Raw genomic sequence first — 144179 nt, 5'->3', positions numbered from 1 at the left:
AGTACTACCGTAAGTTCAATGAGAAGGCAAGGTATGCTGAGGATATGGGGCTGAGTGAGGAGAACCTAGCGTTGAGATTTGAAAAGGGGTTGACCCCCAAGATAATGGAGAAGTTACCCGTGGGAATCCTTACTGATGTTAAGGAAGCTTATGAGAGGGCTGGGAGAGCTGAGAGGCTAGTAGAGATGACCCGGGAGAGAGGAGCTGACAAAAGAAAGGATTAGAGCGAGGGTGGTGGCCAATCTAATTACAAGAAGGGCAACCACACTAAGGCTAGAGCATATTCATCTGGTTCGGGGTTCAGTGCTGGGGCTTCCTTTGGTCGTGGTCGTGGGAGTGGTAGTGGTAGCTGGGGGATGACCTATTTCGGGTGTGGCGGTGTAGGCCACAAGAGGCATGAGTGTACTAGTGTGGTACCGGGAGCTTTTCAGAGACCGGCTCAAGGGAGCTATTCTCAGGGTCCGACACAGAGTTATGCGAGCAACAGACCAGCTGGGTCATGGAACAACCGGGGAGGTCATCGAAATCACGGTGGAGGTAACCGCAATGGCGGTAATTCTTATTACAAACCAGTTACGAACACCAACAACAACCAGGGGTCGGGTGCTAAGCCGACTACCTCAGCCAGTACTGTCCATGGAAGTGGACGGAAGACCAGTGGAAAGCTGTTTATGATGGAAAAGAAAGCAGCTGAGGACGACGCACATGTTATCACTGGTACTTTTCTTGTTAATGGTGTTCATACCTTTGTTTTGTTTGATTCGGGGGCGTCGCAGTCGTTTGTATCTTTGAGTCATGTTAAACGGTTGGGTCTGAGGGAATATGAGTCTGTAAGTGAGAAAGTTTTTATACCTTCGGGTGAGTCTGTATCATGTGGGAGGTTGTATAGGGATGTATCTATGATAGTTGGACAAGTTGATCTACCTGTAGACTTGCTAGAGTTTCCTTTAGACGGTTTTGAGATGATTGTCGTGATGGATTGGTTAGGAAAGTACAAAGCTAAGATAGACTGTCATTAAAAGAAAGTGTCTTTGAGAGGGCCTAAGGGCATTAGTATGTCTTATCGTGGGTTTGTTGTCAAATCCAAAGTTAAGTTGATTGCAGCTGTGACCTTGAAGTCTTATCTGAGGAAGGGGTGCCCGATGATCTTGTGCCATGTGAGAGATGACAGAATGGAGAGTCCGACAGTTGATCAGATACCAGTGGTGGGGAGTTTTCAGATGTCTTTCCAGAGGAGATTCCGGGGTTGCCACCGAAGAGAGAGATAGATTTCAGTGTTGAACTGAAACCGGGGACGGGGCCAATCTCTAAGTTACCGTACCGGATGGGTCCTAAGGAGTTGGAGGAGCTCAGGAAGTAGTTAGATGATCTGATAGAGAGGGGATACATTAGACCTAGTGTATCACCGTGGGGAACACCAGTTCTTTTCGTGAAGAAGAAACATGGGAGCTTGAGGTTGTGCATAGATTACAGGGAGCTGAACCGAGTGACGGTGAGGAACAAGTATCCTTTGCCAAGGATAGATGACCTGTTTGATCAGTTGAGTGGTGCATCAGTCTTTTCCAAGATTGATTTGAGGTCGGGGTACCATCAGGTGAATATTAGAGAGGAGGACATACCAAAGACAGCTTTCACGTCGAGGTATGGCCATTATGAGTCAGTTTTTGGATAAGTTTGTGGTGGTTTTCATTGATGTCATCTTAGTCTATTCCAAGACTAAGGAGGAACACGAGGAGCATCTGAGGATTGTGTTGCAGACCTTGAGGGAGCATGAGTTGTATGCAAAGTTATCCAAGTGTGAGTTCTGGTTGGAGAAAGTTGCTTTTCTGGGGCATGTGATTTCTAAAGATGGAGTAGCTATAGATTCGGCAAAGATTGAGGCAGTTACCAAGTGGGAAGCACCAAAGAATGTAGCTGAGATCAGAAGTTTCTTGGGTTTAGCTGGATATTACAGACGGTTCGTGAAAGATTTCTCGAAGATTGCTAGACCTATGGCAGCTTTAATGAGGAAAGAGAACAAGTTTTGTTGGGATGAAAGTTGTGAGACGGCGTTCCAAACATTAAAGGAGCGTTTGACCACAACTCCAATCTTAGCATTACCTGAGGGGAGTGAGAACTTTGAGCTTAATACAGATGCCTCAAAGAATGGGTTGGGGTGTATGTTGATGCAGAACGGTAAAGTGATTACCTATGCTTCTAGGCAATTGAAGCCTTATGAGGAAAATTATCCTACACACGATCTAGAGTTCAGTGAAGTGGTGTTCGCTCTCAAGATTTGGAGACATTACCTTTATGGGGCGACCTTTAAGGTATTTTCAGATCACAAGAGTCTCAAGTACATCTTCACACAAAAGGAGTTAAACATAAGAAGGAGGTGGATGGAGCTGATTGGCGATTATGACATGGATATTACCTACCATGAAGGGAAAGCCAATGTAGTTGCAGATGCTTTGAGGAGGAAGAGTGTACATTCCTTGTGCACAGCTATATCTTTGATGAGATTGAGAGATGAGGTTGGGAGGTTTGTGATACATATGATGCAGAAAGGGGATGCTATGAGAGATTTGACAGTGCAGCCTGATCTTTATGATGATATTCGAGGTTAACAGGTGTTAGATCCTAAGATGGTGGAGTGGAGAGCTAGAGTAGAGAAAGGGACGGTGTCTAGATTCTCTATTCATACAGATGATAGTTTGAGGTTTGATGGGAGGTGGTGTGTCCCTAATGATGAGGAGCTGCAAAAGACATTCATGACAGAGGCACATTGTACACCATACTCGGTACATCCAGGTGGTGACAAGCTATACAAGGATTTAAAGAAGAATTTCTGGTGGCCTGGGATGAAGAAAGAAACAGCTGAGTTTGTGGCCCGTTGTTTGACATGTAAGAGAGTTAAAGGGGAGCAGCAATGACCACAAGGTACGATTCAGTCTTTAGAGGTACCTGAGTGGAAGTGGGAATCCATTTCTATGGATTTTATCGTGGGTTTTCCAAAGAGTCAACAGGGTAACAACATGATATGGGTTATAGTGGATCGACTGACCAAGTCAGCTCATTTTGTACCAATGAAAGATACATTGACTAAGGCACAATTAGCTATGGCTTATCTGAAGCATGTGTTGAGATTACATGGAGTGACTAAGAACATAGTATCTGACAGAGATTCGAGATTTATCTCAAGGTTTTGGAAAGAGTTGCATGAGTCATTGGGAACTACATTGAAGATGAGTACGACATTTCATCCTGCAACAGATGGTCAGACAGAGAGGACAATCAAGACACTTGAGGATATGTTACGAGATTGTGTGATGGATTTTGGTGGTAGCTGGGAACATAGGTTAGATTTGATTGAGTTTTCTTACAACAACAGCTATCACACTAGTATTGGCATGGTACCGTTTGAGGCTTTATATAGGAGGAGAAGTAGGAGTCCGATTTGTTGGGATGACAATGCTGATGCAGTAGTTTAAGGACCAGAGATGGTGCATGAGATGGTTGAGCAGATTAAGATGATCAGGGAAAGGATGAGAGCGGCTCAGGATAGGCAAAAGAGTTATGCAGATCTACATCGCCGGGTGATACCCGTCATTGTGAGTACCAAAAAATAAAATTTATAATTCCTATTAAGACTAACCTAGGCTAGTGGTAACAGGGTCGAACCACAAGGAGGCGAATGTAATTAAAAGCTGTCTAAATTCAGTCTAAGGTAACAAGTGTGGGGGTTTATTTGATTTGATCTACAGCTAAAGGAATTAAACTAAATAGACGGATAAAACAGATAAAAGAAGGGGTACTAGGATGGTCGGTTCACTATAGTTTCGGCGGCAGGAAACTAAGCAGGTCTAAATCAAACACATGAGGCGGGAAAACAAGAGGTCCTCTCGGTCCACTTTTAACAGATAGCATCTTTCGATCTCGCTATAAGTCCCTAATATCACTAATACTGACTCTCGTCCTGAAAAGTGACTGATAAACTAAACTTTACCTATCTTTCGATCTCAGCATAGTTTAGTCATTTTAATTGGTGGTCAAACAACTGTCCCTATCTCTCGATCTAATGGGTCAGTCATATCCTAAACATTCAACTAGTCGTGTGCACTCGATTCGTCGAATAAATAATTAAAACAATTAAAACGAAAGTAAAACCTCACGAGGTCAGTCGATCGACCAAGTATGTCAGTCGATCGACTGACATGCGAAACAGGCCGTGTTCATTATATTGCCGCCTACACTATAATTCCCCTACATCCCAGCACGAATAAATTAGCTACTCATACTGGAGATGATAACAACAATGGAGTTAACGGAATTTTCCATCGAATTCATGATTAATACGGGAAGATAAATAAATAACATAAAACGATAAAATTGGCTTGGAATCTAACTAGCAATTTCTATACTATCAACGCAATAAATATAAACTGAAATAGAACAGAAGGAATACCACAATTGCAGAGGAATTGTAACCGAATGATTAGAAGTACGAACGAAAATCCGATGCAAACCAATGTTCCAAACCCTAATTATTTAATAAACTAAAACTGAATGTAAAACTAGGTAAATTTCTGAATGTTCTCTCTGGAAACTAGGTTACGTTATATAGGAAATATACGTAACACTTATTATCAAAACCTAAACACAATGGGCTTCAAGTTCCTTGATCTTTTAATTCTCGTCTGAAGTAGCGGCTTGGTCGATCGACTAAGGATGGCAGTCGATCGACTGCTCTGAGCTGAACAGTAGCTTCTGGATCCCGTGGGTTGGTCGATCGACCGAAGGTGGTGGTCGATCGACTTCTTTTGCTGGTAATCCGCTTTTAACTTCTCGTGGATTTGTCTTTTGGGCCTTGGAATGCGCACCAAGCTCGTTCCTTGAGTAAGTACTTCACGTCAAATGCAATGCAGGATACTCGGGGACGGATTTAGCTCAATTTCCGCTGGATTCTTCACATTTCTGCAATAATGTACAAAAACACGAAAGTAGGCGGAAACAGGGAAAATGGTAGCTTAAACTACACAAATGATCTCCGAAATGCGTGTAAAATAGGATGTAAAACATCATATAAATGACACGCATCAAACTTCTCCAAACCAAACCTTGCTTGTCCCCAAGCAAGAACTAGACTCGATCTAAAGGAACGAGTTCAATCTCAGAGCGAAATGCAAACTGTAAAGCCTAAACCAATTTAATGCAACAACTAACAATCAATTAGCGATATGAATCATGCAAACGAGTTATGTAGTCGTCAAAAACTGCTGGACCGTCAACTATAGAGACTTATCATCATGGACTCTCACGGGTCGCTCGTATCACACATAAGCACGGGTGAGTATATGTAAAGATAGAAAGAAGTATATGTAATGACGCTCACCTAACTACGACCTATAAGAACATGCCTGCAATATAATATGAAAGTAATCTCTATGACCGTACATATGCATGTCAACCAACAAATGACCATGACACATGCCGAGGTAAAGATATGGAAATGTGAGGTATGGGTAAGAAGAGGCAAAACAATTATGGAAAAGTGGAGGTACAGGTGATCAAGCTAGTACCAAAACGGAACCATACGGCAACATCCAACTTCTTGCTCATAATCAATCGAAACGGTGCTATAGAAAGCACAAAACTCACAATCTCCAGTGTAGTGGTAATCAACCAACTTCCCATAAGATATTAATGCAACATGGGAGCAAAAATCGCCAAAAGATAAGGATTAAAATTATGCGAATTGATTCTATTCTTTTTCTTTCGGACCTCAGTCGATCGACTTAAAGGGGCAGTCGATCGACTGCCTCAACAGTACAAAACTTTTTTTCTCTTTTTTCGAATCATTTTTTTCATTTCTTTTTTTTTTCTTTCTATTTCTTTGAACTTATTTCTTTCTTCATTCTTCATCTTCCCAACAACATCTCAATTGAGCATATGCCACCAAAAACGAGTAACAATCCCAAAAACTAAACTACTAGGTTGACAAGGGCAGGCTATATGTAGGATGTAGTAAGTAGGACAAAAAAGCTATTTTTGGCAGTGTGAAGCTTATGGGCAAAACGAATAAAGAGAAACCTCTACCACATGTGTCAACAAACCACAAACCGAATGCATACAGGTATTAAGCAGATTAAATTCATATTTATGCACATTTATGTAACATGTCTCATAAGGAATAACTACTCACATTCCTAAATAAACTGGTCATTGATGTCAGCAGTTATAAGCTCTAAACCTCTGAAAATGATGTAGTTTGCCAAAAATCAAAGTCAAGTCTCAAGTTCAGCAAATAATTAACGAAAACTCGTGGATATGCACTTATACGATTCTACTAATAACATGTCAATTAGCACGGCTTAGGCAAAAACAGGTGCAAATGCAATGTCATCATTGAGATACTACCGTTCCAACTCGACCTATATGCTAAAATAAACGTGCACATATTTTTGAAATTTTCGAAATTTTTCAGTTTTTTTTTTTGTATTTTGTATATATATGAGAAATGAAGTAAACAATGCAAAACAAAATGTAAACGTGAATGCAAGCAAATGATATGCGACGCAAAACCCTTCCCCAAACCAAATCGCACAATGTCCCCATTGTGCAAAATCATGTAGTGAAGAAAAGAGAAACGGGAATTTGCGAGAAAATAAAGAAATATGACATGAAGTGGAGATCAGAAACTCACAAGACTTTAAGCGCAGCAAAGGAAACCTCCCCAAACCAGCGTGAGCTAGGAGGTTTCAGTAGCCAGCAGTGCTACTAATAAGTACCTGAAAGACAAACAAATACCACGCGTAAAACCGAGAAAGCAATAAAGAAGCGATATTTTGTGCATAATTGAGAAAAATAGAAGAAATAAATAATGACGGAAGATAATGGTGGAGTAGAAAACTCCCTCAATTCCGCAAATCGACCTAACACAGAAGGGGAGAGGTCATGAACAAGTACAGCAGTGCAGGGCGGTCGATGGACCACATCACTCAGTCGATCGACCAAGGTGTAAGGAACAGTAGCTCTTGGAACCTGCAGACCAGTCGATCGACTGAAAATACTGTTGTAACGTCTAATTTCTTCGTATTTGCTCAATAACTTGAGCTAATGAGGTCTAAAAACCTGCAAGTGCACAATAATACGCGCCCAAAATTGCGCAAAACCCAAAGTAAAGTCTAAAGTGCTTGAAAATCCTAAGCAGAAAAATTAAATGCGAAGTCTCACGCACACAAAAGCAATAAAAAGAGTTTAAAAGCAATAAAATGAAGTTTTTGATAAAGAACTCGATCAACTAATAGTTGATCAAGAATGGCCACGGTATGGCCCACTTCGTCGGCTTCTGGCTACAAGAAGTAGCCTCAACGGTGCTTATCTTCTCACCTGCACCCTTCTTAGCTTCAGCATCCGTAGAACTTGACGGATCAATGGCTTCGTCATCTCCCCAGTCAATGACCTCTTCGGGCTCATCAAAGTCCAAATCGGACGATCTCACTTTGACCGGCTCGTCATCAACTTCCTCATCAGTGTCATAGCTAAGGCAACCAAGACCGCCTCGTGAAATGATTGGCTACTTCACAGCTGGAGCAACATGCGACTCTTCCTTCCCCAAACCAGCTCCTGCAATATCAGAAATAGACAAATCTTCCTCCAATTTGCTCCCAATCTGGGGCGGAGGGGTTACAACAGGAATCGGAGTAGAGATAGGCATGTCAGGAAGCACAAATTAGGATTTCTTTTCAGAAACCGTATTGCAAGTCACAGGCCACATGGGGTCTTTCTTTTTAGCAGGTTGGGCAAAAACAATGGAATGCTTCCCTACTTTGAAGGTCAAGGTTCCCGAACTTACATCTATGACTGCACCAGCAGTGTGCAGAAATGGCCTACCTAATATGATAGGAATATGGGCATCCTCAGGCATATCAAGTACAACGAAGTCTACAGGGAAGAAGAACTTTCCTATTTGCACGTGAATGTCTTCTAAGACTCCTATAGGATGGACCGCAGATCGGTCAGCCATCTGTACTGTCATGTCGGTCACTGCAAACCTAGTCAATTTGAGCTTTCTAGCAAGACTCAAGGGCATGACACTTATACTAGCTCCTAAGTCACATAAAGCCTTCTCAATAGAAAAGGTACCAATGCTATAAGGAACGGAGAAGCTACCTGGGTCTTCTAGTTTGTGAGGTGCAGTGTGGGTTAGATAAGAACACGACTTTTTGGTAAGTGCGACAGTATGCACAGTTTCATGTGACCGCTTTTTAGATAAAAGTTGTTTCATGAATTTAGTATAAGCGGGCACTTGATTCACTAACTCGAGAAAAGGAACTTGTACATTCAAGCTACGAATAACTTTTTCAAATTTATTGAAAGATACCTGTTCCTTCGTCGGCACTAATCGCTCTGGATATGGGGCTGTAAGAAGTAACTTAGCCCTTTCCTCTAAATCTCGCATGCCGACATCCGTGGACTTAGGCTGAAAGTCCACTACCTTCTCCTTATTGAAGCTTGACCCCTCTTCAGACCGTCTCAAATATGAACCGTTGATTGACATTGGGTCGTACTTCGGAACCGGGACCGACCCATCAGCACTCGAGTCTTGTCCCAATATTTTTGGGGCAGTAGTACCTCGAAACAGATGATCCCTCAAGTTATCAGGCATTGGAGGACGAAAGGGTTCACTATCAGCAGCGCCCTCGGTCGATCGACCATGTTAGTTAGTCGATCGACCGGTATCAACAGTACCAGAAGCTCCTGTTTGTTGCACCTCAGTCGATCGACCGGGTATATCAGTCGATCGACTGATATACCTGGTAGACGCCTTTTTCTTTCCTTTGCTTTTTCCAGCTTTGTTTTGACTCGATTTCGCCCCATCTTTTTCAGCATTGTCCTCGACCATAGCAGGCCCCTCTAGGGTGGACCCGCTCCTCAAAGTGATGGCATTAAGGCTCTTTTTTTGGTCAGTTTGAGTCGGTAAGTGTCCCGGAGCTCGAGTGGTATTCTCGCTAGCCAACTGAGCAATTTGGCTTTCTAGCAGTTTCATCCCGACCTCTCTAGCTTGGGACTCCTTTTGCAGCATATTCTTCAACTCAGCAAACTCAGAATTTTGGGATTGTTGCTGCTGCGGCATATAGGGAGGTTTTTGATATGGTTGTTGCTTGTGAGGGGGCACATAAGCTTGCTGCTGCTGCTGCTGTGGAGGTTGAGTCGGATTCAGGACATTCTGGCTACTCCATCTCAAGTTGGGATGGACATTTGGCTCATAGTATGTGTTTGTCTGCCTATAATGTTGAAAGGCAGCACAAGACTCAAAGGGACTAGGACAATTTTCTGAGACATGTCCCTCAGCTCCACATCTTCTACAGACGAAAGGACCGTCTGAAACAGCATTCACATGATACATCCCTCCTTTTGAAGCTCCTCCCAACTCGTATTTGTCAAACCTTGCTGTCAGAGCCTCTAATGCAGCTACAGAAGAAGATTCAGCAGCTCTCCTTTGATTTCCTCGGGAATTTCCATATTCAGCTTTATGGGTGGCTAAGTCATCAATGATTTTCCACCCCTTAGTCTCTCCCATATTCTCAGCAAATCGGCCATTGGCTGCAGCATTCAAAATAACCCCCTGATCGTCATACAGCCCGTTATAGAACTGATTGCAAAGGCTCCATTTTTCGAACCCATGGTGCGGTATTGTTCGCACCAGCTTCTTGAAACGGACCCATGCTTCATGAAAATTCTCATCATGCCCCTGTTTAAAGCTCGTGATCTGAGCTCTAATGGCATTCGTCTTCGAGACAGAGAAGTATTTCTTGTAGAAGGCCAGGGCCAATGAATTCCAGTCGGTGATCCCATGAGCGGCTCGATCCAGATACCTGCACCACTCCCTTGCAGCATCGCGGAGTGAGAATATACACATGGTCTCTTTTATCTGGTCCTGGGTCACACCGGCCGGCGGGGGTATAGAGCAGCAATAATCAATAAAAATCTCCATATGCTTGGCTGCATCTTCATTTGCAGCTCCCCCGAATTGGTTTCTCTCAACCAAGTTAATATAGGAAGGCTTCGGCTCGAATTTTCTCGCCTCCCCTGGTATTTCGAATCCTTTGTAGAGATTCGCAGCTGTCGGCTCTGAGTGACTGGCAATAGTTGCTTCTTCAGCCATGACTGGAATTTCTGGAGAAGTGACTGTCTCAGCTGAAGAAGTAGAAGCAGGAGATGTAGGTGGATCTTCTTCGAACAGTTCGTTCTCGTAGTAACTGGACAGAGTACTCAGCTCTTCCTCTGTTGGCAATACCCTTGATGATCGTCTCAACTCGCGCAAGGATTTCTCAATCTCAGGATTGAACGGTACTAGTTCACCACCCTGTGACCTGCGCATAAGAAGAAACTACAAAAAGAATATAAGAAGAGTTGAAGTAACGTATGTCCCTTAAACTAAGAAAGACTAAATAAAAACAACTAAAAATTAGAACAATTGCCTCCCCGGCAACGGCGCCAAAATTTGATACCCGTCGTTGTGAGTACCAAAAAATAATATTTATAATTCCTATTAAGACTAACCTAGGCTAGTGGTAACAGGGTCGAACCACAAGGAGGCGAATGTAATTAAAAGCTGTCTAAATTCAGTCTAAGGTAACACGTGTGGGGGTTGATTTGATTTGATCTACAGCTAAAGGCAATAAACTAAATAGACGGATAAAACAGATAAAAGAAGGGGTACTAGGATGGTCGGTTCACTATAGTTTCGGCGGCAGCAAACTAAGCAGGTCTAAATCAAACACATGAGGCGGGAAAACAAGAGGTCCTCTCGGTCCACTCTTAACAGATAGCATCTTTCGATCTCGCTATAAGTCCCTAATATCACTAATACTGACTCTCATCCTGAAAAGTGACTGATAAACTAAACTTTACCTATCTTTCGATCTCAGCATAGTTTAGTCATTTTAATTGGTGGTCAAACAACTGTCCCTATCTCTCGATCTAATGGGTCAGTCATATCCTAAACATTCAACTAGTCGTGTGCACTCGATTCGTCGAATAAAGAATTAAAACAATTAAAACGAAAGTAAAACCTCACGAGGTCAGTCGATCGACCAAGTGTGTCAGTCGATCGACTGACACGCGAAACAGGCCGTGTTCATTATATTGTCGCCTACACTATAATTCCCCTACATCCCAGCACGAATAAATTAGTTACTCATACTGGAGATGATAACAACAATGGAGTTAACGGAATTTACTATCGAATTCATGATTAATACGGGAAGATAAATAAATAACATAAAACGATAAAATTGGCTTGGAATCTAACTAGCAATTTCTATACTATCAACGCAATAAAGATAAACTGAAATAGAACAGAAGGAATACCGAAATTGCAGAGGAATTGTAACGGAATGATTAGAAGTACGAACGAAAATCCGATGCAAACCAATGTTCCAAACCATAATTATTTAATAAACTAAAACTGAATGTAAAACTAGGTAAATTTCTGAATGTTCTCTCTGGAAACTAGGTTACGTTATATAGGAAATATACGTAACACTTATTATCAAAACCTAAACACAATAGGCTTCAAGTTCCTTGATCTTTTAATTCTCGTCTGAAGTAGCGGCTTGGTCGATCGACTAAGCATGGCAGTCGATCGACTGCTCTGAGCTGAACAGTAGCTTCTGGATCCCGTGGGTTGGTCGATCGATCGAAGGTGGTGGTCGATCGACTGCTTTAGCTGGTAATCCGCTTTTAACTTCTTGTGGATTTGTCTTTTGGGCCTTGGAATGCCCACCAAGCTCGTTCCTTGAGTAAGTACTTCACGTCAAATGCAATGCAGGATACTCGGGGACGGATTTAGCTCAATTTCCGCTGGATTCTTCACATTTCTGCAATAATGTACAAAAACACGAAAGTAGACGGAAACAGGGAAAATGGTAGCTTAAACTACACAAATAAGCTCTGAAATGCGTGTAAAATAGGATGTAAAACATCATATAAATGACACGCATCACCGGGATATAGAGTTTCCGGTTGGGGATAAGGTTCTTCTAAAAGTGTCTCTTATGCGTGGGGTTATGAGGTTTGGGAAGAAAGGCAAGCTGAGTCAGAAGTTTATAGGACCATATGAGATCTTAGACCGGGTTGGCGAGGTTGCTTATCGTTTGGCTTTACCGGCTGCTTTGGAGAGAGTGCACAATGTGTTTCAAGTATCTCAACTGCGGAAGTATGTGAGTGATCCGTCACATGTGTTAGAGGCAGAGAACATAGAGCTAGATGAGTCCTTGTCTTACCTTGAGGTGCCTAAACAGATTCTTAACCGGAAAGTTAGGAAGACTAGGAATGGTGAGACAGTTTTGCTTAAGATCCTTTGATCTAATCATGAGGTAGAGGAAGCTACATGGGAGGCAGAGGAGTCCATGAAAGAGCGCTATCCGTTCCTTTTTTATCAGGTATGTATGGTTACGGGGACGTAACCTTGTTTCTTTTAGGGGGTTAGGAGATTATCGCGAAGAGTTTTTGCATCTTTTTGTGTTGTTTTGGTATAGTTAGTAGTGGTTTGAGTCGGGTTGAGTTTGGTTGGTAATATGTTTTTATGTTGAGTTTTGTTTTGGTTGTTGTGTCGGGAGTGTCATAGTATGTCTTTTCTTTGTTGTGGTTTGAAGTTCAGGGATGAAGTTCCTTTTAAGGAGGGAAGACTATAATACTACGGTTTTATGATTCTCTGGGTACTCTATCGAGTGAGCCTTACTCTGTCGAGTAAGGGTGTTTTTGTTTTTGAAACAGTATTCTGTCTGTAGGGTATTCGATCGAGTAGCCTGGGTACTCGATCGAGTAAGTGGCACTCGATCGAGTACGTCAGTTACTCGATCGAGTAGCTCGGTTAACGGGAATTAATTCGACGGGTTTTGTTAATAACACGGATTAATATATAATTCATACCGTCATCTTCCCCAAACACTTTTACAAGCCTAATAATCTTAAAAAGGAGTTTGAGACTACGTTCTTCGCATCAACTGTGTTATTGAAAAATCCTGGAGCTTGAGAGGTCGGATTTCATCGTTCATTGTGTCCTTCTGATCCTTGCGTTGAGGATGCGATCTACGTACCAATTTTATAGTAATTAGTTAAGTTTGTTTAAACCCTAATTTGGGGGATTGGAGGTTTTTGTTGGTTATTCTGTTGTTAGTGATTATGTGGTTTTGTGTTAGGAGGAGGATTCATAGAAGAGAAGTTTTGATACAGCTGTTGAGATCATCTGCGTGTGTTGCATTCCAGGTAGGGTTTCCCTACTCCGTATTAGTCACATAATATGTTTGTTGTTGGTTGTGATTGTTGTAAAGTATCATACTCGTATTGTGACGGTTGTTGGATTTGGTTGTTGTTGATTGTTGTGATTGTACCTGTCTGTGTTCTTCGGGGTGCATCCCTGGCTGAGTGGAGTCACTTGCGGGATTGACTTCACGCCCATGATTCGCCTTCTGTGGAACCCGCCACAGAAGGGATGTGCACATTAATGGATTTGGGTTTATCGCTTGACGGAGATGAGCGGGGCTTAGGTGGGAACGGTTGCGGTCTCCCACTGGCGACGAGGAGTAACCTGTTGCGATGGGTGCTCTGGGAGGGCTACATACTTTAGTGTGTAGTCAGTATTGAGGAGTTGGTGATGATGTTTGGGCTGTGTGACGATTGAGGTGTGCTGTTTTCTGGCTTATTGTGATTATATAATTGTGTGATTATTACTGACCCCGTCTTTGTTTTGAAAAACTGTGGTGATCCATTCGGGGATGGTGAGCAGTGTTAGGATTCATGATTAATCTCATTATTTAACATATTCATATATGTGACATTTTAATTTAGTCATAAAATTAAAACTAGATCTTATGCATGCAAACTAAAATAGGCAAGAGAAGAAATCGTCTTTCTTACTTTGGGATTTCGGATTAAAGGGCCCAAGTAAGATCTCCTTCTTACTTGTTCTTGAGCTTTCCTTATATGGATGAACAAAAGGATCCAAAGAAGAATCCCTCCCAAAAGTGAATACCCAAGGTAACCTCTTAAAAGGCTAATATTATTAGTACTAGAACAATATTAATCTTACTAAAAATTGACCCAAAATATTTGTTTTGTCTCTTGTAATTTCGGCCAAGAGAGGATGAATATTGAGAGATTTTATTTCTCTAAGCTTTCATAAATTATAGAAATAATTTCTATTTTCTTACACTAGAAAATAGTTAAAGTTGTAAATGAATAATTAGAGAGAAAAAAAAACTCTCTATAATGGCCCTTTGAAAACCGGTGGTGAGGGTGGAGGAGAGTCAATGCATGGGCAAGTTTTTCTACCCAAGAAATCATAGGTATGCATGGCTATATTAGGTTGCAATCATCATGTTTTCCACTTAAAAAATAATCAACACAATTTTAACCTAATACTCCCTCCATTTCGGCACTTATATAAAATGGGAGGTCCATTTTATATTTTGTCATTTGTCAATTCTCACATGTCACTAGTCATGTGTAATTGTAATGCATTTTTAACATATTAAAAATCAACGTATTAATAGAAATACGTCATGTACAAAAATCGACTTAGTAATTCATAATTACTTCTACCAAAATGGTTTATCAATTATAAATCATAATGTCTTGTATTTATAATAAATTATTCATTCAGTTTCAATTGTTTCGTAAACAATAATTTTATCTAAGTAATGAAACAATTTGATTATTTAGACCGTATCTTTATATAATTGAATTACAATAAGACACGTCAATAATACTCACCAAATCGTCCGTCAATTTTTAAGCAATTTAATTAACCCGTATCGACATACGATCAATTAAATAATCAATTAAGAGTGTCACCCTTTACGTATGACCTAAGGGGATCAACTGGTCACCACCGTCGCACGACAATAATGTCAAACTCTAGTCAGCCAATCATTACCAATATGTGTGGACCAGTTGACTGTAAAATATTAATAGGGCTCATTCCCTATTAATCCGGTTGACTCGTTCTTCTCTAACTAATATTTAGCTTTTCTACTTATGCACGTCTTGATTCATGGGAATGATGTAGTCTTATAGTTAGACTTGGTCTTTCTTGAGAATAGGATGTGAGCATTTATCTTTATATAACCGTCTTGTTGCTTTTCAACTTGATCCAGCCTGCTTAAGTATCCTGACAGGCTATTCCGCACTTACCATCAGGCTTTTCTTCTAGGATTTAGTAGCTTGCTTATTTTGTGGTTCCCTTCGTCTGCCAAATAGTAGTTGGATTTGTCTGGTCCTCGGTTGCCTCATTCAGCCTAACAGGATCAGGCTAAAGTACAGTCAGACCAGGCTAATTTGGGCCTAGCAATTGCCCCTTGACATTTTACCCGTGCTGGATCAGGCCAGGGGTGAGATGTCAATTTGCCGGGCTAAACAATAAAAAGAATCACATTTATTAAAGGACTCTTAGACTTTTAGTGACCGTTAAACACTGCAACGGCTAACTGCATGATGTCATGCTGACAATTTTGCGTTTTCTAGGGTTTTTGCACCGTTACTCCTCTTCTATAAATACGGTATTTGTGATGAGTTTATCTTTCACCAAATTTCTTCCACTTTCCTTGCTAACTTATAATTTCTCATTAAATAAAATTCATCACCATCAACAAAACAACGAAGGATATGGGAGCCAAAAAGCATCCTGCTTCCCAGAAAGCTGCTGCTGAGCCTGAACCCAAAGACGTCCATGAGGAGGAGGTGGTTGAAATTGATCCTCCTACTCGTGCTATAGCTTTTAAATATCAAGATTCTATTTTTTCTGCTCTTCAATCTCTGGATCCTTATTTCCCTGAAGAAAACTTATTGAAAACGAACTATGATAGGGTTTTAAGGGAGAAAAAATTAATTCCTGATTCGATTGAGGTTTGGATTCCTGAGTCTTGTCCAGTCAGAGCTAATTGGGTGTCACCTGGTTGGTTCTGTATTTATGAATGGGCGTTCAAGGCAGGTTGTAAGTTACCTTTTACTCCTTTAATGATTGATACTATTCGTGTTATGGAAGTATCACCATTCCAAATCATGCCAATGGCTTGGAAACTTATCCACTCTATTGAAAATTTATGTGCCAAGCATAAACTTGTAATTACCATTAATGATATAAAGGCAGTATATCATATGAAGAATCCTTCTACTGGTCGTTTCAATTTGAGAATTAAGTCGAAAATGTCTCCATTAATCATTAACCTGGACTCTGGAGATGATAAAAGCTGGGCAAAGACTTTCCTGTTTATCCGGACTGAAAGTCTGGGGGTCAGGCTTTGACTATTTGAGATATCCTCCTTTGGAGAGTGGTAGGTTTCCTGTACTCTTAATTTGCAATTTATATTATACGAAATTAGGATATTTAAGTTTTACCTGTGCAGTTTTGGTAATATTTGTAGCTCCTGATTGGAACTTTGACCCTCTTGACGAGGAGGCTGTTTCAAGGATAAAGGCTTTTCTTTCTATTCCTGAGGAAGAGAGGGCTTGGCCTGCTAGTCTGGGCAGGGAATTATTGCCCCGGTATATGAAGACTAAGCTGAGTGTGGTTAAACTACCCAAAGGCAAGCCTAGCTCCACTGCTCTTTCCTGTATGTCTTCTATATGTCTCTATGTCGATTGTTGTCTTCTTATCGCTTCTCTTCTGATATTTATGTATATTCTTTATATATTCAGTATTCAGGTCTTCTACTAGGTTGGCCAGCTTTACTACCAAAGACTTGAAAGCTGGGGTTGCTAGGATTGCTGAACAGTACAAGAGCCAGGAGGCTAGTGGGAGTGACAAGACGCTTGATGTTTTGGTTTATGATGTCCAGCCTCCCCAGGAACTGCCCAGGCTAGTATCACTAGAGGTCGTTCAGGCTTCCAAAAGGAGGAGGGAAGCTGTTATTCCTGAAGAACAAGGGAGAGAGAAAGAGCCTATTCAGGCTCAGCCAATCATAAGTGTGTCTGCTCGTATTGACGATATGGATGCTGCCCGGGCGCAGATAAATGATTTCTCTGCTGGTATGAGCAGCCATCTTTTATCTGATAATGAGTCTTCTACTAAAGTGGTTTTTATCTTGTCTTCTCTTGTGACAAAGGCTGCTGCAGGGTTTTCTCAAGCTAAGGAGGTTAGTTGCAAAGGGACTTTTCAATTATTATGTGTTTTTTGTGTTGCTTTGTGTTTGGCTGATTGACTTTCTTTTGTTTTTCTGTAGAGATTGGACGCTGGGTTGGTCACTGTCTGTCAGCTCAGGGATGCCCAGGCTAGGATTTCTGGCTTGGAAGAGAAATTAGATAAACTTAACCGTGAGATGCACACATCTAGGGGTAATGAGGTAGTACTTTAATCTCAGCTGGAGTCAGCTAGAGAGGCATCCATGGCTGCTTTGGTTTGAGAGGTGGCTGCGAAAAACGCTGATAAAGTTGTCAGGTAAGAGTTGGAGGCTGCAAGGGAAGAGCTGAAGACTGCCAAGGAAGAGCTGGCTGCCGAGAAGCAAGCAATGCAAGATCAGCTCAGGAAAAATGAAGAGCTTGGTGCTGAAAAGGAGCTAGTGGAGGTGCGGCTTGCTGATGCTGCACAGTACTTCTTTGGGAAAGGTCGGGTTGATGCTATGAGGGATCCGGAATCTGACCGGGCTAATTGAGATCCGGATCGGGATGAGACAGCTCTTGACACTCAGTATCCTGATTTGGCCAATATGGGTCAAGAAGAAGAAGTGGATTCTCCTCCTTCCAAGGTGAAATCTGGTGATCAGGAAATGGTGGATGGTTGTGAGTCGGTTACAGGTTCGAAGCCTGTTTAGATTCGTGTTTTTCCTTTTTGTTTTGGCCCGTCCAAGGGTGTTCCTGGAATGAATATTTATTAGGTATGTTTTGGCCCATCCAGGGGGGATGTTCCTGGAATGGATAATTATTAGGTATGTGGTAAGGCCGGCTTTTTTGGATGAATAAATATTTGGTCTTTGTTGGTTTCTTTTTGTGTTTTGATAAGGTACATTTGTAGTGTTGGATGTGTACTTGATCTGGCCAGTTATTCGACTGGATCGGGCGTTTTTTTATTTGGATCCGCGAGTTCATTGTGTTATGGGTGGGGTTATTGCCTGTCTGGAGTGCTTATGTCCCCTGCCTGTCTGGAGGGCTTATGACCCATCTATGTTATACAAGCCAGGAAAAGGTTTTCCAGATTTGTATATTAAATTGAGCTCAATATTTTAAGGCCTGTTTTTGCAACTGAAAGTTGGGTATCAGTTGGATATCAGTGGGGTGGCCCCCAATCTTTAAAATTTATTTTAAGTAAAGTGCAGTATGTAAAAAAAATATCGAAGATTCTACTCGGTAAAAGGAAATATGAGAATATTGACAAGTACTTGGGCACATAATGGAAGAAATTATATAAGGCATTTATTCATATAATGGCAAATATCATACATTTAATTTCATATTAGGTCAGGCATGAAATGTTAAGATGATTATTATACCTGGACTGGGAGATATATTTTATATGTGAAATAGTTTTAAGTGTGCAATATTCCAAGCTCTTGGGATCATTTCGCCGTCCAGGGTTTGTAATCTATAAGCTCCCTGGCCGACTATTGAGTCAATCAGGTAGGGACCTTCCCAGGTTGGGGCCAATTTGCCAGCATTCTTCTCTTTTCTGTTCTGAAAAACTTTTCTGAGAACAAGGTCTCCTACCCTGAATACTCTAGCTTTGACAGTCTTGTTGTTGCTTTTTGCAACTCTTTCCGATATCTTCGCCAATCTAATCTTGGCCTGCATCTCTTAGCTCTTCCGTCAAGTCCAGGTTGTCCTCCATTAGAGGTATATTGCTCGTTATTGTATTCAGGCTACATCTGGCTGATGGAATGTCGACCTCAGCTGGGATTACTGCTTCACATCCATAGACCAAGGCGTAGGGGGTTTGGCCTGTGGATGTTTTAGGCGTGGTTCTGTCAGCCCAGAGGACCAAGGGGAGCTCTTCAACCCATCTGCCTTTCCTTCTTTCTTGCTTCTTTTTTATGCAGCTGATTATTACTTTGTTACTGGATTCTGCCTGGCCATTAGCTTTTGAATATCCTCGCGTCGAGGTTACCACGTTGATGTTCCATTGAGCATAGAAGGCTGCTGTTCTTTTTCCCACGAATTGCGTGCCATTGTCGCATACTATTTCAGAGGGGATGCCATATCTACATATGATGTTGTGTTTGATGAATGCTATGACATCCATTTCTTTGACTTGCCTGTATGAATCAGCTTCTATCCACTTGGAGAAGTAGTCAGTCATTGCTAGCATAAAAACTTTTTGTCCGGGTGCTTGAGGTAGTTTCCCTACTATATCCATGCCCCACTTCATAAATGGCCAGGGTGCGGATATGGAATGTAGTTCCTCAGATGGCTGATGGATATATGGTCCATGAATCTGGCAAGCTTCGCATTTAGAGCTGAATTCCAGGCAATCGGCCCTTAAAGTGGGACAATATTAACCTGTTCTGAGTACGTTGCTTGGCAGGCTCCTTCCGCCTTTATGATTTCCACAGTATCCTCCATGGATCTCTTATAATATCTGTTCAGCTTCTTATGGTTCCAGGCATCTGAGGTATGGCCCTGCCTGCGATTTCTTAAAAAGCACGTTGTTAATAATAGTATATCAAGCAGCTTTGATTTTGAGTGCTCTAGCATCTTGCTTATTCAGGGGAAGGATTCCTTGTTGTAGCCAATCATAGTAAAGTTTCGTCCATGAACTGGTAATATATATTGGGAAACATTCATCTTGTTTGTTTATTGCAGGTTCTAATAAGTGTACGATGGGGATTTTGTCAAAGTCAAGGGGACTGAAGTTGGATCCTAGGCCGGCTAAGGCATCGGCCTAGGTTTTCAAGTCCCTAGGAATTTGGTCAATATTAAAATTGCGGAATTTTGATTTTAAATTTTGGACAACTTCCAAATAAAGCATCATTTTTGAGTCTTTTGCAGTATATACTCCATTTACTTGGTTTGAAATTAGAAGGGAATCAGTATGTACCTTTAGGTTTTGTACACCAAGGTCAATACATACCTTTAATCCAGCTATTAGGGCTTCATATTCTGCCTCATTGTTGGTAGCTTCAAATGCACATCTTATAGCTTGTATTATCTTATCCCCTTGTGGCGATTTTAGTACTACCCCCAGGCCTGTGCCCCTCATGTTGGCTGAACCATCGACAAATAGAGTCCATTCTAGGTCTGTTTGGTCGTTGGTCAGTCTATTTACTTCTTTTATTAGGTCGGGTTCTAGGCCTGGACTAAAAGCAGCCACAAAGTCTGCTAGTGCTTGTGACTTAATTGTTGTCCTTGGTTCAAATGTTATGTTGTATGTGCTTAGCTGGACTGACCATTTGCACGTTCGTCCGGACAATTCTGGTTTCCTAAGTACAGACTTGATAGGAAGAGTGGTTCTGACTATTATAGGGTGGCTTTCAAAGTATGGTCTTAATTTTGTGCAACTCATAATTAAAGCTAAAACGTATTCTTCAAGCAGGCCATACCGATCTCTCGCATCGATGAGACTTTTACTTACGTAATGACGGGGTGTTGTTGTTTGTCCGCTTCTTTGACCAGGATCGCACCGATGATTTCCGTGGATCGATGCAAGTGTATCTTGTTAGGGGTTCATCTTTGACTGGTTTTACCAAAGAAGGAGGAGAGGATAGCTATGTTTTTGGTCCTCAAAGGCGGCTGATGATCGGGGTCCATTGAAAGTCTTTGTTTTTCCTTAGCAGATTATAGAATGATTTGCACCTCTCTGACGATCTTGAAATGAACCTGTTCGGGGCTGCTATTCTTCCGGTCAGCTTTTGTATTTCTTTGACTGTCTTTGGTGGTTCTAGCTCCAGGATGGCTTTGATCTGTTCAGGGGTGGCTTCTATTCCTCTTTTTGTCACCATATAGCCCAAGAATTTGCCTGCTGAGACTCCAAAATGGCATTTCTGTGGATTGAGCTTCATATTGAACTTCTCCAGTATTTGGAAGGCTACTTCAAGGTCTTTGACGTGGTCTTCTGCCTTTTTTGACTTGACTACCATGTCGTCTATGTAGAATTCCATGGTATCTCCGATTTGATCTTTGAACATCATGGTGACTAACCTTTGATAGGTTGCACCTGCATTTTTTAATCCAAAGGGCATAGCAGTATAACAGTATATTCCTCTTTCAGTGATGAAAGCTGTACTTTCCTGATCTACAGGGTGCATCTTTATTTGGTTGAATCCACTGGAGGCATCCATGAATGTTAACATCTCGTGGCCTGCAGTGGAATCCACCATTGCATCGATGTGTGGCAGGGGAAATGGATCTTTGGGGCAGGCCTTGTTTAGGTCGGTGTAGTCTACACAGACTCTCCATTTGCCGTTTTTCTTTTGGACGACTACTACATTTGCAAGCCAGTCGGGGTACATTACTTCCCTGATCATTTTCATGTCCAATAGCTTGTCAACTTCTTGGTTGATGATTTCATGGCTCTCTGCAGCAAATTTTCTTCTTTTTTGCTGTACATGCTTAAAGGATTTGTCAATATTTAACTTATGGGTTATAATATCAGCATCTATACCAGTCATATCAAAATGTGACCAAGCAAAACAAGACATTTTAGTTTTGAGAAAGTCGACCGGATCGGGTCCGACCGAGTCCAGTGCATCGACCCTACAAGTACCTTCTGTCGGGAATTCTCGGGTCCAAAATGACCTCTCCTGTTTCCATCTGTGATTGTGCAATATATTCTTTCCTGACAAGTGACTTTAATTGCTATGCAAGGGACTTAACAGACTTTGAGGGTTTCAAAGCCTGGGTGTAGCATTCCTGAGCCGTCCTTTGTTCTCCCCTGATGGTGGTTATCCCCCATTCGGTTGGTATTTTCACACATTGATGGTATGTTGATGGGATTGCTTTGACGTTGTGGATCCATGGTCTGCCCAGGATTACGTTATATGAGGATAGGCAATCCATTACCCCGAATCTTTCATAGGAAGCCACGCCTTCCACATAGGTTGGCAGGCTAATTTCTCCCAGGGTGTTTTTTGTTTCTCCGCTGAACCCAACCAGGACGCTGGATTTTCTCTTCATCTATCTTCATAACTTTGAGGACGTCAAGCATCACCAAATTGATTGAACTGCCCGCGTCTATCAGGATTCTTGATACCTTAGCTGTGCCAATTTGCATGGTAATTACCAAGCTGTCATGGTGTAGATCCGATATTCCCTGCAAGTCTGAGTCATCAAAAGTAATAGCAGGTAATGACTTAGATCTAAGAGGGGGTTGAAGTCTAGACTCCCTGGATATTCTTTTGGCAGCCGAGCTGGTTAGACCACAAATTTCCGATCCTCCATTTATGAACTTGACTTCATAGATGGGGGGAGGAGGAGGAGGATCTCTGCCGTTCCCTGAATCTCTCTTGTTTTGTCCTTCATCTTTGTTCTTTGGGTCTTTGGATTAAGTCTTTCGAGATAACCTTTCTTTAGGAGGTATGCCACTTGTTTCCTGAGTTGGATGCATTCTTCTGTGGTGTGCCCGATGCCGTGGTGGAAGTCACACCATCTCGTTGGATCTTTCCTGGGGTTGTCGGATTTTTTGGGCCATCTGACCGTGTCCCCCAAGCTTTCCAGGCGTTTGATTAATCCTGCAGTATTTATAGAGAAGTTATATTCAGGAATAGTTGGTAGGATAGAAAGGTTACCTTTGTGTTCTTGTGCCATGTTGACTTGGATCGTTCGGGCCTGGAATAAGGTGCCGATCCGGGGTTGCCTCCTTTCGGTAGGAGCTTTTCCTGTTAGTCTGTCCATAGCCTTGATTTCCTCCGGACGAGTTTGTTCTGAAGTTGAGATCTTCCTCCAATCTGACATGTTCTAAGGCGATGGATTGAATAGTGGCAAAGGTTGGGCAGGCTTTTTGGTTAAGTCTCGCACAGATGTCACCTGTCAGCAGGACTCCTTGCTCAAGGCTTCTACCATTGTCTCTTCGTCACACCGGGAATGGCTACCTTCTCTTTGACAAATCTTGCCAGGAATTCTTTGAGAGATTCTTGAGGAAGTTGCTTTACCCTCAACAGTTCTTGGGTCTCTTGGCCATGTCTGCTTTGCTTGCGAATGGTTGATTGAAGGCATTGACCAGTTCTGCAAAATTCTTGATACTTCCATTTGGGAGATTGATGAACCATTGTAATGCTGCTCCGGTTAGGGTTGTGCCAAAGCCTTTACACATGCAGACCTGCCTGAGTTCACTGGGTATTGAGGCAGCCAACATCTTCTGTTTGAATATGGCAACGTTATTTTGTGAATCAGACGTTCCATCATAAGTTCTCATGGATGGGACGGTAAATTTCTTGGGGAGATAAATTTTTGCAATTTCATCTGCAAAGGGTGAATCAGCGAAGCTGTCAACTTCTACTTCAACCACAGGATCTGGCACTCCAGGTATATTTTCTATTTTGTTGTGGAGTTTTTGAAATTCCTGAAGCATAGCCATCATTATTGCTGCTTCAGTTTTGTTTGTTTCATCATTGGGAATGATTTGAGTGCCGGATGGGGTATCCTTCTCCGGAGTTCCAAAATTGGAAAAGTCAATGTTTTTGATGATGGATGGGAATGGGGTTCCTGGTTCGAATCTGGTCTTGGAGCCTGAAGCCTGATTTTCCAATTTTTTCATCAGTTTAGACTCAGATTCCTTGATCTCTCGATTTGAAACGCTTGGTGCCTTTTCTTGAATTGTCTCCAACTCTTTGATTTTAGCCAAGGCAGCCGCCAATTGTTGTTCTGGGGTGAGTTCTACCATTTTTGTATGTGAATATTAAATGAAGAATGGCAAAAGGAATTTTTTGATTAATGAACTAGACGCCCCACGGTGGGCGCCAATTGTTTTAGCATGATTTTCCCTGAAAGGAACCGGCTTGATTATAGAGTAATTAGGGTATCTAGTTCTATAAGTTTGGAATAATATTATGAGTAAATAACAAGGAAGGACTAAGTATAAAGAATATCACATGTATTATTTTGATGTTTGAGTACAAACTCGTGTATATAATTGAATATTCAGGAAATAGTGAGAGATAAATTATAAATAACTAATGAATAATGAATATCTTTACAAATGCTAGATCATGCTATTTATAGTTCTACAAATATTAACGTTGTATTCAATCTCAACGTTCTTCTCAATTGTCGGAGCTGTTACCTGATTAATAGGGCACATTCCCTATTAATCCGGTTGACTCGTTCTTCTCTAACTAATCTTTAGTTTTTCTCTTTATGCACGTCTTGATTCATGGGAATGATGTAGTCTTATAGTTAGACTTGGTCTTCCTTGAGAATAGGATGTGAGCATTTATCTTTATATAACCGTGTTGTTGCTTTTCAACTTGATCCAGCCTGCTTAAGTATCCTGCCAGGCTATTCCGCACTTACCATCAGGCTTTTCTTCTAGGATTTAGTAGCTTGCTTATTTTGTGGTTCCCTTCGTCTGCCAAATAGTAGTTGGATTTGTCCGGTTCTCGGTTGCCTCATTCAGCCTAACAGGATCAGGCTAAATTACAGTCAGACCAGGCTAATTTGGGCCTAACAGTTTATATCTTTGAGACCTTGGGAATGGAAGGGCTATACCAATTGCGAAAGAAATCCTACCCTTGCCTGAAGTTGGAATTCTAGAGCTCATTTGTGTATGACGTAAAAGATAAGACTATTTCTTTCCGCCGCCTGAATGAGGACCCTGAGTTGACCCTTGATGAGTGTGCTGGCCACCTGGGCCTAGAGGCAGATGGGGAGGGATACCTTAGTGATGTAGCCAAGAACAATGGTGCACCCCTTTATCTACCTTATCTGACTAGCCGACTGTTAGAGTATATGTCCTCGACAATAATGTGTTCACGTGTTTAAATCTCATAATAAGAATACATAAGGGAAGTTATACTTTATTATCAACTGATCCACATTTATCGGTAATGGTTGGCTGACTAGAGTTTGACATTAATGTCGTGTGACGGTGGTGATCAGTTGATCCCTTTTAGGTCATACCTTTAGGGTAACACTCTCAATCCATAAATTAATTAATTGTATGATGATACGAGTTAATTAATCCTTTTATTTAGATGATGTTTTTATTGTTTATGAAACAATTACAATTAGAATGAATAATGTATTATAATTACAAGATGCTGTGAATTATAATTAAATGGTCCATTTTTAAGTATATCAAGTATATGTTGTTATTTATGTCATTGCATGTGATTTATTTTATGTAGATATTTTAATATGTTAAAATGCATTACATGAACATATGTCTAATAACTTGTCACATATTTCACATCTACAATTGACAAAATAACAAAGTTAAAATGGAAGACCATTTTAATATGGAGAACCGGTTTCTCCATGTAGTGGGAGACCATATTGCTTTTGTCTTAATTGTTGACGACAACATAATTATGATTAGGTTTTAGGCATGCAAACCAATTTTCCTTGTGAAGAACAATTTGTAGGAAATAGAAGCATGCATTGGCCTTGGGTAAACCAAGGGTGTCGGCACCTCTCTCTCCTCTTTCACCTTATGAAAATTGTTTTCACATTTTTATTTTTCATTCTAATCCTATATCTATTTTTGGTTCTCTCATATGTTTTCTAGAGAGAAAGAAAAATAAATACATCATTCTAAAATACTAATATTAAGATCTCATTACTAGTAGTAGTAATAATTATATAAGTATAATTTAAAAGGAACATCTACTAATTTCTAGTATCATAATTAGTAAATGTATTGAGATGGATTACCTTGGTACAATCCTTGAGGAGAGATTTTATACTTGAATCTTGTTCATTCATTAGGAAAGCTCAAGAACTAGGTAAGATAGGTGACCTTGCTAGTGCCCATATTTCCGAAATATCAAATATAAGGAATCCTTCTTCTTTACTCTTGTGGTTGTTTTGCATGCATAAGATCTAGGATTAATTTTATGACTAAATTAATTTATCACATTTTCAATATGTATACAAATGAGATTAATGAATCTAACCAGTGCTATCAGAGCAACACGGTTGTTGCATGCAAAATCGGGTTTGTTTTTCCGAGTTAATTTGTTAACAAATAAAACTTGTTTTTTAGGATTTTTGAAGATAAATACCACGGAATTTTTTCATGATAAATATTCTGGTACTAAATTGATTTTTGGGTTATTTTGATGATTTATGGTATTTTTATTGCTCTTTAATATAATTATTAGTATTTTATTACATTTTATTGAATAAAATGACATTAAAAATGCTAAAAATAGTTAGACTATGATTCCGACCTTCAATTTTTTACATGAACTCACATGCATATTTTAAAAGTTGCATGTAAATTGTCATATAAAATGGTTTTATATAGCATGATTTATGATTTTTACAAGTTAAAAGTCGATTAAATGGAGGTATTTATGTTAAAAATGGTTAGACTTTGTTCCTCCATATGAAAATTAAGTATAATGTCACATGCAATATTTACACACTTTATGTAAATTGTTAGATAAAATGATTTAATTTTGCATGATTTATGATTTTTAGATGTAAAAATCGAATAAATAGTGACTATTTTAGCCAAAAATAGCTAAATTAAATTTTATGGCTTGAAATTTTTTTCCAATATTGTATATGTGATATGAACATCATATCTAAAGTTGCATGTCAAATTTCGTTTAATTTGGATAGCTATTACTTTTTATGGGATATAAAGTGATAAAAAGCAACTTTAATAGTCATTAGTGTAAATTCGATCTTTGAGCTTAAAATTTTGCCCTTTTCAAGTTCTAGAAACATATTTAGAATTTTCAAAATTTTAATTTTGATTTATTGCATATTTTTATAATTAATTTGTAATTAATGGGTTAAAATTATGATTTATGCAATTTATTTGTGAAATAAGTTTAGATAAACTAAAAGGAAAATTTTTATTAAAACTTTGGAATGTTGGGAATTTTCTAGAATATACAAAATTATTATTTTGATTTTTCGAATTTTTATGACTTATTGGGAATTATTTCTTTATTATTTTGAATAATAGTGATTAAAGAGAAATTGTGTAATATCAAGTTGAATTATTGTCAAATGTTTAGTGAAGACTAAATTTTGAGTCCTAAGAAGGTTAGGGTAATTAGCTTGGACATAGATTTGATTTATATAATATTGTGTGACTTTAAAAGCATAAAGGTCACACTAATCCATAAAACCGGAACAATATACAATATTAGCTTAAATAGGGCGATTTGGCATTTCACATGGCATATTTCATACATATATTAATGTTGCATTTTAGTATGATTGTCATATTTTTTTTATATAATTTTTGAATTATGTAATTTGTACTTAGTATGGCCTTAGTTTTTTAATTGGTATTTCCCGAAATGAATGGGGATATCGATTCGGTTGTAATTAATGTGATCTCGTATCACCTTTTTTATATAGTTTTGTTTTTATTTTATATTGTATAAAGTAGAAAAGCTATGTAATTTATTCATTCCGAAGTTCCTTTTAAAGACGGTGTCATTCGAGAAGGCGGTCCATCAAAGACGGTGTTGCCTTGAAGTGAGTGCCATATGAAGTTCAAGGGACCAAAGGAGTTGGTTTCCAGATTTGTAAATAGTTTATTTGATTTACTATTTTAGGAAGGCCATACTAGGATTGTATCTTCATGCTTTGCATTTGTTTTATATGTTTGCATGCATAGCCAAATCGGAATCATTTATTATAGTTGGGTAGAGGTCACTATATAAATGTTTGAAACTTGTTTAAAAATGTTTGCAAGTATGATTAAATGACAAATGTTAATATTTCTTTTACCTCCATGTTTGTAGTTTATAAATCGCAATGGATCCTACCAAAGCAACAACACCTATTACCATTGAGTCTTGTCATAAATTATTTGACGATATTTGCTCCAACAACAATTTCTTTACTACTAGAGAACTTTATTTTGGGATCGCTTCCGATGAAAACCTTAATTTCATTACTTCCACCATACCTCTGTTGGGAAATGTGTCCTCAACAACGTGGGTATTGGATATCGGTTGCGGTTCTCACCTTTGTAATCATTTACAGGGGCTAAGAAACGTGGAAAAGCTGAGCAAGGGCGATGTGGATCTACGACTTGGGAATGGAGCTAGAGTAGCGGCCACCTCCAAGGGAACTTATGTACTTGTTTTGGCAAATGGATTTGAGTTGTATTTGCATAATTGCTTTTATGTACCTTCTCTTTCTAAGAACATTATTTCAATTGTTATGTTATAAATAGAGAGTTTTAATTTTGCCATTAAAAACAATTGTTGTATTATTACTAGAAATGACTTGGTTAGAGGCCGAGGCTCTTCTATTAATGACATTTATGTTCTAGAAACTTCGAATCCAAATAAAGACATCTATAAAATAGAATCCAAGAGACTCAAATCAAGTGATCCAAATGAATCGTACATTTGGCATTGTCGATTAGGTCATATTAACGAGAATCGCATTAAAAGATTAGTCTCAACTAATATCATCAAACCATTTGATTTCCAATCATATGGTATATGCGAATCTTGCCTCCTAGGCAAAATGACTCGTAATCCTTTTAGTGGTAAAAGGACTCGAGCTAGTGATCTACTAGGACTTATACATACCGATGTATGTGGACCAATGACTATCACCGCTAGGGGTAATTATGACTACTTCATTACCTTCACCGATGATTTAAGTAGATATGGGTATATCTACTTAATGAAATACAAGAGTAAAGCCTTTGAGAAATTTAAAGAATTTCAAAATGAAGTAGAAAACCAATTGAACAAGAAGATAAAAGCACTACAATCCGACCGTGGTGGAGAATATCTTAGTAATGAATTTGATTCACACTTGAAGAGTTGTGGGAGCGTGTCACAACTCTCTCCACCAGGTACACCACAACTTAATGGTGTTTCCGAAAGGAGAAATCGAACCTTACTAGATATGGTTCGATCTATGATGAGTCAAACCGAGTTACCCGACTCGTTTTGGAGATTTGCAATCCAAACCGCACTCAAATCATTGAAAAATAGTCCGACCAAAGCAACCAAAAAGACTACGTATGAGATGTGGAAGGGAAGGGTTCCAAATATATCCTATATGAAGATTTGGGGATGTGAAACTTACGTCAAAATAAAGAACGAGAACAAGCTAGCCCCAAGATCCGAGAAATACATCTTCGTAGGTTATCCCACCACCTCCCGAGGCTATTACTTCTACAAACCTCATGAAAACAAAGTGTTTCTGTCAATTGAGGCTGTCTTCTTAGAAAGCCAGTTTAGTTCTAAGAGAAAGAGTGGGAGAAATTTTGAAATTGATGAAGTACAAGAGCCACAAACCGAAATAGAGACGCCAGAAGACGTTCCTTCGTCATCTAATTTTGTTATCATACCTCAACCGAGGAGGTCGGGTCGAGTTTCTCGACATCCTGATAGATATGTTGGACTTATCCAAGAGGATGGGAGTCTTGATGTGTTACTTCTTGAAAGTGACGAACCTGCCACCTACAAAGCTGCAATCTCTAGACCAAATTCAGCTTTATGGCTTGAAGCCATGAAATCCGAAATTAGTTCTATGCATGAAAATCACGTTTGAAACTTGTTGGATTTGCCTGAAGGGGTGAGACCTCTTCAATGCAAATGGATCTTCAAAGTAAAGAATGGCATAGAAGGACATGATGATCTCTACAAAGCTGGGCTAGTTGCAAAGGGTTTTACTAAAGTTCAGAGTCCTCACTATGATGAAACCTTTGCCCATGTAGCCATGCTAAGATCTATTCGGATATTTTTAGCGATTGTCGCATTTCATGACTATGAAATATGGCAAATGGATGTAAAGACCGCTTTTCTAAATGGGCATTTATAAGAGGAGGTGTACATGATGCAACCTGAAGGTTTTATAGATCCCAAAAATCCTAACAAAGTGTGCAAGCTTAAGAGATCCATTTATGGTCTTAAGCAAGCATCTAGAAGCTGGAATCAACGATTCAATCATGTTATAAGACAAAATGGTTTTACTCGAAGTGTTGAGGAACCATGTCTATACATGAAGTTTAGTGGGAGCAATGTTGTGTTCCTAATATTGTATGTGGATGACATACTACTTGTTGGAAATAACATTCCAATGTTATCCTCCGTCAAGGAGTATTTGGGAAATTATTTTAAAATGAAGGATTTAGGAGAAGCACAACGCATACTAGGTATCCAGATCTATAAAGATAGACCAAAAAGGATATTGGTATTAAGTCAAGAATCTTACATTGACAAGATTCTTCAACGCTTCAGCATGGATAATTCGAAGAGAGGCTTAATTCCCATGGGTAGTGGAATCTCTTTGAGAAAGTCTCAATCTCCCTCCGAACCGAAGATGTTGAACGCATGAAATTGATTCCCTATGCTTCCGTTGTTGGATCAATCATGTATGCCATGATATGCACTCGTCCATATGTCTCATATGCTTTAAGTATGACAAGTAGATATCAAGAGAATCCAGGTGAGAGTCACTAGATTGCTGTGAAGAATATACTTAAGTACTTGCGAACGACTAAGGATTCTATCTTAGTGTTTGGAGGAGATCCCGAGTTATGTGTTAAGGGTTACGCAGACTCGAGCTTTCAAATAGATAGAGATGACATGAAATCACATGGTGGAATTGTGTACATGCTCAATGGAGGTGCCGTCAGCTGGAGAAGCTTCAAGGAAGCAGTGATTGCGGATTTTACTATGGAGGCTGAGTACGTTGCAACGTTTGAAGCTGCCAAGGAAGTTGTATGGATTAGGCAATTTATGGAAGCCCTAAAAGTAGTTCCTACCACCAAGGATCCCATTACTCTCTATTGTGACAACAATGGAACTATCTTCCAAGCTAGAGAACCAAAGTCTAGTAATAAATCTAGATATGTACTCAGAAAGTTTCATATTATTATAGATTTTATTGAAAGAAAGGAAATTGCGATTTGTAAGGTTGGAACGGATGATAACTTAGCTGATCCGCTCACCAAGCCTTTATCGCAGGCGAAACATGATGGACATGTTGTATCCATGGGGCTTAAACGTATGCCCGGTTTGTACTAGACTATTTGATATGAAATAAATGTTGTATTATTTGTTCGTATAGAATAATGGCATTTGTCTTTTAAATTTAAATTAATTTCCATTACTTTGTCATATCCAAATGGGTTGTTGAGACAATATTGAACCCCATTAAAGTGAACTAGATTGACATAGTAATTGCCCATTGTTACTTATATGAGGTGACATCTCGAAGCAACTACAGTGTGATGCGATTGATGGTAAGTTCAAATGCCATAGAGTCATGAGAGATGACTAGTCGATCACATAGGCAGACGGTGAGGGACACTCTGTCGGGCTAATGACTGCTAATAGTGTTCTGGCAATTTTTATAGCCTGGTCGTGGCGAGAGCTACTATGGTATTCTTATGAGTCGATTCTTTGGCTAATGATTGTTCGCCCAAGATGGCACAGTTTCAGAGTGACTTTGATTTAGGTTCGGCGACCTTCGTAATTGGGGTCTTATGGGCATATTTTGGGTCATGATGAGCTGTGGCTAATCCAAGGGAAGAGTGCAATAGGAATTGTCCATCCCCGTCAGGGTTATCTTATATCTCAAGGCCACTCGAGGAGCAATTAACTGGAAATGCTCGGAAAGTATCTATGTTAGATAATTCCGGTTAGATAGTTATTCTCCATATTGATGTGACCAATATTTGCGCACATTTAGTCCCCTAATTGAGCCTATTTTGCATACTATTATATCATTTCATGACCATTTTATCCGTCAAATGTTTTCTATTTTGCTTTCCTAGTGCATTTCATATGTTTTGTAGGAAAGAAGATAATTAGGCGGAATTTCCCGTCTTTTGTGCATATTTGGAAGCTCATCGACGATATTTGATGGACTAGTATGAAGAGGAAGTGAGAACTAAAGACCAATCCTACAAGAATAAGAAGAAAGTGAAGAAAAAGATTCTGAAGCAGAACCCGAGCGTCCAAGCATCGAAGACGCTCGGATTCCTCTACTACAATCCGAGCGAATTGCGGCGTCTTCATCCGAGATGCTCATCTCTCCAAAATGACTAGCATTTCCCTGCTTAAAACTCAAAAATGTAATTACTAAATTAGCCTTAGTTAACCTAATGAAGCTCTACTATATATACCCCACTTGTAATAATCAAGGTATGAAGTTTTAGATTAGAGAGCCTCCATATTAGAAATTCCTCTTAGATTAGATTAGGAATAGATTAGGATAGATTACTCTTTAATTTTTCCACAAAATTCACATTAATCTCTCCTTAGTTATTGTTCAAGTTTGTTACTTTTGGGTAATTGAAGATTATTGGGTTATTATTTGAGGATTAACAACCCTTCATCAATCAATCAAGTTTCTTCTATTATTCTTTGCATTATTATTTTGGAATCTCCATAGGTATAATTCTCTTAATCCTTGTTTTAATTATTGTTAATATTTCTTACTTGTTCATCATGTTTTACCTTGTTAATATGATTGACAACCTTGTTGGCATGTTAAAATTGATAAAGAATGACTAGTCTCTTAGCTAGGATTAGTGGGTAATTAAGGGAAATCAAACATGGGATTGATTCATGCTTAATCTAATATGTTCACATAATTTATTTGCTTGCTTGTTGTGATGTCAACCTATGCACATGTTATGTTTGATGAAATGCTAAGCCTATGAATCCTTGCATTTACAACCATCTCTTATCTATTCAACTTGACTTGTAAGATATAAACCAACTCGAGTCTTGTTAGACCATGCATAGAAATTGATTAGGGGGAAAGTAAGTCGACTTGTAGGTGTTGTACAATCTAATCGATTCGGCTCCGGGACCCAACTCTTCCTAAGAACCGTAAGATATAAACCAACTCGGTTCCTCCACAACATTAATTGCTTGCTTATAATTGTAAACATGTTTGTATGATCAATACCATGAATCCCCTATGACCCCATGATATCCTAGAACTTTTAATCATTTGTTTACATCTCTCTTTTATTGCTTGTTTTATTTAATTGATTACATTAGTCTAGAACACAACTACAAACCCGAATCAATTGTGACACTAGCATAAATTGAGATAGATAGACTTTGAACCCAAGGCACACCGTCCCATGGATCGACCTCGACTTACCGCTAACTAGTTGTATGTTGAGTATTATAAATGTGTTTGATTGGATGTGACCCGACGACATCACCCGTCAAAATGGCGCCGTTGCCGGGGACGGTGCTATGTGATTAAGTTCTTACTTGTTTGTCTATTTTGATTTTACTTTCACCTTGAGGAACTTTTTCCTCAAGGATTGTTCTTACCATTTTTGTGTAGTTTCTATGCTTGTAGTTGTTTCCTTGTCTTAGCTATGATGGCTCAAGACTTTACATATGGAGTATGTGGTGGGTCTTTTGAGTATGACTATGGGTATGGGGAGTTTAAGGAGCAAGTCAACACAAACCTACCTTACAATTCATACCATGAAAATCCTAACCACTACCCCAACTTTTCCCACCAAAACCCCCGCATCCAATATCCAGAACAACCACCCACCCAATACCCACTTCATAATGAATTTCAAATGCCTCAACACAACCACTTTCACACCTACCCACAACAAGAAGATGAACACATTCAAAATGTGATTCTCCAAATGATGGGAGATCAACAAAACTTCTTCAAACAAATGCTAGAGTAGAGCCAAAAGAGGGACAATGTTCTCCAAGGCATTGTTACCCATGGTGAGGAGTTGGCAATTCAAATTGCCCAAATGAAAGAATCCCAAACAAACACCCCCCACCAATCCTTGAGCATTGAACATGCATTTGAGGCAATGTCCTTTGATGAATAAGATGTGAAGTGGGAAGAGCCAATCTCTTTGAGCGATCTTGTGTGTATGAAAGTGTGGTATTTGATGAGGAAGATATGAGGTTGAGTAAGCCAAGTACTCGTAGCCTTTGCGAGTATGAGGGTGTGTCGTTTGATGTGAACATTGAGATGTTGGAGGAAGAATTAATGAAGAAGAGTGAAGCCCTCAGTCATGATTCGTTTGAAGATAGCAACAATGATGATGAGCCTAAAGGAGGGACTTATAATATCACCTTGCTTGAGGAGCCTATCCTTGAGACATTTGAGATACCATATCATGAAGAAGAACGTCCTTTCCCTATATCCTATGAAGACTACTTGACACCTACCATGGAGCCAATGATTATTGAAGAAGACATGGTGGACCTCCTCCAAAAGGCCAAAGCATCATACAAAAGCTACTTGGTAGAAAAGCTTAAGGAGAAACTTGCACGTGAAGCTACTTGTGGACATTTGGCAACCACAATGACAACTTCTAAAGAACTCGGTCATCAATTCCATGAGAATTCTCTTGAAAGATTGACAAATTCAAATGCTATCATGATCACCAAAATTGAAGAAGAAGTTGGTGAGTGGAAGTCTACGGATGAAAATGAACCATACTTCATGCCTAGTGTTGACAAGAATCATGGGCTTATTGGTTTAAAGCATTGGGAAAGCTCTAGTGCCAAGGACAAAGCGAAAGAAAGAACATATGACAAGCTTCCTTGGCCAAATTTCATGTTCAAATAGAGCAACCCATACTTGTGTTTATTTGGAGCTTGTTCACAAGCTTTCGATCTTCTATTAAGAGCCTTGAGCTCTATGGACAATAATTTCCACAATTTGAATTAGTTTGGTGGAGTCCTATCTCAAACCACCACTTGTAAGATATTTCTTGAAACCTTACTTTGTATAATATTGTATATACTTGCATTTTAAATTCCTTGCATGAGAGTAGTGAGAGAGAGTTTTCTTACATTTCTATTGAGCAAAATTTCAGAAAAAGATAAAGAGGAACAACAAATTGGAGAAAGGGTATGATTATGTAAAGAAAAGAAAAAAAAAAGGAAGAAAAGCAATGAAGACGCTCGTCCCGAGGGCTGGACGCTCGTCCAGAGCCCTCATCGCATTACTGTTCAGCACTGTCTGAGAATCCGAGCAGATTCAGCACAAGACGCTCGTCTTCGTTAAAGATGCTCGTATTCTCCACGGGACGCCCGTCCTAAAAGACACCTGAAGCAAAGTTTTGAAACTGCCACGAAATTCGAGCGGATTTTTGAGAAACCGCTCGTCCTAAAGTAAGACGCCCGTCCCGCAACAAAGACGCTCGTCTTTTGCCTACTCCAGAAATCGCTAAGATCCTGTCACGAAATCCGAGCGGATTTTAAGGAAGACACTCGGATTGCCCTGAGCAAAGACGCCCGTCCCGCATGAAAGACGCTCGGATTGTGGGCTTTTTCTCGAATTATCCGCCCAGGCCTCACCCTTATCCGCTCAGTTTCCCCTTTTCTTCTATAAAATCACCCCCTTTCTCCCTTATTTATTCACCTTATCTAACCCTAAATCACTCAATCTCATCCCCAAAAACACTCCCCTCACATCAAAAGCTAACAAAAACCCCCATTTCCTCAACTTCAAGATGATGAACCTAAAAGGCAAGGCTAAGAAATTTGTTGAATCCGCCGGAAGGAAACGCAAGGGATCATCCTCTTCAACCCCACGAGAGGTAGTTCCACCAAGGAACTTCCGCCCCATCATAAGAGGAGGAATAGAGCAACTTGAGCACTTCCAAGAGGTACTCTTCGCCTCCGATGCACAACGCAAGAAGTTTATCGAATTGCTAGGTAAGAACTATGAACCCACTCAATTCATAGATACTAAGGTGTTGGAGATCCTTGGGATTAGGTACCACACCGAGATGTTCTTTGATGGCTTAGGGATTGAAAAACTTTTCCATGCCCATGAGGAGACGTACCTTAGTCTCACCCTGGAAGTTTTGAGTAGCCTTCGTATTGTCACGAATACTCGAACCAATGTGAGCATGGAGTTTAGGTTGTGCAACCTAGGCCATAGCCTTACACTTGATCAATTTGATCACATTTTCGTTCTTGTTATGCCCACCGACTATACCGATAAACCCGGTCATTTCGAGCTGGACCTACTTTGAAAGGCTATTTCCGGGAGGGATTTTACCCATCTAAAGCAATGCTATACCTTTGCCATCCAACATCCGGTGATTCGGATCACCGAACGCTTTGTGGCCGGTACCATCAATGGGAGGTATGAACAAGATAGGTGTACTCTCATTGCTTTAACATTTCTTGAGTCCTATTTAAATGTTCGGGGGACGAGGCGCTATAACTTCAACACCCCCCTTGAGATACTTACAAGGTTTTATGATTTTGCTCAAGGGACCACCCAACTCAAGACCTTCGTAATGGGAGGTCTAGTTACCATTTTGGCCAATTTCCTTTGTCCCGGGTTCAACTCCTGTGGGATTTATGCTCCTCTTGAGGGGAGTACTTTGATTGATGAACACTTCGTCTTCATCCACCACCGGTGGTGTAACTACACCCAAGAAGGGAGTGTAGAATGACTCACAAAAGGGTGCATCTCCATCATCCTTTCGGGTTGGAATATACCGGGCACCGACCCAAGATTTAGCCCATATTCGCCTACACCAAGCTACCTCCTTGATATCCAAATCATCGGCAATCCCCCTCAAAGGGAAGAGGCACCCCTCCAACTGAAGGAAATGTAAATCTATATACATACTAACATACTCATATATGTTTAAATAATTTGTCATAAAATTAAATACGGATTTTATGCATGCAAACAAAAATATAATAGAGAAGAAATCATGTCCTTACATTGAAGATTTCGGTTATATTGGGCACAAGAGAGATCACCTTTCTCTCTTGTTCTTGAGCTTTCCCTTATGGATGAACAAGATCTAAGTATAAGATCTCTCCCTAAGCTTTATACCCAAGGCTTTCTCTTAATTTAATTAATATTACAAGAATTAGTATAATATTAATCTAGTAGAAAAATGACCCAAAAATATTCCAATACACTTGATATTTTCGGTTTTTAAGAGAGAAGAAGAGAGGATTTTTCTTCTCACTAGAACTTGTATTTTGGATGAGTAAATTAGAATGAATAATAATACACTACTTTTAGTATATTATTAGGTAAAATTATAGAGAAAACAATGATCATTTTTCTTCCCCAAAACCGTGTAAGAGGAGCCTTTAGGGTGAGCCAATGCATGCAAGTGTTGTTCTTTACAATACACCATAGGGTTGCATGGCTAGTGACTAGGGTAATCATCATGCCCTCCACTAATTATAATCAACATATAATTAGCTTAAAACTCCTCTAATTTTCGGCCCACTTGAGTTAATATGGATTCCATATTATTTTTGTCAATTGTCAATATGTCACATGTCACATGTCACATAAATTTGTTATGTATTTTTAACATATTAAAAATCAACGTATCATCAAAAATACGTCACATACAAAAATCGACTTAGTAATTTCATAATTACTTGTGCCAAAATTTTACCATTTATAAATCACAACTGATTGTATTTATAATAATTCATTCAATTTTTGATTGTTTCTTTAAACATTAATTTCATCCGAGTAATGATACAATTCAATTACTCAGACCGTATCTCATTTAATCACATTTCAAAATGATACGTAAATTATACTTCCAAAATCGTCCGTCAATTTTCAAGTAATTTAATTAACTCGTAACATTATACGATTAATTAAATAATCAATTAAGAGTATTGCCCTTTAGGTATGACCTAGGGGGTCAACTGATCACCACCGTCACACGACAAGAATGTCAAACTCTAGTCGCCCAATCATTACCGATATATGTTGACCGGTTGTGATAACAATATTACTTCCCAATTGTATTCTTTAAAATGAGATTAAATAATGATATGTAAATCATGTAATCGCACTATTGTTGAGGACACATTTCCCAACAATCTCCCACTTGTCCTCGACAAGTGTGCGTTACCAATTCTCTTGTCCTATTACTATCTCCCACTCAATGCAAGGTGTCTTTCAGGTCGTACTTGCAAGTGATCATATCGAGAGTGGTTTCCTCGATCCCGGAGAATAAGCGATTGACCGGATTTATCCACTCGGATACCTTCCGAGCGTGGCCACGCATTTCGATTCATTACTCCTCGAGTGGCCCTGAGATATTGTTTTAACCCTGACAAGGGGATGGACAATTCCTATCGCACTCATTCCCTTCGACTAGCCACAGCCATCATAACCCAAAATATGCCCATTTGACCCCATTTACGAAGGTCGTAGTAACACAAATCAAAGTTAATCTGAAACTGAGCCATCTTAGGTGAATAGTCTTTAGTCAAAAGAATCGACTCATTTGAATACTATAGCAGCTCTCGCCACGACCAGGCTATATAAATTGCCAGAACTCTATAAGCGGTCATAAGGCCCGACAAAATGTTCCTAACAGTCTGCCTATGTGATCGACTAGTCATCTCACATGACTCTATGGCACTTGAACTTGCCATCAATCGCATCACACTCTAGTTACTTCGAGACGTCACCTCATACAAGTAACTATGGGCAAATACAATGTTAATCCGTGTTCACTTTAACAGGGTTCAATTGTCACTACAACCCGTTTGGATGTAACAAAGTATAAAAGGAGTTTTTAAAGAAAAACTCGAACGACAAATGCGATTATCACATATGAATAGTGAATGCCTGATTACTATTTCATATTCTATAATCTAATTTGATCTTGTATGTAGTTGTTCATTTCAATCCAATTGAAATGACATGACTCATCATGTTTAGCCTATGAGAAGGCTTTGGTTAGTAGGTTTTATCAACTTCTTGTACCTTACTCAACCTTACTACATATTCATTTTCCTTTGTAATGTATACATTTGCATCACAAAACTTTCTGAGTACGTGTCGAGATCCAATCAAGACATAGGCCCTCTTAGCCTAAGAATAGCTCCCACTGGTTTCACAGTGTACGGGGCTCATCCTCTTGCACATCTCATGATTGCAAGTGTACTCAATTTCCGTTATAAATATCTCTCATTGTTCTTTATTGCCTAGAACGATTCTAGAAAATCTACTTCTTAATTATGATAGCAACAATGGTATCTTAACCATCCTAATGTGTTTTGATTATGGTTTTGTCGGAAACCATGCGCAACCTCAATTGTCAATTGTCACTTGTGTAACACCCTTACACAAAATTGCATCATAAACACTTTGCTTTACTTCCTTAATGCTTCTGCATGCACTTAAGGGTAATCTTTATGGCATACATGGCAAAGATTACTTAAATTCGATTTTGAAACAATTCATCATACTCAAAGTATATGAAATGCTATACATCATTACTCATTTAATTGATCCGGCAGCGGAAACAAATGAAATCAATCAAACATGTTCAATTTAATTGAACTAGTCATAAATCTTATCAACGTAAGACTTCTTATTGACGCTAATATCATGTGGATTTATCTTCATAAATCTGGATATTAAAGATGTATTATTTTACTCCAAAAGTCTTAAATCATTCTTGATGATCAATATGTCATCCACATATCGGACTAATTAAAATTTCCGTAACTCCCACTAAACTCCATGTATAAACACAACTTCTCGACTTATCGAGAAATGTTTTATCACATGATCCAAAATGTTGATTCCAACTCATTGATGTCCTACTTAAGACCCTCTCTTAAGTTTCACATTATCTTAGGATTGCAAGAATCTTCAAAACTCAAGACATGTATTGAATACATTCTTTCTAATTGAAGAAGTGGGTTTTAGATTCACTCGCTATGTATTTCATAATAATGAAACACAATCCCTAAGAAGATCCAAATAGACTTAAGCATTTCAATTGGTGCAAAACCCTTTGCAACCAATCAAACCTTGAAATCTCTCTTTATTAGTGCAAAACCCTTTGCAACTAATCAAGCCTTTTTATTTCGGATTTTCATGGCTCTAAGCCTTATATTGAGTTGTGACTTAAACACTCTTATGTAAGTCATATGTTCATTACTTTCTAGAAGTAATCAATTTGAATCAAACGATTTCTTTGTAAGTTATAAGCTCTTTACTTTCTTAAAAGTAGCATGAATCCATCATTTTCAACAATTTGACGAATTTAACCTCCTAGGTTTTAAAGAAACAACATTTTACAAAATGTCTCATGTAGCCAAGAAATACCAGTTTCTTGCGACATAATACACAAAATGTCTCATGTAGCCAAGAAAGACCAGTTTCTTGCGACATAATATTGCGACATAACATTCTTTGTGGCTCTTGAATAAATTCTCCCACTCTGTCTTCTAGAAATAAACTTGTATTTTAGAAAGACAGCTTCACGAGCCGCAAACCCGTCGTACTCGTGATAATTGAAAAGGGAAAAATGAGCATTTGTTTCTTGTGAAAACTTACAAATATGGTACCCTTACCATTTCATATCTCATATGATTTAGTGGAACAATAATTTAGACAAAAATGATAAAATCCCCAAAAGGATCAAGTAACTCAAAGTAACTTGATAGAAGTCCAAACCATATCGAATAGCGTTTGAATTTATATCCAACCACACATTATTCCATAATGCGTGTTAAGAGAGATTAATTTGTGATATTATATCACATTTCTTTTGGCTTATATCAAAGTCTTCACTTTGATAATCCCATCACGACTAAATCGTGATTCCTTGAACTCTTTAAACTTCTTCAAAGATTTCTCTATTTACCTTATTAAGTGAACACATTAGCTTCAACTTAAATCGTTGGTAAAAGAAAATGATCAACCTATTTTGGATCAATGATTTATAACCTCGATCTCCTTTTCAACCAAAAGGCACGAGACATCTTGCTTTGAATACAAGATACGCATATACCATTAACAATCTAATGGTTTCAAGAGTACTCGATAACTCTTTGCGTTCATCATTCCAAAATTTAAGGTTTAATCTTGGGTTACCAATTTGAGTCTTGTATCATCTTCATGATATATCGTTCTAGTTTGGTTTAGAATATTATCACCTTGATAATGGGCTAGCCATATATCAAATCGTGGTGTAAAGGGTCACAAAAGTGAAACCTCTTTTGTATCGTAACAAGTAAATATTCTTATTTAGAGTTTATGTACTTAATAGTCACAATTAAGTACAACTCCAAACCCGAAAGCTAGATTAGTACACAATGACTCTATCTCTCGACTTCGTTGTTGCTAGTCGTCATATTCTAATCATCCTATGTGTCAAACATAATGATGATAACCTCCATTGGTTTCTAATATTGACGAAGTAGTACTAGCAAAATTTATGTTTAATCAAATAAACATTTTTAAAGAAGAAGGTCCCATTAGATGTCCCACAACTAACTTGTTGATTCTTCAATAATTTGGGGTAGTTTCCTTTCTCGTGTCCAACATTTTAAGACAATGGAAACTTTATCGGTCGGGATTGATAGGTTTAGTATCGTTATTCTCAACAACTTTACCTTTAACATTACCTTGTATCAATTCCATTATTATCTTTACTTCTTGAACCTCGTTCTCATCTTAACGGTTTAAGAGAATGCTCCCACTCATTTCAATGAGTCTTTGCTTTGAGAAGCAAAATTGAATTCATGAAGATTACTCTTCATTTGTTCGTTTTAGTCTTAAAAAACTTTCATTGAAGTGGTTGCGTTATTTTGGTCAATTACGAATTCTTGACAAAACTAATTACCAAAACAATTTATCGCTTCGATGTACTTAATGCATTTAAGTACATGAAAAACAATCCATTGCAAGTAGATGTGTTAGTCAAGAATCAAAAACCTGTTTGATAATGAATAACTTTAATTTATACTCTTTACAAGAGATCCTTAGCAATGGTTCATTTGAGGTTTTAGAAGCAAACTCATATTTGTCTTTAGTTACGATATTTTAATGGAGATTTGAATCAAAAACGAAATGATTATCGTATATGAATTGTGGTAAAGAAATAGAACAATACGTCAACGGAATAATGAAAACAAAACATTCATCGTTATAATAATACTTGTAAATAACAAGTAAAGCATTTACATAGTGACCTCTACCCAACTATGATAAATGATTCCAAGATCCAAATTCATATTAACTTGGGGCACGGTGTGCCGAAATACCCCTCATCAATATAACTCGGTGGATTAACTCTTTAATCGATTCTACTTTTAGAACTCTTGGTCGATAAAATTACATTAATATTTATCTTTAGCCCAAAACACATCCGGAAATACGTCGTGAATACTTTCGTTGAGTTCAACCCAAATTTCGAATAAATGTGTCCATGATCCAAACTCATATCAACTTAGGGCACGGTGTGCCGAAATACCCTTCATTAACATAAATTCGGTGGATAGACATTTATCACCCCACTTCACCAACGTAACAAGGTTTGTCTTACGGTAAAAGCTCAACTCCTTGCTAAACCGGTACTTCATGGGTTTCTAATATTTGGTAAGGCTAAGTCTCAATTGTTTATTTTAGCGAGAGGTCATGTCAATTTATTATCTATCACGTTTTAAGTGAACTAAAGCGGTGAACTACGATAATTATATTTGACACGGTCGATAAACACGATAAAAAGATAATGCATGTTTAGTTATGGCGATTTAGCAATGCATGTGACATAAAATAAAATGCAAGCATAAAAGTAAATAAATCCTAGTATGGCCTTTCCTAAAATAGAAAAACTATTTAACTATTACATTTCGGAAACCAACTCCATTGGTCCCTTGAACTTCGGTTGTGACACGCATCTCGAGGTAACACCGTCTTTATGTATCGCCATTCTTGAAGAAATCCGTCTTTGGGAACTCCGAGAATGAATAAAATTACATAATAAATTACATAATTTCCTATTATACATTTGTAACTAAAATAAAATAAATCTATTAAATTACAAAACGGTGATACGAGATCACAATAAAATTACAACCGAATCGATATTCCCATACATTTCGGGAAATACCAATTAAAATCTAAGGCCATACTAAGTAAAATACATAATTCAAAATTACATAAATTAAAATTATGACAATCATAAAGAAAAGCAGCATTATAATATGTATGAACATGCTCCATTTTATGCTAAATCGCCTTTAATTAGCCAATATCGTATATTACTCGGTTTTTACGGATTTGCGTGATTTCAACATTTTATAATCACAAAAATACATAAACTCATATTTATGCATAAGTTAATTACCCTAACCTCTTAGGACTCAAAATTTAGTCTTCACTAATAATTTGACCATAATTAACCTATATTTTATAAAATTGTTCATAAATGGACTAAAAATTACAAAAATAAGCTATAAACTTCAAATAAATCACAAAACTTCAACTAAATTCAAAATTTGAAATTTAAATTCATGAACATTCTGGAAAAATACCATGACACTCATAATGTTCAAAAACTTAGGTTAAAAATTTCGAAATTTTCCCGGAAAAACAATGTTGCGGTTTTATCGATTTTAACTAAAATAATCATAAAACATGAGGAAAAATTATATCCAATAACTTTTCAATTTTAGATCTGAAAATGATAATGAAAAGCAACATTAGACGTTTTTCCTAAGTCATAGATAATGTTTTATTAATTTTTTAACTAATAATGTCACTATTTATGCTATTTTTCTTCAAAAATCCATAAATCATGCAAAAGGACTTATTTATGGCCAATTATTTTACACACATCTTGTAAAATTGCATGTGACAACATATAAAATTTCTATGACCAGATTCGAAATTTAACTCATATTAACCTATTTTTCACTTTAAATCCGAATTAAAATTGAAAAATCCATTTTTCGAACATAACAAGTCCAAAAATTATGAAAATTTACAGGTTATCTCAAAATAATATGTATCACAACATATCCAAAAATCAATGAAAAATTCGAAGTATAGCAAATTTTAGACCGAAAATGACATTTTTACTCATAAAATCATATTTAAATGTCATTATTGTAAATTATGAACAATAAAAATCCGAAAAATAACCAAAAAATCCTAAAACATTTTAGGACCAGAAATATTAACATGCATGTAATAATTTCGTGATATATCATAATAACACAAATTTTACAAGTTTTATTTGTTATTCTTATAACTCGGAAAAACTTTTAACCAATTTGCATGCAAACAACCGTGGCTCATGATACCGATTGAAGGAAATGTAAATCTATATACATACTAACATACTCATATATGTTTAAATAATTTGTCATAAAATTAAATACGGATTTTATGCATGCAAACAAAAATATAATAGAGAAGTAATCATGTCCTTACATTGAAGATTTCGGTTATATTGGGCACAAGAGAGATCACCTTTCTCTCTTGTTCTTGAGCTTTCCCTTATGGATGAACAAGATCTAAGTATAAGATCTCTCCCTAAGCTTTATACCCAAGGCTTTCTCTTAATTTAATTAATATTACAAGAATTAGTATAATATTAATCTAGTAGAAAAATGACCCAAAAATATTCCAATACACTTGATATTTTCGGTTTTTAAGAGAGAAGAAGAGAGGATTTTTCTTCTCACTAGAACTTGTATTTTGGATGAGTAAATTAGAATGAATAATAATACACTACTTTTAGTATATTATTAGGTAAAATTATAGAGAAAACAATGATCATTTTTCTTCCCCAAAACCGTGTAAGAGGAGCCTTTAGGGTGAGCCAATGCATGCAAGTGTTGTTCTTTACAATACACCATAGGGTTGCATGGCTAGTGACTAGGGTAATCATCATGCCCTCCACTAATTATAATCAACATATAATTAGCTTAAAACTCCTCTAATTTTCGGCCCACTTGAGTTAATATGGATTCCATATTATTTTTGTCAATTGTCAATATGTCACATGTCACATGTCACATAAATTTGTTATGTATTTTTAACATATTAAAAATCAACGTATCATCAAAAATACGTCACATACAAAAATCGACTTAGTAATTTCATAATTACTTGTGCCAAAATTTTACCATTTATAAATCACAACTGATTGTATTTATAATAATTCATTCAATTTTTGATTGTTTCTTTAAACATTAATTTCATCCGAGTAATGATACAATTCAATTACTCAGACCGTATCTCATTTAATCACATTTCAAAATGATACGTAAATTATACTTCCAAAATCGTCCGTCAATTTTCAAGTAATTTAATTAACTCGTAACATTATACGATTAATTAAATAATCAATTAAGAGTATTGCCCTTTAGGTATGACCTAGGGGTCAATCGATCACCACCGTCACACGACAGTAATGTCAAACTCTAGTCAGCCAATCATTACCGATATATGTTGACCAGTTGACAGTAACAATATTACTTCCCAATTGTATTCTTTAAAATGAGATTAAATAATGATATTTAAATCATGTAATCGCACTATTGTTGAGGACACATTTCCCAACACCAACAACAAGTACCTCGTGGGATACCGGCTAGGCCTACTCACCCACCTTCCTATGTGCCTATCCCACCACACCCTACTCCTTATACCCAATTCCGACCGGAAATCCCCGATATCCCGGGTATAAATGACTTGATGAACCTCATGAATAGACTGGACCTCGGGGTACATGAAGGGAGGGTCGACAACTACTTGGCCCTTTATCCCCAATACTATCAATCGGCTCAACAAGGGTATATTGACCCTAATGGCCCTATGCCCTCTTGGGCCCAACCACAACATTTGTTCCCTAACCAAGGGGACCAAGCTTGGAATATTGGTGGTGGAGGATACTCGGGTCAAGGAGGAGGATATGACCAAGGAGGAAGCTCTCACCGGTATGGCTACTACCAAAATGAGGATGATGATGAATGAAAGAGGCCTACCTCATCACCTCCATTTGTATGATACTCCTCTCTCCCTCTCTCTTTTTTATATACATTGCATTTAGTGTAGCTTTCACTTGCATTTTTATTATATTTCATATTTCGTTTACATTAGTTAGTTCAGATAGTATAGTTGCATTGTATTATATCTCACATGATTCATGTAGATAGTTGCATATAGATTAGAATTCATGCATAGTCACTAATGGCCAAACCTATTCATTTCTACACTAGAAATAATGTTTAAATCGGTTTGGGGAGGTTTGATCATAGGTGACCATAGCTTAATAGAAATCATGCATCATATAATATAGCTTAGATTGCATTCATTTGTTATATATGTCATATAGAATTGCATTTAATTAGAGCATGCATTCATGCATATCATATTGCATTTGTACTTTATTTCAAAAATCCAAAATCAAAAAACATGTATTTATTTTTCCATTCCTACTCCTACATGTACATTGAGGACAATATCCAAAATAGAGTGGGGGATGGGAATTTATATTCCAAAAATGCATAAAAATTGAAAAATTTCGAAAAATCACAAAAATATGTCTTTTAATTTCATAAAAACAAAATCCTTAAAAATTTTAAAATTTCAAAAACCAAAAACATGTTCATTCCTTTGTAGTGTAGTCTTCTAAATATTGTCTTGTATATATTGTGTTTGTCCATCCTTTATTCACATTAATCGACTACGCCACATCCGAGACATGAGGATATTGAAGACCGCATGGTATGATCTTTCCAATCTCCTTTTTCCTCTTTATGTTAATGACTATGTGGCTTTATTTTGATTGATGCGGTATAAACAGTGTGAATTTAGGATTGCATTTAGAATACTTGGCATACTAGTTTGTAGAAGCATATGCATTAGGATGTATAAATGTTAGTTGCATCATGGCATATAGTTTGCACGTTAGAAAAATTTTGTGAAACCGTCTATTTGGGAAGCTTGACAAGTGTATATAGGCCCTAGTAGATGCTTTTTCTTCTTAAGACTTTGCTTGTTAAAATACTTGTAAAACACCCTAGGATGTGTCATGCTAGTATCCTTTGACCCATGGATTAAGGCCTAGTCAAGAGTACCTTGTGGTGTGATAACTTCTTGGCTACCGTTTATTCCAAGGTGACCCTTGAAACCATGCAACCATCATTCATCCATGTTCTACCATACATTTTGTCATCAAAGGGAATGGTCACAAAAATGTTCAAAATTTGGGTTCAAGAAATGAAATGAAAGTTCAAAAAGTTTTCAAATTGCATCAAATGAAAAGAGGAGCAAAAATAGACTCCTAAAGCTTCAAATATAAGCACCCTCACTACAAATGGGGTGACTTTGAAAATGTTCAAAAAAGAAATGCAAAAAGTTGAAAAATTGTCAAGTATTGAATTGCCAAACATCAAAGAAATGGCAAAAAAAAAGTGTTCTCAAAGTGTCAAATGCCACAAGAAATTGGGGAGAAAACAACAACAAAAGCAAACTCCCACATGAAACTCAAATACTATCGATCCCTTTATCCATCATATCCACTTTTGTGCATAGTAGAGAGGGGATGACCCTTCTTCTTGTCTAGGCAAGAGGGGGAATTCCGCGATCCTCCAGTGTTTCTAACACCATCGGGAGTCTACTCTTGACAAAATAATTTAACGATTGAGGACAAAGGTACCCTAGCTTGACACAACTTGGAGGTGATTTATTGGTATCCTTCTAGGCTTAGTAATTTGAAGAAATGGTATCTATGATGGAGTGTGTACCCTTGAATTGCTTCCCTTGAAGATAATTTCCGCCACTTAGATGAGGAAAGTGGCTATTCTTTTGTAGATGCATCCATTACTTAATTTTGTGTGCTTAATGATTGGACGTGTCGCCATTTTGGCAAGACCCACCTTGCCTTGCAAGAAGGCATCCTACCTCATGGTTGTCGTGTTGTGAGTTGAAGGGGCGGAGTGAGACCCGCTAATTGTCTCATATCGGCTATGTTATTAGGTTAGTTTAAATAACGGCCCTAGTCTTTGTCACCTCTTTACTCGGGACGAGTAAAGGTTCGGTTTGGGGATATTTGATGTGACCCATATTTGCGCACATTTAGTCCCCTAATTGAGCCTATTTTGCATACTATTATATCATTTCATGACCATTTTATCCGTCAAATGCTTTCTATTTTGCTTTCCTAGTGCATTTCATATGTTTTGTAGGAAAAAAGATAATTAGGCGGAATTTCCCGTCTTTTGTGCATATTTGGAAGCTCATCGACGATATTTGATGGACTAGTATGAAGAGGAAGTGAGAACTAAAGACCAATCCTACAAGAATAAGAAGAAAGTGAAGAAAAAGATTCTGAAGCAGAACCCGAGCGTCCAAGCCTCGAAGACGCTCGGATTCCTCTACTACAATCCGAGCGGATTTGCAGAAAGACGACCGTGCTCCCCCTCAAGAATCCGAGCGTCTTCCCCTCCTGGACGGACGGATTGCGGCGTCTTTATCCGAGATGCTCATCTCTCCGAAAAGACTAGCATTTCCCTGCTTAAAACTCAAAAATGTAATTACTAAATTAGCCTTAGTTAAACTAATGAAGCTCTGCTATATATAACCCACTTGTAAATAATCAAGGTATGAAGTTTTAGATTAGAGAGCCTCCATATTAGAAATTCCTCTTAGATTAGATTAGGAATAGATTAGGATATATTACTCTTTAATTTTTCCACAAAATTCACATTAATCTCTCCTTAGTTATTGTTCAAGTTTGTTACTTTTGGGTAATTGATAATTATTGGGTTATTATTGGAGGATTGACAACCCTTCATCAATCAATCAAGTTTCTTCTATTATTCTTTGCATTATTATTTTGGAATCTCCATAGGTATAATTCTCTTAATCCTTGTTTTAATGATTGTTAATCTTTCTTACTTGTTCATCATGTTTTACCTTGTTAATATGATTGACAACCTTGTTGGCATGTTAAACTTTATAATGAATGAGTAGTCTCTTAGCTAGGATTAGTGGGCAATTAAGGGAAATCAAACATGGCATTGATTCATGCTTAATCTAATATGTTCACATAGTTAATTTGCTTGCTTTTTGTGATGTCAACCTATGCACATGTTATGTTTGATTAAATGCTAAGCCTATGAATCCTTGCATTTACAACCATCTCTTATCTATTCAACCTGACTTGTAAGACATAAACCAACTCGAGTCTTGTTAGACCATGCATTGAAATTGATTAGGGGGAAAGTAAGTCGACTTGTAGGTGTTGTACAATCTAATTGATTCGGCTCAGGGACCCAACTCTTCCTAAGAACCGTAAGATATAAACAAACTCGGTTCCTCCAGAACATTAATTGCTTGCTTATAATTGTAAACATGTTTGTATGATCAACACCATGAATCCTCTATGACCCCATGATATCCTAGCACTTTTAATCATTTGTTTACATCTCTGTTTTATTGCTTGTTTTATTTAATTGCTTACATTAGTCTAGAACACAACTACAAACCCGAATCAATTGTGACACTAGCATAAATTGAGATAGATAGACTTAGAACCCAAGGCACACCGTCCCATGGATCAACCTCGACTTACCGCTAACTAGTTGTATATTGAGTATTATAAATGTGTTTGATTGGATATGACCCGACGACATCACCCGTCACAGATCGAGAAAACCACTCATGATATGATCGAATACAAGAACGACCTGCAAGACACCTTGCATGGAGTGGGAGATAGTAATAGAACAAGAGAATTGGTGACGCACACTTGTCTCGGACAAGTGGGAGATTGTTGGAGTATGTGTCCTCGACAATAATGCGTTCACGTGTTTAAATCTCATAATAAGAATACATAAGGGAAGTTATACTTTATTATCAACTGATCCACATTTATCGGAAATGGTTGGCTGACTAGAGTTTGACATTACTGTCGTGTGACGGTGGTGATCAGTTGATCCCTTTAGGTCATACCTTTAGGGTAACACTCTCAATCGATAAATTAATTAATTGTATGATGATACGAGTTAATTAATCCTTTTATTCAGATGATGTTTTTATTGTTTCTGAAACAATTACAATTAGAATGAATAATGTATTAAAATTACAAGATGTTGTGAATTATAATTAAATGGTCCATTTTTAAGTATATGAAGTATATGTTGTTATTTATGTCATTGCATGTGATTTATTTTATGTAATGATTATAGTATGTTAAAATGCATTACTTGAACATATGTCTAATAACATGTCACATATGTCACATCTACAATTGACAAAATAACAAAGTTAAAATGGGACACCATTTTAATATGGAGAACCGGTTTCTCCATGTAGTGGGAGACCATATTGGTTTTGTCTTAATTGTTTAAGACAACCTAATTATGATTAGGTTTTATGCATGCAAACCTATTTTCCTTGTGAAAAACCATTTGTAGGAAATAGAAGCATGCATTGGCCTTGGGTAAACCAAGGGTGCCGGCACCCCTCTCTCCTCTTTCATCTAATGAAAATTGTTTTCACATTTTTATTTTTCATTAAATCCTATATCTATTTTTGGTTCTCTCATATGTTTTCTAGAGAGAAAGAAAAATAAATACATCATTCTAAAATACTAATATTAAGATCTCATCACTAGTAGTAGTAATAATTATATTAGTATAGTTTAAAAGGAACATCTACTAATTTCTAGTATCATAATTAGTAAATGTATTGAGAGGGATTACCTTGGTACAATCCCTGAGGAAAGATTCTATACTTGAATCTTGTTCATCCATTAGGAAAGCTCAAGAACTAGGTAAGGTAGGTGACCTTGCTAGTGCCCATATTTCCGAAATATCAAATGTAAGGAATCCTTCTTCTTTACTCTTGTGGTTGTTTTGCATGCATAAGATCTAGGATTAATTTTATGACTAAATTAATTAATCGCATTTTCAATATGTATACAAATGAGATTAATGAATCTAACTGACCAGCTCCTTGAAGGAAATGTAGATCTATATACATACAAACATACTCATATATGTTAAATTAATTTGTCATAAAATTAAATACGGATTTTATGCATGCAAACAATATAATAAAAAGAGAAGAAATCATGTTCTTACACTAGATTTCGATTTAATAGGCACAAGAGAGATCACCTTTCTCTCTTGTTCTTGAGCTCTCCAAATGGAAGAACAAGGATTCAAGAGTAGAATCCCTCCCAAAAGCATATACCCAAGGAATACATATTAAAGACTAAAACAATATGATCTAGTATTAAAATTAGTCTTACTTAAAAATATGACACAAAATGTTTTTGTACTCTCACATATTTCGGTTGAGAGAAGAGGAATTTTGTGATTTATTTCTCTAGAAATCTCATAAGATTGTAGAGAGCATTTGATGAATTTTCTTACACTAGAAAATTAGATGGGAAGATTGAATGAATAATCAAAGAGAAAAGCTCACTTCTCTTTTCATGTGGAGTGGCCGAAATTGCCTTGGGTAGAATGCCCAATGCATTACATTTTTGCTCTTCTCAAAAAGGTAGGTGTGCAAGGCTACTAATTAGATATGATAATTGTGTTTTCCACTCAAGATAAAAACACAATACATCTCTTACACTCCCTTCTCATTTTCGGTTTTTAGACATAAAATGGAGAATCCATTTTATTTTTGTCATTTGTCAAATTTGTCACATGTGACATGTTACATGACATGTCACAATGTAATGTATTTTTAACATATTAAAAATCAACATACTCATAAAATATGTCATTTACAAAATCGACTAGTAATTCGTAATTACTTGTACCAAAAATGTATCCAAATTATAAACTACAACATTCTGTATTTATAATAATTTATTCATTCCGATTCAATTGTTTCTGTAAACAATAATTTCATCCAAGTAATAAAATAATTCGATTACTTAGACCGTGTCTTATTTAATCACATTTACAATAAGATACGTAAATTATACTCCCAAAATCATCCGTCAATTTTAAGTAATTTAATTAACTCGTATCAGTATACGATTAATTAAATAATCAATTAAGAGTATTTCCCTATAGGTATGACCTAAGGGGATCAACTGATCACCACCGTCGCACGACAGTAATGTCAAACTCTAGTCAGCCAATCATTACCGATATGTGTGGACCAGTTGACTGTAAAATATTACATCCCACATGTATTCTTAAAATGAGATTTAATAATGATATTTAAATCATGTAATCGCACTATTGTTGAGGACACATTTCCCAACACTCCTAATGTTAGTGCCATGCTGATTAACGATTTTCAGCATGTATCCCTCCGCATGATACTTAGGATGATCACCTGCCTTTTGTATGCGAGGGATGATGTGAGTAAGCTGAATTCTCATGAGGTCATGTTGTTGATGTCTTACTTGAACCTGCATCGGAGTAAGTCCTTTTACTATAGTGCTCCAGGGGTAGTAATCTCTTGCCTTGATCACATGGCACAGTCCCCGAACCGTCACATTTCTTCTGGGGCTATAGTGACCCGCCTAGCCCAGCGTGTGACTGATTTTGATGCTCCGCCTCCCTCGGAGGACAAGCTATTTGAGACCGTACCTACCATGAATGCCAAATATTGGTGTCATAACAGATGGTTTAGAAAGGTGGATTATGGGTCTTATGCTTAGAGAGTGAGTGGATCCTGGTGGATGGTGCTTCCTGACCCTGCACGCCTTCCCGTAGTTAACCATTTAGCTGGGTGGGAGCCAGTGGGTAGTGTACTTAGACCCAGATCTCAGTATTACTTGATCGACCTCACCATTATCCTAGACTTATCTGAGCCTTTAGCGGCATCTAAGGGATAGCAGGCTCCTCCTCTACCTCGAGAGCGCCGTAGAGTTAGACATCCTAGGGCGGACCCGGTTAAGATTGAGCCCTCTTACTCCATACCAGACTTCTATCCACAACAGTACTCGCCCTATCCCATAGTGTATGATCCTAGGATGCAGGTGAGCGACTTCACTGAGCGGATCTCCACTACCTTGGTGCTCCGCAACATGCATGAGATGGCCCTAAATCAGGGCATATGAACTGAGCTAGCACATCTCGTTTGGTGGAGAGGACCCGGAGTAGACACAGGTATCTTCCATAGCTATGGAGTCGACCCCGGCTTTTGGAAGCCACCAGAGGAGACCGAGTTTGGCTGCCTCGAGGGACCGTGGGGAGCCAACTACGACAGCCAGCTTGGCGGAAGTGGTTACTCAGCTGGAGGTTACTAGGCAGCAAGTACTTAAAAAGTTGGCACATCTGGGGCAGGTGGTGGTGATGAGATGGAGGAGGGCCCAAATGTGTGATTTTCTTGTATATCTAGACTTGTTTTCATTTTGTTGATGGATATCATCATTTCTTGTCATACTCTTTTGTTGGGATGACTGTATTTGTCCTTAAGGCCGCTACTTGTTTTCATATACTATGTTTTAGGTTTGGTAGACATAAACTTTCAACTGGGTTAGACATGTATGACTTGGTGCAGGTAAGATTATGGGCGAAAGTGTACCCAACACCAAGATTGCTCTTTGCCCATGAAAACGCGACCCAGTATACTGAATACTCGACCGAGTAGAGCTTACTCGGTCGAGTACTCTCTTACTCGGCCGATTACCATGGTACTGCATGTTAAAGTATTGAAAATTATTTTAGTTTTATATGGTTACTTCTTTGATCCTTAGGGTACTATGATGTCTTGCTGGCGTCTATGAACCTTGGTATAGGGTACCTTGTGCTTACAAGTATAACCTATAGAAGAGTTTCAGGTATGGCGGTAGCAGTAATACGCAGTGTGATTGTGTTCGCAAATCGTAGTAATACGATGACATTCCTTGTCTTTATAGTTCGTTATTTGGGTGGTGTATTGCATTTCTTTGCTTAGTACTCATAACGTGGTTAGTTATTTATGTGTATAAGTGCAGGCTTAATTCGCACCAAAGTATATATTTTATAATGGTTGTTTGACTTTCGGTTGACCGTAGTTATTGAGTGAAACGAACTTCAGGGATGAAGTTCTTTTTTAGAGGGTTAGATAACATATCGCGACATAAAAGTTTCTATAAACCAAAGTCAAATCAAGGTTCCTTAGTGTGTAACCTTCTTTCTATGTATGTCTTCTTCCTATGTTCATCTTTCCTTCTATGTTGTCACGAGCTTGATTGTGACAACTGACATTAGAATTAGAATTGGACGCTATATTTAGGTAACGTGGTGCATCTGGTGTGTTGTAGTGGTCGGACTCTTGTGCGTCTTTTATGTAGTATCGAACGTCGCTTAGGTGGTTATTCTCGCAGCTCGGACGTATGGGTAAAACGTCGAGGACGGAGTTCCTTTTAAGGGGGGAAGACTGTAATACCGACAATCTTTAAGGACCCTTTTGACCGACCCTTTGACCATGGAAGACCTTACGAGGGGATAGGTGAGAGGTTAAGTGAATATAAGTGTTTTACGAGAGTGGTTGCTCGACCTAGTAAGGACTACTCGGTCGAGTAGTGTGAATACTCGACCGAGTAGAGCTTACTCGGCCGATTATGGGAGTACTCGACCGAGTATAACTGCTGTTGACGCGTTATTATATAATGCAAGTTCACTAGTCTCATTTATTTTTCGATGGTTCCATTTCACTATAACCCTAATTTATCTTCTCTCTCTCTCTCTCTCTCACCTATCACCCATATCTCGCTATACTCTCATACAGCCTAGACCTTAACCATGGTAGAAGACGGGTTTACATAAGAAGGATGCGTATGAGGATGTTATCTTTGTCACCGTCGGTCCGCGCCACTAGGTAAGTCGCTGTTTTGTTGTCCTTTAAGTGTATTGTTGGGGTAGTCTTATAATAGGATGTGGTTACCATTGTAGGATGCATCTCGGAGCCTTGCTGGTCTGTTTGTGGATGCATTTTCATGGAAGGCGATAAGGTAGAGTTTCCCAACTCAGTTTTACTGTTTACTTGAGTTAAGATTGATGTGGTATTGTGATCGTTGTAATTGTTGTTGTGACTATCTGTTGATCTTGGAGTTGGAGTATTGGGGTTGGTGTTGGTTTAGTGATGATGATGATGATGGTTCGCGAGGTTCATCCTCGGCTAAGTGGAGTCACTTGAGAGAGTGGCTTCACGCCCTAGTTTCTCCCTCCGTGGGACCCGCCACAGGAGGGGATGTTCACATTATGGACAGAGTGATCGCTCGTTGATGAGCGGGGTTTAGGTGGAGATTGGCTGCGGTCCCCCACTAGCGGCGAGGATTACCTGTTACAATGGATAATCTGGCAAGGCTACACACCTCGATGTGTAGTCAGTGATTGTGTGTGATTGGGAGATAGAGGTGGATGTTGATCAGCTCATATCCTTATTGTACTTATATTACTTTAATTGTTCAGTAACTGACCCCGTTTTATGTTTTCAAAACTGTGGTGATCCATTCGGGGATGGGGAACAGTTGGTTAAGCAGGTACAGTTGGTTGGTCTGTCTGCCGATGGGCTTGGAGGGGATTCGAGTCACCACGCTTCCAGAATAGATGTCCTGAAGCATGAGCTCTATAGTGGTTCTAGCTATCGCTTTGTATCACGCTATGTAATTTTGATCTTAAAGACTTAAAGTAATTAGTATAAGTGTTCTTTCATTGTCTATTTAATATACTACCTCGGGTGACCGAGATGGTAACACCTTCATACACTAGGATGGTCCTTGGTAAGTCATCTTGGTGTGCGGGGATGTCACGTTTAACCTCCATTTATACTATTTTTATCACATGAAAAACATAAATCATGATATATTAATCACATTAATACGAAATTTTACATAAAATAAATAAAATATTCATGTGAGGTCATACTAAAAAATCACGACCAGTGGTGAAGTTTAACTATTTTTAGTAAATAAAAGTTCATTTTACTCATAAAAATGTAATTTTTTCACTAAAAATCATTAAAATAAACAATAATCATCAATATGACCTAAAAACATTTTCAGACCAGAAAATACAACATGCATCAATATTTCATTGCTTTATCTAATAAATCACAAACTTTTAGTTTTAATTAAGTTACTAATAACTCGAAAAAATTATAAATCGATTATGCGTGCAACATCCTATGTTCTGATACCAATTGGTTGGTTCATAAACCCCTTTTTAGACTCATCTAAGCATTTTATAAATTACCCATAATTTATATATATGTGGATCTAGTTGCATGCATAACAAAATGAACAAAAATAAGGAGAAAATCACATTTCTTACGTTGTTTGTGGTTCGGATGTTTGGGGCACAAGTAAGGTCTCATACCTTCACTTGTTCTTGAGCTCAATACATTTGGAATGATCCTCCAAGATTTTCAAGTCTCATCTATAGAGACACTCCTCTTAGTTACACTCAAGACTATCCCACAATACTAATATTATTACTAACTAGATAATAATATTAGTTACCTTAAATTTTAATCTAACAAAATTACTACATATTTATAATATTATATATTAGATCTATGAAAAATGATGCATAAAAACTATTTTTATGTGAGATGATAGAGAGAAAAAGAGCATGAGAGGAATCTTATGAAATGTGAACAACTTATAAAAATAAAAGGGAGGAGAAGGGGGGAGGGGGTGGGGGGGGGGAGGGGGGGGGGAGGGGGGGGGGGGGGGGGTTCTAGAGCTAGGGAAGGGGGTGTCTCACATGCATTTGACTCTCAATGTCCTAGATTAGGAGTCTAGATTAGGGTAGTCATGATTATGTTTTTGATTAAAAAACAATAAACCATAAAACCCTAAATAACCCACTTAAAACCAGCACCCCTTTTGTAAAATATTAACTATCAAATTGAATCTTATTTAATCACATTACAATAAGATATAATATTCTCTCTTATATATCAATTTGTTCAATTTAAGGATTTAATCAATTTGTATCGTCATACAATCGGTTAACTTTACAATTGAGGGAATCGTCCATTAGGTGTGACCTTAAGGGATCAACTGATCACCACCGTCAACCGACAGAAATACCAAACCCTAGTCAGCCAATCATTACCGATTAATGTTGATCAGTTGATTACATATTAAATCATCCCTTTACGTATTCTTATCATGAGTTTTAATAATTATTTTAACTCATGTGATCGCACTATTGTTGAGGACACATACTCCAGCAGTCGACTACTTCAACTTGCCACGAGAGGAAAATCAATTTGCAGATGTCGTGGGAAAACTTGTCGCGCTCGTCAACATACCCAATTACATGAAATCGATCCCCCTATGTGTCGAGAGAAGGAGCGAGCCATATCACATCTGCGCCATCAACAACGACGAGGAAAACCATGTCGAACCTTGGTACCAAGCCATCCTCAACTACAAAACAAAAAACCAATTCCCTACTAACTCTGATCCAAGAGGACAAAGAGCCATCCGTTTACTAGCATCACATTTCGTGATAAACCATGAACAACTATACAAAAGGACACCCCAAGAGATCCTCCTCCTTTGAATTGACCATCACAAAGCCAAAAAAGTCATGGGAGTGGTCCACGACGGAAAATATGGCCCTCACATGAGTGCAATGATGCTAGCCCGAAAAATCATGCGGTTAGGCTACTACTGGACCACCATGGAAGCCGATTGCCACAACTACGTCAAAAATTGCCACAATTGCCAAATCTTTGCCAACATAAACCATATACCACCATTCCTGTTGTACACCATGACATCACCCTGGCCTTTCTCGACCTCGGCATCGACCTCATCGGGAAAGTCAACCCGATAGGCACTAAAGGGCATTGCTTCGTCCTTGTCACCATCGACTACTTCCCCAATGGGTAGAAGCACATTCCTATGCAGTCTTGACCGCCAAGCAAGTGGCCAAGTTCATCCAGGACCACATCATCTGCAGATATGGGGTACCCCCCAAATCATCAGCGATCAAAGCTCTCACTTTCGGGCGGAAACACAAGCCTTGCTGGACAAATACAATATCAAACGACAACGCTCATCCCCCTACCGTCCCCAAACTAACTGAGCGGTGGAGGCAGCAAACAAAAATCTTGTCACCATCATCAAGAAGATGCAAGATAATTACCGCGATTGACCAAACAAACTCCAATTCGCACTCTAGGGATACCGAACCTCCATTCAAACACCCACAGGAGCAACACCCTTCTACCTACCATACGGTATAGAGGCGGTTCAACCAGTAGAATTGGAGGTCCCATCCCTATGCATCCTACTACAGAGTTAAGTTCCTTAGGTGGAATGGAGTCGTCGAAGGTTCGAACAACGCACTCTTCTAGACGTGCGGCGAGTCCACGCCTTACACAACGTCCATCTATACGAACGACGTATACAATGGGCATTCAACCAAAAGGTTAAACCCATGAACATCAAAGAAGGCTACTTGGCCCTCAAGTCGGTTCGACAACCACTACCCGTCGATCCGAGGGGGAAATTCAAACCCAATTGGGCTTGGCCATATCTGGTCAAGAGAATGATTTCGAGGGGCGCAGTGAAACTCAGTGACCTAGACGGGGAGGATTTTACAAACTCGGCCAACCTAGACCAACGCAAGAAATACTACCCTTGAACCGTAGCGGCCAAAAACCTCACCCTAGTTTTACAACTAGCGACCACCTTACCCCTTTCAAGTCAATTTTCACAACGTGTTCTCATTTGAAATGACATGTTTTATCGAGTCTAAGTTGTGGCACCTAGCCCCGTTTCAATTGTCCTTTGATCTGTCAAAGGCAGCATCTATTTGCACTCAAACCCAAACACCTGAACTACGAGTATGATTTGATTTCACCTTTCAAGTGGATACGTAGGCAGTCGTTTCTTACACAGGAAGGATACAACCATCCCCATTATAAAAAAAACACATCCCCACAAAAAAATAATCACCCATATCAACTTCAAAAAAACAGAACGGAAAAACATTCCCGTAGATACCTTATTTCTGCACCTCCCGCAAGCCACCCGGTGATGATTGGGCCGCATGTTTGGTACACGGAACGATTTGTGACAGTTCGTAAGTTTATCGTCATGTGATAGCTCATACACTTGTGTCTAACTCATGGTTGTCTTCTAGGTGTCATTACGGTCATTTTTGCAGTAATTAGAGTTCATTTGGAATCCGGGTCAAAAACCGTCTTCATTTCCTGAAACCGTCAAATCCCGGGTCAAGGCAACGTGCTTGTCTACCTAAGGTTAGGATGTCATAAAATGTTGAGATTATATCTCATTTTGAGTCACATGTCACTTCATTAGGATAAACTTAAAGTTTACATTACAAAATGTGCATTTCATTTAGTTAAAATGATAACCCGACGTTTAGGCCCATTTTACGAGGTGATAACGACATTTTTGGCTCAGGCCTATTTCACAGAAAGTTCTAGATCTTTCTTTTAGCTTTTCAACGCCACCAAAATCACCTTAATCCGAGTCTTGTAGAGAACGTTATGGCTAAAATACGACAGGTTGTCAAACGCGCTTTCTTTCGCAGGAGGAACCCGCTGAGGAAAGGACGCAGCAAGTGATGCGCCTCTTCCAAGGGACGCAGCATCTGCTACGCCTTCTCTCAAGGTTTTCTTTTTGTCCAAGTTTCCGCGTTTAACCTAAGTCGGTTATTTTCGGATCTTTCTCTCCTTTCCATATTTCCGTCGTGTGATTAGTATAAATAGGAGCCTTCGCTCCTCATATTATTCACGCGAGTGTCCGCCCTTCTATTCTCCCTTTGCATTCTAGACCACGTTCTTACTTTTTGGCACCTACGTGCTTGAAATTTCGACCACGTAAGCTCGAATCTTTCTGAGTACCAGCCTCGTTTTGCATGACCGACCAATTTGACCAACTCCACCATAATCAACTTTAATTAACTTATCCGTTTTCCTCTTAAGAGGGCACTTTCGTCTACATTCGAGTCGAGCATCACTAAACGTTAACTTAGTTCATCTCGTTTCGACAAACATGTAAGTCTGAGGGTGTAAATCCTCCTTTTATTTATTGTACTTTGTTTATTGTAATCATCATGTAAGATTTATGTCGAAAATACAATTAAAACCGATTTCTAAAACCTTGTTTAAAACCCCTTTTTACGAATTACCAGAAGATGACCGTCGAGAAAGGACGCAGCAACTGCTGCGCCTCTTTGAAGGGACGCAGCACCTGCTGCGCCTCTTTGTGAGGCTGCCGTATTTCCTGCTTCCTTTCTACTTCCTCGTCTTTTGTTGATTCGTTTGCTTTTCATTCATTCGTTATTTCTTTGACATATTAATTTATGCATAATAATTTCTAACATGTAAATAGTTCATCATTAGTATATAATTCATCATTTAATCCCGACTTAAATCCCTTATAACCAATATTTGCGGGTTTTTCGTCATTAAAGTCAATCCGGGTTGTAGAGATTCGATTCTTTCATATTGAGTTTCTGGAATTCGACTTTTGATATATTCTCACCTGTTTATTATCATATCCATCATTAGTCCATCATTAATTCATCATGGTTAGCCTAATTTAGTTTATCTTATTCATTAATTCATCTACTAATCATGTAATTAATTTGTATCGATTTGTTTTATCCATGTTTAGTCTTTTTATCACCTCAATCACATGTAAATAATATGTTAATCACTTTCATCCGAGTCACATAATCTAATCAAACATTAAACTTACCAATTAACGTTAACGATTTGCAATTCCGGCTTCACAGCCAGAACTGAGCCAAAGAACAGACGCAGCAACGGTTGCGCCTGTTCCTGGCTGATTTATGTCTCTGAACTTCCGTTGTTGCTTGACCTAGTTTACTAATTATGTATTTAACTAACTATTATCCGTATTATCGCCTTAATTCATGTTCGTTAGTTTATTTATTTATTCTTTACTCAAATTATCCGTTTTAAAAGTATTTTCGACATAAATTATTAATCCGATATAATTATTGTAATTTTCATTATTGTACTTATTGCATTTCTTTTATCGCATTGTTTGTATACCTTCACATGTAATTGAACATTAAATCTCAATTCGACCCAATTGTATGCTAAATTACATGTTTCACCGACTTTGTCTAAATCTCACATGCTAGGATTAAAACGTTGGATGTTGGATTGCATGCATATAAATCGACAATATATCGAGTATAACGATTTTCCCTAATCATTAGTAGAGGCCGTTATCGAGGCAGGCGGGATTAGGTGTTCGATCAAAAGAGCTTCCTAATACGTACCCTCACCCCTTACTCCAAATCTCTGTGAACATCCATGTTCATTGGCATCCACGAGAGTCATTCTAGACATAGAATGCTAAGGGTAACGAGTGCTTAGTGTTCATGTCATGACTTTGTGTCTTGACATGGCACGAGGTATTCCAACGGTTTCCAATTTTCCACAATAAATTGGTGGCGACTCCACAAATGCAAACGTTTGTTCCCAAGCGCCCCCCGTGGCCCGCGTCTACAGTTTGGCGACTCCGCTGGGGATAATACACTTACATGTAGCCAAAAGGGTGAAACTTGAACAAGGTTAGGGAATAGTTTCTACAAGACAATTGTCGATTTTTCATAACTCGGTCTTCCTAGATCGTTTATTCGGCCTTCCTAGGCCCAACCCAACCCATTCGACCAATCGTCCCGTCTAAACGGTCCTAATTCTTATTTGGGCTCAAGGATGGATAGCGATTGACGTCATCCATACCATGGTACTTACTCTTGTTTGTATCAAGGACTTTCACTACTTGAGGAAATGGACTTGGAATCGGCCTTACTCTTGTTTGGTCCGAGCCTCTCCACAGACCTCGGGTTTGATCGTTCGGTATGGCAACCCACCCTTTAAGCCAAAACCTTTTAAATGCACTCAGCATCCCGTTATAATGCCTGTATAAATGCTTGTACCATATGTGATCACCATTTCTAAATAAAACCATGACGAATTTTGTAAAAATAAAAACCTCTTTCAAAATGTAAAATTTTGGAAATAGGCCAATATTAGCGCAAAATAAGCCGAAACTCTGTCCAAATGTCTAGTCAAACTTCGGGCCTCAAACCCATTTAAAAAAAACGAAAAAAAAAACAAAAAAAAGAGTCCAAAAAAAAAACAAAAATATTTTTCAAACCGTGTAAATGTAAATATGTAAATTCAATTGGGCCAAGTTAGAGTCAAAATTCGAACCGACTATGTCCTAGTCGAAACTCGGTCGGGTCATAAACTCGTCTTCCTTTACATTTTCGGTCTTTTAAAAATTCAAGTGAAGTCCTAAGGCGTCACGTCGTCATTTTGGACTCCCTACCCCAACTCAATTAGGATCTGAACATTTCCATACCTCGACTAACACACTCGAGGCTAACACATCAAGTCGTTCCAAAAATCCGTCTCTCGAATTCTCCTAAAGACATGTTCGGGACACACATACCCGAACCTTGAGTCAAGTCTGTCTTAAGCACACGAATTAGAATTAACACGTGTCGCCAATCCCGTCAATCAAGTCAACCACATAAATGTCACTCTGTCAAAGTCAACACTCGAGTCTAAAATTAAAGTCAAGCACCGTGAATTCAAACACGAGAAGTCGCTCACGACATTTCATGAATTCACAAGTCAACGTCTAAATTTATCATCTTATCCCTTCCTTTGTTTGTTGCCTTAGTATGCATGATCCCATGTCGAACCGAGTGTAATGCGCGTCATCTCTGTCGAGTAGGAATCCCGCAAGTTCTGTCAATCAGCAAGGTCATGAAGCAGATCAAGTCACAATCACCATGTCTCTCGAGGACGTTTACGCCATGGTCCTACGAGTTCAAGCTACAGTGGAAAATTTGAGCATTCGCGTCCTCACCCTTGAAAATGGAATAGTGGAAAAGAATATGCCAACTAGGGAAACCTCTAGTCTAGGTCATCCAAAGCTTACCTATTGCAATAACAATCGTCCTAGAAAGCCGAAAACAGCTGAAAGGAAACCTGGGAGGCATCAAAGAGTGCTTACTGATTTAGGCGTGTCTTATGCCGATGCTTTGAAAAGACTTTCTGCCCAAGGCAAGCTACATCCAATAGGGCCGACTCCGGATCCACCTTTAGAGAAACAGGTGAACCTCTGGAAGGGCAACAAATACTGCTTATATCACCAAGGTAGAGGCCATGATATTGAAGAGAGTTTTCTCTTGAAACACATCATCCAAGATATGATCGAAGAGGGCAAGCTTCCTAAGCCACCTTTTGTCGGCCAATCCAAGAAAATCGACCCTCTTGGGTTTAATATCATTAAGCATGGCGAAGAACCATCTCTAGATTGTTCTCATTGATACGTGCCTAATGTATAGTCTTTTTGGCCTATTTCAGCACGTATTTCTATGCATTTCTACACTATTGTTATGGTATTTTGCCCCGAATTGGCTACTTTGGTGTATTTTGTCCTTTTTGTAGGAATGATCGCGAAAGTAGCAGAACCATGTTCCTTTCTGGCCTTTTTGCATGCATTTAGAGGAGACGGGATTGTCCCAGAGTAGAGTACCGCACTTGGAAGCGTCGTGGCACGCATTACGAGGCACTTGGGTGAGGACGTGAGCTGAATTGAAGATACAAGTGCTCTATCGAGCTGTTGGTGGTCGATCGAGTGGTTCCTAGGCTCCCTGAGGCTCGATCGAGAGGTTCCTTCCTCGATCGAGTAAGCTGCACATGACCAAGTCCTCGATCGAGTGACCCGGTCGATCGAGGGACCTCATTTGAGACATTGGTCGATCGAGTGGTTTTGCCTACTCGATCGAGAGGTTTTCGACATTGTGGGCTTAATCAGTCCATGTTTTATTTCCGCATAAACACTTAGGGGTTTTGGCTATTTAACCTATGTTTTACTAGGTTATTAGGGATTCTTTTATCATCTCTTTTACTCTCTAAGTTTACACATTAGAAACCACTGTTACTTCCTACGTTGAACTTTCTCTACTGTTACTTTCGTTTTCGGATTTGCTTCACTCGGATTACGAGTTCTTTACGCCGGAATTTGCTTGGATTGTAATTCTCTCTTCCCTTAATAATAATTAACCTTTCGTTGCATTAATTTCTTGTTGCCCTTATTTATTCTTCTGCCCTAGTTTATTTATTATTGAATTTTATTATTATTTCATTATGTCTTCTCTTTGGAATTTTATGTCTTTGTTAGTTTAACAATCGATATGAGTAGCTAAACCCTTTCATGTTGGGATTAGGGATCATGTAGAAAAATGACAACGTAGTGAATGAATTGGACGAATTGACTAAGAGACCCTGTCACTATAGCAATATAACCGTAATTCTCGACCTAGTTGAGTGCACGCTTCTATGTCACCCATTAACTGCTACAATTAATCCTGGATCGAAAGATTGGACTAAACAGGCCTGCTATAAACAGTAGACTACCCTAATGAGGACGAAAGTTAAGTTAGTGGTATTTTAGGGTGGGAAGTGGACCGAAAGGACCTTCTAATATCCGTCTCGCATTAGTTCGCCTCGAGTCATTTCTTTGCTAAGTTGTTGAACTACCGTAGTGAACCGAATTCCCGACATGTCCCTCTCTTATTGATAGTTTTAATTCACTTTCCGCTTATCGCTCTCTCGCTTTATTTCTCTTTCCTTTCAATTCCGTAGTTTAGAACCAAAAATTCAATCAACCCCAATTGTTACCATAGGATTAGAATAGACTTGACTATAATTGCATTACCTCCCGAGGATTCGATACTCGACGCTCTACTACATTTTTAGTTGAGACCGTTAGGTTTTATTTTTGACAGTACGCGATGACGTGTCAAATTTTGGCGCCGTTGCCGGGGAGGCAATTGTTCAATTTACTAGTTGTTTCGTTTTAATCCTTTTTCGGTCTAAGGGACACCAGTTCCTTGGACTATTCTCATTTTTGTTGTAGTTTCTTCTTATGCGCAGGTCGCAAGGTGGTCCACTACTACCTTTTGATCCCGAGATTGAGAGATCTCTGCACGTGAAAAGGAGACTATTTCAAGAACAGGCAGAGGAAGAGCCTAGTTCTCGTAGTAGCTTTTACGAGAACGAGCTTTTCGAGGAGAATCCACCGTCTTCTCCAGTTTCCAATTCGTCGGTTGAATCCGTTATTATTCCAGACATTCCCGAAATGACTGAGGAAGCAACCATCGCTAGTCACTCCGAGCCCACGGCTGACAATCTCTATAAGGGGTTCGAATTACTGGGAGATGCTAGGAAGTTCGAACCGAAGCCTTCTTATATCAATATGGTCGAGAAAAATCGTTGGGAGTCGCAATCAAGATGCAGCTCAAAGATATGGAGACTTTCATTGATTATCGCCGCTCCATACCTCCTCCCGCTGGCGTGACAGCGGATCAGATAAAAGAAACCATGTTCATCTTCTCACTCCGCGATGCTGCAAGGGAGTGGTATAGGGATTTGGACCGAGTTGCTCACGCCATAACGGATTGGAATTCGCTAGCATTGGCGTTCTATAAAAAGTACTTCTCCGCTTCGAGAACCATAGCCATCAGAGCTCAGATAACAAGTTTCAAACAAGGGCCCGACGAGAACTTCCACGAGGCATGGCTTCGATTTAAGAAACTAGTGCGAACCATACCGCACCACGGTTTCGAAAAATGGAGCTTGTGTAACCATTTTTACAATGGTTTATATGATGATCAGAGGGCTATATTAGATGCTGCAGCCAATGGTCGATTTGCTGACAACTTGGGAGCGACCAAGGGATGGAAGATTATAGATGATTTAGCTACTCACAGGGCTGAATATGGGAATTCAAGAGGAAACCAAAGGAGAGCCACTGAATCCTCTTCAGTAGCCGCATTAGAAGCCCTTACCGCGAGGTTCGACAAGTATGAACTAGGGGGAGCTCTCAAGGGAGGGATGTACCAGGTTAATGCTATGATAGACGGTCCTTTCGTCTGTACAAGGTGTGGGGTAGATGTACATGTCGCTGAATATTGTCCTAGTCCTTATGAGCAATGTGCTGCCTTTCAACATTACAGGCAGAACAACACTCACTACGAGCCGAATATCCACCCCAATTTGAGGTGGAGTAACCAGAACGTACTCAATCCCACCGGCCCTCCAAATCAGTCGCAACAGCCATATATCCCTCCACATCAGAAGCAACAAGGCTATCAAAAGCCTCCGTCTTTCAACCCTCCTAACCACGGTTCATCTTCAAGTGGGGTGAGTGAAATGGGCGACTTAAAATCTATGATGCAAGCCATTACAAAGCAGCTTCATGCGAGCGATCAACAAAGAAGCACAAGCGATCAACAGAGAGACGCGTCCATAAAGGCACTTGAGACTCAAGTTGCCCAACTCGCCGCGAATCAATCCTCGAGGAAGCCGGGTCATTTACCGACTCAAAATGAGAAGAACCCAAATGAGACGGTACATTTGATAGAGTTGAGAAGTGGTCTATCTTATGAAGGACCACAAGTACAGAAATCAGACCCGAGGGAAGCTGTAACTGATGGTGAACAGTGTTCTGTTAAGAGAAAAGGACTCACGACAAAGCAGTTACTCGATCGACTGAAATCAGGTGGTCGATCGAGTGGAAATGGTGAAGAATCTGGTCGATCGAGTAGTCTTCCTGCTCGATCGAGTGAACTGGGAGTTAAAGATGGTCGATCGAGTGGGAATGTTCCTCGATCGACTGAAGTTGCTGAAGAAAGTGCTCGATCGAGTGAGCATGATACTCGATCGAGTGATATTGCTGACGGGAAGCTTATTCAAGAGCCTGCTAGTGCTCGTTTAAGCGAGGAATCACCGGAAAGACCTCGTTCGAGAGGTAAGAAGCGTCCAAAGGATACTGAACTTGCTCCGCAAGACACTTTGGACGCGAGAAACAAGGGGCTCGAGATTCCAATTACGGTTCCCTTCCCGAGGCGGCTGCAGAATACCAAGATTAATCAACAGTTTAGCAAATTTGTTGAGCTTTTGAAGAGTTTGGAAGTTTCCGTGCCGTTCACTGAATTGCTGACTAAGGTACCCTCTTATTTAAAATTTATGAAAGAAATTTTAGCACGTAAGAGGACTATTAATGACAACGAGACCGTAGCTTTAACTGAGGTGGGGTCAGCCCTATCTCAAAATAAGCTACCTCCTAAGCAATCAGACCCGGGTAGTTTTTCGATTCCTTGTCACATAGGTATGCGATTGATTGATAATGCACTATGCGATTTAGGCGCTAGTGTAAGTGTTTTACCTTTGTCTCTAGCTAAGAGACTTGGTGTGACAAAATTGAGTTGCACCAACATGACTGTCCAGATGGCCGACCGTAGTCTATCACGGCCACTAGGTGTAGCAGAAGACGTACCTGTTCAGATCGGGAAGTTCTTTATTCCCGTTGATTTTGTCGTCTTAGATATCCCCGAAGATGTACACACCCCTATCATTTTAGGGAGACCATTTTTGTCTACTGCCCGTGCAGTGATAGATGTCAGTGGGAAGACTTTGACATTTCAGGTAGGGGATGAGGAGCTGACTTTCCATCAGTCCAAGTTCCGGAGGGCTCCCATGCAAGTTCAGCCTTGCAATGCCCTCTCTTCTGTTGACCCTATTATTGACACTCCAGATGAAAATTTGGAGAATATTGCTGTTATTGCCAACCCTCCGCCTCATACTGAGAGCAAAAAGGAGAAAAATTCGTCTGTTTTCCTTACTCGCAGGGAGATGAAGGCAAGAAGGAGTTGTCAAGGGACAGGTGCAACCACTATCAATCAAGCTGGAGCCAAGGATGCCAAAGAAGATGACAGAGGGGCGAGAACGAAGACAGTTCGAACCTACATAGATTGGAACTATGTTCCTCCTCCTCTTCCAAACAGTAATTCAAGCTCATGGAAATCAAAGAGGACGGTCAGTATCGCTGAGGTGACGTCCTCCAGTCAAAAGCCCACCAAGGGGCTACTGAAAGCTGATGGGAATTAAACGGGGAAATGCCCCGTGTAACAATTTGTAATAGACATTTGTTTGAATTTCCTTTGAATTTCTTTATTACGTTTTTAATTAGGACAATTAGTTTAGACAATCCTTTAGCTTAGACTGATACTATAGACTGTGTCTTCTGCGTATTTGGTATTTTGGGATATGTTTGGATATGTTTTACGCAGGTTTGGGGAAGATGCACGCAAATCAAGGAAGAAGGGACGGAAATTCAAAGAAGTCTACACGAGGAAGTCCTCGATCGAGTACTTTTTGTACTCGATCGAGTGGAAGTTGGTTCGATCGAGCTTGCTGGCTAATCGATCGAGGAAGGCAACAGAGGAAATGATCGATCGAGAGGGTTCTTACTCGATCGAGTAAAGGGGACAGCAAAAGTCCTCGATCGAGTGATTAAAACCACTCGATCGAGTGAAATGAACAGTGGACGGGAGTATTCTATACTTAACTCCTTATTTCCGTTTCATTTCTAATTTTGTCCCTAATTTCTTCTAACACCCCCCTTAATTGCGATTCCCATTTTCCCCCAAATCCCCATTTCTTGCCCAAAATTATCAAATCCATCACCTACATTCTATTGCTAGCTAATTAATCTTCAATAACCCCTTATCTTCCCCCTCTTTTGTGCTCGTTTTCGCGGTTTTCAAAGGGGATTAGGGTTTGCGGTTTTTCAATCGAAAATCCGCCTTTGTTGATTGTTATTTGAAGTTTAATCGCTTATTGTAGGTTAATCATCATCAAGTGAGTGTTCCTTTCATACTCTTTGCATTTTCTCTTCATTTAATTAGAATTTCATGAGGTGAATTTGAATTAGGGTTCGAAAATCCATGCCTAGTCGATTTGTTTCGACTTAATTGTGTTTATATGCCCTTAATTAGCTTGTTGATGATCTTTTCGCAATTCCTCGCTATTTCTACATGTTTAATTCGAATTTTGCGCGATTTCCGCGATTAGGGTTCCTGTAAGTCGAAAATGTCGACTGTCAGACGGTCCATCTGTTGCCTTGCTTGCTTAACTTCAGTCCATGCTTACTTATCATCTTTTTGTTGTTAATCGCTGTTACCGTCCCCTATCGCCATTACTTGATGTGAATTGTTGGGAAATCCCGTGCTGTGAGTAGCAATCTTCGACTGCTAGGAGTCATACATGCTCCCATATTTGGTTTTCATTGCTGTATTCGCCTTTAGCAGTCATTATTTCATCATATTATCACCACTCACATGCTGCTCTTCGAAATTTCTGAGGAATTGTTTGGTTTTGATTGCTGTACGTCGATCGTTTCGACTAATAGGGCCATTATTTGGTGTCACATGTTGGTTAGCGGGTTGTTTTAACCACGGTTAGCAGCATCTTCTCTTATTCGTTCCCTTTGATACTTTGCAGGATGGACGCGAGTTCTTTGTTTTCTACTAGTACGTCCTCCAGCTCGTCCGTGAGCGAGTCAGTGGTCCCTGCTGTTGCCACTAGCTCCGCCTTGGTCACCACTGCAGCACCAGTTCTACTTGTCTCAGCTGCAGGGACAGTCCACACCGCGGCCAGCTCAGCCGGGAGCTCGGTTCAGGCTGCACCAGCCACTACTCCTACCAGGCCTTTCTCTCTGCTGGACTGCGGGTTCACGCCCCGGTTCCCGACGCCTGGTATGCTGCCACCGAAGCCACATCAGCAGGCTAGCCAGCTATCCATCACTGCCAGCCCATCAGGGGCTACAGCTACAGCTACAGCTACAGGAGAGGGCGACCTCGCACCTTTACGGCGGATGCCCACAGTGCGTTTTGCTTACCCGCGGCTCACCGGACTCGGTTAGCCGCTTTACTTCGTTGCCCCCTCTCCTCCACCCGTTTCCTTGCACGGACCGACCTAGAGACCTTAGGCATTTACGAGGAGGTCTGTAGCTTGTTGAACGGGACGGGTATGTCGGGTCTGATCACCTTGCAGGAAGCTACTATTCGTACCCTTACGTACGAGTTCTTTAGCTCCTATTCTTTTGACACCGACTCTCTCTGCTGACCACTCCAGTTCTTGCATTTACTTTCGACTCCGTAATGAGTCGCACCACTGGACCCTGGCCCGGTTTGGGCAAGTTTTAGGCCTAGTTAGTGATGGTCCCACTGACCCACCTAGAGACCTCCTTCAGCCACTTTGGGCTGCCCTTACTCACACTCCCTTCCACACACGGAAGGGAGCTCACGTTCACTTACCTGCGCCCCGTTACTACCTGCGTCTGATAGGAGAGACTATCTTTGGGCGACCTGAGCCCAATAACGTGACCAACACTGAGCTAGCGATTCTCGCGGGGTACCTCAACATTGACTCCAATACCCCGTTTGTTCTAAACATTGCCTATCTGGTAGCTCAGCATTGGAACGGAATTGGGACTCGGGTCAAGACCGCTGTTGTCTGTGGCGGGCTAGTGACTAGGATTGCCCGCCACCTTTACACCACTGACCCTTCACTTACTGTGCCCGATAGGGAGGCTTCTTACCTTGACTTGGGAGCCATGACTGACTTCGCCTGGTTCCCAAAGAAGAAGGGGAGCGCGAGGACGTGGAAGATCTGTGGCTCCACGTCTGTTACCTTACCGTGCTCTACCCTTCCTCCACTTTTACCGCTCCCGACTGCTGCTGAGGGAGCGAGGCCACCTCCACCTACCTACCACCTTACCCTCACTCCTCCTTCTTCTGATAGGAAGAGGAAGCGGGAGGCCGGAGCATCTTCTAGCTCTCAGGCTCAGACTCAGGCCCAGGCTGGACCGACCCCCACGCCTCAGCCTACACCCACACAGACTCCTACTCCACCTCCACTTGACCCTCCTTCTGGTTCGGCCTTTCCGGCCAATTTTGTCTGCCCTCCTGTCTTAGAGGCGCCCGAGGTCATGGACCAAGGGCGTCGTGATGCCGTGCATTCGGATATGTGCAGGTACATTACTGAGATGAGGCGGGATATGGCTTTGGCTGTATTCCCGCTCTACGAGTTCCATATCCGAGCCCGGCGACCGATTCCGGAGGGGTGGCCGCATCCTTCCTTCTACCGATACCCAGCGGACGGGTACCCTCCACTTCCTTCCGACACGAGAGGAGGAAGAGGAGGAGAGGCAGATAGCACGAGAGGTGCGATTGATTCGGGCAGAGCGGGCGGCACAAACGAGTGCTGCCAGAGAGAGGAGGAGAGTGATCCTCCGTTCGTACCCGATCCGGAGGATCACCGAGATGACGACTGAGTCTCCCCCTTGTTTGTTCTTTGGTTTGGGGAGACCGTTTTGTTGAGTCGGAGTACACGAGAGACGGCGGTGCCGACGACGAGTAGTATTGGTCTACTCACTTCCCCGGTTTTAATTTTGGTTTGGGAAGTTCGTGTTTTGTATGTTCTTTTACTCTTTTAATTCGTCTCCTTTATTTCTCTTTTATTGGTTGTATACTCCCATCCCCATTTTTCCATTGGTGGTGTATCTTTGGAGGACAACGAGGGCGTTGTCCGTTTTGGTTTGGGGAGGGGTATTGCATCCTTTGAGTCTGCAGACCGCATTTGTTTTGCATTCACGTTTAATTTTTCAGTTTGCATTTGTTGTTTATTTTCATAAAATTCAAAAATACAAAAAAATTAGAAAATGTCAAAATTCAAAAAAAATTTCACGTTTATTTTTGCATTTAGGTTGAGTCGGAACGGTAGATTCCCGTGATGAAACTGCACTATAGCTTGTCAATTTACTTGAGCCTTGCACTTTATTGATAGTTTTTAGCTTTGTCATACGCATAATCTACGAATTTCTGTTCAAATAATAGCTGACTGTTTAGACTTGACCTATAAACTGGCAAACTACTTAAAAAATTCTGAGTTTTTAGAGCCATAACTGGTGACATTCATGACCAGTTCATTAGGAATTTTGAGAGTAGTACTCCTTGCATAGCATGTTTGTCTCATTTGCACATTTATGACATTCAATTTCTCGTCAAATGCACATATTCGGGTTGTGGTTGGTGTCACATGCAGGGAGGGTCTTGCAATTCCCCTTTCTTTACATCTTTCACCCATTTAGCTCCACTTTAGCCAAAACTTGCCTTTTGGACCCATTAGCTACATTCCAAACTAAGCCTGCCTAGTCAAGCTAGTTGTTTGTCCTTTTGTGGTATGTCTACCATTGCAGTTTGGTCTGTCTTTCTTGTTGGAGTTGGCGTTTGTATTAAGGAAGGAGGAAAGAGAAAAAGAGTATTGAAAAAAAAAAGAAAAAAAAAAGGAAAAACGTGAAAGAAAGAAAAAGAAGAAAAAAAAAATGAAAGAAAAAAACAGAGAAAAAAAAGAACTGGAACGAAAAAAAAAAAAAAAAGAAAGAGAAATTGTGTAAAAAGTTGTCCCCTCTTGTCAGAGTTGAGAAGATGTTCGAAGATGTACAATCGACAAGAGGGTTGGTTGTTTCAGTTAGTTGTTTCAGACGATGTGTTTAAAAAAGGGAATTTTGTGACCGTCTGACTCCTCCGCTCTTATTCTATATTTTTGAGGAGATTGTGTTTGAGTCTAGTGAGTTTTGTGCCAAGTGAAGGGCACTAGTACTTAGTTTTTCAGTCAGTTTGAGATCCGGATGGTTTCATTATGGTCCTGTTAGGAACTAGCTTGACGCTTTTACCTCCACATTTCCATAACTTGTTTTGCCTTTTCTCACCTGAACCTCACTATTCCTATATTATTTGCAAACCCTCGGCTGTGGCGGACATTGTTGGTTGGAATTTGTGCATTAGTACTTGAATTGCCTTTCATCTTTGTTGCATGCATGCTATGTAGGTCGCAGTTAGGTGAGTGACTGTCTTTTCTTCTCTCTTTTACATATTACATTTGCCCTTTGCTTCATGAGAGAAGAGTGACCACGTGAGAGTCCAGTTTTGTTGGTCTTGCAAGGTCGATAGGTCGCTTTATTTCGAACGACTTATAATTCGTTTGCGTATTGACTGCTTGGCTTAAACTGTTGATTTTCGTTGCATTAAATCGGTTCAAGTAGACAAGTTAAGCTAGCTCTGAGTTATCATTTCCGTTCCATTAGTTTAGTTTTGAGTTTACTCGAGGGCGAGTAAAGGTTTGGTTTGGGGAGATTTGATACGTGCCTAATGTATAGTCTTTTTGGCCTATTTCAGCACGTATTTCTATGCATTTCTACACTATTGTTATGGTATTTTGCCCCGAATTGGCTACTTTGGTGTATTTTGTCCTTTTTGTAGGAATGATCGCGAAAGTAGCAGAACCATGTTCCTTTCTGGCCTTTTTGCATGCATTTAGAGGAGACGGGATTGTCCCAGAGTAGAGTACCGCACTTGGAAGCGTCGTGGCACGCATTACGAGGCCCTTGGGTGAAGACGTGAGCTGAATTAAAGATACAAGTGCTCTATCGAGCTGTTGGTGGTCGATCGAGTGGTTCCTAGGCTCCCTGAGGCTCGATCGAGAGGTTCCTTCCTCGATCGAGTAAGCTGCACATGACCAAGTCCTCGATCGAGTGACCTGCTGGTCGATCGAGGGACTTCTGCTGAGACATTGGTCGATCGAGTGGTTTTGCCTACTCGATCGAGAGGTTTTCGACATTGTGGGCTTAATCAGTCCATGTTTTATTTCCGCATAAACACTTAGGGGTTTTGGCTATTTAACCTATGTTTTACTAGGTTATTAGGGATTCTTTTATCATCTCTTTTACTCTCTAAGTTTACACATTAGAAACCACTGTTACTTCCTACGTTGAACTTTCTCTACTGTTACTTTCGTTTTCGGATTTGCTTCACTCGGATTACGAGTTCTTTACGCCGGAATTTGCTTGGATTGTAATTCTCTCTTCCCTTAATAATAATTAACCTTTCGTTGCATTAATTTCTTGTTGCCCTTATTTATTCTTCTGCCCTAGTTTATTTATTATTGAATTTTATTATTATTTCATTATGTCTTCTGCTGGAATTTTATGTGCTGTTAGTTTAACAATCCATATGAGTAGCTAAACCCTTTCATGTTGGGATTAGGGGATCTGCGGTAGAAAAATGACAACGTAGTGAATGAATTGGACGAATTGACTAAGAGACCCTGTCACTATAGCAATATAACTGTAATTCTCGACCTAGTTGAGTGCACGCTTCTATGTCACCCATTAATCTGGCTACAATTAATCCTGGATCGAAAGATTGGACTAAACAGGCCTGCTATAAACAGTAGACTACCCTAATGAGGACGAAAGTTAAGTTAGTGGTATTTTAGGGTGGGAAGTGGACCGAAAGGACCTTCTAATATCCGTCTCGCATTAGTTCGTCTGAGTCATTTGCTGCTAAGTTGTTGAACTACCGTAGTGAACCGAATTCCCGACATGTCCCTCTCTTATTGATAGTTTTAATTCACTTTCCTGCTTTACTGCTCTCTGCTTTATTTCTCTTTCCTTTCAACTCCGTAGTTTAGAACCAAAAATTCAATCAACCCCAATTGTTACCATAGGATTAGAATAGACAGCTATAATTGCATTACCTCCCTGAGGATTCGATACTCGACTGCCTCTACTACATTTTTAGTTGAGACCGTTAGGTTTTATTTTTGACAGGTACGCGACAGACGTGTCACTCATCTCCTCAATCATCATGATGATAAAGAAATCAATGTCCTCGAAGATCAAGATATCCAAAATGGAATGCTCATGCTTTCCATTGCCTTCAACAATAAATTCTCCAAAATAGAAGGAGCCATTGATAATCTAAACTTCCGACTTTCCAACATGGAGAAGCAGTTTGCTGAAATGGGTAAGAAGCTTGATGCCCAACCTCTCAAGATGAAAAGTGTCCAGACAAAGCCTCAACTTGGAAGTCTTAAGGAGAAAGCAATAAGTGGGCAATCCATTCCTAGTTCTTCTCATCCAAGAATCAAAATCGACAAAGGCAATCTCATGGAGCCTTCGGGGTCATTTACAAAGGCTTCCGAAAAGAAGGGCGTACCCCAAAGGAAATTTACCAACATTGGTATTAGATACGCCGATGCCCTTCAGAGACTTATGGAACAATGAATGTTGAAGCCTATAGGACCTACGCCTAACCCAGAGAAGAAATCCAAGTTCTGGGACGAGAATGCCTACTGCAAATATCATAGGGGCAAAGGGCATGATAAGAGAAATGTTACAAATAAAAAAATGTCATTCAGGATATGATCGAAGACGGGAAGTTGTCCCTCTCAAACTTTAGCCCACAAGGCAACTTCGGCAATCCTCATGGATATACCACTTATCAAGAAACTTTTTTTGACTATTACCCTTTCAGTGTTCCCAATGACGAGGATGAGGTGTTCAAATGGGTGAATGCTCAAAGACATATACCGCAGCCAATTGCTGGAAAAGAAAATGTTCAAGCGTGGGCCGATGATTACAAGTCTGGATCTAAGATCGCGTCAAAGTCCGAGTCCGAGTCCGAGTCTTAGGCTTTCTATCTCATATTTGTTCTAGTGTCTTTCTTCTTGTCCATTTCCATTCCTAGTGACAACCTGGGGACTGTCCCATGAGTCACGTGTCTCCTCGAGTCTACGTTAAATACATCCATTATTCATTTCAATAAAAGTACAATTTCCCATCCACGTATTCTTCATATCTTTTATCCTTTTCTTGTGACAACAAGAATTGTTTTGAGACATTTTTTAAAAAATGAGCAATTAACAACGCATGACAGTCGATGTGAGTGCACTTAGATGATGAGGATCCGAAACTCCGTGTCATTTTCCTTACCTATTCCATGTCTGGCAATAGAGACTTATTTCTATAACCCTAGTTTAGGACGAGTATATCTGAAGAGATTCTAGGACGAATCCAGACCATCTCCCTTGTTAACAATCCATGACGGAAGGCAAGCCCATTCCCCATAATAAACAACCCGTGTTTACTAAAAAACCAACCCGTTTCATACCAAAGGTGCTAGTCTGACCCAAATCCATGGTAGCAAGAAAATCCAAGACGATACGAACCATGATCAAAGACAAAGGTTCAATCAAGAGAAATGACCAAGATAAATACCCAAGACAAATGAGTCAAAAGAAGAAGGCTCAATCAAACAAGTCAATATCCAAAGCCAAAATTATCCTCAAAAAACCCGATCAAAAATCTTAGCAGAAATCCGAGATATATTCTAGACCAAGAATCCGAGTCTGAATCAAGAACAAACCTAAAATCAAATGCGAAATACGGAATAATTCTATACTGAACCAAGTCATTGATGAAGATGGTCAGCTAGCACCCTCACTTAGCCTTTCATAAAATACACACCCTAAGTCCTTCTCGAGACCGTTACAGGGAGATAGTTAGGAATTTTGAGGATCCTCTCAAACTCGTCAAGTATACCCATCCTTTAGGGCCAAGACATGGAAATTTGAACCCACATTATATTAACCCACCTTTATTTGCTCAGGCTAGAGACTCCATTTCCAAGCCACATTATTACAAGCCATAACCCCATCAAGCCTTAACTCCACAAAATCAAGCTCCAGATATTTGCTCATCAAAGCCTCTTATTACCGAGCTCCACATTCCAAATATCCAATCCAGTTTCACCTTGACCCATACATAGAGTCTTCAAATACTTTGCTACCTAGGACGGGACATACCCATATCCATCCTTAGGGTACGCCTTTAGGTGTGCTCACGCGACAAGGAAATTTTTACAAACTTAATTATACCACTTTGGTCTATGATCAGATGAAGTTATCTCAAATCGATTCCTCGAGTCACCACATGAATATTACCCTTGTGACCTCTGCAGTTTAAGGACCTAACAACATAGCTTAGGCACACACCTGAACTACGAGCATGGTTTGATTTCACTTTTCAGGTGGATACGTAGGCAGTCGTTTCTTACACAAGAAGGATACAACCGCAACACCCAAATAAATTAACAAAACCTCAGAACTATGATCTGGTTTGACTTCACTTCACGTGAATACGTAGGCAGTCCTCAAGGACACAACCATCTCAACTTTCAACCTCAATTATCAACCATCCCAATTAACAAATTTTAACCTCAATTATCAACCATCCCAACCACCAAACTTTCAACCTCAAATACCATCCCTTTTCATTTCAAAACCTCACAGCCTCAATTAACATCCCTTCTACAACCAACACCTCTATACTGGGGGCTCCTTATGGTCGCCCAATCTCTTTTTACCAAATTCCAGAGCCATCTTCTCATCCTGGGGGCTTCTCCTCCGAGATGCCACCCTTCCTTTATTCCTCTCTTATTTTAAGTCAAGCTAGGACTCGGTCCGGACAATGGCAAGGTCTTAGATCGATTCTCCAAGTTATCGTACCTCAAGAGGGGTCTCTTTTATAGCAATCGGCGGCAAAAGATGCCCAAGTAGACAACTGCTTCACGGCTCATGCCTTGCATTTATATCCCTTCATCATTCTTGTGATTCTTCTACCTTTGGAACTGATACGCGTTGTCACCCACACTTGGCTGGGGTTGTGCATGCTTAAATAAGGTTTGTCTAGGTCATCCTTGTGTCGTGTCAAATATAAGTTGGTGTCGCGTCAGTCCAAGCTAAGTCTATATTTTTGCGTCCGTATAAGATCTGTGTCATGTCAAGTCCTATGTCTAAAGCCCATCGAATATGCATAACGCATTACAAACGACAAATTTCTTTGAGCAAGTTTTAAACAACTTTTATAAAGAAACAAGTTTTGCAAAGCCTGTGTGTTTCCTCATTCGAGGTCCATGTGATAATCGCTTACGTGCATATATTAGATTGCATTCTTGTGTGGCTACTAACTATGCAGGTAAGTATCAGAAACAATACTTTATCAAGACCTCGCTTGCCACAACGAGCTAATATTCTTTGACAGGTGTTTCGACACACCTCTATTCTGTTCCCCCAGCGAGAGTACACGGACAGCCAATCGTCCGTCTCGAGACATGGAGATCAGTTTCCGATTATGTTCCCCCAACGAGAGTACACGGACAGACAATCATCCCTCTCAACACGTGGAGATCAACATAAACCCCAAGACTTATCGAAGTTTGTTTGAAGATGACCCAGGCAGCTTCCCCAGCAGTTCCCGCCTACGTCCTGCTACCCTTGACATTTTTTGTTTCCTCACAGAGTTCGGCAAAGGTGTCATTTTCCAGAAGTTCCCAAACCAGCGCCTCCTTCCTTAGGTTCGTATACCCAAAGTTAAGATTCTTACCGCTAGATTCTTAGATCCCGAAATGGCTTCTTTTAGGTTTGTAAACCTTTAAGCTCCCATACCAACGTCCTTAGGTTGATATACCCATAAATCCTTTTGGAGTTCTCATACGTCAGAAAGTTTAAACGCACGCGTTTAAAACAAGAATTAGTAACCCAGTAAGTTCCTAAACTTAACCTAGGATCCCAAATCCTCTTAGGTTCACAAGCCTTTAAGTTCCTATATCAGCCGTCCTTTTAGGTTCATATACCCAGGTTTACACACCTAGCTTCTTTTAAGTTCCCAAACTCCCTAAAGTTCATACACTTTTCCTTTAGGATCATATTCCTTTAGGATTACCTTTTCTCTTTGGAATAACACTTCCTTAGAGTTCCTACACCCAAACCTTGGTTACCCCATAGGTTGAAATTATATTTGACCTCCTTCCCGTCAATGATTTCCTTTAGGGCCCTACACCCTAGCACATTTCTTATAGATCTTTTAGGTCTTACCCTTAGCTCCTACGCTTACCCTTAGCTCCTACGCTTAACCTTAGCTCCCACGCAACTCCGGAAGCATCTCGAGGAAGAAGTCTCAAGTATGGTCTCTTCTTATGGCTGGCGAGGCTCCTTACGTAGTCTAATGGACTTTAAACGACCCTCCTCGATAGTCGACAGACTTCAAAATGTTCCCGACGACAGGTCCTTGGCTAAGACCCCTTGAGCCGCCTCGCGTCGCCATAGTCGTCAGGTTGTAATCTTCGATTGACCTGATGGCTATATTTTGACTTTCGCCATGTCCAAGCCTCAGTCAAAGTGGGGGCTCTGTAGATACCTCATTTCTGCACCTCCCGCAAGCCACCCGGTGATGATTGGGCCGCATGTTTGGTACACGGAACAATTTGTGACAGTTTGTAAGTTTATCGTCAAGTAATAGCTCATACACTTGTGTCTACGTCATGGTTGTCATCTAGGCGTCATTAATGTCATTTTTGCAGTAATTAGAGTTCATTTGGAGTCCGGGTCAGAATCCGTCTTCATTTCCTGACACCGTCAAATCCCGGGTCAAGGCAACGTGCTTGTCTACCTAAGGTTAGGATGTCATAAAATGTTGAGATTATATCTCATTTTGAGTCACATGTCACTTCATTAGGCTAAACTTAAAGTTTACATTACAAAATGTGCATTTCATTTAGTTAAAATGATAACCCAACGTTTAGGCCCATTTTACGAGGTGATAACGACTTTTTTGGGTCAGGCCTATTTCATAAAAAGTTTTAGATCTTTCTTTTAGCTTTCCAACGCCACCAAAATCACCTTAATCCGAGTCTTGTAGAGAAAGTTATGCCTAAAATACGACAGGCTGTAAAACGCGCTTTCTTGCGCAGGAGGAACCCGCTGAGGAAAGGACCCAACAAGTGATGCGCCTCTTCCAAGGGACGCAGCATCTGCTGCGCCTTTTCCTCAAGGTTTTCTTTTTGTCCAAGTATCCGCGTTTAACCTAAGTCGGATATTTCCGGATCATTCTCTCCTTTCCATATTTCCGTCGTGTGATTAGTATAAATAGGAGCCTTTGCTCCTCATATTCTTCACGCGAGTGTCCGCCCTTCTCTTCTCCCTTTGCATTCTAGACCACGTTCTTACTTTTTGGCATGTACGTGCTTGAACTTTCGACCACGTAAGCTCGGATCTTTCTAAGTACCAGCCTCGTTTTGCATGACCGACCAATTTGACCAACTCCGCCATAATCAACATTAATCAAATTATTCGTTTTCGTCTTAAGAGGGCACTTTCGTCTACATTCGAATCGAGCATCACTAAACATTAACTTAGTTCATCTCGTTTCGTCAAACATGTAAGTCTGAGGGTGTAAATCCTCCTTTTATTTAATGTACTTTGTTTATTGTAATCATCATGTAAGATTTATGTCGAAAATACAATGAAAACCGATTTCTAAAACCTTGTTTAAAACCCCTTTTTACGAATTACCAGAAGATGACCGTCGAGAAAGGAGGCAGCAACTGCTGCGCCTCTTTGAAGGGACGCAGCACCTGCTGCGCCTCTTCGTGAGGCTGCCGCAATTCCTGCTTCCTTTCTTCTTCCTCGTCTTTTGTTGATTCGTTTGCTTTTCTTTCATTCGTTATTTCCTTGACATATTAATTTACGCATAATAATTTCTAACATGTAAATAGTTCATCATTAGTATATATTTCATCATTAAATCCCGACTTAAATCCCTTATAACCAATATTTGCGGGTTTTTCGTCATTAAACTCAATCCGGGTTGTAGAGATTCGATTCTTTCATATTGAGTTTCTGGAATTCGATCTTTGATATATTCTCACCTGGTTATTATCATATCCATCATTAGTCCATCATTAATTCATCATGTTTAGCCTAATTTAGTTTATCTTATTCATTAATTAATCTACTAACCATGTAATTAATTTGTATCGATTTGTTTTATCCATGTTTAGTGTCTTTATCACCTCAATCACATGTAAATAATATGTTAATCACTTTCATCCGAGTCACATAATATAATCAATCATTAAACTTACCAATTAACGTTAACGATTTGCAATTCCGGCTTCACAGCCAGAACTGAGCCAATGAACAGACCCAGCAACTGTTGCGCCTCTTCCAGAGGGCGCAGCTCTTCTGCGCTTGTTCCTGGCTGATTTCTGTCTCTGAACTTCCGTTGTTGCTTGACCTAGTTTACTAATTACGTATTTAACTAACTATTATCCGTATTATCACCTAAATTAATGTTCATTAGTTTATTTATTTATTCTTTTCTCAAATTATCCGTTTTAAAAGTATTTTCGATATAAATCATTAATCCGATGTAATTATTGTAATTGTTTGTATGCCTTCACATGTAATTGAACATTAAATCCCAATTCGACCCAATTGTATGCTAAATTACATGTTTCACCGACTTAGTCTAAATCTCACATGCTAGGATTAAAACGTTGGATGTTACATTGCATGCATATAAATCGACAATATATCGAGTATAGACGATTTTCCCTAATCATTAGTAGAGGCCGCTATCGAGGCGGGCGGGATTAGGTGTTCGATCGAAAGAGCTTCCTAATACGTAACCTCTCCCCTTACTCCAGATTTCTGTGAACATCCGTGTTCATTGGCATCCACGAAAGTCATTATAGACATAGAATGTTAAGGGTAACGAGTGCTTAGTGTTCATGTCATTACTTTGTGTCTTGACATGGCCCGAGGTATTCCAACGGTTTCCAATTTTCCACAATAAATTGGTGGCGACTCCACAAATTCAAACGCTTGTTCCCAAGCGCCCCCCGTGGCCCACGTCTACAATTCCCTTTTCCACAAAATACAAAAAAGAAGCTATTCTCCCTTCCCACAAAAATCTCATTTCCCAAGTACAATGTTTTGTATAATTTAAGTCGAATTGCCTTTACAAAATGGATGAAAGAAACAAGCGTTCACAACTCTTTTAAAACAAGCAATCCTTTTATTTAATTAATATTGAAAATGATTACAAATTCAACAACAAAGAAAGCTCGGCAAGTCTACAACTTGTCAAAGATAGAATGTTCGACTAAGATATCTCTCATAGTAAAACTAGCACAAAACACACAAAACATAACTAGTACAACATAATAAAAACTCACAACACTAATATAGCATAATAATAAAATGGGTAATGGAGATCTTCATTATTCCATTCTACCTTTGCCTTTTCCCTCGGGGTACATCTCCCCCTTGTTCTTCTTGTTGGCCCGCTCAACATGAGCTTCCTCTTCGGAACGGATCCTCAACGAATCTACAACGACGACGGCTTCCGGTCTCTTGCATGACCCCATTCTAAGACAAGACGAGCCCATACACGGCCCACTACATGTTTGGGACCCGAGCTTCTCCTCTTTGGTGGCCTCATCATATCCGGGCTAGCTTCGTCAACAAAGTTGTCAAAGAAGGCACGGCTGGCCTTGCCAACCTCTCTATACTTCAAATCACCAACTTCGTCCTTACGATATTTGGACCTTTTCTCAAAGGTTTGAGCTCTTGACCATTTAACATCAACGGAAGTCACCCATGTTGTGGCAACGGGGTTTGGTACCTCCCAAAGCGGCCGAGTGACCCACCATCTTTCGAAGACCTCCACAAGCTGGGAGTTTCGAAAAACACTCTTTTGGAAGAGAGTATCTTGAGCAGACACCTTATGTTGACGCCCCATTTGCATCATGAGCTTTTCGGGCTAAATGAAGGAAACAACCTTCAAATCCACCACCATCAAAGGGCAAGAATTAGAAACCAAAGCGGGCAACCACGTGAAGGACCTCAAGTGCCACCATGGCACCATCCAACGGATATGAGGGCCACTCTCCTCCGCCAGTCTCGAGGTCCAATAGGCCTCAGTGGGTGTTGATACTGTCGTTTAGTACCAAAAATAAATGCATAAGACCACTAACAAAAGCTAGTGAAAGTAGGGTCGATCTCCACAGGGAGGATATTATATCTATCTGCTAATTTAAGTTTGTCTGGTTACAATCGGGGGTTTTGAATTGATTTCTAAATACTAAAAAGATTAAGGCAAGAGAATAAGAGGAAAGAGCAGTAAAAGCAAAGAGGATTAAAAATGTGATCAAATAAAGAGAAGTATGCTAGGAATTCGATTCACCATGGCAATTAATAAACTCAGTCGTATATAGTTCTGACGATCTAACGTGAGAAGGGCAAGGGAAAGGTCCTTCGGGTCCGCTATCCACCCTAGATTACAACTAATTTAACTTCCGTCCTCATTAGGGTAGTCTACTGTTCATAACAGGTATGTTCATTCCAATTGTCCAATCTAGGATTGAATTTAACCAATGGCTCCCCTAATCCTAACATAAGGGAATTTAGCTACTCATGTTATTAATGATACTAACAATAATAACAATGACTAAACTAGAAAAGACATAATAAAAAGATTAGAGGAACAATATTGCATAAACTAAGAACAATAATTACACAGAGATTAAGGAACAAACAATGATTAAGAGAAACGTAAAGAAGGATTAAATTAAGAATAAGGAGTAAAGAAAGATTACAAGTTAAGATCCGGGATTAAGAGGAAGAGCAACGTAGCAAAAAGAGAGAAGAGGAGGCTTCTTAAGACAGTAATTAAGAGTATAAAGTATGATAAAGATGATCGTTTAACCTAATGACGTCTTCTTTATATAGGAAAGAGTTTTTATTAAACACACTAAAATAATCACGGATTATTAACCCGTGTAAATAAGCAAAGTACTTGATCGAGGCATTTGAAACCTCTCGATCGAGCAGTTCTCCAGTAAATTCCCTCGATCGAACAAAACCAGCCTTCGCTCGAGAACTTCCAATTCAGCCCACTTCGATCGAGCTCAGTAGGGACTCGATCGAACACCGTGAATCATCAAAACCACTCGATCGAACAAATGAGCTCTCGATCGAATGGTAAGCCACTGAAAACTGCTTGATCTTCGTTTGGTCAGCTTACAAAGACTTCCTTGACACTTCATGAGGCACGACATTGCGCTCTCAATCCTCTATTTCCATAAATGAATGCTAAGAGGTCTGAATAAGGCGCGATTTTACCACTTTGAGGTCTGTTCCTGCAAATGAGATGAAACAAACCAAAGTAGCCTATTCGGGGCATTTTGCAATAAAAAACAACGAGAATGATATAGAAATGCGTGCAACAAGAGGCTAAAAAGTCTTTATTAATTGCACGTATCAAATCTCCCAAAACTGAAAAGTCTTTTCTCATTTTCTTGCCCACATTCTTTTCTTTTCTTTTATCATTTTTCACAACTTTTTTTCTCTTTCAATTTCAACATTTCCTCCTTTCTTTCTATTTTCTACCAACTCCGTACAAAATAAAACGAACCAACTCGCATCAATGGAAATCATACCGCAGAAATACACTAAACTAGCTTGACAAGCATGCTTAATTTGGGTTTAGTATTGGGTCAAAAGGCTAAGTTTGGCTAATGTGGAGCTAAATGGGTAAAAATGAAAGAAAGGGAAAATTGCAAGCGCCTCCCTACATATGACATCTACCACAAACCCGAATGTATGCCTGAAAAAACCAATCGAATTTCATAAAAGTGCAAATTATTGAACATGTTATGCAAGGAGTATACTACTTTCATTTCCTACATGAACTGGTCATAAATGATACCGGTTATACAACTCCAATGACTTATAAATTTTAAGTAGTTTGCCAGTTTTTCACGCCAAGTCTATATATTCAGCTATATTTTTGACATTAACTCATAGACTATGTGCATGACACAGCTAATAAAATGACAATTTGTTACAAGGCTTAAGTGAAGTGACATTTAGTGAAATGACAATTTACAGTGCAATATCATCACAGAAATCTATCGTTCTGACTCGACAAATATGCAAAAATAAATGTGATATTTTGGATTTTTGAATTATTCTATTTCTTTGTGATTTTTCATAAAATTTTGAAATAAAAAAAATGCAAGCAGAAAATAAACGTGAATGCAAAAACAAATGCAATTGCAGACTCAAAGGATGCATACCCTCCCCAAACCAAAACGGACAACGACCTCGTTGTCCTACAACATCCACCAGTAGTATATAAACGGGGAATGAGATAAATACAACCAATAAATGATTGAAATAAATAAATAAATGGAGATGAAAAATTAATAAAGCAGAAATACTTACAAAATAAGCGAAGTTTCCCAAACCAACCAGAAAACTGGGGAAGTGAGTAGACCAGTAGCTACTCGTCAGCCTCCTCCTCGTGAGCCACCACGAAGTTGGGGTCACTCTCTTGCTCCCGTCTCCTCCTCTTGTCAGCTCTAGCTCTCTCCTCCTACTCAGTTGTGTCCGACTCGCTCTCCGGATGTGGGTACCCCTCCGCCGGGTATCGGTAGAAAGAAGAGTGTGGCCAGCCTTTTGGAACGAGATGCCCTTTCCTCATGTGGTGCTCGGATAAAGAGAACAAGACAAGTGCCAAATCCCGCTCCATACGAGCCTTTGTGGTGCACATCTCAAGAAGAAGAACATCACGACGCCCTTGGTCTATAACCTCGGGCTCCAAAAAGGGAGTAGGGGGAACATAATTAGGCGGTAAGACCGGCTGTGGGACAGAAGCAGTAGGGATAGGGGTCGGTGTAGTCGTAGACGTGGACATAGAAGTCAGCCCAACCTCAGTCGGTGTGGACCCCTCTCTGGTCTGAGGTCGCTTCTTCTTCTTAGAAGCATAACAAGCAAGTGTAAGGAGGTAAGAAGGTCGAGGTGGAGGCAACCTACCCGACATAGTGGTCAGTGGTGAATGACGGGGTAGGTCCGGAAAAGGTAGGGTCACAGACTCGGAACCACATATCTTCCAAGTCCGTTGGTCTCTAGCTAACCAAAACATCGCCTGCATGGAGTTTATATCTATATACACAACCTTATTTACAAGTGTCAAGCCACGAGGGAAGTCGGTGAAGAGGCTAAGGGCAATGTAGGATGCTATCCCACAACAGCAAATCGTGCCCGTCCTCTTCTGCCCGACAATGCTAAAATGTTTAGCTGTCACATATGCAATGTTAAGAACGAAGGGCCCAGCACTATCGATGTAACACCCCCATTTATTTGGAGCCTTTAGCTAGACATTCCCAAGTAAATGAGAGTGTTACGATCTCGGTTTCCCAAGGTAGTGAATAAAAAAGTACAACAAACCAAAGTACTTTAAATTAAAACTTTAGTGAATATATGATTATTAGGAATTAACCAACTAAAAATTAATATGAAATATTACAACTCGCAGCGGAAATAAATAAAGTGATATAATTATTCTATGTGATCTAGACTTCAACTATGGTCCAAGTCGAGCTCTCATCCCAATTATTATTACGTAAAACCCGTCTTAATTAAATAAGACCCAATTACCCATAACCCATGCTAACCCGGAACACTTACCACACCCCCCTCCCCCCTCCTCGTATACATGCATGGTTTTAAACCATGTTCAACACCCCCAAACAACCCGTGTAAGAAACCCAACCCGACAACCACCATCTCCAACACCAACCCCCACCGAGAGCCACCTCGGCCAAGACCCAACCACCACGACAACCCAATGCTCTGTCCACAACCCAGCCATAAACCACGGCAACAACTCTCAAACAACAACACCTTACCCAACTAACCCACAAAAAACCAAGCAACCCGACACCCACCATTCCCTACCTTTAGCTCCAACTTGACATACCACCACCTGATGCCCAACCATCCTCCAACCTCCAACCTCCATCTACCACCGCCTCCAAAAGCCACCACCTCGTGCCCTAGAAACAACAACCACAAGCATCACCAATACCGAAAACCCGACTTATATAACTCACGATTCACTTATGACCACCACCACCACTTGTAACTCCCCTTGCCACCCTATACATGACACCCTAGACACGACATTTAGACACGACCCCCACCAGTCACGACCAACCCCAATCGTGCCCTAGCACATCACCTACGACACAAACAACAAGGCAATTCGCGATATTTAACAACCACAAACACCCCACACCACTAGTGGCCACCACCGTGTCTCCCTTAACCCACGGTGGTCCCACAACCTGCTACAACCCCTTACGACAACCCCAATCACCTAGAAATGACCCACAACCTCCGTAAAGGACAAACACCCAAACCGCCACCTCCCTTAACAGCCACCCCACCAACCACCACAACTAACCACCCCAACACCACCAGTAGGTTCGCCTACTGCCGACCAAAACAACCACCTAAACCCCAGGTCACGTCGACAACCGTACAAGGTGCAAACTCTGTCATAAACTCACAGTACACCCTTCTTTAGACGTCCAAACCGCCACACACGGTGGTCAACGATGGTCACAATCAGGCATAATAGAATCACGGTGGTCAAAATTATCTAGTAAGGTCAATGTAGCGTATTATGGTGGTCTACACGGTGGTATACGGTTGTCTCATTATACGGTGTATAAAATTGTAAATAAACGATTAAATTATGTTTTGATCTTACCTTTTATCGCTAATTGCATCTCCCGTATCAAAAATCTCTTCTCTTCTTTTATGAATTGAATTACGTTTCAGATTATTAGGTATGTATAGTCTAGGTTTAGAGAGTATATAAGGCCAATTAGGAAACCATTGCCTTCGTTCAATCATATTTGGGAATTACCATATTATTATTATCATTTTATTATTAAATCTCGTTTCAAATCCCAACTACTACCCATACTAGGCCTAATATAATTAGCCCATATCTATTTCACACGGCCCAAGGCCTTATTACTAGCTAAGCCCAATTCCTGACTCACTTATTATTTTGTTATTTAATTAATGTCTTATTTTTATTTATTATTAGAAATGCCTTTAATCAATTATTAAATTACATAAATTATTCTCATAACTTACTATCAAAATATGGGGTATTACAATCGATGTTCAGCGCCCCCTAAAATAGACAACTTAATGTTGTTAACGTTGTTAGACTTGCGGCGGCGAAAGATCGTCCCCCTTACGAGACGCAAAAAGTAACGGGCTCGGCGAAGATGGACGCGAGCCACCTTCCTCTGGTCGTAGGGAGTTTGTGCTAAAGTACGCGAAACAAGGACATAGCTTTCTAGGAGCTTCCTGAGGGCCGTCACTAGTCAAACCCAACCGCTTCCTAAACTCAGCTAGGGTCCAAGTAAAGGTCTGGTTAAACAGTCGAAAGGAAACACAAGAACTCTCTGGGTCAGTGTCATAGGCAGTAGATGAGAACGTAAAAGAGCTAAAAAACTCGAGGGTCACTTGCTCATAGGTCAACACTCTCATCGTGGTCAAACCAGTCATCCCAGTCCCGTTCAATAACTCAGCCACGGGTTCTAAAATCCCTAACTTTTCCGATGAAGAACGACAGAAAATTTTTGTAGATGTAATATCACAATCCATCAAATGCTGAAAGCGCTGATGATGAAGCGAGTTAACGAATCGTACCTGAGGATACTCGGGAAGAAGATTCAAGGAATCATCTGCCACGAACCTGGAGGCCATGCGCGCAGCAGTTGTGGAACACACACCTGATCCGTCCCCGTCCTCGTGAACCTGAGGCGGCGACAACGGCTAAGGCAGAAACAGCCAGTCCAAGAGCGCGGCCTCAGACTGGTCGAGGGACAAGAGCAGACGAACTAATTGTGACAGAGGGTGTTGACAGAGCAGGGGTCGACACCAATGATGGTAAAGAGGCGGTAGTAACAGCAGCAGCAACTGTAACAGTGGCAGTAACAACAGGGCTGGTGACGGTGGTGGCAGTAGGGACCATTGTCTCAGAGCTAGACGGAGTAGTTGTAGAAGTAGGAGCGGGCAAAGAACTACTATCCATACTATTAAACAAAGTAAGTCCTAAAATCAGAGCACAATCCAACAACAAAACGATTTTTCTCAAATATCAAAAATTTTGAAATCCTAAATGCTTAATTAAGGTTAAAAACGCAATTAAAGAAAGGGAAATAAGGAAGAGGACTTACTTGTGAATTACCAAGAAGAAATTGCAAATAAAATCAACAAATTAAGCACAAAACCCATCGGAAACCGTTAGAATTTTCGAACCGTAAAATCGCGAAAAATCCCACAAAAACACGAATTTACAAGGGGATTGTAGAGGGCAAATGTCGAGATTAGAGCAAGGAATTAAATTGAGTAATTGAATTGGTAGAAAAGGGAAGAAAAATGGAGGATTGGGGTTGGTTAGGGTTGTCGCACTTGAAAGGTGGAAGAACAAAATGAAATAATAAAAAAGAATAATGGAGAAAGGAGACTCCCTCGAGCTTTAGTCACCGACAATCACTCGATCGAGTGATTTTAAACCACTCGATCAAGAGCTTCCCTTGATATTTTGCTCGATCGATGATGAGAGTGTCGTTGGAGCTCTCAATCAAACATATTTATATTCTCAACAAACAACTAGTTAGTGGTAAGTCAAGGTCGATCCATGGGACGGTGTGCTTTGGGTTCTAAGTCTATCTATCTCATTTTATGCTAATGTCACAATTGATGGGGTTTGTAGTTGTGTTCTAAACTAATGAAAGTAATAAGGTAAAGCAAATAATAAAGTAAGAGATGTAAAAAATTGGCTAAAAGTGCTAGGATATCATGGGTTCATAGGGGATTCATGGGAGTTTGATCATACAAACATGTTTACAAAGTTGCAAGCAATTAATGTTATGGAGGAACCGAGTTGGTTTATGTCTTACGGTTCATAGGAAGAGTTGGGTCCCGGAGCTGAATCGATTAGATTGTACAACACCTACAAGTCGACTTACTTTCCTCCTATTCAACTTCTATGCATGGTCTAACAAGACTCGAGTTGGTTTATGTCTTACAAGTCTTGTTGAAAAGGTAAGAGATGGGTAAAATGCAAGGATTCATAGGCTTAGCATTTCATCAAACATAACATGTGCATAGGTTGACATCACAACAAGCAGGCAAATTAATTATGTAAACATATTAAATTGAGCATGAATCAATCCCCATGTTGGTTTCCCCTAATTACCCATTAATCCTAGCTAAGGAAAATACTCATTATCAAGTTTAACATGCTAACAAGGTTGTCAATCATATTAACAAGGCAAAACATGAAGAACAAGTAAAAAAGATTAACAATAATTAAAACAAAGATTAAGATAATTATACCTATGGAGATTCCAAAATAATAATGCAAAGAGAAATAGAAGTACTTGAGGATTGATGGAAGGTTGTCAATCTCCCAATAAACCCAAATGATCTTCTAATTACTCAATAATAAACTTGAATTACTCAATAATAAACTTGAACATTAATTAAGGAAAGATTAATGTCTAATTTTGTGGAAAGATTAAAGGATAATCTATTCTAATCTACTCCTAATCTAATCTAAGGAAAGTTGATTTAATCTAAGAAAGCTTGATTAAGAGAGCTTGGTTTAATCTAAGTAGTACAATTGGGGTATTTATACTAAAAATTAGGTACAAGGATTAGGGTTACTAAGGGCTTAAATGACCATTAAGACTCTTAAGAAAAGTTGAGGAAGTGCTCCTCTCGAAGAAAGATGATAGTCTCCTTTTTGCTAGTCCTTCAGAAATATGCGCATCGCGAGTGGACTGGAGGAGAGACGTGCTGCACTGGAAAGGAATCCGAGCGGATTGTGGGTCGGGACGCTGGGATAATCAGGCCTCAAGAAGGGCGTCTTGGCATCGGGACGCTTGGATAATAGGAAGGGAAGACGAGCGTCTTTGAAGGGGAGACGTGTAATACTACGTATTTATGAGTCTCTGGGTACTCTATCGAGTAGGCCTTACACTGTCGAGTAAGGGTGTGTTGCGTTTTAAAATAGTTTCTGACCTGTTGGGTACTCGATCGAGTAACGTAGATACTCGATCGAGTAAGGGGGCACTCGATCGAGTACCTAAGCTACTCGATCGAGTAAGTATGTTTTACGGGGTTTTTTTGTCGGGTTTTGCTAATAACGCGAGTTTAATATAAAAGGTTTCCGTCAGTTTCTTTAATCACTTTTATCCTTTCTAAACCTTTCAAAAGAAAAAGGAGTTACGTAGTTCTCTCTCGTTGCGTTGTTGGCAAATCCCCAAAGCTAGGAGTGTCGGATCATCTCGTTCCTTGCATCATAGTGTTCCTTGCGTCAAGGGTAAGATCTACATACCAATTTTATAGTATTTCGTTAAGTTTCGCTAAACCCTAATTTTGGGATTGGGGGTTTTCTATGTTTATGTTGATGTGGTAGTGATTGTATGATTATGTGTATAGGAGAAGGGTACGTAGAGGAAAGGTTTTGAGACAGCTGCTAGATCGTCTGATGTTTGTGTTGCATTCCAGGTAGGGTTTTCCCTACACAGTATTAGTCCCATGATGTGTTGATTGGTGTTTGTGATTGTGAATATTATCGTATTCGTATTGTGACGGTTGTTGGTTTGATTGCTGTTTAATGGTTGTGATTGGCTGTCTCTGGTTCTCGAGATGCGTTCTCGGCTGAGTGGAGTCACTTGCGGGAGTGGCTTCACGCCCTAGTTTCGCCCTTCGTGGAACCCGCCACGGAAGGGGATGTGCACATTAATGGGACAGGGTTATCGCTCGGTATGATGAGCGGGGCTTAGGTGGGAACGGTGACGGAGATTGATTGGAGTGGGTGTGATTGTGTGTGGGACTGTTTGACCTGCTTGTTTACTGTGTTGTTGGATTATATAAATTGTGTGATTAGTACTGACCCCGTTTAATATTTTAAAAACTGTGGTGATCCATTCGGGGGTGGTGAGCAGTTATTGAGCAGGTATGATATGACGCGTATGGGATAGCTGGGATGAGTCATCACGTGGCAGTTAGAAGTCTTCCGCTGAGTCAGACGATGTTTTATAGCTTTGATAGTTTTAGCAGTAGACCGTCTGAGAATCTTGTATTTCTTTTATCAGTTTTGTAGTTGGTTTGTAATAACTTTAAACTTTATTTACTTTTAAAGTTGTTTCGTTATTGTCTTATGAATATCATGCCTCGGGTAACCGAGATGGTGGCATCATTATACCTGAGTGGTCCTGGTAAGGCACTTGGAGTATGGGGGTGTTACAAATGGTATCAGAGCGACGATCCTGAAACCTGTAGCCAATGAATTTAATGAATATAGGGAGTCAATTAAAATGAACCCGGGGTAAAGGTTGTAGGAGCTAATGCAAAGGCTTGGGAGACGTCCTAAAGTCGCGAACTCGCCCTACAATTTTGAACCGGTCACCATGGGATATGAATCGGGATCACTATGTGTTTATCTTGTGAATTGTGTATCTATATAGTGAGGTGTGACATGAATCAGTGGATGTACGTATGTTGATAATTGGGAATGTGTAGAAAAGATGGTGATGATGTGATTTCGTATGTTGTTGATTGAAAGCATGTTGCATGATAGTTGGTTTACAATGTTGGTTGGAATTTCTAGAAAAGTGTATGAGAATGATGAGTAATGTGGGGGAAAAAGGAAGTAGTTCATATGTGATATGATTATACATAATTTTGTTTGTGTAATTTTATATAATGATTTCTTATATATGTCTACTATTGTTCATATGTATATGTTGTATGAAGAATGTGATTGAAGTAGATGAATTGATTGGAAAAGATGAAGTGACAATTGTATGAAAATATGAATTTCGTGATTATGAATTTTTTTTTTTAGGTGACGAAGTGGATTTGTAATATGGTTGTATTAGTAACATGGAAGTAGGATTTGTAATGTATGAGAATGTTTTGTGTTACGAAAAGTTATAAAATTAAAGCATGCGGTTAGTACATGATTAATAAGTTAAATAATATATGTGCATGATAGATGTTAATGTCTGGATTTTGAAGATAGTAACATGTGGTTAGGGATACTGGTTTTATGAGCATCGAGTTGATTTTGTTTACCATGTTGTCGTTTAAGTTGTTTGGAAGTAAAATCAAGTAGTTGTGTTTTTCGATTATAAAGAGGTTGTCTTTAAACTGTTATAACTTGAGATGTATAAATGATTTTAATGTGATTCCAATTGGAGGTGATAGCTTGTTCTTTTACGATTCTAACGATAGGTCACACGCCCAAAACGACCAATAAATGAGTGAGTTATGACTGTTTTACGAAAACTGGACAGTGCTGAGAAATGCGTAGGTACTCGATCGAGTAGCCCTGGTACTCGATCGAATATGGTGGAACTCGATCGGGTACGTCAGTTACTCGATCGAGTGGCCCTGGTAATTTGTTTTACGTGCTTCTGATCTTCACCTACTCGATCGAGTAAGTCACTTACTCGATCGAGTGGCCAATACTCGATCTAGTGACCCATGATTCGGGTCATATGCTTATCTTTTGAATTCGTTGCATATCATGTGTAATTCCAAAGGTGTCATTTTGCTTCTTTATACATTGTTTTACATGTACGTTGGTCTTGACGCGTAAGTTACCCAATCTTATGGAGTAGTGAGTGGCATCTGTGGTGAGTATGCGTTTGGTGGGAGGACATGAGTTATATGTGATTGTGATAGATAGTGGAAAAAGAAAAGGAAGATCGTTATGGCTTAATTGAGACATAGAGCATGTTTTCTGAGATGAGATGAGTGATACGATTGTGTGTTGAGTAACGTAAAAACAAGTGAATATGGGCAAGGGATGATGTGAGTCTAAGGAACATGAGAATAAAAAGATTCAAAGTAAGGATGTGGATAGTGGCAGCTTGAGATGTGTAAAGAATTATGGAGGGAGATGGTTAGGAGTCGTGTGGGTTGAGGACATATGTAGTGGAAGTTCGTTTTAAAGGGGTTGAGAAGAGTGGTATACAGTGAACGTTGATTTTATGGATAGATTAGTGGCAAGTGTGAGTAATAGCATAATAAGAGAAGATCCATGGTAAGAAAGAGTGAGGTGATATCGATATAAAATAATGAGATTTGAGTTTTGGAGCGATGAGAAGATAATTGGAGCACTAAAGAGTTAGAAAGAAGTAATAAGGAGTTTTATGGTTAATTGATTTTGTCGAGAGTAAAAGAAAAGAATGAGGGGAGTAAAACTAGGAAAATGTTGACCGGAGTTATGTGATATAAAAGTAAGGAATCGTCAAGATGTATGATACTATCATGGGGATTTGAGTTAACGGTTACATAGGAGTCTCGGGACAACATGATTATTTATGGGTTTTGAGGAATTAAGGTAGTAAGAGGTTGATAGAGTATCTGCACGATATGAGATATTGGTGGAGAGTTAGATGACGATACGGTTAAGAATAGTGTTGGGAAGAATGTTGAGGTAATTTTGTTGATAGGTTGATGTTCGTTATTTGGGAGGTTAACCGAAGATAGGAAAGAAACCGTGATGTTTAGAGATGAGTGTAAGAGGCTTGATGTCCGTACGACGTTAGTGTTGAGGTGTTGCCACTAGTGGTTAAGGGTTATGATAGATAAGAAAGATAGCAATTCTAATGAAGATGATTTTGTAGAGGCTGGATTGAATGTATGGTTGTAAGGAAGTATAAGATGTGGTTAGATGAGGCGGGTGCTAATCGTTGAATAGTAATGGTATGGTTATACTTGGCATGAGGTGATGGTTATGTGAATGGGGGAATATGTTATGAGGGGCTTATGAGTTAAGCTCGGGCGACAGGTGCCCTTTATCGAGTGGTAACTTACGTGATCAGGATTGACTGGTTGGATGTGATTACGGGTCTGTAATATATATAAATGTTTGTGTGAGGTTTTGACCTCACAAGAAGTGGTATGATTATTATAAAGTTGTATTTGAATGTTCTGTAATGCATGTTGGGTACGCTAATCTAATTGACTGATATTCAAAAAGGTAATAATTTGAGTGATCTGGCGTGACTGGTTATATACTTGTATGCATTCATGATATATGTTATTCTGTGATATAGTAAGGGGATGATATTCATGAGGTTATTATCTGTTTAATTCATATAATATGTTACATTGTGATTTAGTAAAGTGGATGTGAGTAAGTTTTTCTTGTCCGAGAAGTTATGTTGAGTCAGTGTTTATGGGATTGTGTAAGTTGTGATGACTATCGATGTGGTTGTGGTGCCTCGGGTGGTGATCCGGGCACGGTAATTAGTGTTGTGATGCGAGTATTTTCGCACTGCGGTGTGGCTGTTGGTGGCGGTGTTGCGATGCCGTCACCGGTTGTGGTGGAGTAGGCGGGATGATTATGATTCGAGTTTCGAAAGTACATACCAGTCACACATAAATTGTTGTTTTGATTGATGTTGCTTCCTATGAGTTTCAGTTTGTACAGATAGACAGTTGTTTTGTTTATTGATGTTTCTTACCAGTTAAGTTTTGGTATGAGGGTAGAGTATGATATGAAAGAGAGTTGTATATGTTTTGACATTCTGTTAATGGGACATAGTTGTGAAAAGTTGTTACAGTAAGTTTGATCTTGTTTTAAGATGAGGCATCGGTAGTTATAGTCATGGCAAGTGATTCATGGAACATGTGTTGTAATGATCTGAAAGCGGCAGGTGGTTCATAATCTTTTGTTGAGATAGTGAGTGCAGGTATTGGGAATTGGTGTCATGTTAAGTTATGTATGAGTTTTGCGGTAATGAAAGAAAAGAACTCGAGGATCTAGTGTGAGTGTACGTAACAAGTGTGGATCGTGAGTTATGCTGTTGACGATGGGAGTTTTATATAGTTTATATAGAGAGGTATGTCATGTTGCGGTAATGTGAAAAAGTTGAAGTTTTGGGTTAAGCTAAAGATTTTGAGGTATAGGTTAGGTGGTGTGACGAGTGAATTGAAGTATGGGAATTGTTTAAGTAAGAGAGCCTTGGATATATGTATGACGAGTGTTTAGAGTATTGGTGGTTATCTATGACATGTGATGGTGATGGGAATAATGAGAAGATATAACTAAGGATATAATATTAGTGAGTTACGAGGACGTAACATTTACCTTAAAAGGAGTAGGATGCGATAAAAGAGATTTTGATGGTTGTGCATATGGTAGTATATTCGCAGTAGAGTGTTGGTGTAGCGTAAAGAATGAAGTTGTATATTTTGTGGTTGATGTTGTTAAAAGGCCATGGCCGTGCTTGTAGTAGTTTGATGTTTAGGAGTGTGAGAATATTTCACTAGTGTTGACAGTTGGATGATGAGGTTATGAGTGTGAGTAAACTTCAAGGACGAAGTTCCTTTTTAGGGTGGTATAATGTAACATTCCGTTTGATGTCTATGAGTGTCTTGATATTGGATTTGGTAGTGGATGATATATTATGGAGCTAGCAGCGTTAGAAGATGGTAGTTGGTAGTGTATGGAGTTAGTGTCGGGAGAGTTTATGATGTAGTTGATACGACATCGTGAGCGATGTGGGGAGGTAGGAATAATTGGTGGAGTTGGTGTTAAGGGTTCATGGTTTCATGTTTTATAAGTTGGGGTTTTGGTTTTGAGTTCTTAGTAGCTTTGTTGCGTCTTGACCGAGTTAGTAAGTTTGTTTTTATGTATGGGTTGAACTTCGGGGACGAAGTTCTTTTTAAGGAGGGAAGACTGTAATACTACGTATTTATGAGTCTCTGGGTACTCTATCGAGTAGGCCTTACTCTGTCGAGTAAGGGTGTGTTGCGTTTTAAAATAGTTTCTGACCTGTTGGGTACTCGATCGAGTAACGTAGATACTCGATCGAGTAAGGGGGCACTCGATCGAGTACCTAAGCTACTCGATCGAGTAAGTATGTTTTACGGGGTTGTTTTCTCGGGTTTTGCTAATAACGCGAGTTTAATATAAAAGGTTTCCGTTAGTTTCTTTAATCACTTTTATCCTTTCTAAACCTTTCAAAAGAAAAAGGAGTTACGTAGTTCTCTCTCGTTGCGTTGTTGGCAAATCCCCAAAGCTAGGAGTGTCGGATCATCTCGTTCCTTGCATCATAGTGTTCCTTGCGTCAAGGGTAAGATCTACATACCAATTTTATAGTATTTCGTTAAGTTTCGCTAAACCCTAATTTTGGGATTGGGGGTTTTCTATGTTTATGTTGATGTGGTAGTGATTGTATGATTATGTGTATAGGAGAAGGGTACGTAGAGGAAAGGTTTTGAGACAGTTGCTAGATCGTCCGATGTTTGTGTTGCATTCCGTAGGGTTTTCCCTACTCAAGTATTAGTCCCATGATGTGTTGATTGGTGTCCGTGATTGTGAATATTATCGTATTCGTATTGTGACGGTTGTTGGTTTGATTCTTTGTTTAATGGTTGTGATTGGTCGTCTCTAGTTCTCGAGATGCGTTCTCGAGTGAGTGGAGTCACTTGCGGGAGTGGCTTCACGCCCTAGTTTCGCCCTTCGTGGAACCCGCCACGGAAGGGGATGTGCACATTAATGGGACAGGGGTATCGCTCGGTATGATGAGCGGGGCTTAGGTGGGAACGGTGCGGTCCCCCACGGTGGCGGGTCCAAAGTGGACGATCGGTGACGGAGATTGATTGGAGTGGGTGTGATTGTGTGTATGACCGGTTGAGCTGCTTGTTTCTTGTGTTGTTGGATTATATAAATTGTGTGATTAGTATCGACCCGTTTAATGTTTTAAAAGCGTGGTGATCCATTCGGGGTGGTGAGCGATTATTGAGCGGGTATGATATGACGCGTATGAGATAGTGGGATGAGTCATCACGTGGCAGTTAGAAGTCTTCCGCTGAGTCAGACGATGTTTTATAGCTTTGATAGTTTTAGCAGTAGACCGTCTGAGAATCTTGTATTTCTTTTATCAGTTTTGTAGTTGGTTTGTAATCACTTTAAACTTTATTTACTTTTAAAGTTGTTTCGTTATTGTCTTATGAATATCATGCCTCGGGTAACCGAGATGGTGGCATCCTTATACCTGAGTGGTCCTGGTAAGGCACTTGGAGTATGGGGGTGTTACAAGACGAGCGTCTTGGGTCTGGGGACGAGCGTCTTGAGTCTCGGGACGCGCGGATTGACGGACAACTTCTTTGTTTGAGCTCGGATTGTAAAACGGACGTCATTTTCTCATCCGGACTCCTATTGGAGTGATTCAAAAGCCTAGACAACTTGATTTTTCGACGCCGTTTCATCTAGTATAATTTCAGAGCCAAAGAAGCAACTCTTTTTTTGGGTTCCGAGCAATTTCTTCATGTAATGACTTCCTTGCTTTTCCTCCTCTTGCATACCCCTTATTCTTGTGTTTTTGGCTCTTGTTCTTGCCTCCTCTTCATACTAGTCCATCCAATATCGTCAAAATCTTCCAAATATGCACGGAAGACAGGAAATTCCGCCTCATTTATCTCCTTTTCTTCAAAACATATGAAATGCACTAGAAAAGCAAATAGGAAGGTTTTGACGGATAAAACGGCCATGAAATGTTATAATAGTATGCAAAATAGCTAGGCTCAATTAGGGGACTAAATGTGCGCCAATAATAGTCACATCAAATATCCCCAAAACGAACCTTTACTCGTCCCGAGTAAAGAGGTGACTAGAACTAGACCTTTATTTAAACTATCCTACTAATATAACCGATGTGAGACAATTAGCGGGTCTCACTCCGCCCCTTCAACTCACAACAAGACAACCATGAGGTAGGAAGTCTTTTTGCAAGGCAAGGCGGGGCTTGCCAAAATGGCGACACATCCAATCATTAAAGCACGCAAAATAAGTAATGGATGCATCTACAAAAGAATAGCCACTTTCCTCATCTAAGTGGCGGAAATTATCTAAAGGGGAAGCAATTCAAGGGTACACACTCTTTCATAGATATGGTTTCTTCAAACTACTAAGCCTAGAAGGATACCAATAAATCACCTCCAAGTTGTGTCAAGCTAGGGTACCTTTATCCTCAATCGTTAAATGCTTTCGTCAAGAGTAGACTCCCTATGGTGTTAGAAACACTGGAGGATCGCGGAATTCCCCTTCTTGCCTAGACAAGAAGAAGGGTCGTCCCCTCTCTACCATGCACAAAAGTGGATACGATGGAAAAGGGATCATGATGTATTTGAGTTTCATGCGGGAGTTTGCTTTTGTTGTTGTTTTTCCCCCCAATTTCTTGTGGCACTTGACTTTTGAGAACATTTCTTTGCCATTTCTTTTTGATGTTTGGCATTTTCAACACTTGACAATTTTTCAACTTTTTGCATTTCTTTTTTGAACATTTTCAAAGTCACCCCAATTAGTAACAAGGGTGCCTTGTATTTGAAGCATAGGAGTTCTTTTCATTTTTGTTACTCCTACTTTTCTTTTTGATGCAATTGCAAACTTTCTCTTTTCTTTTCTCTTCTTGAACTCAAATTTGAACAATTTTTGTGGTCATTCCCTTTTGATGACAAAAACGTGGTAGAATATGGATGATGGTTGCATGGTTTCAAGGGTCACCTTGGAATAAACGGTAGCCACGGAGTTATCACACCACAAGGTACTCTTGACTAGGCCTTAATCCATGGGTCAAAGGATACTAGCATGACACATCCTAGGGTGTTTTACAAGCATTCTAACAAGCAAAGTCTTAAGAAGAAAAAGTATCTACAAGGGCCGTATATATACACTTGTCAAGTTTCCCAAATAGATGTTTTGACAAAAAATTTCCTAACATGAAACTATATGCCATCATGCAACTAACATATATAAAACTTTAATGCATATGCTTCTACCAACTAGTATGCCTTATAAGCTAAATGCAATCCTATAATCACATTGTTTATACCGCATCAATCAAAATAAAGCCACATAGTCATTAACATAAAGAGGAAAAAGGAGATTGGAAAGATTATACCATGCGGTCTTCAATATCCTCATGTCTCGGATGTGGCATAGTCGATCAATGTGAAAAAGGATGGACAAACACAATATATATAAAATATACGAGACTACACTACAAAGGAAATGAACATGTTTTTGGGTTTTTCAAATTTTCATTTTTTTATGATTTTATGATTATGAAATAAAAAGACATGTTTTTGTATTTTTCAAAATTTTTCAATTTTTATGCATTTTGGGATATAAATTCCCATCCCCCACTTTATTTTGGACATTGTCCTCAATGTACATGTAGGAGTAGGAATGAAAAAAAGAAATACTTATTTTTGGATTTTTGATTTTTTTGAAATAAAGTACAAATGTAATGAGATGATATGAATGAATGCAATCTAAACTACACTAGGTAATGCATGATTTCTAGTAAACTATGGTTACTTATGATCAAACCTCCCCAAACCGATTTAAACACTATTTCTAGTGTAGAAAAGAATAGGATTGGTCATTAGTGACTATGCATGAATTCTAGTCTATATGCAACTATCTACATGAATCATATGAGATATATTAAAATGCAACTATACTATATGAACTAACTAATGTAAATGCAATATGAAATATAATTCAAATGCAAGCTAAATGTATATGTATATAACTAAATGCAAGTGTAAATGTAATGCAAAGTAAAAAAAAAAAGGATATCTTACAAATGGTGGTTTGAGGGAGGACTCCACCAAACTCATTCCTTGTTGCCATGGTTATTGATGTTGTCCATGTTGCTTAATGCTCTCAATAACCGGTCAAAGGCTTGAGCACAATCGTCAAATAAGGATGAATACTCTTTGTTCCAATTCAATATGAAGCTTGGCCAAGGGAGCTTGACACTTACTCTCTCATTCACCTTACCCTTGGAACTTGAGCCTTTACAATGCTTCAAATCAACTAGCCCATGATTCTTGTCAACATAAGGTATGAAGTATGGTTTGTTTTCGTCCGGAGACTTCAACTCACCACCTTCTCCTTCAATTTTGGTGATGATGATAGCATTTGGATTTATCAATCCTTCAAGAGTAGAAGGAGAATTCTCATTGCATTGATGATGGGGTACCTTTGGAATTGATGTTGTGGGTGTCAAATTTCCATAAGCAAGTTCATTTCCAAGTTTGTTCTTGAGCTTTTCCACCAAGTACCCTTTATATGATGATTTGACTTTTTGGAGAAGATCCACCATATCATCTCCAACAATCATAGGTTCCATGGTGGGTGCGAAAAGGTCTTCATGGTCAATAGGAAAGAGGAATTCATCTTCTTCATGGAAGCATACCTCAAACTTCTCAAGGATGGGCTCCTCAAGTTAGGGAATCTCACAACTCCATTCCTCTTCTTCAATGCAAGACACATATTCCGCATAAGCTTCTTCCATAGGCTTGTCATCATCGCTATCACCTTAAGAATCATAGATGGGGGCTTCATTCTTCTTCATTAATTCTTCCTCCACCATCTCAATATTCACATCAAATGATACACCCTCATGCTCACAAAGGTTAAGAGTATTTGGCTTACTTAACCTCATATCTTCCTCATCAAATACCACACTTTCATACTCACAAGAGCTCAAGGAGATTGGCTCTTCCCACTTGTCATAAAAGGTAACTCTTTCAAACTCGCATTCATAATCTAATGAATGGTGAGGGGTAGTTATTTGGGCTTCCTTCATTTGGGCAATGTGAATCTCCAACTCCTCACCTTGGGTAACAATGCCTTGAATAACACTGTCCCTCTTTTGGCTCTCCTCTAGCATTTATTTGAAGAAGTTTTGTTGATCTCCCATCATTTGGAGAATCACATTTTGAATGGGTTCATTTTATTGTTGTGGGTAGGTGTGAAAGTGGTTGTAATGTGGCAATTGAAATTCATTATGAAGTGGGTATTGCGTGGGTGGTTGTAGTGGATATTGGATGTGGTGATTTTGGTGGGAAAGATTGGGGTAGTAGTTAGGATTTTCATTGTATGAGTTGTAAGGTAGGTTAGTGTTGACTTGCTTCTCAAACTCCCCATACCCATAGTCATACTCTAAAGATCCCCCATATACTCCATATGTCAAGACTTAAGCCATCATAGCTAGGACAAGGAGACAACTACAACCAAGGAAACTACCCAAAAATGGTAAGAACGAACCTTGAGGAACAAGTTCCTCAAAGGTAAACCACAATTAAAATAGACAAACAAACAAGAACTTAATCACATAACACCGTCCCCGGCAACGACGCCATTTTGATGAGAGTATCGTTGGGGCTCTCAATCAAACACAGTGGATATTTCCCTCCCCACACTTGAAATTTACATTGTCCTCAATGGAACAAAGTATAGGGAGAGAAAAAAGAAATTAAAACAACATATTTTTGTATTTTTCAAATTTTTGTGAAATTTAAATAACATATTTTTGGATTTTAAATATTTCGAAAAGAAATAACATGGTTTTGTATTTTTCTAATAACAGAATTTCCTCCCCACACTTATTTATGTACATGTTTTCAAGGAAAATAAATATGTGGAGGAAATTCGAAAATTAAATACATATTTTTGGTATTTCTTCATTTTTTAAGAAGGGATAAATTGTGTTGTTTGGTTGTTCTTTGGTAAAGGTTTCTTGGTGCGATTGGGTGGATGTGCTAGCTTGGTTTAAAGTTGCCATGTCGGAATTCTCAATCCTTGCTAAGGTCCTTCTTCTTAAGGCTCTAAAGAGCCTTTCCGATTCCGGGTCACTAAGCAAAAGATTACCGTTTCCTCTAGGCATATACTTCAACAAACTGTTAGTCTCCTAGTGTTTTTAGGCACTAGGGGTAAGCACTAACTGTAATACTCCGTATTTATAAGTCTTGGGGTACTCTATCGAGTAGCCCTTACTCTGTCGAGTAAGGGTATGTTGCGTTTTAGAAAAGCTCCTGACCTGTTGGGTACTCGATCGAGTAGCTGGGGCACTCGATCGAGTAGGGGGGTACTCGATCGAGTATCCTTGGGTACTCGATCGAGTAGCCGGTTTTACGGGGAATTTTCTCGGGTTTTGTTAATTATGCGATTAAGGTATTTAAGCTTCACCGTCATTATTCTAAATCACTTTTCAAAACCTAAATTTCTGTTTAAGAGAGAAAGCAAACAAGTTCATCTTCCTAATCGCATTCTTAGCAATTTCCGGAGTTCAGACGGCGAGTTCTTGTCGTTGTTTATACCGTTGAGTTCCTGGCGTCGAGGGTAAGACCTATGTACCCTTTTTATTGTCTTTCCTTTGTTTTGATTAAACCCTAATTTAGAGATTGGGGGTTTTATGTGTAGTATGTGATTTGGTAGCCTCCATGTGTTGTATGATAGGAGGAGGGTTCATAGAAGAGGCTTTTTGATTCAGCTGTAGAGACCGTCTGATTGTGTGCTTACCAGGTAGGATTTCCTACTCAGTATTAATCCCATAATGGGATATTGGTTGATGTATTGTGTTTGGTTGTTTGATGTAATAATTGTATTGTGTTTGTGGTTGTGATCGTTGTTGATGGTTCGCGAGGCGTGGCCTCGGCTGAGTGGGGTCACTTGCGGGAGTGGCTTCACGCCCTAGTTTCGCCTTCGTGGAACCCGCCACGGAAGGGGATGTGCACATTAATGGACAGGGTTATCGCTCCTTTGTTATGTGGAGCGGGGATTTGGTGGGTACGGCTGCGGTCCCCCATCGGGCGTGGCTGGTCCAGTGGACGATCGGTGATTGAGATGATTGGATTCGGCGTGTTTGTGTGTGTGTGATTAAGTCGTTCTGTTTATCTCATTGTTGTTATATATTGAATTGTGTGATTAGTAGATCGACCCGGTGTTGTTTTGTAAACTGCGGTGATCCATTCGGGGATGGTGAGCAGATATTGAACAGGTATTGAGATGAGTACTGGGATAGCTGGGATTGCCACGACATGATGATAAGAGTCTTCCGCTGTAGCTTATTAGTTATTTACATTTCAGTTAGAACAGTTAGTTTGAGAACATGTATTGTACTTTCAGTTTGGTTTTGAGAATTGTACCTCTTCGCTAAGTATTTATAATTAAACGTAGTTTCTTCATTGTTTATTTGATTATCATACCTCGGGCAACCGAGATGGTAATGTCTTCATACCTGATTGGTCCTGGTAAGGCACTTGGAGTATGGGGGTGTTACAAATGGTATCAGAGCGACGATCCTGAAACCTGTAACCAATGAACCTAATGAACATAGGGAGTCAATTAAAATGAACCAGGGGTAAAAGTTGTAGGAGCTAATGCAAAGGCTTGGGAGACGTCCTAAAGTCGCGGGGTTGCCCTACACTTTTGAACCGGTCACATGGGGGGAATGTTTGTCGAGTCGTATGTGTGTTTGGTTAACTTGTGTAAGAATGTGATGAAATGTGTTGATTGTTGGATGTTCGAAGTTGAAAGTTGAGAATGTGAAAGAAAAGTGATGATATATAGAAACTTGTTGACGGAATGATAGCATGTTGAATGTTTTACAACGTGGCAATTAATGGCATGATGAAATGATCTCGTAGATATAGAAAAGATGCATAGCATGATTGTTATGATATAATATGTGATTTATAAAGTTATTGGCATGTTAGTGTATGACATAGCAAGCGGGTAGCGTTTCCGAATTAGCATGACTCGATCGAGTGGGACTGACTTGATCGGGTGGGTTTTTGACGATTTTGAATTCAGAATCGAGTTTTGGGGTACTCGATCGAGTAACTAGGGGTACTCGATCGAGTAGGGGGTCACTCGATCGAGTAGCCTAGCTACTCGGTCGAGTATGTTAGAGATCGAAGGTGTTTGGGTCGATGTTTGGGTACTCGATCGAGTATGGAGGGGCACTCGATCGAGTAGCCCGTTACTCGATCGAGTAGGTTTGGGCACTCGATCGAGTAGGGTCTGGGCAGCGTGTTTTCGTGTTTTGAGGTTTAGTACGTGTGTTTATATCTACCCTTTCTTATATATAGATAGTTTCAAGATGCCGCCCAAGAAGAGTGCTTTGTATGCGAGAGTTGAGCTTATGACCATGGATGATATAGTTAAGATGTTGGAGCACCAAGATGCTCTTACAGAGACCCTAAAGAAAGTGAATGAGGATAAGGACAAGGATAAGGAGAAGGAGGTTGATCATTCTAAAATCAGCCTCTACATAGCGAGGTTTAACCCGAAAGAATACAAGGGGGTTGGGGAGCCTAACCTTCTTGGTAGTTGGCTGAGAGAGATGGAGAACATATTGGATTTGGTTCACTGTCCTGATGATATGAGAGTTGAGCAGGCTGCATTCTATCTGAGGGAGGCAGCTGGCAAGTGGTGGGATACAGTGAAAGTGAGTGCCAAGGAGATATATACAAACCAAGGGTTATCTGCTATACCTTGGGAGGAGTTTCGTAGGGCTGTGAGGAAGGAGTTCGTGCCGGAGCATGTGAGGAGTAAGTTGAGGGAAGAGTTTGACAGTTTTAAGATGACCGCTGAGATGTCTGTGGCCGACTACTACAGGCAGTTGAATGAAAAGTCTAGATATGCTTAGGATATGGGTTTGAGTGAGGAGAATCTGGCGTTGAGGTTTGAGAGGGGGTTGACCACCAAGATTATGGATAAGTTACCCGTGGGAATCCTTACTGATGTTAAGGAAGCTTATGAGAGGGCTGGGAGAGCTGAGAGGTTGGTGGAGATGGCTCAGGAGAGGTCCGGTGGTGAGAAGAGGAAGTCTGAGAGCGAGGGTGGTGGCCAATCTAATTACAAGAAAGGCAACCACAATCAGTCTAAGGGGTTTTCTTCTGGGTCAGGGTTCAGTGCTGGGGCTTCCTTTGGGCGTGGCCGTGGAAGTGTGAGTAATAGTTGGGGAGTGACCTGCTATGGTTGTGGTGGTGTAGGCCACAAGAGACATGAGTGCACAAGTGCACCGGGATCTTTTCAGAGACCAGCGCAGAGCTATGCGAGCAACAGACCGGCTGGATCATGGCCAAACCGGGGAGGTCAGAGTTACCAGAGTGGGGGCAACCGCAACAGCGGTAATTCTTATCAGAAACCACCAATGAACAACAACAACAACAATCAAGGGTCGGGTGCTAAGCCGACTACTTCAGCCAGTACTGTCCAGGGAGGTGGACAGAAGACCAGTGGCAAGTTATTCATGATGGAGAAGAAAGCAGCCGAGGAAGATGCGCACGTTATCACCGGTACATTCCTTGTTAATGGTATTCCTACCTTTGTTTTGTTTGATTCGGGGGCTTCTCAATCGTTTGTGTCTTCGAGTCATGTTAAGCAGTTGGGTTTGAGGGTATATGAGTCTGTTAGTGAGCGAGTTTTTATACCTTCGGGTGAGTCTGTACCATGTGGGAGATTGTTTAGAGATGTATCTATGATAGTTGGGCAAGTTGATCTACCTGTAGACTTGCTAGAGTTTCCTTTTGACGATTTTGAGATGATAGTTGGGATGGATTGGCTGGGAAAGTATAAAGCTAAGATAGACTGTCATGAAAAGAAAGTGTCTTTAAGAGGTCCTAAGGGAGTTAGTGTGACTTATCGTGGGTTTCTAGTCAAACCCAAAGTTAAGTTGATTGCAGCTGTCACCTTGAAGTCCTATCTGAGGAAGGGGTGTCCTTTGATCTTATGCCATGTGAGAGATGACCGGATAGAGAGTCCGACAGTTGAGGAGATACCAGTAGTGGGAGAGTTTGCTGACGTTTTTCCTGATGAGATTCCGGGGTTACCACCGAGGAGGGAGATAGATTTCACCGTGGAGTTGAAACCAGGGACGGGGCCAATCTCTAAGGCACCGTATCGTATGGGTCCTAAGGAGATGGAGGAGCTTAGGAAGCAGTTGGATGATTTGATAGAGAAGGGATACATTAGACCAAGTGTATCGCCGTGGGGAGCACCAGTTCTTTTCGTGAAGAAGAAAGATGGGAGTTTGAGGTTATGCATAGATTACAGGGAGCTGAACCGAGTGACGATAAAGAACAAGTATCCTTTGCCAAGGATAGATGACCTTTTTGATCAATTAAGTGGTGCATCAGTCTTTTCTAAGATTGATTTGAGGTCGGGGTACCATCAGGTGAAGATTAGAGAGGTGGACATACCAAAGACAGCTGTCACGTCAAGGTATGGCCATTATGAGTATGTGGTGATGCCGTTTGGGTTATCTAATGCACCGGCAGTGTTTATGGATTTGATGAATAGAATCTTTAGACAGTTCTTGGACCAGTTTGTGGTGGTGTTTATCGATGATATCTTAGTCTATTCTAAGACTAAAGAGGAGCATGAGGAGCATCTGAGGATCGTGTTGCAAACGTTGAGGGAGCATGAGTTGTATGCTAAGCTGTCCAAGTGTGAGTTCTGGTTAGAGAAAGTAGCTTTTCTGGGGCATGTGATCTCTAAGGAGGGAGTGGCTGTGGATCCGGCGAAGATAGAGGCAGTGACAAAGTGGGAAGCACCAAAGAATGTTGCCGAGATCAGGAGTTTTCTGGGTTTAGCTGGATACTACAGACGGTTCGTGAAAGATTTCTCTAAGATAGCTAGACCTATGACAGCGTTGATGAGGAAAGAGAACAGGTTTCGTTGGGATGAGAGTTGTGAGACGGCGATCCAAACATTAAAGGAGCGTTTGACCACAGCTCCTGTCTTAGCATTGCCTGAAGGGAGTGAGAACTTTGAGGTTTAAACAGATGCCTCAAAGAATGGGCTGGGATGTGTGTTGATGCAGAATGGTAAAGTGATTGCCTATGCTTCTAGGCAATTGAAGCCTTATGAGGAGAACTACCCTACTCATGATCTGGAGTTGGGTGCGGTGGTGTTTGCTCTCAAGATTTGGAGACATTACCTTTATGGAGCAATCTTTAAGGTATTTTCTGATCACAAGAGTCTCAAGTACATCTTCACGCAGAAGGAGTTGAACATGAGACAGAGGAGGTGGATGGAGCTGATTGGCGATTATGACATGGAAATAATCTACCATGAAGGGAAGGCCAATGTTGTTGCTGATGCTTTGAGTAGGAAGAGTGTACATTCTCTGTGTACAGCACTATCTTTGATGAGGCTGAGAGATGAGGTAGAGAGTTTTGGGATACATATGATGCAGAAAGGAGATGCCATGGGTGATATGACAATACAGCTTGAGTTTTATGATGATATTCGAGGTAAGCAGGCTTTGGATCCTAAGATAGTGGAGTGGAGAGCTGGAGTAGAGAAAGGGACAGTGTCCCGCTTTTCCATTCATACAGATGGTAGTTTGAGGTTTGATGGTAGGTGGTGTGTCCCTAATGATGAGGTGTTGAAAAAGACTATCATGACAGAGGCACATTGTACACCATATTCAGTTCATCCAGGTGGAGACAAGCTATATATAGATTTGAAGAAAACGTTTTGGTGGCCTGGGATGAAGAAAAAGACAGCTGAGTTTGTGTCCCGTTGTTTGACATGCCAGAGAGTTAAAGGGGAACAACGACGACCACAAGGTAAGATTCAGTCTTTAGAGGTACCTGAGTGGAAGTGGGAATCCATGTCCATGGATTTCATTGTGGGTTTGCCAAAGAGTCAACAAGGTAACAACATGATTTGGGTGATAGTGGATCGCTTGACCAAGTCAGCTCACTTTGTTCCAATGAAAGATACATGGACTAAGGCACAATTGGCTATGGCCTATCGAAAGAACGTGCTTAAGTTACATGGAGTCCCTAAGGACATAGTGTCTGACAGAGATGCGAGGTTTATATCGAGGTTTTGGAAAGAGTTGCAGGAATCTTTGGGAACAAGTTTGAAGATGAGTACATCTTTTCATCCTGCGACAGACGGGCAGACTGAGAGAACAATCAAGACCCTTGAGGATATGTTGCGAGCTTGTGTGATGGATTTTGGTGGTAGCTGGGAACAGAGGTTGGACTTGATAGAGTTTTCGTACAACAACAGCTATCACACAAGTATTGGTATGGCACCGTTTGAGGCTTTGTATGGGAGGAGATGTAGGAGTCCAATCTGTTGGGACGATAGTGCTGAGGCAGTGGTTTTAGGACCAGAGATGGTACATGAGATGGTGGAACAGATTCAGATGATCAGGGAACGGATGAGAGCAGCTCAGGACAGGCAAAAGAGTTATGCAGATCTACATCGCCGGGATATAGAGTTTCAGGTTGGGGATAAGGTTCTTCTGAAAGTGTCTCCTATGCGTGGGGTTATGAGATTTGGGAAAAAGGGCAAGTTGAGTCAGAAGTTCATCGGTCCTTATGAGATCTTAGAGCGAGTTGGAGAGGTTGCTTATCGTCTGGCTTTACCTGCTGCTTTAGAGAGAGTGCATAATGTGTTTCATGTATCGCAGCTGCGGAAGTATGTGAGTGACCCGTCACATGTGTTAGAGTCAGAGAGCTTAGAGCTAGATGAGTCCTTATCGTATCTTGAGGTGCCTAAACAGATCCTAGACCGAAAGGTTAGAAAGACCAGGAGTGGTGAGACAGTTCTGCTCAAGATCCTTTGGTCTAACCACGAGACTGAGGAAGCCACATGGGAGGCAGAGGATATCATGAAAGAGCGTTACCCTTTCCTTTTTGATCAGGTATGTATGGTTACGGGGACGTAACCTTGTTTCTTTTAGGGGGGGTAGGAGATGATCGCGAGCAGTTTTTAAAGGTTTTTAAGAGTTTTTATACCTTTCTTTGTATGCTGTGTCAGTATGTTGTCGGGATGAGTGGGTTAGTAACATGTTTTATGTTGAATTTTGTTTTGGTTGTGAGTCGGGAATGTTATGGGAGTACCTTTGTTTAGTAGTGGTTTGAACTTCGGGGACGAAGTTCCTTTTAAGGAGGGAAGACTGTAATACTCCGTATTTATAAGTCTTGGGGTACTCTATCGAGTAGCCCTTACTCTGTCGAGTAAGGGTATGTTGCGTTTTAGAAAAGCTCCTGACCTGTTGGGTACTCGATCGAGTAGCCGGGGCACTCGATCGAGTAGGGGGGTACTCGATCGAGTATCCTTGGGTACTCGATCGAGTAGCCGGTTTTACGGGGAATTTTCTCGGGTTTTGTTAATTATGCGATTAAGGTATTTAAGCTTCACCGTCATTATTCTAAATCACTTTTCAAAACCTAAATTTCTGTTTAAGAGAGAAAGCAAACAAGTTCATCTTCCTAATCGCATTCTTAGCAATTTCCGGAGTTCAGACGGTCAGTTCTTGTCGTTGTTTATACCGTTGAGTTCCTGGCGTCGAGGGTAAGACCTATGTACCCTTTTTATTGTCTTTCCTTTGTTTTGATTAAACCCTAATTTAGAGATTGGGGGCTTTATGTGTAGTATGTGATTTGGTAGCCTCCATGTGTTGTATGATAGGAGGAGGGTTCATAGAAGAGGCTTTTTGATTCAGCTGTAGAGACCGTCTGATTGTGTGCTTACTAGGTAGGATTTCCTACTCAGTATTAATCCTATAATGGGATATTGGTTGATGTATTGTGTTTGGTTGTTTGATGTAATAATTGTATTGTGTTTGTGGTTGTGATCGTTGTTGATGGTTCGCGAGGCGTGGCCTCGGCTGAGTGGGGTCACTTGCGGGAGTGGCTTCACGCCCTAGTTTCGCCTTCTGTGGAACCCGCCACATAAGGGATGTGCACATTAATGGACAGGGTTATCGCTCATTGTTATGTGGAGCGGGGATTTGGTGGGTACGGCTGCGGTTCCCCACTGGCAGGGCTGGTCCAGTGGACAGTCAGTGATTGAGATGATTGGATTCGGCGTGTTTTGTGTGTGTGTGTGACAGTTAAGCTGTCTGTTTATCTCATTGTTGTTATATATTGAATTGTGTGATTAGTACTGACCCCGGTGTTGTTTTGTAAACCTGCGGTGATCCATTCGGGGATGGTGAGCAGATATTGAACAGGTATTGAGATGAGTACTGGGATAGCTGGGATTGCTACGACATGATGATAGGAGTCTTCCGCTGTAGCTTATTAGTTATTTACATTTCAGTTAGAACAGTTAGTTTGAGAACATGTATTGTACTTTCAGTTTGGTTTTGAGAATTGTACCTCTTCGCTAAGTATTTATAATTAAACGTAGTTTCTTCATTGTTTATTTGATTATCATACCTCGGGCAACCGAGATGGTAATGTCTTCATACCTGAGTGGTCCTGGTAAGGCACTTGGAGTATGGAGGTGTTACACTAACACACTCACTCTACAAGAAACAAGTAACTACTCAAAAAAGCAACAAATAAGTAAATACTAAAGCTAGAAACTCCAACTAACTAAGCATAACCTAACGCCATCCCCGGCAATGGCGCCATTTTGATGACCGGGTTTTGCCATCACTTCCGGTACCAAAAACAATTTATAAAGAACCCAATTAAAAGTAGTATTTAGTCGGGTGTCGAACGCAAAGATGGCGGGGGTTAGATTCTTAGTCCGTTTTAGTCCCAATTTAGCCTAATAATGAAAGAGGTTTGATTTATGGTAAACTAAGTGGCAAAGAAACTAAATGAAATTGTAATTACTCAATATGAGAAAGACTAGAGCTTTCGGGTTCACTCGGGTCATTGGGCATGAAACAAGGCAAATATGGGGAATAGGTGATCCAATTAGTCAAGGAATTATGCCTAATGTCTTAGGACACCTAAAATTCGTTTACCCACTTTCATGTGATTAACTAAAACCCGTCACACTCATGCACAAAGATCATCCAATAGTCTACACACCAAGATTGTTCATCCACTAGTATAGACACCAAGACAACTAAACATATGAGAAAATACTAAAACTTTCATAGGACCAATTCTACACACTTCATGTGCAAGAAAGTGACAACTAATAAAACACCCAATTCCTTATTATTCTAACCCAAAAGCGTACCCATTATAGACCCGAGATCCCCCTAAGCCCTAGAGGAGAACTACTCACACATGTTTAAGGATGAAAAACTAACAATAACATGGAACAATACACACACAAACATGCTAAACATAATAAAGATAGAAACTCTGAATGAAAACTTTAAGTAAAGAACATAAATTTAAACAAATGAAAATAATTGTAAATAAAAGATGAGAATTGTACCAACAAAGAGGAAATCAACAAGCTTGGACAATAATGAAGGAATGAATTTCTTCAAATCATCAAAATACAACCCAAATAACTAAGACTAGAACTAGATTCGCACTAATTTGATGAGTAATTAAAGTCTAATTAAGAAAATATTACAACTTTGACAAGAGAAAAATTGAGAGATGAAAATAATTTCTAGGGTTCTAAAATATTGAGAGAGGAAAAATAGAGAGACTAAATCTGTTCTAATATAATTCTAATCAAGGCTTAGGTAGTGGTGTGTATAATGTGTCAAGACTAGTATGCCTTTTATACTACTAGTCTAATAATAATAATAATAATAATAATAATAATAATAATAATAATAATAATAATAATAATAATAATAATAATAATAATAATAATAATAATAATAATAATAATAATAATAATAATAATAATAATAATAATAATAATAATAATAATAATAATAATAATAATAATAATAATAATAATAATAATAATAATAATAATAATAATAATAATAATAATAATAATAATAATAATAATAATAATAATAATAATAATAATAATAATAATAATAATAATAATAATAATAATAATAATAATAATAATAATAATAATAATAATAATAATAATAATAATAATAATAATAATAATAATAATAATAATAATAATAATAATAATAATAATAATAATAATAATAATAATAATAATAATAATAATAATAATAATAATAATAATAATAATAATAATAATAATAAAGATAGATTCTCCGAAAGTTTGTGCAAAGACATTATTAAGGTTAAGGATGCAATCCTTGCCAATGTGGGCACTCCCGAGGCCGGGCGCTTCCTGGTTCGAGTCGGGTCGGAAAGGGAAATTCCAGTCCACCTGGCTTATGATAGTTTAGAACTAAAGGAAATACTAGTTGTTGGACTAAGGCTCTTCAAGGAAGATCTGTCATTCCTAAGCACTGGGTTCTTGCTAGTCTTCTTTGTCACTAAAAGCCTTCCAACCGTGGACCTTCTCTCGCACAGGGGATTTCCATTGTCAATAGGTGTGTGTTATGCGGGGCTCATCTTTGAAACTCATAGGCATCTTTTCTTGGATGCTCTTATTCTCGGGAGGTGTGGACTGGTTTACTTAATTGGATGCACATTGCAGGGAGGAGTAATGATCTGAGTACTGAACTTCATTGGATTGCTAATTCTAAAGGGCGTAGGCATTGGAAGCATGAATGGAGGAAGGGCTGTATAGCTGCTGCTGTATACTATATATGGCAAGAGAGAAACAAGCGGATTTTCCTTGGCAAGGATACTGCTGCTGAGCTTATTATTGGACATATCAAATTTGTTATTAGGTCAAGGCTTACAAACTGTATGAATACTAGTTCCCCTCTCTTTGAGGCTAGGTTGTACACCTAATCTGTTTTCTTTTCCCCTAGTGGTTAGTATTGTAAGTTTTTATCCTCTTTTTCCCCCTTGTGGATGAATAAAAAAGAGGTATATCTTCTTGCAAAAAATAATAATAATAATAATAATAATAATAATAATAATAATAATAATAATAATAATAATAATAATAATAATAATAATAATAATAATAATAATAATAATAATAATAATAATAATAATAATAATAATAATAATAATAATAATAATAATAATAACGGAAAATTCACCCGGTACCCTTCAACTTTGCCACTTTTCACATGGTATCCAATATTTTAAGTTTGTGTACACGGTACCCTTCACATTTCATTTTCATGCACAATATGACCTTTTTGTCTCTACAAAAACTTTCTATTGAGTGTAACTCCTACGTCGGAATTCAAAATCGGCTTTTTGTTTGTCCTAAAATGATTTTCTTATCATAATCTACGATTTGAGATAAAAAAAAATGTCGACGGGCATTTTATAGGGTTTTATTTTTCCGATAACCTTAAATCAACCGTAATTCGATCATAAATTTACGAATGACCGTTTTTTGTTTTATAAAATTATAGATCTCGAAGAGATAATCAAGTTTGAAAAAAAAATTGTTCAATTCCGATTTCTGGTCTACGGTTTATGCTCAATTGAACATTTTAAGAACAATAAAAAGGACACGTCATACTTGAAAAACAAAGCTTAAGGGTACCATGTGCACAAACTTAAAAAGTTGGATACCACGTACAAAATGGCGAAGTTTAGGGGTACCACGTGAATTTTCCGTAATAATAATAATAATAAAAATAATAATAATAATAATAATAATAATAATAATAATAATAATAATAATAATAATAATAATAATAATAATAATAATAATAATAATAATAAGACTCGGGGAGATTTAATGATGATTTAATGATTTTTACTCGGGGAGATGTTCCTTCTGTAGCTGCTGCTGTCCAGGTCCTTGATAAATTTGGCAGGCTTTCTGGACTCAATGCAAATCCTGATAAGACTTCCATCTATTTTGGAGGTATGCATCCTGTTGTTCAGTCTGCTATTTTACAGTTCACCAACTTTTCACATAGTTCTTTTCCCTTTAGATACTTAGGGGTCCCCCTCAATGTATCTAGGCTTTGTCTTGATCACTTTGGACCACTCCTTACTAAGGTTCAGGGGGCTATTCATCATTGGACAACCTCATTTCTGAGTTATGCTGGGCGTTTGCAGTTGATTAACTCAGTTTTGATGGGACTGCAAACTTATTGGTGTTCTACCATTCTTTTGCCTAAGGGGGTAATCAAACTACTTAACAGATTGAGTAAAAATTTCTTTTGGCAAGTTACCAATGGTTGCAGGCACATGACTATGAAGAGTTGGAAATTCATCTGTCTTCCCTGGACTGAGGGTGGTTTTGGTATTAAGGAGCTTCTCTCTTGGAATAGAGCCTTACTTCTTCGGTGGCTTTGGCGAATTGAGCATTCTGATGGTCTTTGGGCACGTTGGCACCGAGTATACGCTCTGAATGGTAGTAATATCTGGTCTGTGAAGTCTGCTGATAGATTTTCTGAAAGCTTCAGAGGTATTCTGGCAGTTAGAGACTTTTGTCTTCAAAAATTTGGGAATCACAATGCTGTACAAGTTTTTCTCCACAGTTGTGTGCAGCATGGCAAGTTTAATCTAGCCACTGTTTATGATGGTTTGCGAGCTCCTGGTACTCTTTATAACTGGGCTAAAGCTCTCACTCACCCCATCATTATCCCTGCACACCGGGTTACAGCCTCCCTTGCTGCTGAAATGAAACTGGCTACTTCTGACAATATCATCAGGAAGGGGTTGATTTTGATTAACAGGTGCTCTTTGTGTAAAAATAATTCTGAAACCCATTCCCATTTTTTCTTTCACTGTCCTTACTCTAAAATGCTGTGGGAAGCTCTGTTGAGTTGGATGTCTATTACGAGACCTGCTATGGATTTACAGAGGGAGATTAGATGGAGCCAAAGTCGGAGACATAGAAGACATTGGAAACATAGTTGGTATGTGTCGAGTCTTACAGTGGCAATCAATCAGATTTGGCAGGAAAGGAATCTGCGGATTTTTAAAGGACAGGAACGGCCTGTTAGCATCCTCTTATAAGCTATTAAGTATATTGTTGGCATTCGAATGATTGCTCATGGCCATGGTAGTAGGTTGGATGAATTAGTAGAGTATCTTCCTAGTTGGATGTGATTTTGAGCCTTGTATTAGGCTCTTAGTGGATAGTTTTTGTAAGTTTACTCCATTTTTTTTGTTCCCTTCATAGATGAATAAAAATGGAGATACCTTTCTTGCAAAAAAAAATAAAAAAAAAAATATAATAATAATAATAATAATACATTTTTACTAGACTTAGCTTTGCTGTTGCTAAGGGTGTGGGAGCCCAGCTTGTTTCTCGGCTCCCCACCAATTTCATGTAAACTTTTGTTTTTCATTTAATGAAAGCAGCGCGCATCCTTCTAATAATAATAATAATAATAATAATAATAATAATAATAATAATAATAATAATAATAATAATAATAAGAATAATAATAATAATAATAATAATAATAATAATAATAATAATAATAATAATAATAATAATAATAATAATAATAATAATAATAATAATAATAATAATAATAATAATAATAATAATAATAATAATAATAATAATAATAATAATAATAATATTGGCTTTACTAGCCGCTTACATTTTTACTCGTATTAGCTTTACTATTGCTAAGGGTGTGGGAGCCCAGATTGTTTCTCGGCTCCCCACCAATTTCATGTAAACTTTTATTCTTATTTTAATGAAAGCTGCGCGCATCCCTTTATAAAAAAAAAAAAAAATATTAATAATAATAGTAATAATAATAATTAAAACTCTCGTCCTCACCCAAAAACACACACACGACACCTTCATACAAAATATAACAAAACAACTAAAAGGGGAAAGGGGAAAACGACAACACAAAAACGCAGCAACATGGGTCTCAGCCGGCTCACCGGTCGCCGACATGTGATCGGCACAAAACCCGTGGGAAAATTGAGGTTGAATTAATAGGATTTTGAGCCGGTTGGGGGAATCTGCAGACGGTTGACCGGCTGAGGACCATAGTGAGATTTGTTGCAGATTGGGAGCCGGTGAGGCGGCAGCCGGTGGGCTGGCTACCATTGTAGTGTAGCGAGGTGGTGTTGTGGTTGCTCTGGGTTGTTGCCGCTGTTGCTTGTCGCCAATGGTGGAAAGAGATTGGTGAAGCTGCTACAGTTGTGAATTGATGTTGGTTGTTGTGATGTGGGTTAGGTGATGGAAGTGGTGATGTGTGAATGAATGGTGGAAGAGGAGGTTGAGGGCGATGAAGATGATGTCGGTAATTGGGCGCAAAGAAGGAGGACTTCTGGGTAGCTGCTACGGCTGTGGTACGCGATGATTGCAGGAATTGTGTGGTTGATTGATGCTGGTGATGAAGGGCGAAATGAGGAAGGAACACGGAGGTGAATGGTGTTGTTGCTGCCATTATTGATGCTGGTGAGATGCAGGGGAAGTGATGCAAAAGGTGGGTCAAAGATTGACTTTGACTTGTGCATATTTGATTATAATACATCTCGTCTCATCTCGCTTTGCTCTTCAATTTCGGTTTCATTTTGCCTCTTTGCCTACACATTATTACAATAAAATGATATTAATACTAATTTTAATATAAAATCCGACTAATTATGAAACATAGTTAAAACGATTAATTATTATAAATTATTAATTAAATGAGCTTTATAAATCATTTAAGCACGCAAAATCGAGTTGAATAAGAGTAAAAGTATGGGTTAAACAACCCTAAATTATTTTATCAGACCTCTCCACACTTAAACCTTACTCGTCTTCGAGTAAACTCATTAAATTAAACTTGACCCGTAATATAAAAGGATTAGATAAACTAATAATATCCGATGAAAGACAATTAACGGGCCTTCTCCGTCCCTTCAACTCACAACGAAACACAATGAGGTATGTGCTTCCTTGCAAGGCAAGTGGGGGCTTGCAGAAAATTTTGACACATCAAACATTTAAGCACGAATCAACATATAAGATGCATCAAAAAAAGTCAAACCGCTTTCCTCATCTAAGTGGCCGTTTTGCTTTAAACAATTAAAGGTTTTGGTCGGGAGATACCGTCTTATAGTCTCGGCGGGGTGTCAATGCCTTAGTGGTGGCTCAAGCAACCTCAATATGACAACCAAATGCCTAGGAAACAAATTCAAAGGCGGGAAAGGGGGAAGCAAAGCCTAACCTTCAAGATTTACGTGACACACACAAGATTCGACCAAATTGACCCATGACTAAGGGGACCTAGACTACCGACTTCCTCACGGTTTTCACTAATCTCTCATTTTCTTTTTAGAACGGGTGATTTTTGTACAAAAAGTAACCAAAATCACTCAACTACTCGACTCGTGAGACATGCCCGCAATCTAACATGGAATCCTCTCCTACAAGACCATTTATGAGATGCAAAAAAGGAAAATATGCATAAAGAGAAACAAGGGTTGTAACGGGGCCAAGTGACGGGACGAAACGGGGTTGGTGCAAGCACCATTTTGGAAAAATGTGGAGGTACACATCAAGAAGTTGCCAAAATTCCATTTCTTAAACTTTATTACAACAAATGAGCAATGTCTACACCCTAACAAAAATTGGTTTCCCGAATTTATGCGAACATTGTGCAAACCCGACTCACTTTGGAAAAACACGAAAATTATCACCTTATTGCAACTAATGAGTAACGTTTACACCCTAACAAGAAATTGGATTGCCAAAATCAAGCAAAAATTGTGTAAACCCGATTCACTTAGGAAAAACATCAAGTGCCCTTTTATTCTTGCAACGCCTTTTTCTACTCCATTGATGAAAGGAGTGTTGCTTGGCTTTTTCTTATCAAATAAAATGTAAGTGCAATTTTTTTTTTCTTTTTCCTTACATTTTTCTTCTTTTCTATTTTCTTTTCTTTTCTTTTTTCAAAACCTCTTTCTTCAAACAAACCAAATAAAACCATTATCTCGACTAACTCATCAACTAAGGTTTAAAACACCCTTCTTCATACAACGAACAACATGTAAGCAACTTTCTTGATAAGGGAAGGTTGTTTTTGGTATGTAGCTAGTTTTGTAGGTGCCAAAAGAGAGGTTCAAGCTCAAAAGGGGTTAGCAAAATAGGACCTTGTCTAAAGGGTCGAGAAATTAGGTTTATTTGGCAATGTCAGGCTAAAAAATGTAATGCAACTAATTGTTTCAAAATATGCGCATAAATGAAAATCTCATGGTCTAAAAAGGAAAGGACGCCATGCTTGTGCGTCGTGGTGTAACATGCCACGCAAGGAGCCTACTCACATCTAAGGTAGACCGGGCATGGATGTACCGGTCCCAAGGAGGCTCTAAACCTCACATGAAAGTAGCTATGTCGAAATCTAGGCCTAGTCTACAGTCATGGTCTCACATGGTGGTCAAAACTTTCTGGTCTAGCCTCATTTCCCGGGTATTTGCAAGCAAGCACCCTAACGTGGAGGTCACAAGGTGCAAGCCACTAAGAGGGGAAAGACATGACCTAGACAATATCATTATAGAGGGTATCATGCTCCATTCCTAGACCAAATTTTGTTCAAAAATTTATATACAAACTCAATGCAACAAGAAGGAAACACAACACATATATACATGTGAAACAAATGCATGCAAGAAATGAAAATGACACAAAAGGAGACATGCAACAATTTTGAATAATCGTAGAAACACATCAACACCAAAAATCCACAAGTTCCCCAAGGGAACATCCAAGGCACAAAATCCCATCCTCCTTCAAATATGCAAGATATATAAAGAAAGAACAGTAAAGGAGTAAGAGATTAGAACAAGGTTACCAAGCGGTCTTCTAACTCCTTTTTGCCTCAAATGGTCAAAGCATATGCCAAAGGTTAGCCAAACATATATACAATGCAATATTTTTGGAATTTTTGAATTTTTTCGATTTTTAGGCATTTTTTGAATTTTCTTAAATTTACAAGTATATATGTATATGTACAAAAATAAACAATATTCACAAAGTGGATATTTCCCACCCCATACTTAAAATTTACATTGTCCTCAACGGAACAAAGTATAGGGAGAGAAAAAGGAAATTAAAAAAACATATTTTTGTATTTTTCAAATTTATGTGAAAATGAAATAACATATTTTTGGATTTTAAATATTTCGAAAAGAAATAACATGGTTTTGTATTTTTCTAATAATAGAATTTCCTCCCCACACTTATTTATTTACATGTTTTCAAGGAAAAATAATATGTGGAGGAAATTCAAAAATTAAATACATATTTTTGGTGTTTCTTCATTTTTTAAGAAGGGATAAAATGTGTGGTTTGGTTGTTCTTTGGTAAAGGTTTCTTGGTGCGATTGGGTGGATGTGCTAGCTTGGTTTAAAGTTGCCATGTCGGAATTCTCAATCCTTGCTAAGGTCCTTCTTCTTAAGGCTCTAAAGAGCCTTTCCGATTCCGGGTCACTAAGCAAAAGATTATTGTTTCCTTTAGGCATATACTTCAACAAACTGTTAGTATCCTAGTGTTTTTAGGCACTAGGGGTAATCAATAACACACTCACTATACAAGAAACAAGTAACTACTCAAACAAGCAACCAACAAGTAAAGACTAAAGCTAGAAACTCCAACTAACTAAGCGTAACCTAACGCCATCCCCGGCAACGGCGCCATTTTGATGACCGGGTTTTGCCGTCACTTCCGGTACCAAAAACAATTTATAAAGAACCCAATTAAAAGTAGTATTTAGTCGGGTTAGATGCTTAGTCCGTTTTAGTCCCAATTTAGCCCAATAATGAAAGAGGTTTGGTTTATGATAAACTAAGATGCAAATAAACTAAATGAAATTGTAATTAATCAATATGAGAAAGACTAGAGCGTTCGGGTTCACTCGGGTCATTGGGCATGAAACAAGGCAAATATGGGAAATAGGTGATTCAATTAGTCAAGGAATTATGCCTAATATCTTAGGACACCTAGAATTCGTCAACCCACTTTCATGTGATTTACTAAAACCCGTCACACTCATGCACAAAGATCATCTAATAGTCTACACATCAAGATTGTTCATCCACTAGTATAGACACCAAGACAACTAAACATGTGAGAAAATACTCAAACTTTCATAGGAGCAATTCTACAAACACTTCATGTGCAAGAAAGTGACAACCAATAAAACACCCAATTCCTTATAATTCTAACCCAAAATCGTACCCATTATAGACCCGAGATCCCCCTAAGCCCTAGAGGAGAACTACTCACACATGTTTAAGGATGAAAAACTAACAATAACATGGAACAATACACACACAAACATGCTAAACATAATAAAGATAGAAACTTTGATTGAAAACATTAAGTAAAGAACATAAATGTAAACAAAAGAAAATATATGTAAATAAAAGACGAGAATTGTACCAACAAAGAGGAAATGAACAAGCTTGGACAATAATGAAGGAATGAATTTCTTCAAATCTTCAAAATACAACCCAAATAACTAAGACTAGAACTAGATCTGCACTAATTTGATGAGTAATTAAAGTCTAATTAAGAAAAGATTACAACTTTCACAAGAGAAAAATTGAGAGATGAAAAGAATTTCTAGGGTTCTAAAATATTGAGAGAGGAAAAATAGAGAGACTAAATCTTCTCTAATCTAATTATAATCTAGGCTTAGGTAGTGGTGTTGTGTGAATGAATGCTGGAAGAGGAGGTTGAGGACGATGAAGATGATGTCGGTGATTAGGCGCAAAGAAGGAGGACTTCTGGACAGCTGCTGCGGCTGTGGTACGCTATGATTGCAGGAATGGTGTGGTTGCTGCCATTATTGATGTTGGTGAGATGCAGGGGAAGTGATGCAAAAGGTGGGTCAAAGGTTGACTTTGCTTTGACTTGTGCATATTTGATTATAATACAACTCGTCTTATCCCGCTTTGCTCTTCAATTTCGGTTTCATTTTGCCTCTTTGCCTACACATTATTACAATAAAATGATATTAATACTAATTATAATATAAAATCCGACTAATTATGAAACATTGTTAAAACGATTAATTATTATAAATTAGTAATTAAATGAGCTTTATAAATAATTTAAGCACGCAAAATCGAGTTGAATAAGAGTAAAAGTATTGGTTAAACAACCCTAAATTATTACTTATCAAACCTTCCCACACTTAAACCTTACTCGTCCTCGAGTAAGCTCATTAAATTAAACTAAGACCTGTAATATAAAAGGATTAGATAAACTAATAATATCCGATAAAAGGCAATTAACGGGCCTTCTCCGTCCCTTCAACTCACATTGAAACACAATGAGGTATGTGCTTCCTTTCAAGGCAAGTGAGGGCTTGCGGAAAATTTTGACACATCCAACATTTAAGCACGAATTAACATATAAGATGCATCACAAAAAGTCAAACCGCTTTCCTCATCTAAGTGGCCGTTTTGCTTTAAACAATTAAAGGTTTTGGTCGGGAGATACCATCTCATAGTCTCGGCGGGGTGTCAATGCCCTAGTGGTGGCTCAAGCAACCTCAATATGACAGCCAAATGCCTAGGAAACAAATTCAAAGGCGGGAAAGGGGGAAGCAAAGCCTAACCTTCAAGATTTACGCGACACACACAAGATTCGACCAAATTGACCCATAACTAAGGGGACCTAGACTACCGACTTCCTCACGGTTTTCACTAGTCTCTCATTTTCTTTTTAGAACGCGTGATTTTTGTGCAGAAAGTAACCAAAATCACTCAACTACTCGACTCGTGAGACATGCCCGCAATCTAACATCTAATCAAACACATTTATATTTCTCAACAAACAACTAGTTAGTGGTTAAGTCGAGGTCGATCCATGGGACGGTGTGCTTTGGGTTCTAAGTGTATCCATCTCAATTTATGCTAGTGTCACAATTTGTTTGGGTTTGTTGTAGTGTTCTAAACTAATGAAAGTAATAAAGTACAACAAACAAATAAAGGTGTAGATAAATAATAAAGGATACTAGGATGTCATGGCTTCATAGAGGATTCATGGTGTTGATCATACAAACATGTTTACAAAGTTGCAAGCAATTAATGTTGTGGAGGAACCGAGCTGGTTTATGTCTTACGGTTCATAGCAAGCGTTGGGTCCCGGAGCCGAATCGATTAGATTGTACAACACCTATAAGTCGACTTACTTTCCTCCTATTCAACTTTTATGCATAGTCTAACAAGACTCGAGTTTGTTTATGTCTTACAAGTCTTGTTGAAAACGTAAGAGATGGTTAAAATGCAAGGATTCATAGGCTTAGCATTTCATCAAACATAACATGTGCATAGGTTTACATCACAACAAGCAAGCAAATTAATTATGTAAACATACTAAATTGAGCATGAATCAATCCCCATGTTGGTTTCCCCTAATTACCCATTAATCCTAGCTAAGGAAAATACTCACTCATTATCAAGTTTAACATGTTAACAAGGTTGTCAATCATATTAACAAGGCAAAACATGATGAACAAGTAAGATAGATTAACAATAATTAAAACAAGGATTAAGAGAATTATACCTATGGAGATTCCAAAATAATAATGCAAAGAATAATAGAAGTACTTGATGATTGATGGAAGGTTGTCAATCTCCCAATAAACCCAAATGATCTTCTAATTACCCAATATAAACTTGAATTACTCAATAATAAACTTGAACAATAATTAAGGAAAGATTAATGTGTAATTTTGTGGAAAGATTAAAGGATAATCTATTCTAGTCTACTCCTAATCTAATCTAAGGAAAGTTGATTAAATCTAAGAAAGCTTGATTAAGAGGGATTGATTACATTTAAGTAGTACAATAGGGTATTTATACTAAAGATTAGGTACAAGGATTAGGGTTACTAAGGGCTTAAATGACCATTAAGACCCTTAAGAAAAGTTCAGGAAGTGCTCCTCTCGAAGAAAGATGCTAGTCTCCTTTTTGCTAGTCCTTCAGAAATATGCACATCCCGAGTGGACTGGAGGAGAGACGTTGTGCACTGGAAAGGAATCCGAGCGGATTATGGGTCAGGACGCTCGGATCATCAGGCCTCAAGACGGGCGTCTTGGCATCGGGATGCTCGGATAATAGGAAAGGAAGACGAGCGTCTTTGAAGGGGAGACGAGCTGCTTGGGTTTGGGGAGGAGCGTCTTGAGTCTCGGGACGCGCGGATTGGCGGACAGCTTCTTTGTTTGAGCTCGGATTGTAAAACGGATGTCATTTTCTCATCCGGACTCCTATTGGAGTGATTCAAAAGCCTAGACCACTTGATTTTTCGACGCTGTTTCATATAGCATACTTTCAGAGCCAAAGGAGCAACTATTAGTTTGGGTTCCGAGCAACGTCTTCATGTAATGACTTCCTTCGTTTTCCTCCTCTTGCATACACCTTATTCTTGTGTTGTTGGCTCTTGTTCTTGCCTCCTCTTCATACTAGTCCATCCAATATCATCAAAAATCTTCCAAATATGCACGGAAGAGGGGAAATTCCGCCTCATTTATCTCCTTTTCTACAAAACATATGAAATGCACTAGAAAAGCAAATAGGAAGTTTTTGACGGATAAAATGGCCATGAAATGTTATAATAGTATGCAAAATAGGCTCAATTAGGGGACTAAATGTGCGCCAATAATAGTCACATCAATCGGGTAAAATACCACTCGATCGAAAACCCTTCACTTGTGACCCTTCGATCGAGGACATGAAACCTCTCGTTCGAAACCTTTTACTACTCATTCTGCTCGATCAAGTACAAAAAGTTCTCGATCGGGGCTTTTTCCTTTGGCACGCATCCCAATGCAACGTTACTTCCCCCAACCTGCATATAAAACACAGCAAAATACTTCCCGAAAATACCAAAATCACAAATACGCAGTCTATATTCGGTCTTATGCTAAAAACTAACTACGCTATTATCTAAAGTCTAAAAGCAAATTAAAATGTCTAACATAAATTCAAATTACAAAGTTTTTCACCGGGACATTTCCCGTTTCTCTTCCGAAGCACTTTTACAGGCCAAAAGAGGGCTTCTAATAGGAGGAGGTCCCTTCAGCATCACGACCCATCTTCATGGATCGCCATGATCTTGATATGGTTGAAGACGAATAGTTCGCGTCCACATACGCCTTCACTTTCGTCTTCCTTTTGTCTTTCTTTTTTGCATCGTCTTTCGCATCATTCCCATCTGTGAGCTTGGCTTTCACTGCACCTTATGTGAATCTTAACTACACACATTTAGTACCCTAATCTAACCTCTTTTGCATACTAATATAGCATTTTATGGCCATTTAATCCGTCAATTCCTTTCTATTTTGCTTTCGTAGTACATTTTATATGTCTTATAGGAAAGGAGATAATGAGGCGAAATTCCCGTCCCCCGTGCATATTTAGAAGATTGTTGATGATATTGGATGGACTAGTATGAAGAGAAAGAAAGAATGATGACCAAGGATGTAGGAATAAAGAGTATAGAGAATGATCATAGGCTTAAAAGCAAGGGTGCCGAGAAGGAAGCCATTACATGAAGAAATTGATCGGAAAGCAAACCAAGAGTTATTTATTTGGCTCTGAAAGTATACTAAATGAAACGGCGTCAAAAATAAGTGGTCTAGGCTTTTGAATCACTCCAATAGGAGTGCGGATAAGGAAATGACGCCCGTTTTACAATCCGAGCTCAAATAGACAAGCTGTCCGCCAATCCGCGCGTCCCGAGACGCAAGACGAGCGTGCCAGACTCAAGACGCACGTCATGCTCCAAAGAAGAGCGGATTGTTAGACAGTAAAAAAAGAGAAGCACTGTGCCCAGTGATCCGAGCGTCTTGTTCACAAGACGGGCGTCTTGCTCCCAAGACGGCCGTCTAAGAACGCCATGATCCGAGCGGCTCGTGCTCGATTCGAGCGGATCCAAGACCTATGATCCGAGCGTCTTCTCCTCAAGATGGGCGAATTCTTTGGCAAAATCAACCATGCTTCAAGATGATCCGAGCGGATCGTGGTAGGACTAGCAGTGTGATATGCGCATTTCCCTTCGAGACTTGCATTTCCGTACTCAACACTTAGCAATGTTATTTACTAATCTACCCATGCTTAACCTAATGATGTAATAATATATATACTCTATTTGTAGTAATCAAGAAACCAAGTTCCATAGTAGAAAGTTCCCTTAGCTTAGAAAACCTCTCTTAGATTAGATTAGCAGTAGATTAGAATAGATTAATCACAACCATTCCACAAAGTTACACATTAATCTTTCCTTAATCATTGTTCAAGTTTATTATTATTGGTTAATTGAATATTATTGTGTTATTATTGGAGAATTGACAACTCTTCATCAATCAAACAAGTTTTCTTCAAATATTCTTTGCTTTATATTTGGATCATTCCTAAGTGGGTACAATTCCTTTACTCTTTAATATTGATTGTTTATTTCCTCACTCTCTTATCTTGTTTATACTTGTTGTGATGATTGACACCATTAATAACATGTTTCCCATGATAATGAGTTAGTAGTCTTCTAGGTAGGATTAGTGGGAAATTAGGGGAAACAAACATGGGGATTAATCTATGCTTAATCTAATATGTACATCCTCATGATTAATTTGCTTGCCTATTGTGATTTCAACTTATGCACATGTTATGTTTGATGAAATGTGAGCCTATGAATCCTTGCATTTTTTTACCCATCACCTATCTTTTCAATGACGCTTGTAAGCATATAAACCAACTCGATCCTCATTAGACCATGCATAATGTTGAATAGGGAGCATTAAGTCGACTTGTAGGTGTTGTACAATCTAATTGATTCGGCTCTGGGACCCAAACCTTCTAGGGATTGTAAGGTTAGACACCAACTCGAACCCATCACAATAATAAGTGCTTGCATCTAATTGAGAACATGTTTGTATGATTTACTCCCATGAATCCTCTATGAACCCATGATATCCTAACATTTCTTTTAGTCATTTGTTCACATCCTTCCTTTTATTGCTTGTTTTACTTTATTGCTTCCATTAGTTTAAGAACACCTACACCAACCCAAATCACTTGTCACACTAGCATAAATTAAGATAGATAGACTTAAAACCCAAAACACACCGTCCCATGGATCGACCTCGAATTAACCACTAACTAGTTGTTTGTGGAGAATATAAATGTGTTTGATTGAGAGCCCCAACGACACTCTCATCAAAATGGCGCCGTTTTCGGTGACGGTTGATTGTGATTAAGTTCTTACTTGTTTGTCTATCTTAATTGTGGTTTAACCTTGAGGAACTTTCTCCTCAAGGTTGTTTTTACCGTTTATTGTAGTTTCCTTTTTGTAGTTATATCTTTGTCCTAGATATGATGATTGTTGGAATATGTGTCCTCCGACAATAATGCGATCACGACTGTTGATCATGATGATCACATGTTTAAGTCTCATTAAAATGAATACAATTGGGAAGTAATATTGTTACTGTCAACTGGTCAACATATATCGGTAATGATTGGCTGACTAGAGTTTGACATTACTGTCGTGTGACGGTGGTGATCAGTTGACCCCCTAGGTCATACCTAAAGGGCAATACTCTTAATTGATTATTTAATTAATCGTATATTGTTACGAGTTAATTAAATTACTTGAAAATTGACGGACGATTTTGGAAGTATAATTTACGTATCAAATTGAAATGTGATTAAATGAGATACAGTCTGAGTAATCAAATTGTATAATTACTCGGATGAAATAATTGTTTAATGTAACAATTAAATTTGAATGAATTGTTATAAATACAATCTGTTGTGATTTATAAATGGTAAAATATTTTGGCACAAGTAATTATGAAATTACTAAGTCGATTTTTGTATGTGACGTATTTTTATTAATACGTTGATTTTTAATTTGTTAAAAATACATAACAAATTTATATCACATATGACATGTGACATATTGACAATTGACAAAAATAATATGGAATCCATATTAACAAGTGGGCCGAAAATTAGAGGGTTTTAAGCTAATTATATGTTGATTGTAATTAGTGGAAGGCATGATGATTACACTAGTCACTAGCCATGCAAGCCTATTTGTTCATTGTGAAGAACAATTTTTCCATGCATTGGCTCCCCTAAAACCCTCCTCTTACACGGTTTTGAGAAGACAAAACCAATGATGGTTTTTCCATAATTTTTACCTAATAATATACAAAAGGTTGTAAAAATATTATTATTCATTCTATCATCCAAAATACATTTCCTAGAGAGAATAAAATCCTCCTCTTCTTCTCTCTAAAAACCGAAACATTTAAGGTGTTTTATAAATATTTTGGTTCCATTTTCTACCTAATTAATATTATACTAGTTCTTGTAATATTAATTAAATTAAGAGAAAGTCTTGGGTATAAAGCTTAGGGAGAGATCTTATACTTAGATCTTATTCATCCATAAGGAAAAGCTCAAGATCAAAAGAGAAAGGTGATCTCTTTTGTGCCCTTAAAACCGAAATCTACAATGTAAGAACATGATTTCTCTTCTATTATATTATTTGTTTGCATGCATAAAATCCGTATTTAATTTTATGACAAATTAATTAGACATATATGAGTATGTTAGTATGTATATGAATCTACATTTCCTTCAATCGGTATCATGAGCCACGGTTGTTTGCATGCAAATTGGTTAAAAGTTTTTCCGAGTTATAAGAATAACAAATAAAACTTGTAAAATTTGTGTTATTATGATATATCACGAAATTATTACATGCATGTTAATATTTCTGGTCCTAAAATGTTTTAGGATTTTTGGGTTATTTTTCGGATTTTTATTGTTCATAATTTACAATAATGGCATTTAAATGTGATTTTATGAGTAAAAATGTCATTTTTGGTCTAAAATTTGCTATACTTTGAATTTTCCAGTGATTTTTGGATATATTGTCACATATATTATTTTGAGATAACCTGTAAATGTTCATAATTTTTGGACTTGTTATGCTCGAAAAATGGATTTTTCATTATTAAATTCGGATTTAGGTGAAAATTAGGTTAATATGAGTTAAATTTCGAATCTGGTCATAATTTTTTAATATGTTGTCACATGCAATTTTACAAGATGTGTGTAAAATAATTGTCTATAAAGAAGTCTTTTAGCATGATTTATGGATTTTTGAAGAAAAATAGCATAAATAGTGACATTATTAGTGAAAAATTAATAAAACATAATCTATGACTAAGGAAAAACATCAAATGTTTCCTTTTATTATCTTTTTCAGATCTAAAATTGAAAAGTTGATGAATATAATTTTTCCTCATGTTTTATGATTATTTTAGTTAAAATCGATAAACCGCAACATTGTTTTTCCGGAAAATTTTGAAATTTTTAACCTAAGATTTAGAACATTATTAGTGTCATGGTATTTTTTCCAGAATGTTCATGAGTTTTAAATTTCAAATTTTGAATTTATTTGAAGTTTTGTGATTTATTTGAAGTTTAATAGCTTATTTTTGTATTTTGGACTATTAATGAACAATTTTAGAAATTTGAGTTAATTATGGTCAAATTGTTAGTGAAGACTAAATTTTGAGTCCTAAGTGGTTAGGGTAATTAACTAGAGCATAAATATGAATTTATGTAATTTTTGTGATTATAAAGTGTTGAAATCACGCAAATCCGTAAAAACCGAGTAATATACGATATTGGCTAATTAAAGGCGATTTAGCATAAAAATGAGCATGTTCATACATATTATAATGCTGCATTTTCTTTATGATTGTCATATTTTAATTTATGTAATTTTGAATTATGTAATTTTACTTAGTATGGCCTTAGATTTTAATTGGTATTTCCCGAAATGTATGGGAATATCGATTCGGTTGTAATTTTATTGTGATCTCGTATCACCGTTTTGTAATTTAATAGATTTATTTTATTTTAGTTACAAATGTATAATAGGAATTATGTAATTTATTATGTAATTTTAATCATTCCGGAGTTCCCAAAGACGGATTTCTTCAAGTATGGCGATACATAAAGACGGTGTTACCTCGAGATACGTGCCACAACCGAAGTTCAAGGGACCAATGGAGTTGGTTTCCGAATATGTAATAGTTAAATAGTTTTTCTATTTTAGGAAGGCCATACTAGGATTTATTTATTTTTATGCTTGCATTTTATTTTATGTCACATGCATTGCTAAATCGCCATAACTAAACATGCATTGTCATTTTATCGAGTTTATCGACCGTGTCAATTAGAATTATCGTAGTTCACCGCTTTAGTTCACTTAAAACGTGATAGATAATAAATTGACATGACCTCTCGCTAAAACAATTAATTGAGACATAGCCTTACCAAATAGTAGAAACCATGAAAACCTATTTCGCGAGGGAGTGCACTCGGCTACCCCGGGGTACAAACCTTGTTACGTAGGGGAAGTGGGTGATAAATGTCTAATCCACCGAATTCATGTTGATAAGGGTTTCATCGTCTACCCCGTGCCTAAGTTGATGTGGGTTTGGATAATGGACACATTTATTCGAAATTTGGATTGAACTCAACAAAAGTAATTAATAAGGGTTTCATCGGCTACCCCGTGCCCTTGTTGATGTGTTTTGGGTTATAGATAAACATTAGAGTAATTTTATCGACCAAGAGTTCTAAAAGTAGAATCGATTAAAAGGTTAATCCACCGAGTTATATTGATGAAGGTTTCATCGGCTACCCCGTGCCTAAATTGATATGAATTTGGGTCTTGGAATCATTTATTCTAGTTGGGTAGAGGTCACTAGAAAAATGCATAAAACTTGTTTAAATCATACATTTTTACGAGTATTATTTAAGCGACATTTGTTTACTCCTTATATTTTGTTTTGTAGACCACTTCTTTTTCATAACAATGGCAACATCAACACCAACCCCTAATGCCACGCCTCTCGCTAGTTCGTCTTGGCTCCGATCCTTTATGGATCGATGTAAACTTGAAAAGAATGGGTCAAATTTCTCCGATTGGGATGCCCAACTCAAATTAGCCGCCGAAGGTGACGACAAGCTTCGTTACCTTACCGAGGCCTCTCCACCCGAACCCTCCACTAGGTCCACCGCGGCCACTAGGGAAGCATATGAGGCTTACCAAAAGGAGTCCGCCGCAATGAAAAATGTCTTGATATTTGCGATGGAGGCGGACCTCCAAAGGAGAGCCTTTAAAATGGGCAATGCTAATGAGATTTACTCCAAACTTGTGACCATGTTTTCACAAACTCCGCGGATCGTCCAATATGAGGCGGCCGCGGCATTCTTTGATCTCGACTTCAAAGAGGGCCAAAAGGTTAGCCCTCATGTGCTCAAACTCATGGAGCTTGTCGAGACCTTGAAAATTCAAAAGGTTGAAATCCCCTAAGAACTCATCGTAGATAGGATTCTACACTCCTTGTCCAAAGTCAAGGCATATGTGCAATTCCGGGTGAATTTCAACATGCAAGACAAGGATGTGTCTCTTGAGGAGTTGCACAAGTTACTTGTGCAAGCCGAGAGGGACATGGGGTTAAATGTGAACCCTCCCAAAGATGTGCTTAACATAAGCACTAAGAGTAAGGTATCTTAATTATCATAGCCACAATGGTATCTTAACCATCCTAATGTGGTTTGATTATGGTTTTGTCGGAAACCATGTGCAACCTCAATTGTCAATTGTCACTTGTGTAACACACTTACACAAAACTGCATCATAAACACTTTGCTTTACTTCCTTAATGCTTCTGCATGCACTTAAGGGTAATCTTTATTGCGTACTTGGCAAAGATTACTTAAATTCGATTTTGAAAACAATTCATCATACTCAAAGTATATGAAGTGTTGCACATCATTTCTTTTTAATTGATTCAAATGAAGCAAATGAAATCAATCAAATATGTTCAATTTAATTGAACTAGTCATGAATCTTATCAACATAAGACTTCTTACTGACGCTAATATCATGTGGATTTATCTTCATAGATCCGGATATTAAAGATGTATTATATTACTCCAAAAGTCTTAAATCATTCTTAATGATCAATATGTCATCCACATATCGGACTAATTAAAATTTCCGTAACTCCCACTAAACTTCATGTATAAACACAACTTCTCGACTTATCGAGAAATGTTTTATCACATGATCAAAATGTTGATTCCAACTCATTGATGTCATACTTAAGACCATCTCTTAAGTTGCTCATTATCTTAGGATTGCAAGAATCTATAAAACATATGACATGTATTGAATACATTCATTCTTTTGAAGAAGTGGTTTTTAGATTCACATGCTTTATGCGTATGCTCATAATAAAGAAACACAATCCCTAAGAAGATCCAAATAGACTTAAGCTATTCAATTAGTGCAAAACCCTTTGCAACCAATCTTGCTTTGAAATCTTTCTTTATTAGTGCAAAACTCTTTGTCACTAATCAAGCCTTTTATTTCGGATTCTCATGGCTCTAAGCCTTGTATTGAGTTGTGACTTAAACACTCTGTAGACACCTCGTTTCTGCACCTCCCGCAAACCACTCGGTGATGATTGGGCCGCATGTTTGATTCGCGGAACGGTTTGTGACAGTTCGTAAGATTATCGTCAAGTGATTGCTCAAATATTAATGTCGACCTCTTAGTTGTCATCTACGTCCTGATACGGTCGTTTTGGCAGTAATTAGAGTAAATTCGGAGTCCGGGTCAAAAACCGTCTCCATCTTCTGATAACTGTTAAATCCCGAGTCGGAATGTTCTGGAATGTTCCGGATATTTCTATTCCATATTTTACAAATTTTATCTTTTGGCAAATAATATCCCGTAATATTCATAATTAAAATTAAGGAAGATCGGATTATTTCCGTCCTACCATAACTCAAACGCAGAAATCTTTATTCAGCAGGAGGAAACCTCCTGGGAATAGACGCAGCAGGTGCTGCGCCTCTTCCAAGAGACGCAGTGGCTGCTGCGCCTCTTCCCAGGCCCTTCTCTGCATGTTCCACGTATCTTTTTCATATCTTTTCGAGATTCACTTCCAAAGAGTCTCCGAAACCCTAAACCTTCACGTGATTAGTATAAATAGGAGCCTTCGCTCCTCATATTTCTCACGCGAGTGTCCGCCCTTCTCTTCTCCCTTTGCATTCTAGACTTTGTTCTTACTAATTGGCGCCTACGTGCTTGAACATTCGACCACGTAAGCTCGGATCTTTCCGGGTACCAGCCTCTTCGTTGCATGACCGACCAATTTGACCAACTACACCAATAATCAACTTAATCAATCAATCGTTTTCCTCTTACGAGGGCACTTTCTTTGCATTCGCGTCGAGCATCACTAATCGATTTTCTAAGTCCTTCTCGTTTCGTCAACATGTAAATCTGAGGGTGTATAATCCTTATTTATTTATTGTATTTATTTATTTATCGTATCAATTGTAAGATTTACGTCGAAAATACCTCATTAAAACCGATTTCTAAAATCGTCTTCAAAACCTTTTTTACGGATTTTCAGAAGACTGACAGTCGAGAAAAGACGCAGCAACTGCTGCACCTCTTCGAAAGAGCGCAGTTTCTGCTGCGCCTCTTCGTGAGGCTGCCGTAGTTCCTGCTTCTTTTCTTCTTCTTCGTCCTCTGTAATTCGTTCTTGTTCGTATTTGATTTGTATCTGTTTGTTTAATTCTTCATCCTAATAGTATATAATTCACATGTATATAAATCCATCATCTTTCACATATTTAATTCATCGTTATCCGACTTAAATCCCAAGTAATCTCATATTTGCGGGTTTTCGTCATTAACTTCAACTCGGGTTTTAGAGATTCGATTAGTTCATATTGGGTCTCTGGAATTCGATCATTGATATAGCTTTCACATATTCGTTGTACATTCATCATGTTTAGCTTATTTAATTCATCCATGTCACTAATTAATATCGCTCATTCATGTAATTAATTCGTTTGCATCCGTCTAATTCATATTTTACTGTTTTTATGACCCATTCATATGTTAAATAACCTATTAATCACTTTCATCCGAGTCAAATAATCTAATCAATCCTTAAAATCATCAATTGACATTAACGATTTGCGATTAAAAAACACTGTAGAACTTAGTTTAGAACAGACGCGGCAAGAATCGCTGCGCCTCTTCAGAGAGGGCGCACTCTGCACTGTTCGAGGATGAGTTCGTCCCGAACTCGTTTCGCCTTGACCTAGTTTAATTAGTCTACGTATCAATTGACTATTATCCGTAATATCACGCTAATTCCTGTTCGTTAATCTATTTGATTCTTTTAATTTATTCTTTTATTTCTTTTTATCAAATTATCCGTTTTAAAGGTATTTTCGACATAAATCGCCTATCTCAATGTAATTAATGTAATTTCAATTATTGTAATTTATAATTATTGTATTGCTTTTATTCCTTGTATGTTTTCATATGTAATTGAGCATAAATCCTACTTTGACATTAATTGCGTGATAAACTACTTGTTAACCGACTTAGCCTAATTCTCACATGTTAGGATTAAAACTTGGATGTTGCATTGCATGCATATAACCGACGATATATCGAGTATAAATGATATCCCTAATAATTAGTAGAGGCCGCTATCGAGGCGGGCGGGATTAGGTGTTCGATCAAAAGAGCTTCCTAATACGTACCCTCACCCCTTACTCCAGATCTCCGTGAGCACCCGTGTTCATTGGCATCCATGAGAGTCATTCTAGACATAGAATGCTAAGGGTAACGATTGCTTAGTGTTCATGTCACTACTTTATGTCCTGACATGACATGAGGTATTCGAACGGTTCCAATTTCCCATAAAAATTGGTGGCGACTCCATACAAAATGCAAATGCTTGTCTTCGCTTCTCACCAAGCGCCCCCGTGGGCGGCCCGCTGTCCACAGTTTGGCGACTCCGCTCGGGATATACACTTACGTGTAGCTAGGGTGAAACTTGAACAAGGTTAGGGAATAGTTTGTACAAGACAATTGTCGGTTTTCATAACTCGGTCTTCCTAGACCGTTTAAATCGGCCTTCCTAGGCCCAACCCAACCCATTCGACCAATCGTCCCGTCTAAACGGTCCTAATTCTTATTTGGGCCTAAGGATGGATAGCGATTGACGTCATCCGTACCATGATGCTTACTCTTGTTTGTATCAAGGGCCTTCACTACTTGAGGGAATGGACTAGGAATCGGCCTTACTCTTGTTTGGCACGAGCCTCTCCAAAGACTTCGGGTTTGATGGTTCGGTATGGCAACCTACCCTATAAACCAAAACCCTTCTAAATGCACTCAGCATCCCGTTATAATGCCTGTATAAATGTGTAAACCCTACGTGATCACCATTTCTAAACAAAACCATGACGAATTTTCAAAAATCAAAATCCTTTTTTCAAGCAAGAATTTCGAAAAAAGGTCTTCAATTAGCGCAAATCCGGTCAAAACTCTGTCCGTTTGTCGCGTCAAAATCTGGGCCACAAGCCCATTTCAAAACCTCACTTCGAGTCCACTCCTACAACTACACTACAGTTGACTAGGACACACATTTTCAAAGACCTTGTCTTTCTTCAAAACTCACTCAACACAAGTGGCACACACCCACTTCACGAGTCAAGACTTTTCCTCTTTTAGCAAGTGTGATAGAATGGTCGATCGTGTTTTGATTCGTCGCCGATCTCTTATCCAGTTTCCAAGATGCCCGGATCAAGTGATGAAACAAATCTCCAGCAACTTCAAGAGAATAGTGATCGAATCCTAGCCGCGCTAGCCCAAATGCAAATCACTCAAGAACAAACCTATGACCGCCTTGAACTTATCGAAGGCCGTATCTTTGAGGTAGAGGGAAAGTTGCCTTCCCCTAAAAGTGAAGTACTACGTTTTTCCGATGACGAGTCTAAAGATGAGAATCCTGTCATAGGGACGACTGCAGCCGAGAAAAGGCTCCAATACCTAGAGGAGCAATTGATGTACCTTAAGGGGAATGACATTTACATGGAGAACAATCGCAAGTATGAGGTCGTCAATGCCAAATTGCCAACTAACTTCAATATGACGGATATCCCTAAATTCAAGGGGCACGAGAACCCTTTGAACCATATCCGTGCTTTCAAAGATTACATGTCTATCAAAGGCATCAAACCCGAGATGTTCTTAAGGATCTTTCCTTCATCTCTTGACACCATCCCGAAGCAATGGTTCTACACTTTAGATCATAAGAAGGTCGCTACTTGGGAGGACGCCGCAATCGAGTTCTCTAAACAATATGCGGATAATGCCGAGATCCAAGTCAACATGCGTACTTTAGAGGTTCTTACCCAAAATGACAAAGAAGGATTCACCGACTTTCTAAGTAGGTGGAGGAAGACTAGCACCCAACTAGTTGAACGCCCGGATGAGGCCACTCTTGTGGAGAAGTTTGTGGATAATCTCAAGCCCATATATGCCAATCATTTGAGATATCAAAACATCAAAAGCTTCAAAGACTTAACTGTACTAGGGACACGAATTGAAGATGACATCCGTAAAGGACTCTTGTCCAAAACGGTAGGTAGAGGATATCAAGGGTCCACAAGTCGTTCATACGGCTCTACTAGCAAGACCGATGAGGTTAACCTTCTCGAGCCATCCAAGAAAACTAGCCCACCAAGGAAGTTCACAAACCTTGGGGATACTTACTCCAACGCTCTAAAGAGGCTAATGAAACAAGGTAAACTCCAACCCATTGGACCTACTCCCGAACCCGAAAAGAAATCCAAGTTCTGGGATGAAAATTCATACTGTGAGTACCATAGGGGCAAGGGGCACGACACAGAAAAATGTTACAAGTTGAAACACGTGCTTCAAGATATGATTGAAGATGGTCGACTCCCAATACCACCAGGAGGTAAACCCAACAACACTCAGAATCCTCTTGGAGTTCTAGTGATTACAAGTGATGAATCTACCTTAGATTGCTCACACCTCATTTCTCCCACCGAAAATGAAATTCATGCAATTGAGAAAGAGGGGTTCTACTCTACTATCTCCCCTACCATTTCCGACTTCATTACATGGGCGAGGAGTGTAGATAGACAAGTTTGGGAGCTAGAGAGCATGGTAACAACCTTACGCAATCCCAACGCAATACTCGAAGAACATGCGCCACTAACCTTCTCTCAAAATGCCACTATACAAGAGGTAGTTACCGTGGTTGATAAACTAGTCGATCAAATCATACGACTAGAAAGTGACATCATGAGAATGAGGGAACTAGCTGCAATCAATGGGGTTTGGGCCGATAATGATGAAGACGAGTATCTCATTGAAAACTCCGTAGTCAAGGAAATAGTCCAAAATGGCAAAGACCAAGATGTGGATCACCTAACTCGTTCGGGTCGCCCATATCAAAATACTACTCAAAACGGTCCAACCAACGTCATCACACCAAATGACAACGAAGATGACCCCACTGATCATTTGCTCAAGCAATTACAAAAGACCAAGGGTGATCTTTTGGTCCGCAATTAATAGCAAGCTCATTCCCGCATCGCCAAGCTTTACTGCAAGCTTTGGCCAAGCTAAGTGTAGCAAATAACTCCACTCCTGAAGATGTAGTCAACTTGGTCTTCCAAGAATCACCGAAGCTAAGTAATCCTATTACTTTCTCAGACGAAGACTTGCCACCTTTTGGCGCTAGTCACAACCTTGCTCTATACATCACTGTCATTTGTCTAAAGAAGAATGTGCCAATGACCTTGGTAGATGATGGCTCCGCGGTCAACGTCATACCCCTCAAAACGGCATACAAGCTAGGCATGAAAGAGTCGGATTGGACTCCCACCAATCAAGGTGTACGTGCATATGACGGTACACGACGAAAAGTGGTTGGACTTGCTAGCCTAACCATAGCTACGGGACCAATCGAACGAAAAGATAACTTCCAAATAGTGGACATCGAAGCTTCATTCAATATACTTCTGGGAAGGCCTTGGATTCATGCTTCCAAAGCGGTAACATCCACCCTTCACCAAAAGATCAAGATCCCACTAAATGGCAAAGTAGTGACGATCACTTCGTCACCCATCAAGGCAATAATCGAGAAACAATCAAACAATCAAGTCCTTGCGGATCCCGTATACGAACTTGGGGGCTTCCAAAGTGTAAATGTCATAGAAAGTGAGTTGGCACCTCTATACTATAATCCCTACTCCAACTTAGTGGTCAACCACATACTCAAGTCCCAGGGATACTTCCCTGGAATGCCTTTTAACCTAATTCGGTAGAATACCTTCGCACCGCACAAGAAAGGCAACTCAACAAGGATACCACTTGGACTAGGGTACAAACCCACAAAAGAGGAAGTCCTCGAAATGCTGGCCCAAGTCCAAAACCGCAAGCACGTAGGAGTCCAAATGAGACCCTATCTCCCTACCTTAAATGGATACTTTGTGCAAGAAGGAAGTTCGGAACTCTTTCATGGATTTCCCGAACCTTGGCATTACCTTGAGAGGAAGCTAGCCGGAATCGAGATCTTTCACGATTGCTACTTCATTCCTCCAGAAACGGTTCCTACCGTCAAAACCCGTCAAGCACCTTGCTTAGACGAACAAGCTGTTAGCCTTTTGTTTGGAGAGGACAGATTCATTAGGGCCGCGCAGGATGAGATCATTACTATGATACTTCAGGACGATCGCTTCAACCCTACCGCATTGATCACAGAAACCGACACAAAGCAACATAAAGGATGGAGAAAGTCAATCAAATGGACCAACAACCAAGGAAGACTCTTCAAGCTCACCACTGGAGAAGGAGAAATGTTCAAAGGAGAACCAGAAGACGATGAGTTCGAGTCGGAGTCGGAGTCAGAGTCGGAGTCTAGAGAAGTCATTAGAGAGTCTACTCCTGTTGTCATCCCCACTCCCTTCGTTTCTCCTAGCTTAGCCTCGAGTAGTCACAGTAGTTCGGGAAATGCCCCAACCACTGTCCCTTTGCCGCCACTGACCATGGATCAGTTGACTTCTTTCTTTCAACTTTACTCAAATTTTAATATGAATAAATCAGGTTCTGCTTACTCTCTGTGTTCTTTCGAGTGCAATTCTGTTTATGATGATACTGAGGATGACCAGGACCCAGACTTGACCGAAATACCTCCCTACATAGCCAAAGAAATACTGCAGGAAGGGGAAGGGGGACCAGTAATAGAGGATACTGAACCCATCAACGTAGGAACCGAACTAGAACCCCAAGAACTTAGGATAGGGACTACCTTGAGCTCTACCGAAAGGGCCGATTTCATAGACCTCCTAAATGAATTCAAAGACGTTTTCGCTTGGTCCTACAAAGACATGCCAGGGATCGACAGGGATATTGCCGAACATAGGATTCCGATTAAGCCAGGTTTCAAACCTGTGAAACAGAAGTTTCGACGAATGAGAACAGAGTGGGCTCTAAAGATCAAGGAAGAAGTTGATAAGCAATTCAAAGCCGGGTTCATCAAAGTTTCCGAGTATTCTGACTGGGTAGCTAACATAGTACCCGTACCCAAAAAGGATGGGAGAATCCGTGTTTGTGTTGACTTTAGGGATTTGAACAAAGCGAGTCCAAAAGATGACTTTCCTCTACCTCACATATTAGTGGACAATACTGCAGACCACGGAAGATGGCCATGGAAGATATGCATAAGACCGCATTCGTCACCCAATAGGGAACCTATTGCTACACAGTAATGCCGTTTGGATTGATCAACGCCGGAGCTACATACCAACGCACCGCAACTACACTCTTACATGACATGATGCACAAAGAAGTTGAGGTATACGTAGATGACATGATCGTCAAATCCAAAGAAAGAGAGGGACATATTGCGAACCTTCGCAAATTCTTCGCAAGGCTACGGAAGTACAACATGAGGCTCAATCCTCAGAAATGCACATTCGGGGTGACATCTGGCAAACTCCTGGGATACGTGGTCAGTCAAAGAGGAATAGAAATAGATCCTTCCAAAATCAAAGCTCTGATCGAAATGCCACAACCCCAAACGGAAAAAGAAGTCAGAGGATTCCTAGGAAAGGTACAATATATAAGCCGATTCATATCGAAACTTACGATGATTTGTAAGCCTATCTTCAAGAAGCTCAAGAAAACAGACCACACCATGTGGGATGATGATTGTCAAAAGGCGTTTGACCGAATCAAGGAGATATTGGCTAAACCACCAGTGCTCATGCCGCCACAACGAGATCAACCTCTTGGTTTATATCTCACAATAACCGAAACTGCCATGGGCGCTATGCTAGCTCAAACTGTAGGAAGTGAAGAAAGAGATATTTACTATCTAAGTAAGAAGTTCTTGGAATATGAGTGCAAATACTCACAACTCGAAAAGACATGCCTCGCTCTTGTGTGGGCAACGAAGAAGCTACGTCACTACATGCTTAGCTACTCCATCAAGATATACTCCAAAATGGATCCAGTCAAATACCTCTTCGAGAAACCCGTCCTCAACGGACGTCTGGCAAGATGGACTCTGATGCTCTCAGAATTCGACCTCAAATATGTGCCACTGAAAGTCATAAAAGGTCGCGCCGTCGCCGAATTCTTCGTAGAAAATCCTATCAACGACGCACAAACCATAGATACTTGGTCATTTCCCGACGAGGATATACTTCAAACAGATGTAGACTCCTGGGATCTGTACTTTGATGGAGCATCAAACTTAAGAGGATTCGGAATAGGAGTGTTGCTCATTTCTCCTGAAGGTGAGCATACACCGATTGCTGTCAAACTCGACTTCGAGGTGACAAACAACGCTGCAGAGTATGAAGCTTGTCTCATCGGACTACAAGCGGCAGTAAGCCTAGGCATCAAAAACCTCCGGGTACATGGGGATTCATCACTGATCATCAACCAAGTTACAGGATCCTGGAAAATCCAAAGTGAAAGCCTTGCACCCTATCAAGCTAGGATAGACCAAGTTGCTCAATTCTTTGACCACGTAACCTACTTACACCTACCTCGAGAGGAAAATCAATTTGCAGACGCTCTTGCGAAACTCGCATCTTTGATAAATATGCCAGACCACATGATGGACATGCCTTTATGCATCGAACGACGGTCAGAACCAGCTTATGTCCACCAAATCACCGATGAAGAGGAAATCGCGCAGGAACCCTGGTTCCAAGCAATCTTGAATTTTAAGCTCAATGGTACCTATCCACCAGATATGGACAAGAGGGGACAACGTGCTATACGCCTATTAGCTTCCCAATACATTCTGATGCAAGGAGAATTATACAAAAGAACACCTCTTGGTGTAGTCCTACGTTGCCTTGATCATTCACAGACACGAAAGGTGATGGAAGAAGTCCATGATGGAGAATGCGGTCCCCACATGAGTGGGCCTATGATGGCAAAGAAAATCACACGTTTGGGATATTATTGGACCACATAGGAATCTGATCGCATCAAATACGTGAGACATTGCCACAATTGTCAAATCTTCGGGAATGTACAACATGTCCCTCCTTCATTGCTCTATACAATGACATCTCCTTGGCCATTTTCTGCATGGGGAATTGACATAATAGGCAAGATAACCCCAGCCGGAACAGGAGGCCACTGTTTCATTCTAGTAGCAATTGACTACTTCACCAAATGGGTAGAAGCGGCTTCCTACACTGGTCTTACGGCTAAAAATGTGGCAAAGTTCATACAAAACAACATCATCTATCGATATGGTTGCCCACATGAGATCATTAGTGATAACGGGTCACACTTCCAAGCTGAAACCGAGCAATTGCTAGCCAAATACAAGATTAAGCATCACCACTCTTCGCCCTATAGACCACAGACTAACGGCGCGGTAGAGGCGGCAAACAAAAATGTTGTCACAATTCTCAAGAAAATGACTGACAACTACAGAGATTGGCAAAGCAAAATACCCTTTGCCTTATGGGGATATCATACATCAGTTAGGACGCCCACTGGGGCTACTCCTTTCTATCAGACCTACGGCATGGAAGCCGTACAACCAGTCGAACTAGAAATACCATCCTTGCGTATTCTACTCGAAAGCCAAATCCCTGAAGCCGATTGGAAAAGGGATAGATATGAAGAACTCATCCTCCTGGATGAACGTCGGCTGCGCGCCTTGCATAATGTCCAAACATATCAAGCACGTATCAAACGAGCTTTCAACAAAAGGGTTAGGCCAAGAAACATCAAAGAAGGAGACTTAGTACTCAAATCGGTGAGAGCTCTTTTACCTGTCGACCCAAGGGGAAAATTCAAACCTAATTGGGCCGGACCATATCTAGTCAAATCCATACTCCCAGGGGGTGCGGTTAGAATCACAGACCTAGATGGGAATGAGTTTTAAAACCCCACAAACCTTGACCAACTGAAACGATACTATGCCTAGAATAGGACCAAACACGCGCCTCGCGTAAACCCATGTGTCGCTCTTGTGGCACTAAATAAACGGCCCCTGGCCAAGCTGAAATAAGCCAAGTGTCACTGTGCTCTTGCATTTTGACAAACTTGTCATCCTCATATCATCAAATAAACTAAATTCGCACCTTGAGAACAAGCAAAAGCTCATGCTTATTTTCTATGTTCATTTCAAGCTCTTGCTTAGAACAATTATTCTTTTACATTTACTCGAACTACGCGCAAGGGTTTGATTTCGCTTTTTAATTGAATACGTAGGCAATCCTTCGCGGGATTCAACCCATTATATCCATTATATCTAAAATGTAAATAGAAGGACATTTGCATTGCATTTGAAATTCGACAAGGATAATAAAAGAAAATCACAACGGTTTCATAACCATTCAACCTTTTTTTATTCCATTCGCTTTCTAATAATAGTACGTTACATAATAATAATAGAATAGGCTAGGATTCTAAAAATCCCTCCTTTTTTATTACAACAATAATAATAATAATCAAATAGTAAATAAAGACTCGGGCTATTCTTCCATCTTCCCTTTGCCCTTGTCATTCTTGTCATACTTCTTGTCATGACCTCGAGCTGGGCGCTCGTGCACCACTTCAGACCTAATCACCAACGGTCTTTCTCGAGGCCTGACTCTTCCATTCTTACCAACCACCATCTCTGCAACAGGAGTAGTCTTTGATTTCTTTGAAGGACGAATGACCTGAAGCCCGGCTTCTTCTTCTCCCTCTGTCAGATGCTTCTCCTTCTCTTTCTCTCCCTCGCGCACCTTGTAGTCAACAGGTTCGCGTTTCCTTAGTCTCTCGCGCTCTTCCGTAGTCGCAGCTTTTCTCCACCTCAGATAGGAATCCGACACCCATAAAGCATTGGCGGAGAAGTTCAAGAACCACATGTTTCTTTGGGCCCATTTAATAGCCCACTCTCTTCGGCTCTCGGTAGTAAGCGCCACAGCAGTCTGCGGGACGGTGTCAAGCCTCGGGATCGTCTGCTTCAGCCCAACTTGCCTCATCAATCTTTCCGGAAATATGCATACCATGAACTCCAATCCCGGAATGCGCACGGACCTAGTGGGATCCAAAGAAGACACTCCAAAGTGATGACTTGAGGTGCCACCACGGCACGACCCACCTAATCAACGGGCCATCATCACTCTTGACTTGTTCTTCCAATAATCGCAGACCCGGGTGAAGTCCACCATGTACAACCGCGTCCTCATCGCAATCATACGGGAATGATAGGAAAGTGCATGAATTGGGGGCTCGATCAATCGGAGCCGTTCCATAAGCCAAACCTACCAAAAGCAGGTATTAGACACCAAAAAAACAAAAAAAACAAACAAACAAAAAAAAACAAAACGAAAAAAAAAAAACAAAAAAAACGAAAGCAAAAAAAAACGAAAACAAAAAACAAAAAAAAAAAAGAAAAAAGAAAGGGTGTCTTTTACCTGTAAGATGACGGGACTCCCCAAAAATGGCAGATCGCGGGTGGATTTCCTATTATCCAAACCCAAGATAATCTCCCCTAAGCATAAGCAAGCTGGGCTCCTGCGCAGTTCCATTTGCTCGATAAGGCACAAAAGACGAGGGTCACCTCTCAAGTCTTCATCAACATGCCCGTGGAAGACGTACACATGCAACAAACAAAAGCCAAATGCTCTCCTCCTAGCAACATGAGAGACAGTAGGGTCGGCCCTGTTAATGAATCGATCAATAAAGTCCAACATTCTCACACCTTTCGGGGTAACTAGACGATCCACCTCCAGTCTGGTCAGTCCAAGCGAGTCTCTGAATTTGCTCTTATACCCTTGTGAAGTGGAAGGGATGGCAGGAAAATGTTCAGGATCCCACCCACCAATAGCAGCTATTTCTTCAGGAAATGGGCAAATGTCACCTCCTGGGAACGCGAAAACATGACAATTCGGGTCCCAATAGTCAAGGCAAGCATCCAAGAATGGTTTTACAATTTTAATGAGTTTCAAACTCAATAAAGACCCAAGGTTATGAGCACCCATGTCATGCTTCTCCATATTCGAAAATTCATTAGTCCATTCCTTCAAGCGGATCTCCAAAGTATTCATGATGATAATTTTCTCTTGAAAATTTATTTTAAGAGTTTTTTATGTGAATAGACGAAGAAAAGACGGAAGATTTATGTGAATTAAAACTCCATCGACGCTTCTATTTATACTAATTGCTGTTTCCAAAAATCCGCCAGAACGGACCAGCTTAGAACAAAGCGCAGACTGCGCCTCTTCAAAGGGACGCAGCTCATGCTGCGCCTCTTCCCAAGTCTCACTTCTGTGATTTCCGCGTTGGATCTTTCCTAATTCTATAAACGCATGATTTCCTATTCCTGCGAGGTTGTGTTTTGGTAAATACGGGAAGATTACCATATTTCAAGTTTCCTAAATCCGCGGGCACGCATTTCGAGGCAACGTCGACACCTTCGCCATTTCATCACATTTAATTCTTTTTATTTCATTTATTTATTTTTAGTAAATAAATTTAATTTTATTTTTAGGAAATAAATTTCATTTTAGGAAATAATTTTCTTTTGTTTTCATTTCTAACGACTTTCATCATTTCCACATTTCTACACTTACAGATTTCTCTTTTTTTTTCTTTTTTAGGGGGTAACCCTCCCTACCGTCCGGTCATTTCCGGCAAAATTTTTGCATTTTCGTGTTCTTTTGAGTCTTTTTTGCGCTAATTAAGGCCATATGTATAAATGTATGTTTTGCGTGATTTTCTATGTAAATTTCGGCAGCATGACGGCGTAAACCGTTATCTACCAAACCTGTTCAAGAACTAACCTGCAGGTACAAGCAACACAACCCAAGGCACTCAGGCCATCGTATATACAAATGTACAAGCAAACTGGGGGCTTGCGCCCCAAACAAAGTCCAAAATGTTCAAATCAGATGTCCAAATGTACAAATCCACAAATCTACAAAAACTACACAAAACTACCGCTGGGCGC

At 39.4% G+C, this 144179-nt stretch overlaps 1 non-coding gene across 1 annotated transcript; it reads left to right on the top strand.

Moving 5' to 3' along the window:
- The first annotated feature begins 9659 nt into the window (after positions 1-9659).
- On the top strand, positions 9660-9766 carry LOC141597940 (small nucleolar RNA R71). Its single transcript, XR_012523148.1, has one exon. It is a non-coding gene; the product is annotated as a small nucleolar RNA R71 (small nucleolar RNA).
- Positions 9767-144179: the final 134413 nt, after the last annotated feature.

Source organism: Silene latifolia, chromosome 8 (assembly GCF_048544455.1).
Source record: "Silene latifolia isolate original U9 population chromosome 8, ASM4854445v1, whole genome shotgun sequence".
Lineage (NCBI taxonomy): Eukaryota > Viridiplantae > Streptophyta > Magnoliopsida > Caryophyllales > Caryophyllaceae > Silene > Silene latifolia.
Note: the sequence above shows the minus strand (reverse complement) of the source record. Positions and strands in the feature narration are given on the sequence as shown.